At 44.2% G+C, this 144,179-nt stretch overlaps 3 protein-coding genes across 6 annotated transcripts; 1 reads left to right on the top strand and 2 right to left on the bottom strand.

Annotated features, from left to right (window-relative positions):
- Positions 1-2,833: 2,833 nt before the first annotated feature.
- Positions 2,834-38,967, bottom strand: ACBD3 (acyl-CoA binding domain containing 3). 2 transcript variants are annotated; one of them, XM_088017191.1, is made up of 9 exons: positions 38,621-38,660; positions 21,402-21,463; positions 20,861-21,002; positions 20,069-20,209; positions 16,448-16,606; positions 14,416-14,590; positions 10,775-10,961; positions 8,288-8,572; positions 2,834-4,965 (listed from the first exon to the last, which is right to left on the bottom strand). In XM_088017191.1, exons 2-9 carry the CDS (start codon positions 21,424-21,426, stop codon positions 4,754-4,756), a joined length of 1,326 nt encoding a protein of 441 aa, XP_087873317.1. In that variant the 5' UTR covers positions 21,427-21,463; positions 38,621-38,660; the 3' UTR covers positions 2,834-4,753. The 2 variants fall into 2 exon arrangements, with proteins under 2 accessions (XP_087873317.1, XP_027967468.2); XM_028111667.2 differs by lacking the exon at positions 21,402-21,463 and having other exon boundaries at positions 38,621-38,967.
- A 27,349-nt stretch (positions 38,968-66,316) lies between these two features.
- Positions 66,317-68,051, top strand: MIXL1 (Mix paired-like homeobox). Its single transcript, XM_028111776.1, has 2 exons — positions 66,317-66,661; positions 67,746-68,051. The coding sequence occupies exons 1-2, from the start codon at positions 66,317-66,319 to the stop codon at positions 68,049-68,051; spliced, it is 651 nt and encodes a 216-aa protein (XP_027967577.1).
- Positions 68,052-72,522: 4,471 nt separating this feature from the next.
- On the bottom strand, positions 72,523-135,589 carry LIN9 (lin-9 DREAM MuvB core complex component). 3 transcript variants are annotated; one of them, XM_028111460.1, is made up of 16 exons: positions 135,511-135,556; positions 129,795-129,890; positions 128,670-128,702; positions 126,492-126,586; positions 125,121-125,225; positions 114,948-115,081; positions 113,775-113,900; positions 108,181-108,338; positions 96,486-96,619; positions 93,765-93,884; positions 93,374-93,475; positions 89,563-89,643; positions 77,693-77,818; positions 73,690-73,869; positions 73,438-73,535; positions 72,523-72,957 (listed from the first exon to the last, which is right to left on the bottom strand). In XM_028111460.1, the coding sequence occupies exons 4-16, from the start codon at positions 126,492-126,494 to the stop codon at positions 72,852-72,854; spliced, it is 1,473 nt and encodes a 490-aa protein (XP_027967261.1). In that variant the 5' UTR covers positions 126,495-126,586; positions 128,670-128,702; positions 129,795-129,890; positions 135,511-135,556; the 3' UTR covers positions 72,523-72,851. The 3 variants fall into 3 exon arrangements, with proteins under 3 accessions (XP_027967261.1, XP_027967259.1, XP_027967260.1); XM_028111458.1 differs by lacking the exon at positions 129,795-129,890 and having other exon boundaries at positions 135,511-135,589; XM_028111459.1 differs by lacking the exons at positions 93,765-93,884; positions 129,795-129,890 and having other exon boundaries at positions 135,511-135,589.
- Positions 135,590-144,179: the final 8,590 nt, after the last annotated feature.

The raw sequence follows: 144,179 nt of genomic DNA, 5'->3' as shown, positions 1-144,179 counted from the left end.
TATTTTTGAATCTCTGTTGTCCCAGATTAGTTGGCATCCTAATAATGCCAGGGACGACAGCTTAAGGTTGTGCCTTCCATCTCTGCTACTGGATACCATTTAAGAGCATGGAACTACCAATCTTTTTTTTTTTTAGATTTTATTTATTTGAGAGAGAGAGCAAGAGTGAGAGAACAAGCACGAGCGGGAAAGGTAGGAGAGGAAGAAGCAGACTCCTCACTGAGCAGGGAGCCCAACGTGGGGCTCGATCCCAGGATCCCGGGATCACGACCCAAGCCAAAGGCAGACACTTATCCGACTGAGCCCCCCAGGTGCCCCACTCTTTTATAAAGGCAATGTAAACTCTCTCAATCAACCTAGAAAATAATGCAACACTTGAATGTAAATTCCGTTAAGACTTTTCATGAAATGCGACAGGCTAATGATTAAATGTTCATACAGAACAGAGGTTCAAAAATCGGTAAGAAAAAGTATCCGAAAAAGGGGAGATTTGCTGTGTATAAAAATGTTTTAAAACTATAATAATTTAGAGTATTAGCACGTAAGTGGTCAGATAAATGAAACAGAATTTTAGAAGCAGACATACGTATGCACATATATGTGTGTATATGTATATGCATATATATGGATATAAAAGTCATAAAAGAAAAAAACTGAATGAAACTGACAATACAGATTATAACGTCTACGACCAAACACAGACACATATAAACAGACCTAATACCATAAACAAAACAGAATAGCAATAAACTAGAGGAAATTATATAAGATATATTATATATAATGATCAGTATACAAGCTATATTTTTAATGCTAATAAATCAATGTAAAAATTATCTAATTGAAAGATGGGTAGAGGAACACAAACAAGCACTTTATAGGAGAGGAAATACAACTGGCCAATAAAAATAGATGCTTAATCTTACTAGTTATCAGAGAAACACACATGAAGACGAAATTTCATTTTTTACCCATCAGACTGACCAAGACTTCAGTCTGGCAATATGGAGTGTTGACAGGGGAAAAAGCAGTATTCTGCAACATTATGGAGCTGGAAGGGAAATTAGGTCAGCCACTCTGGAGGACAACGTGGCAAGTCTATTAAAAAAAAAACTGCACAGACCACGAACAATTCCACTTCTTGGTATCTACTCTTGGAAAACTCATGCAGACGTGCAGAAAGACATATGAGAGTGTTCACTGGCACAGCACTTAGAATAAAAAAAGCACAAGGAACCTAAAATGTTCAATTAACAGAAAAATGGCCAAAGAACCACTCTATGGAAGAAACCCAGCAGATTAAAAGAAAAGAGTAGACCTCTACTTAGTAAAAGGGAAAATTCTCCATGAACACAGACCGGAATTTTAAAGTTGCAAAATGTAGACCTTATGAGAAGCATGTTTACATCTCTCTATTCTGCCACACACACAAAAAAGTTATGTCACCTTCAACTGGAGATATTTAAGTTCATGATTTTGGTAAAAGGTAAAAACTGTCAGAATTGTACAAATAGGACATTAAAGAAAGATGAAAAAAATCAGCGCATGTAATCACCTTTGGACTGGCTCTTCCCATAGACTCTCAAGTCAAGTGAGCAGTTCAGGGCCGGGCTGAACGGAGCAATCATGTTCAAGACTTTGTTAAAACTACAAGAAAGGAAGTGACTGCTCCAACTGATACTGCTCCCCCATGTTTGATGGCCCGAGTCCAAATGCCAAGGTCAGTTCTGGAAAAGTCGGCCACTTCGTTTCCTGGTACTTAAGTATCCTAATCAAATCACAACTTATTAAAAGTGGCATAACAGCTAATAAAAATGGAGCTAATGCTTCTCTCATTACAAAATAAATCAAACAAAATAATAAGCACCTGAAATAAGAACCACGCAATAAATTCCAAAGAAGGGTGTTGGAAGGACAGTAACCAACTCATCTTAAAAGCTCTCAATGAGCAAGTCGAAGATTCGTAGGCGAGCATGTAAGATAAAAGTCCAAGTCTGATTAATACACATTTTGAAAAATTAGTGAATGGAAATAAAGTTCAGATTGGTTCTCCCCCAAGGAGATCACATGCATACATTTTTAGGCTGCTGACGGAAGTGCTGAGCTCAGCTCAGCTGGGGAAAGACGACACAAAGACGGTTTGGGTTGCAGATTGTCACACTCCGAGCCCCCAACGCATTCTTAGCCATCACTTATGATTTTGAACCGGTTGCTTCTCCTCTTCCATAAGGCAGATGGTCAGGACTCAGTTGCACGGCTTCCGAGATGTACTCAACACACCAAGAGCTCTCCATAAGTGTTCACGGTACCCCAACACGGCAATAAAACCCCAAGATGACCAACTCCTTCTGTCTCTCCAAATCTCACACAAGCAAACGAAATTTGAGGTCCAAGTCAGCCTGCATTTCGGGGGGGGGTGTTTTTTGGAATAGTTTCTGGCACTCCACATTATCCTGACAGGGGCACTCCCCTGCTTACTGCTTTGCAGGTGCCAGACCGTGGAAAATTTAGAGCAGGGGTCCCTGTGAACTTCAAGGAACACGCTACGCAGCACATGGTTGTGTGGTTGTGTGGGGAATAATCTTCTAAGTCCCCTTCAATAAGAAAAGCCAGTGCTTTCCTTTCCACCAAGAAGTCTGAACACTTTAAAATCTATCCTAACTCTCTGGGGCAATTCACAGCAAAAACTGATCAGTCAGAAATAGTCTGTTGTTGGTTTTTAACTTTTTAAAACAGAAAAGGTCTTTTGGGCCACTTCTTCTCATCCTTCCAAAATGAGGAAATACAGAACTAACACTTCAGAGAGTAACTGTAGTAATGAAACGTCAACGGATTACAGATAAACATTTTAATTGATTAAATATATTATTTTCAAGATCTTTTTGAAATCGCACTTGTACTGTACTAATCAACAGCCAAAGGCAATAAAAAAGTTTAAAACCAAAAATGTTCTGACATGAGCACATATGACAGGAACCACTGCTGTGTAAAGTGACATACACTGCTCCCGAGAACAATGATATTTTTAGAAGATAATTCATCTTAACATGTGCAAGGACAAATCCGTAATCAAAGGCTGGGAGAAATATATATTAGTGCCTGCTTTTTAAAAGTTTATTTTACATTTTAAATACAGTATTTTCTCATTAAAAAAAAAAAAAGCCAAGAAGTGCCTAACCCCATGGTTTCTCTACCTTATATACATGAGAGCTGATGGAGAGCCTCAAAGTGTTCTAGACAGAACAGTGTGGACACCTTTCAGCTGGAACTAGTGAATCAAAATTAAAAAACACAAATTAAGCACTGCTTAGGAGAAAATAATCCAGTTTCCGGGTAACCAAAAGAGAACAGAGTTAGGTATGTACAAAACCAGGTATTAAAAAACAGAAATGCAGCACACAAAAACCAACAGCCCCTCATGTAGTGAACTGTATATAACGCAGCTAATCAATGGAGACCCTCCTACGAGAAGTGATTTATGATTTGAAATTGTAAAAATCTAAGTATTTCAGTAACAACATATAGTAACATTACGTGTGTATTGCCGTCTTTGTCGCTTTCTAGATATATACCATCCCTCCCTTCTGAAAACAAGAATCTCTACACTAGTCGATCACTTATACCAACGTGAGGCAATTAATCCATATTTGTTTTCAGTAAGGAAAACAAAAATATACCTCTTCCCATCTATGAAGACATAATACAGATTGAAGCAATAAAAAAATTTAAGCATGGGCATATGCGTCTCCAATCCCCTCTAGTAAGCAACTCCAAATGGAACTGTGTAGGGTCTGTGCCTAAGTATTAACACACAAAGAGAAAACGGACTGTCTCTGGCAGTCATTCCCACTGAGTGCAATGTTACTCCCCATACACCGAATTATATTTGAGTGATTTTATGTATTTTAATTCAGTAGGTGCCAATTCGAGTTTATAAAACCCCTACCTATCTGCTTGTGTAGAAAACAGTTTCAATTTGAGGTGCTCTATAAAGCCCAGTCGAGACAAAAAGGAGTTAGTTTTGCTTTGTTACTGGCAGAGTGAGGACCAGAAGAAGAACAAAGGACCAAGCAGATGCTTGCTAAGACGGATGTCTGAGGTGTTCTAGGTGTCTTGATAGTTCGATTATCAATCAGCTTTGAACATTCTTAAGATTATCTCAGAAAATAATTCTCTGTCATACAACTCTGAACTGCACAGCTGCACTCAAAGCAAAAACAATCTGGGTTGTTCAGAACAAAATCGAATTGAGGCAATTTGTCTATGATCATCTGTGAGGTCTCGAGTTTTTAAAGTTTTAAAAATGATGACCTTCATCAAAGTCAGCTGCACCTCAGGGAGACTACTGACATGAGGATGTCCCATCAGCGGTCACGGTAACTACGGGCTCTCATAAGACACACGGAGCAGGCAGCAACGGACTCACCATCGGCCAGGTGGGGTCAACGTGGGGAGGTTTTATTTTGGAGACCTTAAAGATTTAACACGTAGCTCCTGTAACTTCAGCATCCATTAGTGACTCTGGTGGTCAGCACCCAAGGGCTGGAGGGCTCTGAGGAAGCCCCCGAGCCCCAGAGTATTAATGCTAAAGGGTCTCCAGGGAACCCCGAGTCCCTACAAGAGTTCACCAGCCATCAGACCAAAATCCAAGAGGGTAAACACTGACTGCAATGCTCCACAAAAGTCAAAAGAAATTCCAAACTAAATGCTGTCTTCTGCCCAACCCTAGACTCCAGACTCTGTAACAACATCTTTATCTAGTATAATAGACTCTGTAGTAGACTGACTTTGACCTCCACAAAGAGTAGGAGTTGTCGAACTTGAGGAGGTAGACCCCTCTCCCCGGGTACTGGTGGCTGCCGGCGTACACTTCTTCGTGACAGTCCCGCCGGTACACAGGCACAATCTCATCCAGCAGAGGCTTGGCGGCGTGCTTTCTGGCTTTCTCTTCACTACTGACGTTTTCTGTGAGACAGAACGGAGACACGTCAGCAAACAGATCCAGGAAAACCACATTTGCATCAAGCACTGCAACCCCATCCTTCCTCTGAGAAACGGCTCATCAGGAATTCTCTGAAGCCGCCCTACAATGTACGCGCCTGTGAGCACGTCCTGGCTTCGTCCTTCGTTCGTTTGTTCGTTCCTGTCTCTGAGCAGCTGCTAGCTGGGGGTGGAAGCAGCCAGCATCTCGCTCTCCCTGGACCACCGCTCTCACTTTGGGGCCCACTCTTCCCTGGGGACACCCACTCGATTCCTCACTCCTCCCGGCAGGCGGAACCTCGCTCGTCTGAGCAACACCGATGAAAACGACACTCCTGTCCTCTTCCTCAACAATACGAAAGTTCTCTGTTTTAGGAAGGGGAAACCGAGCTTCTGAGGACCATCAGGTTCTGTACATCTTAGCTTTGAGAGTGAAATGAGGAAACCACGGCAGGGAGGTAGGTATTCAGAGACACTCTGAAAATCCATTCCTTTCGCTACGGGCCTGTGTCAACCCGGGGATGATCCCAGTGGCAAAGAGTGAGCTCTGATTCTAGGTTTGTCCCAGTTAATAGTTTCTGAACTGTAATGATAAGAATTAGGAAAAAAAAAAAAAAAAAACCTCTGGAAACCTACAGGAGTGAGAAAATTATGAACCAGCTTAAAATCTCAGCTTCACGTATTAAATATAAACAACCTCAGGCAAACAGGTCAGAGGAATATGCAGGGCAGAAGATAAAAGACTTTCGGGTCCGTAACATGGCAGAGTGAATTTTGGCAACATCGGTTAACTGCGCGGTGACGGTCAGTGGCCACTATCAGGAACTTAAACAAGGCAAGTCTGAGAAACTCTCACGGTCTAGAGGAGCTGAAGGAGACAGGGTAACTAAAATGTGGCATCCTGGATGGGATCCTGGAAATTAGATGAATACTAAGGAAATGTGAATACATATGGACTTTAGCGAATCATCATGTATCCACATCGGTTCGTTACTGATGCTGAATGTACCGCAGTACAAATGGGTGTTAACACAAGGGGGAACTGAGTGCGGAGTACACAGGAACTCTTTGCAACTTTCCTATAAATCTAAAATTATTCTAAAATAAAAAAGTTTACTTAAAAAAAAAAAGCAAATGACGTTCTGATAAATAGGCCTAAATCAGACTTGCTTCACCATAGCAATACTTAAAGATCTTTCATTTGCAAATGAGAAGTACAGAGCCATTCAAAATGCAAACTATTGCCTATAAGGATATCCATGAAACAGATTACTGGTCCAGTAATTCAAGATCCAGATTTTGTTCAAAACCTGTAAAACTAAAGGTTACTGAGACAGATGAGCAATGCACCTTTCATCAAGTTAAGCAAAGACGTGGGACCTGGCAGCAATAAAGACGGGAAGAATCAGAGCACAGAATCAGAGTTATCAGCCACACTTCAAGAGAGAACAAATTCCTGTAGCTTCCAAGACCAAATGGAGAAAAAAAACTCCCAAAGCAACAAAAAGACTGGACTGCTCTTCCATCTTAATCCAAGCTGAAAGGACCCCCATAAAATGCAGTATGGGGACAAGACAAGGTGGCACGGTGGCCTTCATAAGAAGCCATGGGGACACATGCAGTCTGTGAGCTAAATCTTCAAAAAGGAGAGTTATGCTCACTCTTCGCAAACAACTCTTGGGAGCAATAAATCCTCACTGTTGTTTCGGTTCACACAGGAGTATTAATGGCTTAGTTTTAGATGGAAATGATTTTATGATTAGGACTAGCCCAAGGACAGGTAAGTCCATTTCCACCTGAGGGATGTCACACATGAGAGCAAAGATCAAGGGTGCACCGTGGCTCTCGCCTCCAGAGAGGCACTGGACCCCGACCATGTTTACTGGCGCCCCACCCAACAACAGGAGCCAAAAATGACCCTCAGTGGAGGGCTCACACTAGGACAACCTCCCTTCGGAGACTCTTCAGCACGCAAGCCAAGAGAAACAGATCACCTCGACCTGCTTCTGAGCACACTTCTACACTAGCCACAAAGCTCTTTCGAAGTACAACGGTCTGCACACACAAACCTCCCTTCGCAGACATGTGCAAATAGTCTGATTTTCATGAGTCCCTGTGGCACATCAGAGATGCCAGTCCCCGGCCCTGACACTGCTCGGGGGGCCCCTGCCACGGGGGTCGGGGCACCTGCTCAGGGGTCTCTCTCGTCTCTGCTTGCTCTTCCCTCACTCCTGTGTTTTCCCTTCTGGTTTAGTCAGCAGTATCTGTGGGCGATGCTTCACCAGGCTCCGGTCCTCAGAGATAAAGGCCATGGGACACAAAGCGGCCCCTCAACGACACGGGCCCATGCGTGTGTTGCCATACGTGGCCCCAGGGGGCCTGGTGTGCAGCACGTGTGGTGCCTGGATCCAACTTCAAGCCTCCACAGCTGCCTGAACTTCTAGCCTTCCTCCACAAACCTCCGACAACTACCTCTTTTGGTGTATCCCGACACAATCTCTGCGAAATGCTACCAACCGTCTTCAAGCACGAGCAGCTGGTCTGCAAGTCACCCCAAAGGTTACTAGTTCCAAGAACTGAGAGGCTGCCTCTTCACGCCCATAGCCAGGGCACTCCTTCCACCCGAGCCTCCACCAAGCCGACCCAGGAACTCAAGTGCTCACTAGGTACATACCAAAGCCCTGAGCTCTACCTTTTCTGCAAAACAAAATTAAGGAGACCATCTTCTCCATTAATATGCATACATTTTATAACCTACTTCCTAGACCGAGAGAGTTTAGACTGTTCTTGGAAACACTCCATTTTGTCCACTTGGGAGAAAGTAAGAACAGCTGACTTTTTTTTTTAGGTACGATGTTCCGGTATGAGTTTCTGTATTTACACTAAAAAAAAAAAAAAAATCTTAGAGTAACGACCTAAAAAGCTAATATCAGAATTGTAAATTTAAATAAACTCCAGAGTTGGCAGAATTTCTTACTTGCTCTTTTAAAATTTTTCAAAATGATCTTGCACATTTGGCTTTCCAACACAAAGTGCTGGAAGTAAATCAGTACTGAGCAACCAGTAACATAACACGTAACACACTGCCAGACAGACCCGCCAAGCACTAAAACAATGGCACGCTCGGACCCCAGTCCCTTCTGAGAGGCTGGCCTGTCTCTCAGCCTTTCCAGCTGAGGTCCCACTTCTGAAGAGATGAATCCCTGTCCAGAAAGAGTTAACCGGGATAAGGGCGGCTGACATAGGAACCATGCCCTTCTCGCCAACACACACCCCAGCACTCGTCAGCACGGCCCCACTGCTCTACCTTCCTCCTCCTCGTCGTCATCACTGGACTCGCTGACGTGCACGCTGACGGCAGTGTTTGGAGAGTCTGTCCATTCAAAGTACACCCCAAAGCCAATGTCATAATTGTCTGTAGCAAATTCCCAAAAGAGGTATGATCCTTCTTCATGGGTGGGGACTCGAACAGTGACCACTTCTCCTCGGCCCACTGTAATCACGGAGTCTGCATCCTGCCGAATCTTCTCTTTAAAGTCTTTGATCTGGGGTCGGGTCCACATGGACGGAGCTGCTATCGCTGGAAGAGATTCTAAAGGCAACAAGAATTACGCTGAAGAGGATGAGCCTTCACCTGCAGGCGGCCAACTCGCACGGGACCCCGCCCGGCCGCAGTGAGGCGCCACGTGCCATCTGGTCTCCCTGAGGGTCAGGGACTCAGAGGAACGTCCAGGCTCCCCAGCCAAGTGTCCCCCCCGAACTGCAGCATTTACCGAAGTCACCAGGCATCAAAGGTCACCACACCACTTCAAGGAACACACGCAATCCACAATCTCAGAAGAGATTTTTCTCTACACTCTGATTACGTACGGGGATTGGAGACTGACCTTGGAAACCTCCTAGCTGGAGCCAGGGAAACCTAATAATGAAGAGTATCTGGACTTAGGTATAAACTCACTTTTGGATCTGGACAAAGAAAGCTGGGCTTTGACTTCAGGCTCTCTGTCAAAAAAAGTAAAAGCCTTGACCTCTGAGGATCCCGAAGTCCCAGGGGCTATTCTAAAAGAGCTCACGGAAGCAGAAAAACGTGGGCAGGATGGCACCGCTAGGGACCGAACAGAAAGGCGGAAAGTCTTCCTGCTGAGCAGCGTCTATGTGCACCAGACCACTCAGCAGGTTTTTCAGACACGGTCGCAGAACCTTTAACAAAAGATTCATTTGAAAATACTGGGAGACCTAGGGCACCTGGCTGGCTTAGCCAGCGGAGCCTGTGACTCTTGACCTTGGGGTCATGGTTCCAGCCCCTACACTGGGTGTGGAGGTTACTTTAAAAAAAAAAAATACTGATAAACTCTTATAAGGATAAAAGGGAAGAGAGGTTAAACCATGGGATTTTCAAGATCTTATCCAAAGCTGTTTTCTGTTACTTACTCTAAAAAGACAAGGCAGATGTCTGAAACCAACTTCCTTATGAACCACACCGCCACCCAGCCCACCTTAGTGTGTAGTCTTGCTTCGGCTTTCTCGGCTCAGGCATCTCTTCCCCAGGAAGCCTCTGCTGACCTCTGCCACTCGGTCACAATCCCCGCATCACACACTCTCGACCTACACAGTGCCTCTCTCCCCACCACAGCCCTTACGTGGCTATGGTTTGCATCTTTTTTTTTTTTTTAAAGTTTTTATTTATTTATTTGACAGAGAGGGAGAGACAGCGAGAACAGGAAACATAAGCAGCAGGAGTGTGAGAGGGAGAGCAGGCTTCCCGCTGAGGAGGGAGCCCGATGTGGGACTCGATCCCAGGACCCTGGGATCATGACCTGAGCCGAAGGCAGACGCTTAACGACTGAGCCACCCAGGCGCCCCTATGGTTTGCATCTTGTGTGTCGTCCTTGTGTGAGGGGACAGCCTCACACTGTCCCCCTATGCTCAGAAAATCTTCAGTCAGTTGCTGAAGGAACGAATGAGCTGCCCATAAAAAGCTAGACCTTTGAAAATGCTAAGTTATCTTCTGGTCCTTTAGTCTCAAAAAATACTGCAATAGTTGGCAGGCAGCCTCCAAGATGCCCCTGACCCCGTGATGCTCACGTCTGGGTATTCACACACTTGGGAGGTCACCAGCCACAATGTACCAGGGTTGGTATGTGTGGCCAACAGAATACCATGCAAGTGCCAATGTAGGACTTCCAAAGTTAGAGCATGAAAGACACTGCCATTCTGCCTTGTCCCCTCGGATCACGTGCTCTGGAGGAAGCCAGCCACTGTGTCCAGGACACTCAGCCCGAAGGACAGGCTTCGCAAGGCAAGGAACTGTGGCCTCCTGCCAACAGCCAGCACCAGCTTGCCAGTCATGGAGGGAAGCACCGTGGAAGCAGAGCCTCTGGTGCCCGTGGAGCGTCCACCCGACTCCAGTCCCAGCCAGCATCGTGACTGAAACCCCATGGGACTAGAACCACCACCGCTCAGCTAAGCTGCTTCCTGAAACCCCAGTAATCTCACCCACTGTGTGAGACAATAAACGGCTGTTACTGGAAGCTGCTAAATCGGGGTACGATTTGTCACATAGCAACAGACAACCAATACACAACCCGAAGTGTCCAAAAGTCCTCTGACGTGCTCTTCTCTGCCTATTCTAAGGGTCACCAGAGGCATCGGATTCAGACTCAAAAGGGTACAAAAGCATTCAACTCTCACAAATATGTGATTGCTCTCCAAAGCCAGTGAGCCTGACTCATGCCTTGCTTTCCATGAATCTCAGTTATGACATCTGGATGGACACACACACACCAAACCATACCTTTGGGTCCATTCTCCACGGCTTCTTCCGCAGCTTCTGGTTCAAGTTCTTTCTCTGGGTTGTCAGTGTGAGTTTTGGCCTGTCCGTTGACTGACATCCTATCGCCCGGTGCCGCTGCGTTCACTTTTGATGACGCAGGCAGAGAAGCCCCCACGACTGCTACTTCCTGCTGTTTCTGTAAGGCTGCCTACAAGTGGAGAAACAGTGAAGACACACTGACCAGACGGCTAAGGATAGGACACTTGCCCTGGAATGCACTCTGACCCTGTGTTTTTGTCCTACTAAAGCACTGTGCTTCAAGAAATTACTAATGGGGCGCCTGGGGGGCTCAGTCGGTGAAGCGTCTGCCTTTGGCTCAGGTCATGATCCCAGGGCCCTGGGATGGAGCCCCATGTCGGGCTCCCTGCTCGGTGGGGAGTCTGCTTCTCCCTCTCCCTCTGTCTGTCCCTCCCCCTGCTTGTGCGCTCTCTTGCTCTGTCAAATAAAATCTTTAAAAAAAAAAATCAGTAATAGACTTTATCAGTTTTATTTTATCTATGATGAGTATTAGTAGGACAATACCGAGCCAGCAGCTAAAAATGCTGAAAAATTATCACAGACAAAAACCTGGGTCACGTTTTTGTGACCTAAGGATCATTAGAAAAACCAACCAGGAAAAATTAAAGTAGATAGAAATAATCAACCCCAAAGAAAATTATATGCAAAAATTGAACACAGTAATATTTGTTCTTAAAGCCGACAGAAGAAAATCTTGATAAAATTCAGATACATAAAATCCGAATCAGGAAAATTAAACTTGGTAGTAATAAATGATCACAGAGGAAAATTCACGAAGGCAAAAGCTGTAATTAGTAAAATCCGATATGGGACCCCAAAGTAATCAATCAAATATGGGCAATTACTCTAATATGGACAAAATCAATAACTGAAATCTTCACCATAAACTATACACAGAAAAACATCACAACTGAACTGAAAACTGTTAATCATGTTATAAAAGATATCAACCCAAGAATTAAACAGGCTTACAAAATGGAGCCTGAGGCCAAAATACTTTCTTAATGACAATTCATCACTGTTATTAAAATAATGTACATTCATAAAAATGGAATCAAAATGTCCCAAGTCAAAAGGGAAGAGTAAAAACATCTTAAACACAAAGAACAACTATTTGGGGACATTCCCCTCTTCTATCAAGACGGATATTAGTATTATCAGATATACCTAAATGTTGTTACTTAAGCAACTTTTGGAGAAACTTTGAATTATGCATAGAGGAACATGTACAAATCATACACAAAAGTACAACCTGATCATTCTTCATAAAATAAACATACCCATGTAAGCAACACCAGGTCAAGACATTAACTGCACCCAGAGTCCTCCTTTTGACACACTCCCCAACCCGTGCTGCAAGGGTAACAACTAATCTGACTTAAAACACTACAGATTTACTTTGCCTGTTTTTCGACGTTATATAAATGGAATTGTGTAATAAATGTTCTTTTTTGTGTCTGGCTTCTTTTACTTGACATTATTTTTGCAAGTTTCATCCATAAGGTTACATAAGTAATTGTATTTTGTTTGTCTGCACTGCTACGATATTCCATCGTGAAGATACAAAATTTATCCATTTTACTGTTGATGAACATTTGGGCATTTAAGTAACTCTAAATTAAAACATGAAGTCATAAGTGAGCTTATGTTTACAAAAGTAAAAAATAAAATAATGAAACAAAGAAAAAACAAAAGAAAAAAGCCTTTATAATCTCACGGTTTAGGGATAATGACATATTTCTACATACCTGTACACAAATTTAACTTATCATCTACAATCCAATTACTTCCACAAACAGCCACGCTTTCCTCTGCGGCTAACAGAGGCTGATAATACATGTTAGATTTTAAAATATCTCCTTTCAAGGCCTAGATTCTTGGTCATTCCCACGAGTTTTCTAGAAAGAGTACCAGCTTCCCGAAAAAGTGCATACAACCAAAACAAGTCGGCACACTCAGAACATTCACTGTGCGACAGGACAGCTAGAAAAGCATTTCCGTGGATGATCAGCAGGCCCAGCTCAGATGGCCGCTCTCCAGGAGGCCATGCTTGAAATCCTCCAGCAGAGTGAACAACTCCCTTAGGGATCCCACTGCCCACGAATATACATCTATTACAGACAGCAAATCATTATGATTTATTTACATCATCTCTCATCTGTACTTTGGGAAGGTTTTAAAAGCACAGAAAGGTAGAGGAACAAACACCCACGTAACTACACCTCCAAATGAACAAAGTGTTAGCACTTTGTCATTTTGCTCAGTACGTATAAAAAAAACCACTACTTTATGTTCCTTCCCCAGTGCCTTTCCTTCTCCATTCCCAGAGACCACCAGTCAACGTGTAAAACCGAGTTTCATCACTGTAATCTAAATTACGGATTCCAGATCCTTCTCTTCCACAGATTCTTGGTTTGCCCTACTTGACCAACTTTGTTCTCACTAAATGACAGCAACCTATAAACAGGGCAGGGCGTGTGAGCTATCCCACTGGAAAATCATCTCAAAACCCATCTCAAAGCCCTACAAGCAGGAAGAGGGAGTGGTACGCTCAAGCAGAAACAGGCTTTCCAGGACAGAAAAGAAATCCCTCAGAAAAGCCACTTACTGTCCTGAATAAACTCTGGGGTGACATCCTTTTCAGCTTATGAACGACACAAAATCTGCAGGGCTTTTCAACTTCAAGGGAAAAGGTATTTTAAGTAAGGACATTAATTTTCAGAGAATTTAAAGAGGTTGGCAAAACAATCAAGATCACTTCATCTGACAAGAAACACTGAGCAACTATAATGTTGCACACTTTCTTCCCGTGGACTGACGGGTCATAACTACTTTCTAAATGGAAAGTAAGGAAGTAAAACTTTGCCAGATTAACCCCAAGAAGGCATGAGTGCCTCTGCCCGGTGTGAAAAGGGAACACAGATCAGCGACCTGCTGTACGTACACAACACTTTCACAGAGCAACTCTTTTTCTCATTTTGGTCCCCTGAGAGTTCAGTAAGGTGAGCGGGGCCGGTACCGGGATTTTTTTCTCCCATTCCCGCTCACTGGGAGAAAAGGCAGAAAAATCAGAGCAGTAGGTAACTTGCCTAATATCAAACAAGATAACGGCAAAGCCAGGACCAAATCCAAGTGTTACCTTGCTCCTCTTCACCCCACATTCTTCACACCTCGCCACCTACTCCCGGTGGAAGCCAAGTCCCTGGGGGTGGGGAGCTGGAGGAGGACTGGCACTGTGGTGCAGGGGGGCACGGTCTTGCTCTAGCACCTCACGCAAACATCTAGATGGCCAGCCCGCAAAACCTGCCGACAGCCTGAGGGAACGGGTTCTCCCACAGGCAGCAGCCCCGGCCAAGGCCCGCCCACCGCCTGAAGGACACGGCAACCCAACTTGAACACGAGTTACCCAGGATCACCAACAGAGTCTGCCCCAGACTGTCATTTTTTGCCTCCACGTCACCTGTCTGCTTTCATAACTGCCGGTGCACCCCGAGTCTCCCCACAAGGCCCCCATGCGTCACATTCTCCTTTGAGGCTAACGGCGCAGAGCGGCTGAGCAAGGCGAGGAGGGAGCCCCGGCGCACCTGCTGCTGGGCGAGCTGGGCCTGGTAGAGCTGCTGCATGTACTGCTGGTAGTGCTGCTCCTGCAGCTGGCGGACGAGCAGCTGCTGCTGGTCCAGGCTGCCCGGGTACTGCTGCGCCGCGTACTGCTGGAACTGCACGGCCGTCTGCGAGTTCAGGGCCGCCATGATCTGCTGCCTGAAACACCAGAGACACACACTCGTCGGGCCACGGGCCATAGCTCACGGCCAGAGCAGACGGCCTCGTGGCTGATCTGTACCACTGGTCACCCTGCTCAAAGACTGAGCCGGGAATGCCTTCCCACCCGCATGTGCTGCGGGCCCAGAAGAAAGGCTTCAGAGAAGACACTGGGCTTCTCTCTCACTTTTCACCGAGGGTTTTCAAGGAAAATCTGGGATGGAGAGGGAGAAGGATTCCCGCGTCGGATCCCCATCGTCCCCATCATAACTACAAATGGTCGCCGGGCCCTGACTGTGCACCAGGCGCCATTTGCTTGCAGGTACCAGCCACCTGGGCGGAGACAAGGCTTCAGACGGGAGGCGGTGCCGGCGTTCGGGAACTTGCCCGAGATCACTCTGTGGGAGCAGCCAGAGCCGGGACGCGGTCAGGCAGGCCGGCATCAGCGCGGACTCCCAGCAGGATGCTGTCAGAGGGTGCCCTGTCATCTACGGTGGGGGTGTGTGTGGGGGGGGGGACACGACACGACAATGACAGTAACATTCAGCTGCCGGCCATGGCTTCTCTACCTGAACACCCAGAGAGCAGAAAGAGGAAGGACAGAAATCAGAACGTGTCACGAGCGGCCCTGGTAAATATAAGTAAAGCCAGGGAAACTCTGCAGCTCTCAGGCATTTCATTTAAAGCCTGCCTTCGGGGCGCCTGATTGGCTCAGTCGGTTAAGCATCTGCCTTTGGCTTGGGTCGTGGGATTGAGCCCCATGTCAGGCTCCCTGCTCTGCGGGGAGTCTGCTTCTCCCTCTCCCTCTGCTGTTCTCCCTGCTTGTGCTCTTTCTCTCTCTCTCTCTCTCTGTCAAATAAATAAATAAAGGCTGCCTTCCAGAACAACACTGAAAATAGTACCTGGGCACACTTGATTTAGAGACAGTAATTTCTGTTATTACAAATCTCATTTTCTCTCCTACAGGCACCACAGGCTTCCTACCTCAGTTATGTGACCAACTTAACAAAGTTCAGAAAGCCATCTCTCAATAGACAGAAAAATAAGTAGACAGATGAAATAAAGCAAAATCTCACAAAGTCCTGCACTGAACCCGACACTGGGCCCATCCAGGACGCTGCCTGCTCCCAAAGGTGTAGCATTCCTAGTCTCTCCCCGAAGTGGAATAAGGCCCTGGGTTGCTCTGTGACTAGCACTGAAACCTTTCTAAGGAGCCGCTGAGATAACGAGACATCAAGGGACTGTCATGCTCTCTGGTTTCCTCTAGATGCCACCACCCGCCCACACCTCAGACCTTCCTCCCACACGTGCAGTGTCAACCCCTTCCTCCCTGTCCCCAGAGCTCCCTCCTGAAGAACCAGTCCCTTGTGACACAGCTGCTCTCACAACCCTGAACGAGAAACAGTTTCAGGTCCCATCCTCTGTCCTGGGACTCTGTAACTGGGGCTCTCTCCAATTCCGGCCAGTCTGGCGGACGCATGAAATCCCAGACCACACCAATCCACACCGGGACAGCCTCGTGTCCCCAAGGCAGAGAACAGAAGGGACGAGACAGACATACAACTGGGAATCAAGACAAGATCACCTGGACCCAGGGACAGAGCCAGCAAGCCACCTCAGCTCCCGCTCTAGTCCCTGGGTCCTGGCAGCTAACCCCAAGCCCTTTCCTGTTCGCCACCCACTGAAACTTGAGCCGAGGCCCTCCGGGGAACGGGACTGACCACCGGTACAAACGGTGGGAGCTGAGAGGCGTGCACCTCCTAGCGCACAAGTCACAGAGTTCTCCCAAGGCGCGGCGCCTGGAGGCCGTGGCGGCCCGGCTCTCACACTGCAGCACCAGCAGTCCGACCCGCTTACTTCTGCTGCTCCAGCCGAAGCCTCTCCTCTTCTACTCGCCTCCTCTCCTCTTCCTCCCGCCTCAGCCTTTCCTCCTCCTCTCTCCTGCGCTTCTCCTCCTCCTTCTGCAGACGCTCTCTTTCTTCCTCTTCGCGCCGCCTCCGCTCCTCCTCCTCCTTCCTACAAGCAAGGACAGACACAGTGAACCCCGTACAACGAATCCTGCTTAAACATCACCGAAGACTTTATTTCCCAGTGAAAACTGACACAACTCGGAGAGAACGAAGCGGTCGTATTATCGAAATTTGAGATGCATACACTCGGCTAGTAGAAATTTATCCGGTGGGGTCAATCTCACAGTCCGCAAGAACATGGCAGAAATAATTCCGGCTGCGCAGAAGAGAAAGGTGTTCACCAGTAAGAGACCACTGAGATCATGATATGCCCACCCTGAAGGTTTCCTCACCTACCCTCACAGCGTCACAGGCTTTCCGTTCCCACTGTTTGCTGTGGTTGTAATTAAGCTTGTGCGAGAAATTCAGCCACATGCCTGCCTACCCTCAAAGTCTGTGCTCCACGAGGGCAAAAGGTGCCTATCTCCCAGTACTCCAACCTCGGAGCTGAGCACAGTACTAGAAAGAACAAGCCCTCAACTCATGAGTCTAAAATGAATAAGGCACCCCAAAATGCCACGTGGCCAGAAAAAAAAAAACGACTATGTGGCCCGACACAGACATTCAATATACTTGGTTTAATGAAAAGAGGAAGGAAATAACAGGAAAAGGTCTACAAAGAAACACCTTAACTGGGGGAGCCTGGGTGGCGCAGTCGGTTCAGTGTTCAATTCTTGCTTTCGGCTCAGGTCATGATCTCAGGGTCCTGGGATGGAGCCCCCCATCAGGCTCTAGGCCTAACACAGAATTCTGCTAAACTTTCTCTCTCTCTGTCCCTCCCCCACACACTTTCTCTCAAATAAGTCTTTAAAATACACCTTAAATGTGTCCTTTCTCATCTACTGAGAGAAGAGAGCGATTAAAAGCAAGGTGGGAGGGAAGGTTTTCAGTCTGTGTGTCACATACTGCCATAAATGAAAAATATTTATATCGCATGTATCTGTATATTACTTCTGAAATTTTAAAAAACGTCAAAGCTTTGAATTTAAAAGAGATAAAGAAGAGTGGAAATGCAGGTGCTGCCTCTCTCCAGCTCTCTCCTGCTCTCGGCTCCTTTCCCGGGGCGAGCACAGATCCCACGGCAGGAGGAGCGGGTGCCTTGCCGGCTGAGCGCGGTATGGAGGGCAGGACAGCTGAGGATGAGACGCAGGTGGTCTCTGAGGATCTGAGGGGACACCATTTCTTGGTCCTACCACAAGAACTGCTCGGCTTACCCCGTTTTCCTCCCCGTACTCCTGTAAGTGATGAACAGCACATCAGAGGCACAGCCAAGGCTCAAAACAGCAATAAGAAGTGACCTACTTCCAATCTGTCACAGCTGGGACAGGGCAAGATGTTCCACAGCCAGAGCTGGGCCTGTAGGACTGAGGAAGTCTAGGCTTAAATGCTTTTAAAGGGCACCAGATGGATTTCATCTCATGAAAGAAGTACATTTTTTTAAAAGATTTTATTTATTTGAGAGAGAGTGAGAGACCGAGCATGAGCAGGGGCAGAGGGAGAGAGAGAAGCAGACTCCTCGCTGAGCAGGGACTCCGGGATTATGACCTGAGCCGAAGGCAGACGCTTAATGACTGAGTCCCCAGAAGTACATTTTTAAAAGGAAAAACGCAATTTTACATGTTAAGATGACTACTAACTTAAATATTCAATTTTCCACTAAAAATCATAACTTTTTTTTTTGAGCAGCAAAGCAAGGTTTATTGATCGATAGTAAAGTGATAGCACAAAACTCCCAAAGAGCTCCGCCAGGACCTGAGAGGGACCCAAAAGTTTTGCCCGAATCAAAACTTTTCCTTTGGATAAAATTACAATCTTCCTTTGGATAAATATCTTCTGGAAATGTATTTTTTTTTTAAGATTTTATTTATTTGTTTGACAGAGAGAGACACAGCCAGAGAGGGAACACAAGCAGGGGGAGTGGGGGAGGGAGAAGCAGGCTTCCCGCTGAGCAGGGAGCCTAATGTGGGGCTCGATCCCAGGACCCTGAGATCATGACCTGAGCCGAAGGCAGATGCTTAACAACTGAACCACCCAGGCGCCCCTGAAAATGTATTAAACTACTTCCTATCACCTTAAACAGGAATAAATTACACGTAGTGCTATCTGTTGACGACTCAGGAGCTACAGCCACACACCGAAGAGCCGTCCGCTCCCTAATACTGTGAGCTACAAGTACACACCGAAGAGCCGTCCGCGCCCTAACACCGTGAGCTACGGCTACACACTGAAGAGCCGTCCGCGCCCTAATACCGTGAGCTACAAGTACAGACCTAATACTGTGACGGAGAGTTTATCTTCTTATCCGTGGCCCCTACTGCTATGCTTTTTTTATAATTCTTGTGTCTATTTTGATGGTTTCTGTCTTCTTCCTATCAGGCTGTTTTCTGTTCCAGTCCTGGTTAAGGTAGGAAAGCAGAGAACCAACGGTTTCTAAAGCAAGTATCTGAGGGAAAAAATGGCATTATAGTGTCATTTTCATTACTCTCATATTTCAGATAATCAAAGTTATTGAAAATATAACCTCTAGATAAATAAGGTGTTAACTGGGGGCACCTGGGTGCGCAGTCGGCTAAGCATCCAACTTGGTTTCGGCTCAGGTCGTGATCTCGGAGTCATGAGACTGAGCCCTGCTGTCGGGCTCTGCACTCAGCAGGGAGTCTGCTGGGGATTCTCTCTCTCCCTCTGCCTCTCTCCCGGCTTGTGCTTTCTCTCTCAAATAAATAAAATAAAATCTTTAAAAAAATAATAATGTGTTAACTGTAATGCTGTTGAATTCCCGTCATGACAAAAAATCCCATCAAAATAAATAGTGTATTCAGCAGCATTCCCACCCACCCCCTGGAAATAATTAATAAGCCACCTGGGAGCCAGAGCCAATATGAATGTCTCCATAAGGCCTACCACGTAGTACAGGTGACAGCCAGGATATGGAGCATAACGTTCTAGAAGCTCAAGGGAAACAACAGCAAAGGGTATTTCCCTTTGGGAGGGGAGAGCTACGGTGGAGCTTGCTCAAAACCTCGGTGTAACCAGGACAAGAGGAATGTTGCCACCAGATGGAAGCAGTAGCCCCTTGCCCCCCAAACTCCTAGTACGAATATGTTCTCATACCACCAGGTCTGAACAACTGTCTTAAGAAGTGGGGGCCCGGGAGCGCCTGGGTGGTTCAGTCGGTTAAGCATCTGACTCGATTTCAGCTCAGGTCACGATCTCAGGGTCGTGAGATCAAGTCCTGCGTCAGGCTCTGCGCTCAGTCTGCTTGAAATTCTCTTTCCCTCTCCCTCTGCCCTTCCCCCTGCTCATGCGCTCTCTTTCTCTAAAAATAAATAAAATCTTTAAAAAAAAAAAAAAAAGGGAAGTGGAGATCCACAGGCAGTGGGACATGTGATCTAGAACAGATACTCCGTAAGGCAAAGCATCAGGACCGGGGCTGCACAGGAATAAAGTACACCGTATCCTCGAACTTCACCTTTTCTTTTCTTGTTCTTCCTTCTCTATTTTGTGGGATGCAACATATGTTGAAAAGAGATGGCAACACCTATTTAGGAGCTTGACAAATTCTACCATGGCGTCCTCTTTAGACGTGTTTCCCAGGGCCGCCCATTCTCTCCTGGAAGGAATAACAAGAAAAGTCATTACTGCCTCTTCCTAAGAGAGTAAGAATGTGATTTAATTTAAGCCTAGACGTGAAAAATTCTCAACAACTAAAATGCAGAATGATTCTACCATAAGCAAAAGGCTCAAAACTCAAGTCTCAACAAGTAGGCATTACTGATGTATTAAATTACGTGTGCCACACACAACCCACACCTACTGCTGACTGCAGTCCAGCTGCACCACTGGTAACTTCCGTACAAGCAAAGGGGTATCTGAGTCTGACTTTCCTTCGTCACATTTTAGTCTTAACTGAATACAGCCCTCAGGGCACTGTTTTCTGCCACCACTCTGTGTATATCCCAGTAAGGAAAGCAGTGATTGTGTATTTTAAGTGGCTGCTTTTAATGTTATTTAGGAAGAAACAAATGAAGTTGTACTTGTCTTATGTTCATAATCAGATGAGTAAACTTCTTCCATATTATTTATCCATAAACCTCTCCAAGCCAAAAACAGATACACATCTGAAGGCTCCAGAAGCTGCAAGCAAAAATGGCTGTTTCAGTCTTCCTCTAAGCTAAGGAACCAGCCGTTCGCATCTTAACCGATTCGCTTTGCGCTCTTCTCAACACTACTCTAAGGTCATTATACAACAAAACACGGTTACCTCCTGTCATTCCCCAACACATCAAAGAATCCAACCTCAGGACAAGTGTCTGGATTATATGGACCCATAAGAACCTGCTTATGCAGTGCCACAAGCTTCAGTTTTTCCTCATAAGTTGGATGAAAGGCTTTGCCATCTTTTTCTGCAAGATAAAGAAACATGAAAAGAATTAGAATTGGCAAAAAACGTATTTTTGGTGTTCTACATTGAAGGTCCACTGTAAGGGATGTCACACACAGCCTGTGATGGATACAAATCTTATGGTGGCATTTGTATTTCAAATACAAAATTTTAACAGTTGGAGCCTAAGACAGAAATCCTTTATGCAGAGATTTTTTTCCATGAAGCCAAGTACCAATATTTACGTTCAAACTTCTACAGAGAAACCCATCTGTCAAGCTAACAGTCAGACACACAAACCGTCCTGCTGGACATCTTCTACCCATATCAAAAGTTGTGTAACAATCGTTTTTTAAAAGTTTAAAAAATAATTTTGCATCAGTCACCTTTAAGATGATCACGCATAAGAGGTTACGCGTACCTTGAAAGGCTATAGTCAAATGCATCGGTCCCACTGAGGCAGTGCGATGTGGTGAAGGGGCTCTGAAACAAGAGGTAAATCTCCTCTCAGACCTTTCCTAGCTGTCAGACACTGAACCTCTCTGTTCATCAAGGAAGTAAGGAGTCCACTGCTCCTTCAGAGGTGATGGGATAGCATCGATGACAGCCATCAGATCCTTTCCCCTCCTCCATAGCATGGTTGGCTCTGGCAGGCTCCAACGGGCAATGAAGAGTGAAGCCAGCTTTGACCTGTAAAGACTTCGCTACGACCACCATTCAAAGCCGTATGAAAGTGGGTGCTGGTAAAAATGGGAAATCCTTAGAGAATAGTTCTGCTTCTCTGATAAATGGTAGCATTAATTACTGACTGGTTCTAACAAAAGAAACTACCACTTAAAAAAAGGTAGAAAGGAGTATATACTGCCTACGTATTTTATCCATGCACATAGTAGTCACCAAAATAAAATCACTGAGGAGACAAGAATGTGGGTTAAAGGTTATGAACAGGAAACTCAGAGGAAAAAAAAAACAGAAGTTGCCAACGAGCATCCCAAGATCCTTGACCTCACCAGTCAAGGAAATGCAAAGTTTTCATTAGATACCAAAGCCTCTGGCGTCATACAGGTCAAACAAGTCAGGTAACATGAAGAGTTGGTAAGAATGAAACAAAGGTACCCACTCTCCTATCCTAATGCTGAAAGTATACACTGTTATCTTGGAAGACAATTTAGCAATTTATTTCAAAAGTAAAAATGTGCACACCCCATGACCCAGTCATTCCAATTCTTGTGACCCGTCCTTGATACTGGGGGATACAGCTGTTTTCTTGTTACCGTAAACAACTGACAAGTTCCTCAACAGAGACTGCTAAATAATGTGATATATTCACACTGTGGTATAAATGAAGCAATTCTAGGAAACACTAAGTGCCAAAAGCAAGCTGCAGAAAACGACACAGGATCGCAGCACACAATCTATCCCATCCATTCGAGCGCTCCCCGACCACATGCTTTAACATCTCTTAAATCAGATTCGGTTTTACACCCAGTATTCTACAGTTACAAGAGTGCTTTCTCTTTCTAAATAATAGCATGTAAGATAACAGTGAGTCTTAGAACTGACAAAACACAGCACGTAAACACACCCACATGCATATTCTCTGAGTACCCTTACGTGAAGGTAGATGCAAATAACAAAATCCAGGAGTCACACGACGGGAGACCAAAGGAGTCTCTCAGAGAACTGAACCCTTCCTTGTGACATCCGAACTTTCCAAGGAAAAGGTGTGGAAGAACAAACCCAACTGTTAAGAGGGATTGCCTCTAGGGAAAGAACCAGCAAAACTAGTGGATGAGGACTGAAGGAGAGTTTCCCATGTATATATGCTTGTTTATATATGAATTTTTTCTTCTGCAAGAACAAACTCATGCAATTCTTGGAAAAAATAAACATGAGGAAAAAACCAAACTGTGGCACTGACCTTATTTAATAAAAATCGGAACAATTCAGCAACCTGTGGACCTGCCATCGGTCTTTGCTACTGAGCAAACAGTATCACTAGACAATTAGCACCAAGAGCAGTAACTTCCTCTAAAGCTTTTCGAACAGGATTATCATGGTTCTGTATTTACTAACGAAAAGCTAACTCCCACTTCAAAATCCAACTCTTAGAACACTATTTCAATTAATGACTGACACTACAGAAAATATTTTTATATTCATACTTTCAACTTACTACATACTGAGCCCGAGTGTAAATTCATTGCCATCATGTAGTAACTTACAAATGACTGAGGTTCAATACAAATTCATAACATGGCACTTCAGTCAACAGCTGTAGCCTGGTGTGTATTTCAGGTGTATATATATATACTGCAAAGCAGAACAGTTACACTGAGATAAAGAAAATATTTTATTTTTTAAAGATTTTATTTGGGGGGGGAGAGCACCAGCAGGGGATGGGCAGAAGGAGAGGGAGAAGCAGACTCCCCACTGAGTGGGGAGCCCGACACAGGGCTGGAACCCAGCACCCCGAGACCATGACCTGAGCCAAAGGCAGACGCCCAACTGAAAAGACTATTTTAGAGCTTCCTTCTGACTTAGAAGAAAACAGATCAAAAGGTAATGAAGTAGACTTGTTTCAACTCCTTAGGCTGGGCCAGGAGTTGAGTTAAACTCCATCACAGTCTATAATCAAGATAAAGCAAAATGGACCGGAGTTTACAAAACCAAAATATACCTTCGCACTGTCTTTCATGGAAAAACCAAGAAGCTCAAAAGAGTTGCTATTTCATTCTCTTCCCAAAGAAATCTCTCTGAAATACAACCCTGAAAAATTACCTTGGCAAGAAAAATGGTGTTATGCCTACTTCTGTTGTGTTATTTAAATTTTAAAAAAATCTAACTATTCGACAATAACACAACACTTAAATTACAGTAATCCAGGGAACAGAATATACAGCTGTTAGAAAGGCAATTATAAGGGCTACACAGCATTTCAGAGAACAGGTTTACGATGTACTAACTAAAGTAAGTAGAATGAAAAATTATGATGTTTAGAATTACATAAAAATGCCTACAATGTGGCCAAAGACCACAGAGAATGTAGAAAGATAAAATTTTAAGAATTTGGGTGAGTGATTATACATACTACAGATCTTCCTTTTAAAAAATTAGAGTTAATGGGGCACCTGGGTGGCTCAGTCGGTGGAGTGTCTGACTCCTGATTTCGGCTCAGGTCATGATCTCAGGGTCGAGGGATCAAGCCCCAAGTCAGCTTGTGCTGCGCGTGGAGCCTGCTTTAGAGTCTCTCTCTTTCCCTCTCCCCACTCCCCCGGCACCCCCACTCTGTCTCTCTCTCTGCCCCCACACTCTTTCTCTAAATAAATAAATTTAAAATTACAGTTAAGATTTTTCTTACAAAATTAGCTACTTAAAACCCTATTCTCAGATGTTAGGTTGTTAAAATGTGTGAAACAATAGTGGCTACTGTGGGCTACCATTTACCAAAAAGCCTTTCTTTAATTTTGAAGATGCGTATAACCACCCTCAACCATCTACCATTATTTTGTACAAATTAACCACCAGAAGTTTTCTTGTGTTAATTATGTCACAGATAATCATTAGAAACATAGCTTAGGGGCACCTGGCTGGCTCAGTCAGTGAAGCACGGGACTCTTGATCTCAGGGTGTGAGTTCGATCCCACGTTGGGTAGGGAGATTACTTAAAAAAAAAAAAAAAAAAAATTAAAAACTAAAAAAAAGAAACATAGCCAAGAACAAGTTCTCCTCACTTTCACCAACTTGTGATGATTTGAAGAGTTCCAACTTCTGATCTATCAGTTGAAATAGAATTAAGGTTTTTCTTTTAAGATTTTATTTACTCATTTATTTGAGAGAGAGGGACAGAATGCCAAGCAGACTCCCGCTGAGCATGCAGCCTCATGTGGGGCTCGATTCCAGGACCCTGTGATCATGACCTGAGCCGAACCCAAGGGTCAGACACTCAACCGACTGAGCCATCCAGGCGCCCCAGAAGGTTTTTGTTTTTTAAAACAACCAAAAAGGAACTATTCTAACTACATCATTTTATCTTGAGCCTTATAAAAAGAAATTATGTGCTGGTGACTCAAGAAAGGTGTAGTGAGCCTGAGAGGGGCAGAGCACATGGCACAAGTTTCTTGCTTTATTCAGTCAGTATTCCTGGGATTTTATTTTTTCCTTCGGGGGGGGCGGAAAAAAAAGCCAGAATTCTGTGAAAGTAGTTGCTTTGACCTAAGTAAATGTAAATAAAGATAAAATCAGATGGAAACCCCACTCACTGGAAGACCAAACACTTTCCTGATAAGTCATGTAATACAGGAATTTTCAAACCTACACACACAAATTCTTACTTGCTGCAGGGAGAGAATTTCAAACTAAAAGGTCTAATGGATAAGGGGGAACTTTTTAGCCTATGACTACACCACACTTATTTTAATGGAGAGAGGGCCCATTTCTTATGAGGTAACAAATTTACTTCTTTATTTCGAACACTCAGAACACTCAGTAGTATGAACTAGGAGCAGGGAAGAAGGGATTGGTGAGTAAACAAGGAAACTACTCATTAATCAGCAAGGCGTTAGACCCCCAGCCCTAAAAAGTTTCTCATCAAGGGTGAGTTTCAGATTTCTGAAGGCCATTTTAACATCTGACCTTTTTATGCCTGACAGAATTTTAAGAATATACTGCCAATCCATAAAGGATTTTTCAAAAGAGGAATATATTTTGGGGCACCTGGCTGTCTCAGTCGGTAGAGCATGGACTCCTGATCTCAGGGTTGTGAGATGGAGCCTCACGTTGGGTGCAGAGATTACTTAAAAATAAAATCTTTAGGGGCACCTGGGTGGCTCAGTCATTAAGCGTCTGCTTTAGGCTCAGGTCAGGATCCCAGGGTCCTGGGATTGAGCCCCGCATCAAGCTCCCTGCTCGGCGGGGAGCCTGCTTCTCCCTCTCCCACTCTCTGTTTGTGTTCCCTCTCTCGCTGCCTCTCTGTCAAATAAATAAAATCTTTAAAAAATAAATAAAAATAAATCCTTTGGGGTGCCTGGGTGGCTCAGTTGGTTGGGTGTCTGCCTTCAGCTCGGGTCATGATCCCAGCATCCTGGGATGAAGCCTCGCAACAGGCTCTCTGCTCAGCGGGGAGTCTGCTTCTCCCTCTGCCTCTGCCTCTCTCTCTCGTGAATAAAGAAATAAAATCTTTAATAAAATCTTGAAAAAAAAAGAGGAATACATTTTAAGTGTTAATTCTGGTCAAGCAGTCAAATCTGTTCACCACCATGAACCCCAGCACTAAGCACCATGCTTGGTTCACCGGTACCACCAAAACCACACCCAACACATCTCACTAAAGAAAACATTAACTTTATAGGTCAGTTTCTGTGGGAATTAGCAAAACAGTATATCCATTCTTATGAATTGTACTGGCATTTCCGTAGAATCATTTACACACTTGTCAGTTTTAAGAACTGATCTTTGGGGGCGCCTGGGTGGCTCAGTTGGTTAAGCATCTGCCTTCAGCTCAGGTCATGATCCAGGATCCTGGGACTGAGCCCCACATTGGGATCCCTGCTCATCGGGGAGCCTGCTTCTCCCTCTGCTGCTCCCCCTGCTTGTGCTCTCTCAAGCTCTCTGTCAAATAAATAAGTAAATAAAATCTTAAAAAAAAAAAAAGAACTGTTCTATAATCTTTTCTTTAAACTCTATTATTGGATCTTCAAATTAATCATCATTATTCAGGTTGGGGACAAAATTTATCTAAAACAATAACAAAAAAACACAACGAAACAAAGAAAAGGAAACACATCAAATTGTGAATAGTTATTTCTGAAAGACTACAGACTTTTCTTTTTTTTTTTTTTTAAAGATTTTATTTATTTATTCATGAGAGACAGAGAGAGAGAGAAAGAGGCAGAGGGAGAAGCAGGCTCCCAAGGAGCAGGGAGCCCGATGTGGGACTCGATCCCAGGACTCTGGGATCGTGACCTGAGCCGAAGGCAGACGCTTAACCATCTGAGCCACCCAGGCGCCCAAGACTACAGACTTTTCTTTATTCATTTTTTATTTTCCCAAATTTTCTTCAATACGTGTATGTACTTTCATATTAAAAACATACACGCTTTTTTTCAACAAACATTTTTTGTAAAAAGTCAAGAAAACTTGGGCGCCTGGGTGGCTCAGTGAGTTAAGCGTCTGCCTTTGGCTTAGGTCATGATCCCAGGGTCCTGGGATCGAGTCCCACATCAGGCTCCCTGCTCAACAGGAGTCTGCTTCTCCCTCTGCCCCCCTCCCCTCATGCTTGTACGCATGCATGCGTGTTCTCTCTCTCTCTCGTGCATGAGCGGAAAAATAAATAAATAAAACCTTAAAAAAAGTCAAGACAACTTATATTTCAGACTTTGGGGCAAGGTTAACATTAACAAATCAATTATTCTCCTGAGAAATATACAAAACACAGGAGGATGTGCAAATAATCCCAACCACCCTTAGTACAGGACAGCACACACTGTGCTGATGTTCTCAACTTAAAAGAAAACGCAGAAAATGAAAACCCTTCACAATCTACACCACTAGGCAGACTATTAGTATCATAATAAAAAAAAGTTACTTCTCTTTTACTCTTCAGATACTTCTGGTTCATACATCCCAGGATTTGTTTTGTTTAGTTTTCTGAGTTAGATGGGAATCATTTTCTTCTAAATTATTTTTGGATCTATGGGCATTAAATACGTTTAACAGGAGAGTTATAACTATCATTAACTACACAGAAAAAGCGGTGCCGAAACTAAAAAATCTTTAACCAGGACCACATTCCTACAGGAAAGTTCTATCCCAGTCCTGCCAGAAAGGGATAGACAGGCATCAACCTAGGTTCCTGCACTCACAGTTTAATGATTACAAAGTTATATTCAATTTTGGAATTCTGCTTTCTACGACAACCAAAAAGACAAATGTAAATTATGCTTAGAAGAAGCTGCAGAGCTATTTTTCAGGTACCCATGAGAAGCAGACAGTGACCACTTCTACCACCTAAGTGAAGCGTGACTGCAAAGTGAGTCATTTTCATTTGAGTGGACTGAATGAGATCACTTGTTGGCATTGGTCAGCAACAATTATTAAAAAAAAGTTTATTTTCTATAAAACCAAAGACCAATAAAAGCCAGGTTAAAGGAGACAGACTAAAGCAGGGGTCGGCAAACTGGACCAGCTCTGCCCACAGCTGTTTCTGAAAGATCTGTGGGCAAAGAAGGGCTTTTATTTTATTTTATTTTTAGAGTGGGGAGGGGCAGAGGGAGGAAGAGAGAGAATTTTAAGCAGGCTCCACTGCTCCCAGCGCAGAGCCCGATGTGGGGCTCTAACTCACAACTCTGAGATCATGACCTGAGTCGAAATCAAGAGTCTGATGCTTAACCAACTGAGCCACCCAATCACCCCTAAAGATTTTATTTTTAAGTCATCTCTGCCACCAACGTGGGGCTTGAACTCACGAGACCAAGAGCTGCATGTTCCACCGACTGAGCTGGCCAGGCGCCCCTGAATTTTATGTTTTCTAAGGGTTGTAAAACAACAAAAAGCAAAACTGAACAAACAAAAAAGAATGAACATGAAAACAGACTGTATACGGCCATTAAAGCCTAAAATACTATCCGGTCCTTTTAGGGAAAGTTTGCTGACTCTTAACTAGAAGAAGTAAACTCAAAAACCAAATGATTTCTAGATTTTTTTTCATAAAATATTTTTACTGTTTTTTGTTTTTAAAAGATTGTACTTATTTATTTGAGAGAGAGAGCATGAGGGGGGGAGGGTCAGAGGGAGAAGCAGACTCCCTGCTTCTTCCTGCCCGATGTGGGACTCCACACGGGACTCCAGGATCATGACCTGAGCCGAAGGCAGCTGGTTAAGAAGGCAGTGGCTTAAACAACTGAGCCACCCAGGCGCCCGATTTTTAGATATTTTTAAAAATCAAATATAATTAAAAGGATAGAAAACATAAACTTCTAGCTAAACATGATGGATTGAACACGCATGATCCTCAATGAGACCTCAATGGAAAGGAATATGGAAGGCAATTTAGAGAACCCTGGGAAGGTTGAGGAAGTGAAGGCGGCTCTGGGTTCTTTAAAAGCTGGAGTTTAGATGGAGATAAGAATGGTTGAAACTCTTAAGCAGCAGGTACCCCTCCCTCCCACTGTGTGGCAAGCCCAAGCACGCAGATGGCTACCTCACCCCTACCGCAGCAGAGGCTGACGTTTACCAGGGAAACAAATCACAGATGCTCCAGATGGGAGGACACCAGGCTGGGAATGAACTGCAGGACTAAAAACAGAGAAACAGAAGTTTCCCTAGTAAATGGTAAACAACTCCAGCCACCCTCCCTTCTCCTGCCTGGTTCCTAAATGCTGACAACTAAGTTCGTACATCCCAGGAAGGAGACAGGAGTATTTGCAGGGGAAACTGGCCCCAAAGAAAAAACCTAGCTACTGATTTGAAAGATACTTACGTTTGAGGGTTCCCCTATGAAACCTCTGCCTCTTCACCCTACAGTAAAGGCTTCTGCTCAAGGTTACAATTAGCTGCTCAGTGCCTTACCCTTCTATACGAATGAATACCCAAGTGTTACCCGACATTCAAGAAAGCTTCCAACATGGAAAAAAAGTCTAAAAGAAAATTTTAAAGATTTTATTTATTTATTGGAGAGAGTGAGAGAGAGCACGTGTGCAAGCGCAGGAGGGACAGAGGGAGAGAGAATTTCAAGCAGACCTCATGCTGAGTGTGGAGCCTGATTCGGGGCTGAATCCCACGACCCTGAGATCATGACCCGAGCAAAAACTAAGAGTCAGATGCTCAACCAACTGAGCCACCCAGGCCCCCCCAAAGAAAATTTTAAAATAAAACATAAAACTAAATTTGTATTTAATATCCTCAGAGACAGAAGCTGATGTGTCCATTAAGCAAAAACCAGGTACCAGAAAGAAAGACAATTTAGACAGTAAAAACTCTTGGAAATGAAAAATGTAAAAATAAATTTTTAAAAATCTTTCACAGCTTGGAAAATAAATAGAGACTATCTCCTAAAAGACAGAGCAAAAAAACAAAGATGGAAAAGATAACAGAATTAGAAATTCAAGCCAGAAGATCCAATACCTAATATTAACAGTATCAGAGTGTGAAGAGAGGAAAAAAAGAGGGGAAATTATCATGAAATAATACAAGAAAATTTCCCAAAAATGAAGGATGCAGGTTTAGAGACTAGAAGGACTATCAAACAATGAACATAATCATTCAAAAACTTACATAAACTGAAAGGTAATAACAGAAATTCTTGGACACTGGAGATAAGAAAAATTCTAAAAACTTCTAGGAAGAAAAACAGGTGACATACACAGGACTGGGAATAAGAAAGACTACAGACATCTTAAGAGTATGAAGACTGAAAGCTAGAAAACAATGGACTAATACCTTGAAATTCTGGGGAGACCCATTTTGAACTTTTGACCTCCAGAACTGTAAGACAGTATGTGCTGCTTTAAGCCACTAAATTTGTGGTAACTTGTTACAGTGGTAATAGGAAACGAATGCAATCCACAAAACACATTTTCCCAAGCAACTAAACATATAAATGGCTTCTAAATTATGTTCTTATTAAGTTCATTAGTACTTAACTTTACAGTTCTAATAAGGCAGCATAATTGGATAATAGTATTATAATCACAGTTACCAAGCCCAAAGCTCTGAAAGATTAAGTCCCTTCCACCTGAAATTAATTATACAAAGGGTTATTAGTCTCACACCTCAATTACTAGAATAAGTTTATACAGAAATCTTATTTTTCTCTTCTCTCTGGAGATGAAGGTAGCGGATGTAACAAAGTATTTCAATGTCCCTTCTAGCCTTTATTTCATGAAATGAAACCGTACAATCTATGAGCTGGAGAGGATATTCACCATCGGTGACTGAATTGCATAACCAAAGTTCAAATCCCCTCTGCATATCCACTTGGCCTACAGCAATCTGTTACTGGACACACCATATAAAAAAGATGCATATGACAACATCAGTGACCTAAAGTATGAGAGAGGGAAAAGTACAGTTTCTGTATCTGTGGAAGTTACCAGTTTAAACTAATATAACTATAAACTATTTTACATAAGCCTCATGGTAACCAGAAAGAAAAAACCTGTAGCAGAGACAAAAAAGATTAAGAAAGAGGAATCGAAGCCTAGCCACCTTGCAATTGCTACCTTACACTTGAGCAGGTCCAGGGATGGGAACTCAGTGTCCCAGAGCGTTCTATTCCATCCTCTGCGTGGCTGTGATTTTTAGTTCTTTATTCTGACTTCATGTCTCACATTTCCATCCACGGGGTCTATTTCCAGTCCTCAGCATGAAGTAAAACACATTTAACCAATAAGACCTCAAAAGCCACAAAATACCTGTCGTGGTTGCCCCAAGTTCTCTACTCTCTGGGCTGAACATCCGCAGCTCATTCCCTCGCCCCTCCCGAAGACCTGCATTTATATCCCCGCTCTGCTATGTACATAATAGGGACTACTTATTTAACCAATAAAATGGAGGTTACCTTCCCCTTAGGGTTCTTGTGAGGGTTAGAAAGGTCCTGGTAGAGCGCCCGCACCGAGCACGGAGCAGCCATCATGGCAATGAGAGCAGGGATCCGAAGTCCCATGCCCGGACAAGTTGCTCTCTACTGGACCAGCTCCATTTGTCTTTAACCCCACAGGATGATGCCTCAAACTAAAAGCATTATCCAGGGATTGTCTGATCTATGCAGAGGAGAACAGGACTATCTCTCTCCTCCCTCATCCTAGACACGGTATTTCCGCCAAACCAGCCTAAGACCAAACATGTTTGCTTTCCCAGCCCGAGCACACTGCTGACTCCCAAAGAATATGCTTTGAGTAAAATCCATCTTTTAGAAATATTAAATTAAAATCACATCTCCTCTATGTTGGATTGAGAAAAACGTGACTGATAAATTCTATTACTTGTAAGAAAGTATAACACGATGCGGTATTTCTGAATCAATGACTATACAACACTCTGGCCCAGCATGTACTAAGTGCTTAATAAAAGCTGACTTCTCCCAATTAATTCAACAAACCTGTAATAAATTCTTGGTACTCTTTCCTCTTTAACAACATAAGCAGCCACAGAATATCAACTGCCAAGCACTCGGCTAAGAATTTATATATATAATTCCCTGTAACTCTCTCAACAACCCCTCGGTAAAGGAAGGCACGGAATTAAAGAAACTGAGTGGCAGAACTAGAAAAAGGACCCGAGACAGTGTTGACTCCAGGGCTCAACTTCCTAAATACTGAGCCAGAGTAGACCTCATTTAGTGAACAAATGAAAGTCCTCCCTTATCCACGAGGGATACATTCCAAGGCCTACCGTGGATGCCTGAAACTGTGAATAGTACCAAACCCTATACAAAAGCATACATCTATGATAAAGCTTAATTTATAAAATTCGGTACAGTACGAAAATAACAAGAATAATTAAACAATACCCTGTAATAAAAGTTAAGTCAATGTGGTCTCTCTCAAGATATCTTACTGTCCTGTCCTCACCCTTATGATGGCGGGAGATGATAAAATGCTTACATGATGGTGGACGAGATGACGTGAGATGAAGGACGCCGGAGCATGCTGCAGCACTAGGCTACTATTGACCTTCCGCCGCCCCGTCACGGGAGGATCACCTGCTTCCTGAACGCAGCTGACCACCAGGGAGAGCGAAACCACGGATAAGGGCGAAACTACTATAAACATTATCTCCTTCTGGGTGTTGGTTACCAGAGTATGTACACTTGGTGGAAGTTCATCATGCTATACACCTATCACCTGTGTACTTTTCTGAATGTGTATTAAACAAAGAGGAGGCCTCCGGCGAATGTTAAAATCACTTACATTAGACACACACACAAATATACACACACATGTATAAACATATCCTTGAATCCAGTCTTCATACGAAAACTTTAGTTCAGCTCAAATTTAATATGAACTAGCAAATTAAAAAATCAGATGTTTGAGAGGTATTACTATTCTTTTCTTTTTTTAACCCCCCCCCCCCCCGAGGTATTACTATTCTTCGTGGCTATAATTTCTTTTTCTTGGTTCGGAGTTTTTAAAAAAGATTTTGTTTATTTATTTTAGGAGCATGAGAGAGCAAGAATGCAAGCAGCAGGGAGGGAGAGGGACAAGCAGACTCCACGCCGGGCACAGGGCCCAACGTGGGGCTCGATCTCACCACCCTGAGATCATGACCTGAGCTGAAATCAAGAGTCTGATGCTTAATTGATTCAGCCACTCAGATGCCCCTAGTGGTTACAATTTCTTTTTTACAATTGTCTCTTGGGTCTATGCGTCCTCCTATACTATTACACACTTACGTCTTAAGGTAAAGACAATAAAAAAAAGGAAAAAATAAACTCAAAATTTAACAGATGGTTGATGGTAATAATTAACCTTGAAATTATCTGAGGCCAGACCACTGAAGTGCAGGAGGCACACACTAATTATACATACACATAAGTTCCAGCTGTACATTTTTTAAAAAAACATCAATGGGGCCATTCCTACATGTTGCTGTAAATGCATATGCCTCAAGGTAACAAAAGGAAACAACCATTTCGGCCCATCCGCCTGACGGCCTCTGTGCGACCAGTAACATAGCTGAGTGTACTACTGAGTATAATCACCAGCGCCGCTATAGCGGAAACGCATTAACAAGTCTAGAAAGACTGAGTCCAAGACAAGTTCCGCCAAATTCAACTACAGCTTTTATATATCACATGCTCAAAAATACTCCTCTCTCTCTCTCTCTCTGTCTCTCTCACACACACACACCCTCGATCTGTCTACTGAAAAGGCCTAGAAATGATGACCAATCCAGCAGCGATGAGCACCCACTGCCATCACCCAGATTACATCTCTTCAAATGCTGTTTCCCACTAACGGGAACCATGTCTCCTTGGACAAATGGCTGATGATTCCTGCTGAAGCAGGAAATGTATAAGAATAACCTGGAATATCTCACCATACCAGACAGCAAGGAAGCTATGAAAAATTAGCAGTCATGTCAAAGGAACTTAAGAGCCAATCTGACAAGGCTCCCACTTGCTAAAGACGGTACTGAGCATCGGTAAGAGCTTAAAAACAATCAAATATGTTTAAAAGCATTAGTACATGTGCCTTAAACTTGTGAGTCAGGAAAATAAAAGCATTAGTACATAATGACAATAAAAAAACCTGTCACCTGTTAAGGCCGCTAGAGAAACAACTCATTATTTTGAAAATAAAGGGAAAGAAGCATTTTCCTTTCCTATTTGAATTTATACTCTGCACCAAATAGTATACGAAGGAAAGTATTCCAGTGAAAGAAAGACAATTAGAGTATCACCGTTTTTCAATCCCCAATGAATTAACACATCCATTTTCAATTTACAAGAGTTAAAAAAATCATTACACTAGCTAAATGCGGCCTCCCAAAAGATCTAATATTGTATTATTAGTAGCAGTGGGATTTAGCATATCAATATTTTGATGAGCACATTTACTTCAGTCCTTCGGAGGCAATTTCCGCCCCATTACATTCAAAATTTCAAACCTGAGAGCAGTATCATGTAGGAATTCAAAGTAGGTGGTTCTCTCACACTTCACTCCTCCAGGTATCTCAAGAGACTCGATAAAGTGATCATGTGTAAAAAACAATAGGAATCTTTCCATTAGCCCTTAATATTTCCAAGCAAATATATTTAAAAAGTTCCAAAAAGAGGGGGCGCCTGGGTGGCTCAGTCGGTTGAGTGTCTGCCTTCGGCTCAGGTCATGATCTCTGGGTCCGGGGATCAAGCCCCGCACCGGGCTCCCTGCAGGGAGCCCGCCTCTCCTTCTGCCTCTCCCCACCCCACTTCGTGCTCACTCTCAAATAAATAAATAAAATATTTTTTTAAAGAAAAATAAAATAAAAAATAAATAAAAAGTTCCAAAATGTGATAAGGCAACAGGGTAGTAATTCTAAGTATCTCGCTCAGAATACCATCAGAAAAAGCAGGGTTTCTATTCACTTGTCATCTCCTGTAGTGGGAAGACCTCTTTGAATCAGAGAATCAACCCTGCCTCTTACTAATAACCGAGGGACCTGGATCAAGTTCCTTTACTAAGAAACCAGAACAACGTCCTCACTAGAAGGTCTATGGAGGACTACACAGAATAATGTATATTATACGTTATCTCAAAGCAGTACCTGACACAGAGTGAACATCGGCTCAACAACTGGGGCTAATTAATACTCTAGGATTTTAAATTAATGCAACCATCTAACAGTGTCATGTGATGAGGAAGTAAAATATTAGAAAAGGAAACATTCACCCCCAAAGACTCCAAAAGCCAAAATACAACTCCTCAGGTTAGCTCTATCCAGGAAGTATAAAGGCTACAATAAAGCCAACCAATACAACCCTTACCCAAAGAGCTCAGAATACCAGCTGAAGCTTGCTAAGCTAGAATCAGGCAACTTGGCTCCGCCCTGTAAAAAGCTTCAAGGGTTCTTCACGGTCACTAACAAAAAGGCTATTTACAATGGCATTCAAGTCCCTCCGCGGAACTGACACCAACGTGCCTTTCCAGCTCTATCACACTACTTCCTATTTGCCATTTCCCGACACGAGCCTTGTCCTTTCAGGGCTCTTGGCCGGCCATTCCCCCTCTGCCCCCGCATCTGCCCCTTCCATCCTTCACGCTCTATTGCGACTGTCATTGGGTCTTTAACTCCTCTTTTGGACCCTAAGCTCCTTAACAGCAACAGGGAACGTACTACTCCTTTATAGTGGTAATCTAACATAAAACTGTATCCATAATAAGGATTCAACAATGTTTGAGGTTTATTTATTTAAATCTTATTTATTTAGGTAATTTCTACACCCATTATGGGGCTTGAACTCACAACCCCGAGATCAAGAGCCACATGCTCGGGTGCCTGGGTGGCTCAGTTGGTTAAGCATCTGCGTTCGGATCGGGCCATGATCCCAGAGTCCTGGGATCGAGTCCCGCAACACGCTCCCTGCTCGGTGGGGAGCCTACTTCTCCCTCTCCCTCTGCCTACTGATCCCCCTGCTTGTGCGCTCGCTCGCTCTCTCTCAAATAAATAAATAAAATCTTTAAAAAAAAAAGAGCCACATGCTCTACCAACTGAGCCAGCCTGGCGCCCCAACAATGTCTGAAGTTTGGACAGTAAGAATGGTAACTTACATTCATCCATCTTTTCATCTATTTTATTTTTACCTGCATAAAATTAAAGAGAGTAGGTTAGTTGACATAATAGGTTCAATCACTGGCCCGTGACCGCTGTGGCTGGAATGGAATGAGAAACAGGGTTCGTGATTCCCAATCCAACTTATTTTCGATGGATAGCCATGCTTTCAAGATTCATATTTATTCCACAGTGGAAGATAAAATTTAATGTCATTTCTGATTCTTGCTGAGATTCTGGTACAAAAAAACCACAAAATACTGATTAGAAATCCTTACAAAACTGATAAAAATGTCAAGTACTGCACTGGGAAAATTTATACATTAAAACAAAGGCAGCAAAACTTGACTCACCTACTTTCCATAATTCTTCTGACTGCTTTTAGACACGCCCCCCCGCCCTTAGTCGTCTCTTATCCTGATAGCCTCATCACTGCCAACTATGTAATGATCCATGCAGAAGGGTAGCTTTAATTGCTACACTGCTATTTCTCCTTTTAAGTATTTGAATATTGCTTTGAAAGCTTAACTTAGGAAGTGAATGAACCATACCTATTAATGCAGCTTTTTTCTCTAAGGTCACTGATAACTAGGCCCCCCAGTTAAGGGTTCCCCAAGGACTCCTACTACTCAAAAAACATGTTAAAATAATGTTAGCTTTAGACCAAATCTTAAACCTGAAACATCAAATTTCATCTAACCTAGCTGCTCTATACACACACACACCTGGAAAAAGAGTTTCGAAGAGAAAAGTTAAGTTATCTAGGAGTTTACATGGTTAATAGAATCCAGGGCCTCCTGACTCCCAAAGCAATACTAAATTTACTGCACATTATACAGTGTTTTAATCTTTCAAAGAAAATAGTACCACTTTCAAATAAGACAGGCTCAGAAGATAAAATGACCTTTATTTTTTGTTAGTCATGTGGCAAAAGCTAGGATTAAAAGTGGGTCCTTTTCTATTCTTAGATACCTTTGTGCTACTATATACTTTAATCTTCCTGAACACTGGAAAAGTAAGTTCCAAGAATAAAAGTATGAAGTAAAATGTAGTTATACAAACTGTATAGGAAACACCAGATTTTTATGTAAGTGGTAATATATCACCACCACAGGAAACACTAAATCCAAGCCAGTGACCTAAGGGTCAAGTGATCCAAAACCCATTAGCCATTACCAATTCCCCAAGCTGGCCAGTGCACAGAGTGCTGAACTCCCTGTCCAATGACAATGAATATTTCAAGGGTAAACTTTTTAATAAAAAATACAATGAATGTGGAATAATCAAATGTTCTGGAAAATTTGTAAAAGACGTTCATTAGTTTGCACAGTTATTTCGGCAGAGAACAAATAACTTTTGCATGTTATCAGTACAATGAACTACACAACTTCAGTTACTCAAGTATGTACTGCACTCCAAAAAACTCCCCCTGGGAAAAGTGTCATAAATATGCTGTTCTGGAATGTATACAAAACCTAGCAACCACTTTTAAAGTTTCATTCTGCCTAAGATCTGTCCCTCAAGATCTAAATATCTCTAAGAATCAAAGTAACGGGCCTCTCAACAGTCTTTCCCACTGAAAAGATCATGTGACTGGTATCACCACCAGTGAATCACCCAATTAAAAAAAAAAAACACAAAAAATCCACACCACAATCGTGCTCTAAGACAAGAAACATTTTACAATTAACTCTGCGAGAAACAGAGAGGGTACTTTTAGGCCTTAACTGAGAATTTACTCTTGCACATTGCTTCCAAGGTACAATTTTAACCATCTAAAAGTCAGAACATAGTGGGCATCCCTTCCCTTTGGAGGCTAATTAGCCACAGGGGACCTATTAGCTTAATACTTCCTCCTCTCGGCCACATCAAAACTGCCAGGTGAGCAAGTCCTATCCTCAGTTTACGGTTCCCCAGAATGGCTGGAAAGGGGGTGAACATAATCTTCCTGCCCGGAAAAGGGGTAAAAATCGGTGGAGTCTGATGTGCCAAGCCACAGGAAACAGGAAAAGGAATACGACAGCAAACAAACAAACAAACAAACAAACCCATACAAAAAGTCATCCCAGAACGGGATCCTCTGGGAGAGAAAAGGCTCATTCTTCCACCCCGGCCACAGAAACCCGAGAAGCTAAATTGGGTAAAACGTCCTGGTATCCTAGGGGAGGCAGGACTCGGGAGTGCTACACTGAGGTTCCAGGCCCTTCAGGGGTGTGACCCAGTGGCCCAGCGGGTGGTGACAAACTTCGGGGACCCCCAAGGACGGAGCTTGCTCCGGTCGCCGCGGCCGCGGCGGGCGAGGAGGGGACTGGCCCGGTCACGCTCGGGCCACCGGCCGGGTCGGACTCGCCGGGGCGGCGGAGGCGGGGGTGCGGCGGGCCGGCTCACCTTTGAAGAAGCGCAGCGCCAGGCCGTACAGCTCCTCCAGGCCGAAGCCCCAGCGCTGCTCCAGCCGCCGCGCTTCCTCCGCCGCGCCCCCGGCCGCCGCCTCCCCGGGCTCCGGCTGCTCCCCCGCGGCGCCCGGCCCCCGGCCTGCCCCGGGCGGCGAGGGTGGCGGCAGCGGCGGCGGCAGCAGCGGAGCGCCCTCTGCGCCGGGCCGCTCCTCCGGGTCCGGGCTCAGCGTGAGGCCGTCGACGGAGACCTCGAGTCGCTCTGCGTTCAGCACCGCCGCCATCTCCGGCTGCTGCGCCTCCTCGGCGGGGACAGGCGGCGGCCACGTATCGACTTCCTGCTGACCTCTGACCTCCACTTACCGACGCCGGAACTTCCGCCGCTGAAGAGGATCTCCGGCGCCGGGAGAGGGGCTGAGGCTCGCGCCCCGCCCCTCCGCGACCCCAAGCCCCGCGGGCCCCGCCCCGGCCCGGCCCCGCCCCTCCTGCCCGCGTCCGCCCGCGAGCACCGCCCTCTCCCCTTTTCCCCTCCCCAGTCCCCCCACCTGCGGCGGTCGCGGCGGGGCGGGGCCCGCGGGGCTGGGGGTCGCGGCGGGGCGGGGCCCGCGGGGCTGGGGGTCGCGGCGGGGCGGGGCCCGCGGGGCTGGGGGTCGCGGCGGGGCGGGGCCCGCGGGGCCGGGGTGACTGGGCAGGCGCCGTACGCTGGAGGCCGAGACCCTTCCCGTTTGTGGGGTCGTGGACTTCCCGGAACCTGCCCCCCCACTTGGCCTGGATCCTCACTGCAGCGCTGAGGAGATGCTGGGCGAATGACTTTTTGTTTTTAAGAGGAAGCTGATCCTGGAGTCCCAGGATCGAGTCCCGCGTCGGGCTCCCTGCTCAGCAGGGAGTCTGCTTCTCCCTCTGACCCTCTTCCGTCTCGTGCTCTCTGTCTCTCATTCTCTCTCTCTCAAATAAATAAATAAAATCTTAAAAAAAAAAAAAGAGGAAGCTGAGGCTGTAGAGAAATCGGCTTCTCTGCGGCTGTTTTAAATCGGCAGACCCAGGTTTTGCGGGAACCATACAATTTGTGGGACCCCCAGTAAGAAAAAAAAAATACACCAGGAGCGCTTGGGTGGCTTAGTTGGTTAAGCTACCCACTCGTGATTCTTGATCTCAGTTCGGGTCTTGGTCTCAGGGTCCTGAGTTCAAGTCCCGCCCTGGAGCTTACTTAAAAAAGAAAAATACCCCAAATTATGCACATAAATACACTTAGAATGAGAAATCACAAATGACACTTTGTAAAGTTAAAAAAAAGCCACGAGCATCACACACACAATCGTAAAGCATTTATTAACTTCCTGACACGCTTCTACAGGGTGTCCAAAAGTCCAGAAACACAATTATTTTATTTTTTTAGAAGATCGAAAATGCCCTTGACAGCATTGCATATATCTTACCTGTCTGTCTAGACTTTATGGGCACCATTTATGATCATTTTTCCCACGCTTTTTGGCTGCATACTTTTTTTTTTTGGCTGCATACTTTTAATCACCTCTTCCTACGACATTTTGTAATGTTTTTCTATAAAGAAAAGAGAAAGGTCAGTGTTCTTTCCAGCATGGGGCTCAAAAATTTTTTATTGTTTATGTATCAGCTTCACAACTCATTAGTGTTCTTAGTGTGTGTGTTTTTTTTTAAGAATTTATTTATTTGACAGAGCGAGAGAGGGAACACAAGCAGGGGGAGTGGGAGAGGGAGAAGCAGGCTTCCCGGCTGGATCCCACAACCCAGAACCCAGGAACATGACCTGAGCCGAAGGCAGATGCCTAACGACTGAGCCACCCAGGCACCTCTGGTGTGTACTTTTTAAAGATTATTGTCAAATTTGGAAAAACCCGTATCAGGTTGCTTTCACATACGAGCTATAGTATTTTAGGGCTGTTTGGCTACTTCTGTGGCAATTTCCTATATGGATTTTCCTCAATCCCCAGTGGTTTTCAAAACAAGATGTCTGCTCCCATTAAGATCAATAAAACATGTGACTTCACCTACAGACAGACTCACTGAAGTACAAATTTGTGTCCCATAAACGCAAGAATCATAATATGTTCCATTTTGCATGATTCGCACACAAACACACACAAGCATGGGGCACACAGGTGCGTATATGATATTACTTAGATTCCTGACAAATGAGAATCTCCATTTTAGGTTAGGCATTGAGAGACTTGATTCTTCCACTTATCATTTTTTACTCTTGATGGTTGGGAGGATTTTCTATGGACTAGTTTCTCCTTTTCTTTCACGTCTTGCTTCCCCCTCCACCACCCACGTATTTTCTGGGCTCAGCATCACAGAGCTCCTTTGCCCTCCGGCCCTGCGCCTTTGTGACATAGTGCCGGCTGAGTTGGCATGATGGGCAGTAGGTGTATTTCAGGAAGTCATTCCTCCCCCCACGGATGGCAATGATTTAACAGTACACGGAAATGCCTGCAAATCACATATATGCATGCCGCTAAGCCCCAGTTAAATGTATCCCTTGCTCCAGGCGCCTGGGTGGCGCAGCTGGTTAAGCATCCAACTCTTGGTTTCGGCTCAGGTCATGATCTCAGAGTCATGGGAGCCCTGTGTTGGGCTCTGTGCTCAGCGTGGAGTCTGCTTGAGACTCTCTCTCTTTCTCCCCCTCTGCTCTTCCCTCCCCCTGTGCTCTCGCTCTCTCACCAAAATAAATAAATCTTAAAAGAAAAATGTATCCCTTAATTGATCATTGTCCCCTTAGCCAGATTCCCAAAAAGCCCTTGGCCATTCCCCAAGCATCAAACACAAGAGGAGTCACAGAAGTCAGAATGCAAAGAGACAGTCGGCTTAAATATCTTACTTTAGAAACTTTTACAGAAACTTTGCACCAGGTGAATATACTGCCAGAGCTCTTCCAAAGGCCTTGGAAGGACCTGTGTACGAGAGAGCCCTGAAACAAGCTTCATTAATTTATGGTAAACCTGCTTCTAGTTAAGGGGACTTGAAAAATCGGCACATCCTTTGGTTTTTTTGTTGTTGTTTTTTTAAAGATTTTATTTATTTATTTATTTAAGATTTTATTTATTTATTGACAGAGAGAGAGACAGCAAGAGAGGGAACACAAGCAGGGGGAGTGGGGGAGGGACGCCGAGCAGGGAGCCCGATGCAGGGCTCGATTCCAAGACCCTGGGATCATGACCTGAGCTGAAGGCAGACGTTACTTAACAACTGAGCCACCTGGGCGCCCCTCGGCACATTCTTTGTATCAAACATTTAAAACCTCTCCCTACTAGAGCCATTAAAAACCATCTTGCCGGTAGGTGCTCTTAGTGAGCTTAAAAAGATTAGGGAATATAACTTCCCTTTAATTACTCATTATGGGAAGTGAGTTCCAGACATTCACTAGAACACGAGGTGAAACTTGACCATGCAGGCTAATCACCTGAATGGCTTATTAAACTGCACGTTTGGACCCAGAAGGGAGTCAGAAGGGAGGCATTTCTGATAAGCCCCCTGGGCTGCAGCTGTCTGTAGACACTGGAAATGGCAAGAGTCTAGGACACTTTTTTGCACAGTTTTATTGACATATAATTGACGTCCAACAAATTGCAAATACTCAAAGTTTACAACGCGATGTGTTTCGACATACACACCTACCTGTAAGACCATTAACCACGATCAAGATAACATATCTATCACTTTTTCTAGACTTTTCAATAGACTTTTGTTCTAATGTCCTTGTCACAATAGAATCTGACTTGTGTAAAACAATTCCAAGAAACCCCCTGTATTTCCCATATTTCTCTCTTTTATATGTGGAGGCACAGAGAGTTAGCAAAATGGTATATTTTCCGAAACCTTTCAAATATCTTCCCCACATCTGTTCCTATACAAAAGAGGGCACACTTCTTTTCTTCTTTTTATAAAGATTTTAAAGTAATCTCTACACCCAACGTGGGGCTCAAACCCACAACCCCGAGATCAAGAGTTGCATGCTCTAAACAACTGAGCCAGCCAGGCGCCCTGAGGGTACTTCTCTCTCTCTCTCTCTCTCTCTCTTTTTTTTTTTGAAGATTTTATTTATTTGAGAAAGAGAGAGTATGAGCAGTGGGGCGGGGGGGGGAGGGGCAGAGGGAGAGGGAGAAGCAGGCTCCCCGTTGAGCAGGGAGCCCAATGCGGGCTTGATCCCAGGACCCGAGGGTACTTTCCAACCAACCAACCAACTTGTGAATTTCAGTTAAGCTCCATTCATTCAAACACTCACCAGGTAAGTATTACCATTTCTGAAATGCTTTCTGAAGTTTCCTCCCTAAATCTTAGGGAGGAAACTGTTCCCTCCACATTCTGTTCATCTTCTCTGTGAAATATTGTTAGATTTCCAGACAGAGACTGAGTTCAATTTCCAGCTTTCTCTGGTGATAATCAGTACTCAGTACGTGTTACCATCAGTCTCAGTAAAGCAAACCGCGTTAGTAGTGATGATTATTTTGTGCTCCTTGACTGCAAGCAACTGGAGGGCAAAGGCTACGGTCTCTGATCTCCTGCAGTCCCTAACAGAGGATGGGGAAAGGGGCAGGCACTCAGAATGTTTCACTGAGTGGATGAATTAAGGCCCAATTCCATCTGTTCCGTACAATACCAATTCAGCTCAACGTAGAGTTAAGGAGTGACTCCTATGCCACACGCTGGGAGAAGTACAAAGGTGAGGGGCTGTGTTTGGTGTCTAAACCCAAGGAGTTGTGGTCCAGTAGGTGGGATCGGTGACCATCCAACTTGGTGACCTTGGGCACGTGACTTCACTTCTGCTGCCTGCCCTGTACATTGGGGATAATAATAGCACCCACCTCTTGGGCTGCTGAGAAGACAGGATGTGTGAATACATGTAAAGCACTAAGAAAAGGACCCACCTGGCGCGCACCAAGCTTTTCAGAAATTCGGGCCACTGCTATGTACCACATTCCATTAAAACGCTGAGGAGACGCTGCTCTCGGGAGGCTCACAGGAGAAAGTCGGCCAACTTGGGGTCTTTGCCTTGGCTTGCAAGAGGGGGCACCTGCAGTGAACTGGTGGTTGGCATTTTAAGATGTGGGCCTGGCGTTGGTGCTGGACAACAGTGAGCTGGAGGTTGCCTCCTTTTTTTTTTTTTAAGATTTTATTTATTTATTTATTTGGGAGAGCGAGAATGAGAGAGAGAGAGCACATGAGAGGGGGGAGGGTCAGAGGGAGAAGGAGAAGGAGAACCTCAAGCAGACAGAGCTGGATCCGGGGCTCGATCTCACGACCCTGAGCCCATGACCCCAGCAGAAATCAGGAGTTGGAAGCTTAACCGAATGAGCCATCCAGTTGCCCCCACATCCAAACACTCTTAAGGGTCATTGTCCATTATGAAATTATGCACATTTGTTTAGGTGCAAAGGTAAAAATGAGTCTAATCAAAGACTTATAAAAATATGTATTTTTAAAAAACAAGCCTCCCGTAATCCCATTACTGAGATGTAACCAACATTAGCAACATGGGGTACAGCCTTCCATTCTCCTGTTTCCAAATGCTAATATTCACATAATAATAATACCGGTAATTATGACTAAGTAGTATCCTCCACTGACAGTAGGAAGAGGTGAAGTGCTTAGGAAAGGAGAGGCCCCTGAGTCCAAGGATCTGTTCCCAAGATGCTGAGACCAATGCTGAAGCTTTGGGGACCCTCAGTGCCACCTGCTGGCCGGAGGCAGAAGTGCTGCCGCAGGTGGACTCACCCTTGCGCCCGACGCCACCTCCAAAGTTGGGTAGGGGGTGGGGGCTTTGCGGGGTGGGGACAGCCTCTGTGGCCCCGCCTGGGAACTGCAGAGCCAGAACAAAGGCTGGGGCTCTGGGCGGATGTGCCCCACGCAAGACACTGAGCACCATGACACATTCTCTAAATGATGGATGTAAAAACCCAAACTCAATCAGCCCTGCTGGAGGAAAGACTGAATTATCTTTCCATCCCCTCAATAGAAAATTAAATTTTGAAATTGTTATCACATAGACAACAAGGGATATGCAGCCAAAAAAAAAGGTAGGAAGAAAAATAAGCATAGAGATCTATCAGGAAGTTGAGTAATATGAATAATAGTGGTTATTATTACTGTGTCATTTAAAAAAAAGATTTTATTTATTTGAGAGAGAGAGAGAGACACTGTGAGCAGGGGGAGGAGCAGAGGGAGAGGGAGAGAATCTCCAGCAGACTCCCCACTGAGCACAGGGTCCGACATGGGGCTCAAACTCAGGACCCTGAGATCATGACCTGAGCCGAAACCAAGAGTCAGATGTTCAACTGACTGAGCCACCCAGGCGTCCCTATTACTGTGTCATTTGAATTTTGTCATACCAGTCAGCTTTCTTAACATTTGTGATTCATTCGGGTTTCATTTTGTATTCTAAATACAGGATTTTTTTTTAAGATTTTATTTATTTATTTGAGAGAGAGAGAATGAGAGATAGAGAGCACGAGAGGGAAGAGGGTCAGAGGGAGAAGCAGACTCCCCGCTGAGCAGGGAGCCCGGTGTGGGACTCGATCCCGGGACTCCAGGATCATGACCTGAGCCGAAGGCAGTCGCTTAACCAACTGAGCCACCCAGGCGCCCTTGTATTCTAAGTAAACATTCATTTCTGTACCTGATTTTCTATGCTTTGTCTTAAAGAACTCCCCTTCCTCCCATCATTGAATAAGCTTCAAGCCCCATGAATTCTGGATGTGCTCACAGGCCTGGCCTGACCCTGGCACACACAGAAGGTGCCCAATCTATGTTTGCTGAATGACTGAAAGGGCATGCACATTTCATAGCAAGGCAAGGAACTTTCATGAAAGAGACCAACTTCAATTCACTAAAAGGAAGAACTTTCTAAAATTTGAACTCATCCTTGAAGAGAGCCAATAGTAGTTACTGAACACGTATGTGTAAAGAGCTAGGCCAGCCCCCTTCTATATACATTGTCTTATTTAAGCTTCGGAGTAACTGTTTGAGATAAGCATCATTGTCCCTAAATGAGGAAACCAAGTCACGGAGGTGAAGCCCCTGGCAAGTCCTTTCCCAGCAGCCAGGTCTGTCTGGCTCCGAAACTCCATCAGGAGCCTCCAGGCCAGGTCGGCCCGGACCTCTGAGTCTGGCGTTTCATATACAGACTATGCACAGTGTTTGGAGGAGGTGCTGCCGGGAAGGCCGGGCTGTGTCGCCAATGGGCGGTTTGGACACCACAAACACAGCTTCTCTGTGTTCTGAATATTGCTGCTACAGAGCCGAAGCCCCCACGAGCTATCACCCTCCCTCCGCAGAGCAGATCAAGAGTATTCCTCAAGGGGACGGGTCCTTGTAAGACTGGGTCCACAGACAATCCACCTCTGGAAACCCCACCCTGGTAAACAGGGCCCCCCCACGGTATTGACGACGGTCGGTTACTTTACTTCTCACATACGATGCCCCGAACACTTCACATGCTGTATCTCACTTATTTCTCAAAATCTCATTAAGTAGATGTTATGAACTCGTTTTACAGAAGAGAAAAGAGAGGGTCAGGGAGATCTATAATAACAGAATGTTACTTAACAGAAAGCGGAGGGATTGTGGAGCCAGTCTGCCCAATTGTGGAGCCCGTTCCCCCACCACCCCAGCTGTGTAATCTTGAGCATGCTCTACAACCATTCTGTGCCTCAGTTTCCACAGCTGCAAATGATAATAATAGTACCTTATCAGAGCATGTGTGAACACGACTAACCACACTTAGAAGAGCAACTAGCACAAGAAATTCTCCATAAATGGCTGCTTTTTTATTATCACCGTTTTTAGAGAAGCCTCCCAGAGTCCCGAGTCAAAAAGGGGATGAGAAAGATCCTGTCACCACACCTCCAGACCAGCTCCCACCCCACATCTGGGCTGCCGCAGGTAAAGCCATTTCAAGGAACCCTCGCAGGAAGGAAAGCGATTCTTACCTCCTTCTAGGACACGCCAAAAAATTATTTAAGACCTGGGTGCCTGGCTGGTTCAGCCAGTTAAGCGTCTGCCTCCGGCTCAGGTCATGATCCCGGGGTCCTGGGATCCAGCCCTGCGTTGGGCTCCCTGCTTAGTGGGGAGTCTGCTTCTCCCTCTCCCCCCTGCTCTTTCTCTTTCTTTCTCAATCAAATTTATTAATAAATAATAAAAAATTTATTAATAAATAAAATTAAAAAAAAACCGTATAAGATAAAGTCTAGGTTGCTTCTTTTTTCTAAGTGAAAAGTACGTGTTTGTTGTAGAAAATTTTGTTGATACAGAATAATGTAAAGAAAAACAATCATGCAGGGCGCCTGGGTGGCTCAGTTGGTTAAGCGACTGCCTTCGGCTCAGGTCATGATCCTGGAGTCGCAGGATCGAGTCCCGCATCGGGCTCCCTGCTCGGCGAGGGGCCTGCTTCTCCCTCTAACCCTCCCCGCTCTCATGTACTCTCTCTCTCTCTCATTCTCACTCTCTCAAAAATAAATAAATAAATAAATAAATCTTAAAAAAAAAAGAAAAAAGAAAAACAATCAGGCAGAATTCTGCCTCCCAGAGAGCCATGTGGACACAGATTCTATTAGCAGTGTCTCTGTGGTTTCTAACACTGTGCTCTCCCGGCCAAGCCCAGCAGAGGTTGCTGTTGGAGAGACAAAGTCCCCCTCCCATTTCCCTGGCTTTGCCTGGGACTGGCCAGGCGAGGACAAGATTTGATTCCAGTCTCTTGGCAAGAGGTGCAGAGATCCCCTCCAGAAGGTGCCAAGATACATAGAGTCGGGGTGCCTGTGTGGCTCGGTCGTCAAGCATCTGCCTTCGGCTCGGGTCATGATGGGATCGAGCCCCGCATCGGGCTCCCTGCTCGGGGGAAAGCCCGCTTCTCCCTCTCCCACTCCCCCTGCTTGTGTTCCCTCTCTCGATGTTTCTCTCTCTGTCAAATAAATAAATAAATCTTAAAAAAAAAAGAGGGTGCCAAGATACGGGCACAGGAATGTTTATTACAACAGTGTTTTATTTTTAAAGATTTATTTTATTTTATTATTTTATTTTTTTTTAATTTATTTGAGGGAGAGAGCAACGTAGGGATCGTGACCCGAGCCGAAGGCAGACACTCAACCCACTCAGCCACCCAGGCGCCCCAACAGTGCTTTAATAGAAAAAAATTTAGTAGCAACCAAAGTACCCAGCAATAAGGGACAGGCGGCATACATAATGGTAACTCCACTCAGTTGGAGTTCTAGTAGCTGCGAATAAAGATGCCCCAATATGGGGGCGCCTGGCTGGCTCAGTTGTCAGACCATGCAACTCTTGATCTCGGGGTTGTGAGTTGGAGTCCCATGTTGGGTGTAGAGAGCACTTAAAAATAAAATTAAAGAAAAAAAATGATGCCGCGATGTGGAAAGAGCTCAGAAATGTTACTATGTTACAAAGGCAAGGGGCAGAGCCATGTTCAGGATATGGTTCTTCTGGGTTAGAATACGCAGCTACAGAAATCAATATATATGGTATGTGAGGGAGGCTGTAACCCTTCATTTTCTTTTTTTTTAAGATTTTATTTATTTATTTGAGAGAGAGAGAGAGCACATGAGAGGGGGGAGGGTCAGAGGGAGAAGCAGACTCTCTGCTGAGCAGGGAGCCTGATGCGGGACTCGATCCCAGGACTCCAGGATCATGACCTGAGCCGACGGCAGTCCGCTTAACCAACTGAGCCACCCAGGCGCCCAACCCTTCATTTTCTACCTGTGTGAATTTTCTAATCTTACATGGGGCATTATTTTGTTAAACTCTTTTTAGTCATCGCTGCACCCAGTGTGAGGCTCGAACTCAGGACTCTGAGGTCAAGAGTGACACACTGCACCGACTGAGCCAGCTGGGTGTGCCCGGGACACTGTGTCTTTTAAACATCACTGAGGATTATCTGGGAAGGAAGATTATGGATAATCTTAAAAATCTTCATATTGCGTATTCTTGTATTAAAAAATACATGAATCTTCTATTCTTATACTAAAAAGAATCTTCTGGGGCACTTGGCTGGCTCGATGCCAGGACCCTGGGATCATGACCTGAGCTGAAGGCAGACGCTCAACTGACTGAGCCCCCCAGGCGCCCTGCCAAGGTTATCTTAAATGTCACCTGTACAGCCATCTTCTTCTCCCCAAAACTCAACCATTTTCACATGTTCATTTGAGAAGCGTTTATTGGTCACTTACTACATGCACAGGACAGAGCAAGGAGCTGGTGTCAGCTTCCCTGAATTATTTTCATAGCTAAGTTATTCATTCAACAAATATTTATTGACCACCTACCGTATATTCCAGGTGCAGAAGCTAACGGGGTGTGCAGAACAGCACCGCGTCCCAGTGCTGTCGATCTCAACCCTATGAGACCCAAAGCTTCTTCATAAATCGGATCATTTCTAGTATCTCTTTTGCTATCTGAAGGAAATCCACAAATGAAATAGCATATCTACACGATCATTTTTTAAAATGTCTGAAAAGCAGAAATGCAGGCAGAGCAGGTGGTGACGAAAGTGTGTGCGTTTGAGCACGACTTCCAGGATATGAGTGAAGTGCTCCAAAGCTTCCCCTGTACATGGGACCACCTTGGAATCATCTGCCACAAATGCAGATGGATAATGGGGTTGCTGGGGGTGAGACAATTTTTGAAATCGTGAACACTTCTAAAAATGTCTCCTTTATGTGTAGATCCTTCCCTGGAAATTTTAGTGTGTGTTAAAACTGTGCAGCGTGCCTGGGTGGCTCAGATGTTTGGACGTCTGCCTTCAGCTCGGGTCGTAGTCTCCGGGGCCCCACGTCTGGCTCCCAGCTCAACGGGGAGTCTGCTTCTCCCTCTCCCCCTGCTTGTGCTCTCTGTCTCTCTCAAATGAATAAATAAAATCTTTAACAAAAATAAAACCGTGCAAAAAATTCGCCATTTATTTGCAAAATTCAGGTTCTGCGTTCAGATCCCTACAGACGGGTTCTTTGTCTCCAGGACTCTCCAGCAGGAAGTGGGAGGTCGGGTAAAGGATCGGAGCCTGGCAGGACAGACAGCTAGTGTTCTCCGCCCAGCCCACAGATCAACCAGCTCGTCCTTGTCCCCAAGGCTAAGAAAAACAGAACTGCCTGGAGGGGAGGCACTGCCCGGTTAGGAACACTGGGTCTGGGGCAGCCAGCAGGCTTGGGGGCAGGACCTCTGAAGAATCAGGACAGCCCTGTCACACTGCATATCTTCAGACAGCAGCAGGAAGTCCTGACCCCCAGGAGAAACTGTGGTGTATGAGCCCCAGGGCAGGGACCAGGGGGCTGGCTTTTCAGGTGTCAGACAGGAGGATCCCCGACTGAAGCAGACATCAAGGTGATAATCAAATAAAATCTCTGTTATAAAGGACCCTAAAATAAGTACCAAGGGTGTGCCAGCTATGGCTTCCCCTGTGGCACAGGGCTGTGTGCCAGGCTGTATATACTTATTAAAAAATATATATATATATATTTTTTAAGCTGCCTGGGAAGCAGGGCTATGAAGCTCTGGCGTCTGGGTGTGGAACAGGGCGAGAGCGCCGGAGGGCATAATCAGTCAAACCCAGGCGGTGGGAGCAGGCAATATTTTGTTATTCTTTTTATTCCTTATAAATTTTATTTGTTAATCTTTCCTAATATTAATTATCATTCATACATCTCCATATATGTTGTATTTTAACAAATATACATATCAGATATATACCTTTGAGGTAAGCATTAATATAATTCTACAAATATCAATAATAATTAATATGTATCCTTACTAAAGGAATAGTCTTTACTCCTTATTCACCTCGCTCTAATATATTTACTTTTTAAGTAATCACAAAATAGCACATATTTGGGGTAAAAATATATTCACACCACACCGAAGGATAGAAGGTGAAAGGTGAAATTCCCCTCCCCCACCCCTAAAAGCCCAGTTCCACATCCCAGAGGTTAGAGTTTCTCAGGCAACCTTCCCTGAAATTTTTTCTGTGCATATGCAAATGTACACATGTATATATAGCATAGAGCCTTTTAAAAAACACAGATGTGCTTCTAGTATATGTCCTGTTTGGCAATTTGCTTTCTGCATTTCACAATATCCTGGAGGACTTCTTTCCCAGATAGTACACTTAGAACTACAAATTCTTTTTGGCTGGGTCTAGATTTTGAACCGATGCACCCCCGTTTATTTAACCAGGAAGCGGGCACGCTCTGGAACCTTGCGGGGTGCAGGGCACAGCAGACTGGACAGGATGAACTCACGCATGCAGGTGTCTCTCCGGCACACCTGGGGAAGGGCAGGGGGATCACATTCCAGAAGGTGGTCCTGCTCTGTAGTTACCGTGCTGGCTAGGTAAGGGTTTGCGTCATGGAATTAGAAGGGACCTGGGAGTCTGATGCCCACACTACACGGGTGAGAAACCTGGGGTTAAGTGTTGGCCAAGTCACTGCTAGCTGCTGGAGGAACCATACTGGATCCAAAGTCCCCAGAGCCCCTTGGACCCGCCAACCCTCCCTATGGCATTGGTCCCTCCCCACCTCATGCCCCAGCACCCCAGCCTTCCCTCGGAGAAGGATTCTCCTGCCCCGGGGAGAGCTTTGAAACCATTGAGGGGGGACCCCCTCTTGTGTCACGAGGAGAAATGTAGGTGGGGGCAGTGAGCAGCCTTTGAGGTGGCTTCTTCGGGGAGTAATCCATCTAACTGATGGAGTTTTTTTTTTTTTTACTTTATTTTCTTATTTTTTAAGATTTTATTTATTTATCAGAGGAAGAGAGAGAGAGAGCACAAGTAGGCAGAGCGGCAGGCAGAGGAAGAGGGAGAAGCAGGCTCCCCGCTGAGCAAGGAGGTGGACTCGGTCCTCGATCCCAGGACCCTGGGACCATGATCTGAGCCGAAGGCAGACGCTTAGCCAACTGAGCACCCAGGCACCCCACAACACAACTTCTAATGTTTGCATAATATTCTATCTTATGCATGTACCATAATTTACCCAACCAATCCTCCTTTCACTGGTTTATGACCAAATCAGTGGGGGGCTCAAGTTACCGACCAGTGGGTGTTTCCCGCACACCTGTTCTGGGTCCAGCGAGGGCAAGAGTGTCCTGGGGACGCCAACCACCTGCAAATGGAGACCAAGCATGGCAGGAGACCACGTGCGGTTACACAGGGTGAATATAAACCAGCAGGAGTTGAGAGAAGGGAGAGGCTGAGTGTTGTCTTATTTCAGTCTCCTCCCTGACCTATTCCTATTTTTTTTTTTTTGAGATTTTATTTATTTGTATGACAGAGAGAGAGAGAGAGAGAGAGAACACAAGCAGGGGGAGCAGCAGAGGGAGAGGGAGAAGCAGGCTTCCCGCTGAGCAGGGAGCCTGATGCGGGGCTCGATTCCGGGACTCCGGGATCATGACCTGAGCCGAAGGTAGACGCTTCACCGACTGAGCCACCCAGAGGCCCCGATCTATTCCTTTTCTAAAACAGGGCTCCAAGTAAACAATCCCATCAGACCTTGTTGGGTCCTCACTTACCTCTTTTCTACTGACCCTCCTTGGTGGGAACCCCGCTGGGCAGTGGGAGGGGACCCCAAGCCAGCAGCCGGGAGCCTGGAGGTGCGGGAATCCGCCACCGACCGCAGGTGGTCCGCGGTGGGAGGGGCCTCAGCCTAGGGCCTGGCCACGCCGGTTTCTAGACAGATGTGCAGGGAGCTAAGTCACCTACGCGGGGCTGAGGTGAAGCACGCTCTTGGTCAGAGTTCAGGAGAAGATTTTGGAGTAAAAGCTCCATGTCTGGCATCCTAAAGGTTTTTAGCAGTCGGCAACGCGGCTCCATGTCCCGACAGAGGTGGCAAGGAGGGGGCTGCCTGGACAGCCGAGGGCCAGCTTCAGTCCACCAGAGCCCTGTTGTATGATGTGACATAGGCCAGGGCTGTCCCCCAGGGCCTGCTACAGAGCCTCACACGTGGAGGGCGGGGGAGATTCTGGAATAGCCAGGAGGGGCAGACAGTGCTCCCAGCAAGAGGACCAAAGAACTTGGTACAAAAGAAAAGCCCGCTGGGTATTGGGCTACCTCTGTCTGCCCCCTTTGTCACTGCAACTCCAAACACAGCACTCACTCTTTTCCCATGTCCCTTTAGCCGTGGGGACAGACGGCCTAAGGGCCGCTCTGGGTCCGGAGGCCCCAGCATGGAGTGCTTGAAATGGTCAGACTCTCACAAGTGGCCTCTGGGTTAAAGAAAAAATTATGGGGGCGCCTGGGTGGCTCAGTCGGTTAAGTGTCTGACTCTTGGTTTCAGCTCAGGTTGTGATCTCAGAGCCCACGTTGGGCTCTGCACTGAGCCCGGAGTCCACTTGAGATTCTCTCTCCCTCTGCCCCTCCCCCCACTCTCTCTCTTTCTCTAAAATAAATAAATCCTAAAAAAAAAAAAAAAGAAACATGATGCATGACACTTGTTTTTATTTTTTTTTAAAGATTTTATTTATTTATTTGACAGAGACAGCGAGAGCAGGAACACAAGCAGACCTCCCGCGGAGCAGGGAGCCCGATGTGGGACTCGGTCCCAGGACCCTGGGATCATGACCTGAGCCGAAGGCAGACGCTTAATGACTGAGCCACCCGGGCGCCCGATGCATGACACTTGTTAAAAATAGAAAGGCAGATCTTATTCAGGACAGTCTGGATACAATAGCATTTTGCAGGGGAGGGACAGGGATTGGTCTCAGCGGCGAACACAGCATCGGCAAGTGGGGGCCAAGGTACAGCCAAGGAGCAGGTGGGGCAGCGCCTGGGAGGTCACTAAGAGGTCAGTACTAAAATTATGTTAAATTATGTGGGGGAGGGGGATTCTTGCTGAATCGACCCAACAGGATCCTCGCTGAAGACAGGCCAAAGGGGTGGGACATCACCTGGGGACAGTGGAGAACACTGGGGTCTGGATACTGGGGGGAGGGAGGGCGTATTCTTGCCAAACGGACCCAGCAGGGTCCTTGCCAAAATTGGATTTTTATTATTTATTTATTTATTTATTTATTTTAAAAGATTTTATTTACCCGTTTGACAGAGAAAGAACACAAGCAGGGGGAGCGGCAGAGGGAGAGGCAGACTCTCTACTGAGCGAGGAGCCCGATGCAGAGCTCGATCACAGGACCTGAGCTGAAGGCAGACGCTTCACCGACTGAGACACCCAGGTGCCCCCCAAAACTGGATTTTACACGGAAGTGCACAGATGGGCCTGGGAGAAGGTTCGGGAGCCTTACTAAAGTTTGGCCAAGCACAGAATCCGTGTTGCCCGTAGCCGCTACTGTTCTCTTTCTGTGAGCAGTTTCCTGGGGCAGGTCCAGAGCCCCTCGTGGGAGGCGGAGAGAATCTGAAGCCCGTGCCCCTCCAAGCCTCTCCTGGGCGGGGATGGAGGCCTGATGTGGGGTCTCCGAGGCAGAGAGAGGAGAGGAGTCAGGCCCCAGGCTGAGGCCCCTCCCACCGCGGACCACCTGCGCTGGGTGGCCGACTCCCGCACCTCCAGGCTCCTGGCTGCTGACTTGGGGTCCCCTCCCACTGCCCAGCGGGGTTCCCACCAAGGAGGGTCAGTAGAAAAGAGGCAAGTGAGGACCCAACACGGTCTGATGGGATTATCTACTCGCAGCCCTGTTTTAAAAAAGGAATAGGTCAGAAGGAAGAAATCCAACTGACAAGAGTTCTAAAAGGATTTCCGGGGGGGGGGGCGGATTTTGGCGCAGCCCAGTCCTGCCTTCCCATTGAGAGGGCGCTCAGACAGGTTAAATTTCCGAACCCCCCACCAACACCCCTCACCTGAGACTCCTCACGTGGTGGGAAAGTGCATTACGATCACATAATTCTAGAAATCTGGCCCAATCCTCACACCAGCCTGCACACTGGTATCACCCCGGGAGCTCTAAAAGCTTCTGACGCCAGGGTCCCACCCCCCCCCCTTGAGGCTCAGCTTTATTCCATCTGGGGTGCAGCCGGGAGTTGGGGTTTTAAAATCTTCCTAGGTGAAAAAAAGAAATAAAAGACATAAAAGAAAATCTTCCTAGGTGATTGCGGTGTGCAGCCAAGTTGGGGGAACATTCCTCCGCTTGGCTTCCTTCTTTCCCACGTGGGGAAACTGAGGCCCAGGGGAAGAGAAGTCCTTGTCCAAGGCCCCTGCCTTTGTGGCCTCCACCCCTGGGCTCAGTGTCCTCAGCACCTTACCCCAAGCCCCTCTCCTCCGAGAAATGACAGGTTTTCACTCCAGATAAGGGCCCCCAGCTCCCCCACCCCCTGCCACCCTAGGTGTGGCTGATTGGCATGCTAATTCTCCACCGCATCACCCTCTGGGGCTTCACAAGTACCTGTCAGCTGACCACTTCCTCCAGCCTCCTCTGAGGCTTCAAAACTGCTAGGAACTTAATATGGCCCCAAGAACCTTTCATCCCATCCGCGCTTTTCATCTGAGCCTTTTAAAGTGCCCTGAAAAAGCTTCAACTGTCAGAGAACCTCCAGGAAGAAGGTGGGAGGCAGGTACCACTTTGCCCATTTCTCTGCTGGCAAAACCGAGGCTCTGGGGGAAGCTGTCAGTCACCCCCGCTGAGCCCCCCACCCCCAGTTCCTCTTGAATAAAGCAGTCGATGGAAATCTGCAGGGACTGACAGAGACCCCACTGGGTCTTCCAGCAAGAGCAAGAGCCCGTGAAGCGGTTGCTCGTGCACGGACACCCTCCCGTTTCCGCTGTCTCAGCACCCTGCGTGGGGGCCATGCTCCTTACTCCTGCACCCTCAGGAGCTCACAGCCCTCAGGCACCATTTGAGCAGGACCCAGAGTTCCACGCACCCCTAGGGCGCTGCCCTCCCCCCCTCCCCCGGAGGGCTCGCAGGCCAGGTTGGCGCCCAGATGAACCCACCTGGGAAAACACTACAGAGCCGCAAGGGGGATGTGACAGACATGCAGGATGGGCGCCGGGGGAGCCTGGCCAGGCCAGGGAGGGTGGGGAGGGGGCACGGGCAGAGCCAAAGAGCGTGTGCAGGACCCCTCCACCGCAGCCGATCGACAGAGCCGCCAATGCCATGGTCAGGATCGGTGGGGCCCCTGGGGTTCTGGAGCACGTTCATTCCCACGCACAGGTCGGCCATGGCATGCACCTGGCCTGACCACCCAGCCAGGTGAGCCCTCTCGTAGGTCAGCTGCTCTGCTCCTCGGAAGCCCGTCTGGCAGAGGAGAAAAGCAAAGCTCCGAGAGGTTAGGGGACCTGCCTGCGCTCTGACAATGGAGAAGGGACTAGAGGGAAGACGAGTGCCACCATCTGCACCCTTCCTGGTGTGGGAGTCTTGGGGGGGGGTCTGCCAGAGCTCGTGGAGCATGGAGGCAGCAGGGACACCCTGGCCCCCAAATGCTTATTCCTAAGGAAACGTTCCCCGAGCCTTCGTGAGGTACCCGGTACTGGCTGGTGTGGGGGGCAGAGAACAAGCCAGACCCAGCTCCTGACAGTCCACAGAGAAGGCAGTGGTCAGGGGAGGGGGGCAGGCAGGCAGGGGGGCTGGGAGAGGACCCTTCCCCCCCCACCCCGCCCCTAACTGCAGAAGACCCTGACCCAGTCTTGGGGCCAGGACTCCTGCTGGGTGTTCACTCCCACACTTCCATGTGGGATGGAGCCCCAAGCCATCCCTCCCAGGCCAGATTTGGCGACTGTGTGGGAGGACGGGTGTCGCTTGGATGAGGCTGTGCACCGGAGGAGGCTGCCCTGTCCGGCTCAAGGCTCACTATTGTTCCTGAACAAACTCCTGCTTCGAAGAACGGCTGTGGGGCCAGAACAGGGAGAAGACTTCCAGAGTCTATGATGGAGGCTTGCCGAACGGCCCAGCCAGCCCCTCCTCAGCCAGCCCTGGATGCCACCCCTGGCCCTCAGATTCAAGGGGTCTCATGGACCCCGAGTAGGAGATGCAAACTCGTCAGTGAAGCAAGCCCTCCCTCTGATCAGGAGGCTCACGTTTTCTGATCCTCTCCGGCCCTAAAGGCTTTTGAAACATCTTGGGGTTAAGACAAAGGCCATCCCCAAGGCCCCAGCTCAGACTCTCAGGCTCTGGGTGAAGGACATTGCGCTCTTGGCCCACCCGCAGAGCCAGAGTCCGGTGGTTTCAAAGCAGGGCTGGTTCCAGTCAGGCAGGGTCTTCCCAGAACGGGAGCACCCAGTGATTTCCCCTGGGGCATCCCACACAGGGTCTCAGTCCTCCCAAACCTGGAACACATGCAAGGTCACAAGAGTCTGAGTGGTTGCTGCACGAGAAATACAGATATTTTATTTATTTCTTTTTAACGATTTTCTTTATTTATTATTATGTTTTAAGATTTTCTTTATTTATTTGAGGGAGAGAGTGAGAGAGTGGCAGCGGCAGAGGGAGAAGCAGGCTTCCCGGCCGAGCAGGGAGCCCGATGTGGGGCTCGATCCCAGGACCCTGGGATCATGACCTGAGCCGAAGGCAGACGCTTCACCAACTGAGCCCCCAGGCGTCCTGAAATACAGATTTTTTTTTTTTTAGATTTATTTATTATTTATTTTGAGAGAGCGAGAATGAGAGAGAGAGAGAGAGAGCGCACACACGAGAGGGGGGAGGGGCAGAGGGAGAAGCAGACTCCCCGCCGAGCGGGGAGCCCGATGCGGGACTCGATCCCGGGACTCCAGGATCACGACCTGAGCCGAAGGCAGTCGCTTAACCAACTGAGCCACCCAGGCACCCGAAATACAGATATTTTAAACACACGTAAGGTAAAGCGTGAAAGTCCCTCTCCCCATTTTCAACCCCTCCCCCTGCAGGCGAGCCTGCCCACCGAGTCTGGACTGTGGGCTCTGAGATGTCTTTGAGCAAATCAATCAAATACATATCGAGAGCCTCTTCCAGATATGACGGTGTGCTAGGCACAAAATAATAACCCACCTTCATGCTCACAGAGAAATTATTCTCAGGTTAGGTAAACAAGATGTGTGCGTAAAAACTATGCACGTACAGTTTTTTTGTAGAGCTACAAGTATGAAAACCTTACACGTGAAAACGGTTTTCCACGAAAGGACTGAGAGCGGCCGCCCCCAGAGAGGTTACGGGTCTCTCCTTTTCTCTGTGGCTGCATTTGATTTCTAAGGGAGGAGGACTCACACCAGGAACGGGGGTGGGGGTGGGGGGATGGGGTGGGCAGCGGAGGGAAGGCCCAGGAGAGACCGTGGGTTCACGGCAGGAGGGCTTGAACCAGGCCTGCAAGGTGGGCGGATTTGGAAGGAACCTGAGTCCTGGGAGGAGGAACCCAGCACCCTTAGCCCAAATCTGGGAAGTGGAACCCCACGCAGGACCCCCATGCTGGGCAGCGTGAGGCCTGCAGGGGGCAACATGTGCAGAACCTACAACGGGTTCTCTGGCGGCCATGAACCAAGGGCAGCCTTGCCTCTTCTAGAAAGTTCCTGGAGTGGGCTCCTCAGCCCCGCACCTCCAGAAGAGGCCCCACACCTCACCTCTGGTGGGTCCAGAGGCCCAGGGCCAAGCGCACAGCCAGGGACGAGGTGCAGGTCAGCACTCAGGGCCTTCGCTGACCCCACTGCCTTGGCCCCCATAGTCCTGCAGTATTCCTGCCTTTGTGCCTTTGTTCCTAAGCTCTTCCCCCGAAGGCTTTGTCCCAGCGCACCCACACCCCACCTCTGCCCCTCGTCCAGGGAGCGTCCCCGGTGCACACTCAACACTGACCTGGTGGCGGGGGTCTGTGGGGCCCGACCCCACTCCCTGTACTGCCCTCCTCCAACCCCTGCCCCAGACCCAGTGACGGGGTCGCTCCCCGCCTCCTCCGCCCGGTTCACAAAGCAGCAGACCCTTCCTTCCTGGGGCGATGCTCTGGTCCTCACATTCAGTATCTTCTTCCACGAATTTCAAAGATACTCACTCTTGCTTTTCTTTTTTTCTTTTCTTTCTTTTTTCTTTTTTCTTTTCCTTCCTTCCTTCCTTCCTTCTTTCCTTCCTTCCTTCCTTCCTTCTTTCCTTCTTTCCTTCTTTCCTTCTTTCCTTCTTTCTTTCTTTCTTTCTTTCTTTCTTTCTTTCTTCACTTTTCATTCTGGAAAAATCTCAAATACGCACAAAAGTAGAGAGAATGGTATAGTCCATGGTCCCGACCCAGCTTCAGCTGTTGTCAATTCATATCTAGTCTTGCTTCTTCTGTATCCCCCTGCCCCAAAACTAGATTATTGTGGAGCAAATCCCAAACATTGTATTATTTCATCTGCCAACGTTTCTATGTATCTCTGAAAGACAATAAAAAGATAGCACAAAATCACTATCATAAGTAAAAAAAAATTAACCACGGTTCCCTAATATCATCTCATAGCTAAGGTTCAAAGGTCCCAACTGGTCTTAGAAATGAATTTTTCTTGAGGCGCCTGGGTGGCTCAGTCCGTGACGCATCTGACCTGGGCTCAGGTCATGATCTCGGGGTCCTGGGATTGAGCCCAGCTTCTGCTTCGAGCCCACTTCTGGCTCTGTGCTCAGGGGGGAGTCTGTTTGTCCCTCTGCCCACCCCCACCTGTACTCTAGCTTTCTCAAATAAGTAAATAAAATCCTAAAAAGAAATGAATTTTTCTTTTTTTACGTCATCTCTGTGTCCTACATGGGGCTCGAAATCACAACCCCAGACATCAAGAGTCACATGCTCTACCGACCAGGCCAGCCAGGCGCCCCGGAAGGGAATTTTCACAGGTGGTTTGTTCTCATCAGGATCCAAACACTGCATCAAGTTGATAGGGCTCTTTGGTCCATTTTAGTCTACAGATGGTTCCCTCTCTGTCTCCCTGTCTCTCTCGTCATCGATTTGATGAAGCGGCGGACGCTTGCCCCGAATTCCCCCGAGGTCTGGCTTTTTGTTGATTGCACTGCTGTTGCGCCCTGTGACCTCCTACTCTTCCCTGCACTTCTGTGAAACCGGAGTGAGTTCCAGTCGCGGGCTCGCATTCTGGTTCTGTATTTTGGGGAGAACGACTCATTCATCGGCGGTGATGTGTGTTTCTACAAGGACGGAGAGTTAGCAGCCGTGACGATCACAAGGCTCATTATGTCATCAGAGGTTGCAAAATGAGGGTCTTCTAACTCTATCATTCCTTCTCCGTTTATCAGCAGAACACGTCCATAAGGAGAAACTTTTCTTTATCAACAATTTGTTTACCTGGCGCTACAGTCATACAGAAAAGTCAGGATAAATATTTGCTTCTTCGTTTTCCAGTTCTTAGTATACAGGATTTGTTCTCTAGAACTGTTCAAATGTGATCAATTTGTGTTTTTTATGAGCATTATGAAATAATGGATTTATATATATATATTTTTTTTGAGAGAGAGAGAGAGAGAGAGAGCACACATGAGCAGGGAGGTGGGCAGAAGGAGAGGGAAAGAGAAAATCCGAGAATCCCAAGCAGGTGCCACACCCAGCACAGAGCCCTATGTGGGGCTCGATCTCATGACCCTGAGATCAAGACCTGAGCGGAACCCAAGAGTTAGACATTTAACTGACTGAGCCACCCAGGTGCCCCGATTTTAATATATTTGATGTGTCTCAACCTATTGCTTTCATTATTCTTATTGGGGCTCTAATTGTCCTGTTTGACCAGTGGGAGCCTCTTCATCTTATTTCCCGAGAGGCTGGCTCAGTGGTGTTTAATAATTTTGTCCTCTGCAGATGTGACTGAATACTCCAGACTCATGCATTTGCTGCCTCTGACCTAGAATGAGCCATTTCTCAAAGGAGCATTTTTCCCCCCTTTGCACTGGAAATGGTGTGGAGAGACGACAGTCTGTAGTGAATGAGTTTAAATAATCCCAGAATAATCAACCAAGTTAAAAGCAGGGCCCTTTCTGGCATTGCTCAAGCGATATGCCCAAAGCGAAAGTGTATTTGGGGCATCACAAGGCAGTGGGCTGAGTCTGGGTCTATGTCTGCCTGCTCCCCGGAGTCATGGGTCAGATGCATGGGCGGGGGGGGGGACCTCCACAGATGTAGGATGGCCGCTCACCCTAGAAACCAGGCTGCTGAGCAGAAGGCCCCGTGGTAAGGGGCCTCTCCTCGTGGTCCCAGAGCTGGGTGCCATACACAGAGTTGGCCCTGAGAGCACGTTGAGTGCAATCTGAAGGAGGCCCAGAGTGGAACCACTTATTGAAAACCATACATCCTGGTGCAAATTTAAAATGGAATAGTATCTACTTGGGAGTGTCTCCTCTCCTATATCCGAGAGTCTCCGTCTGATGGGACCAACTTAGAGTGGCATTTTACTCGTTCAGACGTCTCTCATCTACTGTGGGCAATAATATGCAGTAAAAGGAAGTATTTTGGACATCCACTCCCACTACTTGCTGGCCGGAACTCCAAGTCCGGAATTGATCTTAGGTTACCCTGGGCATCTGCTAACGCTTTCATAACTTATTTGGGAGTAGAGGGGCGCCTGGGGGGCTCAGTTGACTAAGCATCTGCTTTCAGCTCAGGTCATGATCCCAGGGTCCCCACGTCAGGCTTTCTGCTCAGTGGGGCGTCTCCTTCTCCCTCTCCCCCTGCTCGTGCTCCCCCTCTCTCATTCTGTCAAATAAATAAATAAAATCTTTAGAAAAAATTATTTGGGAGTAGAAAAGACAGGTGTTGGCAGATTCTGTGTTCTCCCGATGCCTCTCCATTTGTCCTTGTCCAGCGTGGCCACACGCAGGGTGGGCGACCAAAGTTTCACGCTATGGTTGGATTAGAACAAAATGACCAGAATGACTCAGGGTTTGAGCCCAATGACCATGTTAAAGAAACCCATAGCATCGCCAAGCTCTCCCCAGCATGGACATCTTTGAGGAAAGACCACGGCAACATTTAACACCCTGATGGGTGGCCGCATCTCTGGGGGACTGTTCGGTATGAGGACGGGGTCGTCATTTGGAGGATCCAGAGCTCTGTTTAAGTAACTCAAAACGAGAGTGCAGAATTCAAATCTAGTGTACAAATCTGAGCCAACTAAATACCTCCTTGGATCTGCATAGAAGCATCGGTCCAAGAAGAGGAATCTGCTGGATGGTGACCTGGAGCTGTCCTGCTGCGATCTGGTGGCCCCTGGCCACACTCGGCTGCTTAAATTTAAATCAGTTAATATGAAATACAGAAAAAAAAAAAGAAAAGAAAACAACCCCCCCCCCAAAAAAACCCAGTTCAGGGGCACTAGCCCCATTTAAAGTGCTCAATAGGCATGCTGCAGAAAGAAATATAGACAAACGTCGGGTGTGACGGCCAAATATTTTTGCTGGCCGACTTGGTTCTTCGTTATCAAGCGTGTGGACACGAACTTGGAGGTTTCTGTGGTTTTCTCTCTCTGAGGTTGAGATGTTGCTTTGACTTCCTCGCTGTGTGAGTCCGGGTGGTAAAAGACACTGCCCAGAGGCTTTGGATAGAAGTAAATAAAGGAAGAAAAGGAATCATCCCTTTAAAAAACTCACTGTGTTGGGTTCCAAATGTATTTCGCGTTTGTTATTGGAATTTATTTGGTGTTAACCAAACAACAAAAGAGGCTCCTTCACCTTTTATCACTTTCCTGGTGCATTAATACCTTTTGGGGGATGTCGTCTCTCAATCTCTTGTAACCTCTGCTTCTGGAATACACTTCAGAAACTCAGGAGGCCCAGGTTAGAGGAGAGGAAATCAAAGGCAGGATCAAAGGGGCAAACAGCTCGGGGCTCTGGGTGGGAGTAAGCCATCAACTCTCCTTTTCCTGGTTCTCTGGTCAATAAACACCGGCTCAGAGCGAGGGCCAGGTCTCAGCGCAGGTCGCAGGTTGGACGCCCGACTTGAACAACAAAGCCGGGAAGAGGGTACTTAGCACTTGGTGAGGAAAGGCAGGTGTCTGTGATGTTTGGGGGAGCTGGGGGGGACGGGAGCCCTGCTGGGAAATGTCGAGGATGCAGAGCAGGACGGTCACCCCGAGTGGCTCCCGCCTCCCCACGGGGGCTGCTCCAAATAATGATACCTTTTTTTTTTTTAAGCTTGTTGCTTTTTCTACCGCGTCCCTACTGGCCTTCCCGCAGGATACAGGGTGTGTCTCTCTGAGGACTGTCTTCTGGGTCACCTTGCTCTCCCTTTCTGTTTCACCAGGTGTTACCAACAGACCAAATGCAAATAAGGACCAAAGCCCTGAGCAAGTCAGGTGGTGAGTGAGCGGAGCCCAGGTGTGGACAAGAGCTGCTGATCTCAGTGACCCTTACCTTCGGCTAACTCTGAACTTCAGTGTGCTATTCTGGAACTGGTAACCTGACTGGCTTTGGTAGAGCAAAGTACCTTCTGGAGCCTATTAAAAATGTACTTAGCAGGGGCACCTGGGTGGCTCAGATGGTTAAGCGTCTGCCTTCGGCTCGGGTCACGATCCCGGGGCCCTGGGATCGAGCCCCGCATTGGCTCCCTGCTCAGTGGGGAGTCTGCTTCTCCCTCTGACCCTTCCCCCTCTCATGTGCTCTCTCTCTCTCTCATGCTATCAAAAAAATAAATAAATAAATTTCTTAAAAGCACTTAAATTTCACAGATTGTGTATTTTGGGAAAATAATTTGCCATAATTATTTTTTAAGCTCTTGTCAAGGATCGGGCTCTTCCCGTTTTCCATTTGAGGAAACAGGTATAGAAGAATTCACAAAAATATTTGCTGTAGGCTTGCAGCAGGATAACGGAGTAAGGCATCCAGAACTTGGGTTTCGTGGAAACCACTTATGATTTTAGAGGTGTCTGTCACACCCAAGAGGAGCGGAAAGTACCTGTGATTTTGAGTGAGTGGACACAGGAGAGCTTCTGAAGAGACCTGCGGAAGCTTAGAGCTTCCTAACCCCGGTCTGTGTCCACCGCGGACATGGGAATTCCGTTCACAGCAAAGCAGTATCTCTTTCCAGACACATTACTTGCACCCTGTGTTTCAGTGTTGTAACGTTAGTTTTATAAAAACATTCAATTTTAACAGTATTCCCGCTCATGTCCTTTTTTCTTTCCTAAGGACCCAACCCAGGGCGCCTGGCATGCGACTCTTGATCTCTGGTTGTGAATTCCAGCCCCACTGGGTGTAGACTTTACTTAAAAAAAAAAAAAAAAGATCCAACCCAGAATACCACATTGTGCAGAGTCATCACACACGATTAAAAAAATCATAATAAAGCAGCCCCGGGGAGTGTGAGATAAAGTCTCCTTCTCCAACCCCTTGCTCGTGATTGCAATGTTGGGTTTCCGCCATAGCCCCACCGAGGTGATGCCTTAGGTGTACACAGGAACACACAATGAGAACTTCATTTAGAGCAAAAGGAGTTATGAGGGGGAAAGGCTGAAATCTTATTCTGCTGCAGAGGATTATGATGCCACAAGCTCTCCAGAAAAGTCAGGAAGGATAACGCGTGTTTAGTCAGTCTCCTGGGTGACGCGGCCACACCGAGTGTGGGCATCGCTCGCTGCCAGGTCAAAAGCAGAGAAGACCACCTGTGTAGGTGGCTTCATCAAACCCTCCCCGGTTGCACCCATGACCAGGCACCTCATTCTTCGGGGCCCCGTCGAGGAACAGGGCTGGGATGCAGAACTGTGTGTGTGGGGGGGGTGTCCACACAGCCGGAGAATTCCTGTGACTCCTGGCCCTGGGCAGTTTCTGGCTCGCTGGGCTGTCTCCGGCTGTTAAACCTCAAGTGGCGGCTAGCAGCTGGGAAACCTCTGCCTCCCTCGGAGGCTGGCTTTCTGGTCCCGGTAGCTCAGCTACAGCTAGGGAACTTGGGTCTGCGTGGATCTGGTTCTATCGCCGCTGCCTGCGACTGGGACCCTAATGAGCCCACTGGGCCTGAAAGACACCCCGCAAGAATGGAGGGGTCTTGCCTCCACCCGAGGGTGCAGGGGAAGTGAGCGGTGAGCACAGGAGTCTAGTCCGATGGCCGGCTTGGCACAGTGGCTCTGGAGACCTCTGGGCCTCGTCTGGATTGTGGAACTATCCCAGATCTGTAAGCCTGGGATGAGAGTACCCGCTTCATAGAAACACATGTGTAGCATGGCCTTGCCCACAGGAGCTTCATAGTTTTGGGGCTGGGGATGCCTGGGTGGCTCAGTGGGTTAACTGTCCGCCTTCGGCTCAGGTCATGATCTCAGGGTCCTGGGATCGAGCCCTGCGTCCTGCTCTTGCTCAGCGGGGAGCCTGCTTCCCCCTCTGCCTCTGCCCCTCTCCCCGCTCATGCTCTCTCTCTCGTTCCGTCTCTCTCAAATAAAGTCTTAAAAAAAAAAGGTTTTTGGGTTAATGAAAGAATGACAGAGCATAGCAAAATAGAGGGTCTGACCTCCCATCCCATATGCCCTCTGCCTGAAGACTCTGATGACCCAAAAAAGGAAGAGAGAGAGGAGGGGCACAGGAGAGAGAGAGAGAGAGAAGGCGTGGTGGTGGGGAGATGGGGAAGCAGGCTGCCCCGAAGAGCCTCAGGGGTTTGAAACAGCCCCTGACACCCCAGCCACCCACCAGGGGCCAATCAATCACTGAGCTCCTGTCCCCAGCAGGCTTTCTGCTTTGACACCCAGGACATCTTTCCAGGACCGAAACATCCAAGGCCTCCTTGGGGTGGTCTTACAGTATTCCAGGATGGACAGACAGGCAGGGACAGCGCCCTGAAGGACCCTCCCGACGGAGAGCAGCCCGGCACCGTCCTGGCCAAGTCGGGGCTCAGGTTCTGGGAGCAGGAAGCCCGGGGCCTCGACTCCTCTCCTGGGCGGAGCGGTTGCCACACGGGACCCTGCGTTTCTCTCCCCATAAAGTGAATTCAGAGGCATCCAGTGCAAGGGGCGTGCAGGGAAGGTCCGGCACGGTGCCTCACGCACAGTGGATGTCCGCACTTGAAGGAGAGGGAGAAATGGGTGACTGCGCTCTCAGACCTTACAGGAGAGGGGAGGCAGAGACTCAAACCAGGGCCAGAGCACACGTCAGGACCAAACGGGAACCTGGAATGGGGCCCCGCCGGGCAGAGGCAGGCCGGCGCGGAGACTTCCCGGGGCCCCGTCAGTCAGACGGTCCGTGAGCATCGCTGGAACCACCCACCCCCCCCGGAAAGGCCCGGGCACGCGTCTGTAAACGTGGGCGCTCTTTCAGGTCCGCCGCGCCCAGGGGACCCTTGTTCCTCCGCCCGCGGGCATTCCAAAGGGTCCGCGCCTCGCTCCCGGTGACGCCGCGGCCTCCCTCCGCCGCCCCTTAATCTGCACCCCCTCCCAATTCAGGATGTGCGGCGGCGGCTCGCGGAGGGCAGGGGCCGGGCTGTTTGACCAACCTGGTACCGGGTCTGGCACGTAGCCGGGGGGGTAAGTAAATAGCTCCGAGGACGCGGGCAAGGGTCGCTGCCCCGGCCCGGCGCGCCGCCGAGCGGGAGGCCAGCCCCGGGATGTGGATTGCGGCCGGCGGGCCGGGCGGGCGGGGGTCGCCGGGGGTAGGCGGTGTGTGTGGGGGGGAGGGGGGGAGGCCCAAGTTCACGCCTCCCCTCCTCCCGCCCCCGGAGGCGGAAGCGGCTGTTCCCACGCCGTCTGGCGGGGCTGGGGGCGGGCCGGCCCCCCGGGGGGACACGGGCCTCCGCGCGCCCGGCCCTTTGAGCGCGCCGCTCCCCTCCCTCGGCCCGCGCCCTATAACCGGGGGCCCGCGCCCCTCGGGAGGCGCACTGGCTTGCGCAGCAATGGCCGCGGCTCGGTCCCAGCAGCTCGGCTTCGGGGCCGCTTCCGCGCTGCCCGCGCCCCCGCCCGGCCCCGCCGCCGCCCCGCCGGCCCCGGGCCCCGGCCCCTTCGCCGGCTTCCTGGGCGCGGGCTCCGGTCCCGCCGCGCCGCCCCGCGCGCCTCCCGCACCTCCCGCGCCCCCCGCAGGCGCGCCGGCCCCGTCGGCGTCCCAGCGCCGCAAGCGCACGTCGTTCAGCGCCGAACAGCTGCAGCTGCTGGAGCTCGTCTTCCGCCGGACCATGTACCCCGACATCCACCTGCGCGAGCGCCTGGCCGCGCTCACCCTGCTCCCCGAGTCCAGGATCCAGGTGAGCCCCGCGCTGGGCAGGGGCTGCCCCCGGGGGATGGCGTCGGGACCCGTCGCTGAGGCGATGGGGTGGGGCGCACGCAGCCGTTTCCCTCCGTCGGCGTCCAGTACGATCCGGGCCCCTCCGAGGACGCCCGGCGGCCCCTTGAAAGGGTCAGAAAGTCCATCCCGAGCAGGAGGGTGAGAAGGAGCACTTTCACACTTTTTCTCGATCTGGGAAGGGACAGATGAGGCACGGTTGGGGCTTCCACCGGTGGGACCCTGGTCTCTGGGAGAGAGCAGGGCTGGCTGAGTCTCCGCGTGGCCCCCAGCGCCCGTAAGGCCCCTTTCTTGGCGGGTATTGCGTTCGAAGGGGTGTAGCATCTCGGGGTAAAGCCTGAAGCACGTGGGGCTTCTTGTCACAGTTTGAAAAACGCGGTGCCAGGCACGTTTATTGCAAAGGGATTGAGATCGGAATTCGGGAGCTTGCTGGTGACGAAGAGCCTGTCTTTTTGCGCATGGTCTGCGTCCACATGCAGTTTTAAGTAGAAGTCCTCACTTTACCACTGGGAGGAGCGGGCTTGTTTTCCTGCGTCCCTGGTGGAATCCGTCCGTCGGCCCCAACCGGTGGCGCACAGGCTTCCTAAGCAGGACACCCTCGCTATTTGTTGGGAGACGGTAAGCAGCAAAAAAATGTATTCACAGAAGTGAAGTCCGCGGAGCAAAAACCCCTTCTTGATTGATTTGACAAGGGCCCACACCCAGAAATCGATTTTCTAAATTCTCTTGCCACCTGTCATCTTCAAGCCTAGAAGCCTTTTATCCTCAAATAATAAGTGCTTCTCTTTCTGCCACCCCACTTTTCATCGCAGATATCCCTGTATGATGATGCCCAGGCAGAACAAGGCGGGTTCCCCATTTGGCACCTGGGAATGGTGAGGCAGGGAGAGCCAGGGCCTCTGAACTCCTGGCCGCCCGTTGGCCCAAGTGCTTTCTGGAAAGCCGGAAGCTCGGGGCAGGGCAGCAGGGCACGTTGACCGGGAACTCGGGAACGGTGAACTAGCGTAAGGACTCCAACGCAGAGCCGCTTCTCTGCCCTCTTCCAGGTGTGGTTCCAGAACCGGCGGGCCAAGTCAAGGCGGCAGAGCGGGAAAGCCTTTCAGCCCTCGGCCAGATCCCAGCTTTTCCTCCACCATGCCGTGCAGGGACCCGAAGTGAAATGTTTGAAGCCCCAGTCGCCTCTTGAAGTAGACGTGAACTGCCTGTCCGATCCCAACAGGGTTGGGGAGGGCATCCCCCACCCGAGCTGCCAGGGTCAGCGCTTCGAAGCCTACTCTCCCCTCTCTGAAGACACTGGTTCAAAGCTGGACTCATGGGAGGAACACATCTTCTCTGCCTTTGGTAACTCTTGAAGAGTCTGGGCGAGGTCAGGGTAAGCTCCGAGGAGCCCCCGTGCCCCTGAAGGCGAGGACACACACATCAGAAGGCTGTCCTTTCTGGCTCCAGGGCGAGGAACACATGCCCAGTAGCTTCGGTGAGGGTGTCGCCGGCGCGCTCCCCAGTGACGCTCCCTCCCCCTTGCCTGTGAGTCTTTCACCCCTTCTCCTCCCTCGGCGGGCCCCTCCCCGGGAGTCCCGCGGTTCTTTGACCCGGGTGCCTCCAAACCCGCACCTCCAATTCCATCAGCATCCCGCTCCATGTGGCCGGTCCCCCTCTTCCCTTCCGGACTGCTTTGTCAGAACTCCCTCTCCCCTTCCCAAGAACACGGCGGCCAGGCTCACCCTCCCCTTGCGCGCCCCAGCTGCCGGCTTCTCGCCTTCCTCCAAGGTTCGTGACCTTGAACTCACCAGGACGCAGTCCTCACCGTGTCCCCGAGATTGACTCCCTTTCTGTGTGTGTGGCCCATCGTCTTTACACTCATTCGTCCCTCCGGTGATTCTGCATGCAGATTATTTCTAGAACCCCCTGCCTCTGGCTTGTCAGATTTTCACACATCGCTTTCTAGAAATCTGTGGTAGCCTCCCGTGGCCACCAGATGGAAAAAAGCTTTGGGTTACCCTCCCGACATCTCCAGCCAAAGGGGCGGCCGTGCAAATCTACTTGAGGTCACCCGTGCACAGCGTGGCCCTGTCCCCGAGGCCCTCCTGTCCGTCGTCGAGGACCAAATGAATACCACTCTCTCTCAGACACTTCAGGTCCCCCTCCCCCGGAGTCTGAAACTTCCTCGAATCCTGATTTTGTACGTTTTACTCCAGTCACTCCCACATTACCCATAGCACTTGTGATTGTACTTGGTGCAACTTGAGTGGGTTATTAAATGCTTTCCACAAATGTTTCACTGTCATTCTGTTGAAATGAGTTCGGTCCTTTGGACAGCACGTCATGCAGCGCCATCCTCCACTGCTTGTGGAAGAACAGAGTCTCTGCAAATGTGGCCCTTCGGTCATCGGGCCGCTGTGCTGAGAACCTGTTCAAATTAGTCGCATGGGTGCTGGTTTCCGATTTCTCTCTCCCAATGTACACATTAGAATGTATGCAAATTAGGGTGTAAGTTAGCCTGAGATCCATTAAAATCCTGTCTTGATATTTTGAGGGTTTTCAAACTGCTGAGGGCCAAGGGAGACTTTGTCTACGGGGTGGCCGTAGGGGAGGTGTCTCTGTACGCGGCACCTTGGAGGAGGCTTGCAGGAGCCGTGGCTAAGGCCAGGACTCCTGTCCCGATGTTACTGGAACAGTCTGAGCGCTCTGAAATGTCTTCGAGATCACACAGGCCGGTTGCCCTCATTTTTGCAAAGGTGTTGTTATTCAAGTGACTTGCGGTTTTCAGCGTAGCGAATGCGTTGGGAGAAGCAGCCGGAGACATGTTCAGGCTTTAGCGGCAGACCTGGCTTCCGAACCCTTGAAAATGGTCTGAAACCAAACACAGATGCTAAACGTTAGCTGTGGTTATTGAAGTACTTGCGGTGTGCTCAGCGGTCCCTTTGCATTTGGACGTGTGCCCCGGACAGGTGCGAGACTACAGACATTCACACCCACAAGACTGAAAACCTGACACTCGGAGCTTAGAGTCCACTAAGGGTCACACGTAGAGGTTAATCTTACAAAGAGCTTATTAATTAAGTGGATTATTGCCCTTACATTGTGTTCTCCCTAGCGAATACCTACAAAATCTGTAAACATTTAAATCTTGTTATTTTTAATTTTTAAAAAAATTGTGGGACCCTCCAAGAACATTAGTCTGCACCTCCCTTGAACTCTCAAGAGACCCTAACTGCTAAATGTGTTACAGGCACTGTGTGTTTAATCCTTACCATGCCGTGTAAGTTAGGGGCTATTATTGTTCTAAAGAACAAGAAACTTTATGGTTCAGATCACAAGTGATTCAAACCTGGGACTCCGTCCACCCATCTCTCTACCAGCAAATAATGCCTTCTGTATTGGCCTGGCCTTTTTAGTCAGGACCAGGACGAGTGATAATGCTTAAAGGTAACCCCCCAAAGCCGAATTTCTGCATCCAAGGGAGTAGTCTCATCTTGCAAAGCAATCATCACGGAAAACCCCATGCTGGTTCTAGTGACACTGATGTTGGTTCGAGCTCTTTTGAAACTCTTGTTTGCTCACTGCACAAACATTTGCTGCCTGTGAACAGGCACTCTATCAGGGCCTGGAGATAAAATGGTGAGCCAAGCCAGGAGTAGAGAGGCCAGCAGGCAGACCCAAGAAGAAATGTAAGATTGCAAATGTGGAGTGCGCTGCACAGAGAGATACCAGAGGACCTGGAGACGGTGTGTTGTAGTCAAGGAAAGCTTAACTGAGAAGCTGACGTGTAGGATGGTCAGGAGTCACCAAGGTGAGGAGAGGGAAGTGCACGTGCAAAGGCCCCGTGGCGGAAGAAGCAGGATGGAGAAATTGAGGATGTCAGACCATACGTGGCTCTCTGCGTCTTGTGGAAGCGTTCTGAATTTGTTCTGAGAGCCCTAAGGCCTTAGATGGAGAGAACATGACCGATTCTGCAGTTTAAGACTATTGCTCCCCGAATGTTGCAGTTGAGGGGGCAGAGTGGATGCTGCAGAGAAGGTGGGGGTGACCGATGACTTCCAGACTGACGGGGACGGCGGCCGGGTCGAGAGCAAGAGAGGTGGTAACGACACAGGCACTTTCTAGTGCCTGAATTTAAGAGAAAGAATTGAACAGGCAAATCTTTTGGTAGATTCTCAACGGTGGCAAGCGAATCTGGTTTTTGGGGACTCAGCGAAAGTCTTTTCGGAAACAAACCTACACAGCATGTGGCACCGATGGCTCTCTTTAGAACTCGTGAGATGTGCTGGGCCGTGGCAGCGTGGTGACCCAGGCGCCCCTAGGCAGACTGTATTAAAACCAACCTCTCACTAGGTCTACAGTAAGCCAAGAACTGGTTAAGTGTTTTTTCACTGTGATTTGTACAGATGGAAAAAAAACCCTCCCTTAAAGTCATATTGGATGATATCGTAATTCAAAATGACTTGGTGATTCATCTGTATTGTTTCCCCTAAAAATATAAATCAGCGGAAGGGGCACGTGGGTGGCTCAGGTGGTTGAGCATCTGCCTTTGGCTCAGGTCGTGATCCCAGGGTTCATGTGATCCTGGGATCGAGCCCCGTATCAGGCTCCCTGCTCAGCGAGGAGCCTGCTTCTGCCTCTCCTCTCCACCCCCGTGCTCCTGCTCTCTTACTCACACACACTTTCTCTAATAAATAAAATCTTAAAAAATATATATATTCATATGTATATATAAAATACAGTGGAAATTACAGTTCCTTAAAACTTTTCAAAAAGGAATACTTATCAAGTTGTATTAATTAAATGAGAATGGTAGACAGTATTGCTTTTCATAGATCAATTTATTTAGAATTACAAATATTAAGAATAGAGGATTTATGCATTTCTTAATTAACGTAACAGTTTAGCTAAATATAAACTCTGCACTAAAGTTTTGCAGTGGCACAATACCAACAAAGAATATGGAAGCATTTTTAAACTATACAAAAATTTCAAATGGAAAATAATCTCGTTTTAGTTTTATTATACATTAACATATAAAAAGTCCCATTTTATGAGACATCTAAAAGAATCAAAGCCACTTCTACAGCTATATCTTAAACTCCAAATCTGAAAACAATTTTATTATATTTTGACTTTATAATATTCTATATTAAAACAAAGAAAATTCCAAATACACACTTTTTACAAGATTAACATTTTAGGCAGGGTTTTTCCTTTAAAAAACCAAAAAACAACAAAAAAACCCCACAACCAAATACAAACCTTTTTTTCTGCGTTTCACAGCACTGGTTATTTTGTTTTCCTTATAAAATCTTTTGACTTTATAAATTGTGTACGGTTGGATTTTAACCAGTCATCTGGTTCAAAAGTTGTGCAAATAAACAAAATATGAAAATAGTGTGTTATCAGTCTTTTTAAATAAGTCTCCTAACAATAGCACTTTTTGTCCTGAATTGACGGGAAAAGTCATGCCAAATCCACTTGCTGAAATGTAGCATTTTGCAAATAATTTATTTTTTTCCTCTCCTTCATTTTCTTTCAACAGACAAACGACAAAGGTTTCTTTTATAAATTATGATAAATTAAAATAGTTATTATTATAAAATGATCTCTCGAGCCGTGTCACACCGCAAGTATCCGTCCCGCATACTTGTCAAGTCCACATCTCCCACTGCTATTCCAGAGGCTTCTTGCACACGTGCCTGCCCATCTCCCAAGGGCGCTCTCTTCCAGAGACTGGCAGGGTGAGGAGCTAACGGAGCCCGCGCTGCAGTCCTCTGGCCGGAGTTCCCGCACTGCCCCCTGGCAGCGCAAGGAGCCCCCCCCCCCCCCCCCGACGCAGCTGTCTACGCGTGCTGGCCTGGATTCATGCACGTTCAAAAAAGGGTCAGCATACTCTTCCTTGAAAGCCTATTACGTTCAGTTTCAGTTTAAAAATACTTGCTTATAAACATGTAACATAAGCAATGCTACTGCAGCTGAATAATAAAAAGACAAATAAATAGAATGCCGGTCAGCAATGCTGGTTTAAGAAGCAGTACAGTATATTAAAACGCCCTAGTTGGAGATTTACATTTCCCTTGCTTTCCAGCGCTTGGGTTATCTGGTGCTGGAAGCCTTGGTGCAGGGAGCGCAGCGTCCTGAGCAGCGCGAACAGCGAGGGCTCCTCCTCAGTCCCTGTTGGTGTCATTGGCTGCGAAGGCGTGCAGGTTTCCCATCTGGCTCAGGCCACTCTGAATGTGTGCAACGTGGATTTCTACGTTATTCTGAAAGCAACTGAAGAAGAAACACGGTTAACTCCCTTATTTTGCAACGTTAGGAAAATACTTGTTAACAAAGGAAGAGCCGAATTTTAGTCCAAAAAGCAGCGAAGACAATGACCCGAGGAAGGACTAAAGCCCCCATCATACCAGCTACCCCCCAGCTGCAGCCGTGACGGGAAGGGCTGCTGGAGAGGGCAAAGGAGCCGCGGGGGTGCGGGCGAGGGTGAGAGTGTCTCTCTGGGGAAACTACTCAGTGGAGCCCCCACAGCAACCCAAACCTAAATACCGTAGGTCTTCGGATTCCTTTACATAAACCAAATCCATGTGAACTTTCTATTCTGTTAATAGACGGGATATAACTGAAAAGGTCTTTCGGAATTTATTTACAGGGTAAAAATTATAGGAATGCTTCACAAATATGCATAATTTTTAAAACTTTACTGGAAATCCCCATGAACTTAGAAAAATGATTAGAGTCCACCTAACGAATTACCTGATATTAGACGCATCTATTGTACTCTTGATATCATTTAATGAATCTGTAAGTGATTTGAACTCAAAGGAATTCAGGTCTCCTCCTTCTGCCAGACACTAAAGGAAAAAATATTTCAAATTTTAATTGAATTATAGTTCAAATACAGACACAAAATACCTGATACAATCTGTGTATTGTAATCATTTATTAACAAATTAGTGCAATTTGTGTAGGTATCAAAATGAAGAGAATGTTTTCTCGGAGATGTACCTTAATTTGTAATAAAATAGCGGTGAGCCTGGAGATTAAGTCTGTGAGATTTTCGTTCTCAACACAGGGCTGTCCAGTGGAGGAGTTGGCGTGCCGGACAATCTCCTGGGCTTCCTCCTCACACCTCCGTCTCATGTCCGTGGGCTGGTCCGCAGGCTGCAGGCCCTGGTCTGGAGCGAGCTGGGAACAGAGGATTCCAACATGAGATATACGGTCACCAGGCCAGACGATGTCTGTGTGTTCGTGCCCTGTCTTCAGATGTGGGTGTTTACAAAACTAGCCTTTATAATGAAAATGGGCCTCACACCAGAAGAAATGTTTCTTCTTGGTTTTCTTTTCTTGATTTTATATTTCTGGCAACTTTTAATTTTGATATAATTTCAAACTGCTAAAAAGGAATAGAAAAAATACTCCTAAAAACCCTTTACCCAGATTCACTGTTTCTTGTTTATTCCGTGTGGCAACATTTGATCTCTCTGTGTAACAGATGTAATGTTTTCCCCTTAACTATTTGAGAATAAGCTGCAAACACTGTGCCTCTTTCCCCCTGAACACTCCGGTCTGCATTTCCGAAGTACATTCCCACAGGGCAACTGTCACAACCGGGAAATTTCCCACTGATAGAAGACCATATTCTTCTAAAAGGGCATGTGTACAGTCCATCAACCATCCCAACATGTAAGTCCCCCCCACGCCCCACCCCCCGCCAGAGACATCTGGTTGTCGTGTCTCTGTAGATTCTTTTATTCTGGAACAGTTCCTCTTTCATGAAATACCATGATATTTTGGAAGAGTACCAGCCAATTATTTTGTCCACTGTCCCTCAACATGGGTTTGTCTGTTTCCTTGTGATTAGACTGAAGTCACGCATTTTGGGGAGGAATACAAGAGTGATGCCGAGCTCTTGCTCAGGGCATCTCGGTCAGGAGGCCCCTGATGCTGATCTGTCCCATTATTGGTCACGGTGTCTCCGATCACTGGGTTAAGGGAGTCAGGTGTCGGCCAGATTTCCCCACGGGACGGGCTTTTCCCCTTTGGAATGAGTAAAATTTGTGAAGAGAGATTTGGAGGCTCCTGTCCTGACCCCTCTGAGCCCCGGTTTTACTGAGCACCCCTGCCTTTACCAGGGTGTGGTGTCCCTGTGGTGACGGCTGCCAGGCGCCATTCCTCTCACCCTACCATTCCTCCCACAGTTGCTAGCGGGCGTTTTACTCTAAGAACTTTCCCTTAAAAATTAATTGGTTAAGTAGTTAATATTAGTATGGACTCATGGATTCTTATTTTACGCAAAGGGTTCTAATCTCTGAGTGTAGTCACTTGTGCTGAAGCCCAACTGCCCCAGATCTAGTCAGTGGGGACGGTGTCCCGCCGGTCCTGTTGGACACGTTCCCGGAAGCTGGGGGGCACAGTGAAGACGGTCCGGCCTCTGGAATCAAGTCTCTTTTTCAAGGAGCCCTGCTTCCTTTTATTGGAGAGCAGCATCTGGAAGCCACGATCGAGTGCTGGGGGGGGCTCACTGCCGTCAGGTGTGTGCTCCTGGGCTCTCTCAGTGTGTGTGTGTGTGCGCCTGCACGCACACACACCCACGTAGCTACGTCATAAAAATAAAATGAACCTCGAAATCAGACCGATTCTCCCTATTCTAACCCAACACCACAGGGTTTGTTGTAGTCTCCCATCTTCATAACTGCCTTCTCCAGAGGTGAGAGGGCAGGCCTCCCCGATCCATGATATACTTAGTTACTCATGTGCTCCAGCCTAGAATGCAGAGTTTCAGAACTGCGAATCCACACCACCAGGAGTAAAAACCTTACTAACTAGAGTTCATTATTTATTTAAAGTTTGATTTATCTTCAGACTAAGGGTATAGAGTCAAAATACTAAGTTAGGTTATTTGGATTCATTTTTGTCTCCTTTAGTGTTTATGTTATTCCTTTGAAAAAGCGTTAGGTTCGTTTATTTCCACTTATACTCCATTTTGGAGTTCATCTGTATTTATTGAGGAAACAAACACTCAGAGAAATGTCACTCCCCTCACTCCCCGATCCCCAAATTAGTTCTAGTTTATCCTTCCTGTGTTTATTCTTGAAAACTAAGTGGATATATGTGTATTTTATTTTTACATATTTCTCCTTACTCCAAAGGAAACACTTAATATATATACTTCCATGTACTTTATTTTTTTTCACTTAATACAGCCTGGAAATCACTCCATATCGGTAAATAGAGAGCTTCCTTGTTCGTCCTTACAGCAGCAAGGTACTCCACGGTATAGATGTACCATAAGTTACTCAGCCAGTTCCCTATATATGGGCATTTATGTTTTTTCTAATATTTTGCAAATACCAGGAACGCTGCAATGAATCACCTTTCTCTAATGCTTTAAAAAAATTCTAATTATTTTTAGGTGCTATGAACATTCTAGTGGTAAACAGAAGTTCACAAATCTGTTTGGTATATATCAGAAATAGAATTGCTTAATCATACTGTTTACACTTTTATTTTAAAATCAATATTGTAGGGGCTCCTGGGTGGCTCAGTCGGTTGAGCATCTGCCTTCGGCTCAGGTCAGGGTCCTGGGATCAAGCCTCGCATTGGGCTCCCTGCTCAGGAGGGAGTCTGCTTGAGATTCTCTCTTCCTCTGCCCCTACTTATGCGTACTCTCTCTCAGTCAATCTATCTTTAAAAAGCAAATCAAATCAATATTGTACTTCCCCAAGAGCTTTGTGAAAATGAAATCATTTTACTTCATGGGGAAATGGGCCTATCACAAAAGGCCTTGTGTACATACTGAAATTACACAACAAGAGTGATGAGCAGCCCACTTCTGCGCGTGTTGTCAGCTTTGTCCTGCGCGGTCTCAGACTGCTCGGTTAGCGTCAGGTGGCTTAGTAGTTGGTCAGGAGGGAGAAATCTATTCGCTAGGACAACGCTTACTGCTATGTAGAGGACAACTACTGGGAAAATAAAAATAAATGATAATGATGGCTAGAGGAATAAGCAATAGTCTCAGAGTGTAGTTACAGCCAAACACAGTTCATTTCCCTCAGCTCCAGGTGGACAGATTGCTAACATGGCCCACGGCAGATCTTCGGGACTAACTAGGAGGTTAGGGTCATAAAGAGCTAACTGTTGAAGAACCTCATGTCACAAATGGACGTGGCTCACAGGGAACATAAAACCTCTAAAAATGCAAGTGCTGGAGCGTTCTAAACTCATCTCAGTCACTTCTTACCCTGTTGTAAGAAAATCACATTCGAGGTGAAACCACGAACTGCCTTCATATATATATAATTTTATGTACACGATAAAAATTCACAAATAACCCTATGCTCTACATACTTGAAGTTCAAGAATCCATAGTTCTAATGTAAAGTTTAAAGCAGGAGGAAACAAAATTGTATACACAGCATGATCCTAACTTTGTGAGAAAAAGCATTCTATCTATCTATCTGAAATACTAAGGGGAGGGGTGCCTGGGGGGCTCAGTCAGCTGGACGTCTGCCTTCGGCTTAGGTTGTGATCCCAGGGTCCTGGGATCGGGCCCCACATCGGGCTCCCTGCTCAGCAGGGAGTCTGCTTCTCCCTCTGCCTGCCGCTCTGCCTACTTACGCTCTCTATCTCTGTGTCAAATAAATAAATAAAATCTTAAAAAAAAAAAAAAATACTAAGGGGAAATAAACCAAAATACAGTATTTGGGATTGTGAAATTAAGAGTTTAAGAGTAATCATTTTTCTGGATTTTTCCAAGAGGAATACCATTTGTAATTGAAACAAAAATCAACAGAATTGAGAGCTGACTGTGTGTAAAGCACTCTTCGACACTGATGCTATAACGAGTAAAAATGTAAGTAAAATACGGTTCTGCTAAAGGACCTGATAGAGATGTTGGTGTAGTTTGAATTTTCTAAAATGTGAAGGTAAGTAACAGTATCTAGCTTTAAATAAAAGAGTGGGGGAGGGGGGCAGAGGCCCTCAGGGGAAATTTATACACATCACCTACCTCATAGCAGTACTGCTGAACTTTATGCAAAACTTTGTTGAGGTCCTTGTTGAGCTGCTCAAGCTCCAGAACGATTGTTGCATATCTCCGCTGAAATTCAATGCCGATGGGCATGGAATAGGATTTCTGCAAGGAAAAAAAATCTGATTTTTTAAATAAAGATTTATTTATTTGGAAAGAGAGAGAGTGAACGAGAGGGACAGCATGGACAGGGAGAACATGGGCAGGGGGAGGGGGAGAAGCACACTCCCCTGCTCTGCAGGGAGCCCGACGTGGGGCTCGATCCTGGGACTCTGAGATCCTGACCTGAGGCGAAGGCAGATGCTTAACCGAAGGCAGATGCTTAACCGAAGGCAGATGCTTAACCGACTGAACCACCCAGGCGCCCCAAAAATCAGATTTTGATAAGGATTTTTTTTTTTTAAGAGAAAGCACACACGGGGAGGGGCAGAGGGAGCGGGAGAATCCCAAGGCAACTCCACACTCAGTGAGGAGACCGACTTGTGGCTCGATCTCACAACCCTGCAATCATGATCTGAGCTGAAATCAAGAGTTTGATGCTCAACCGACTGAGCCACCCAGGCTCTTTTTGAGCAGTGCACTTTCAGTGATCTAACATGAGATCTGACTATTCCAAAACAACAGAAGTTTACTGAAGTCGTCTGTCCTCAGTGTTCTACTTCTTGTGCATGAAAACAGTATTATTGTTATTTAGAAGACTATTCTTAGGAGCATCATGATGTCTGCCATTCACTTCTTTTTTTTCCTCTAAAAAAGCTAATGCTGGGGCGCCTGGGTGGCTCAGTCAGTTAAGCGTCTGCCTTCGGCTCGGGTCATGATCTCAGGGTCCTGGGATCGAACAGGACAGGGACAATTCTGACAACATATTTTGGACAAGAAAACCAACTTACAAAGTGGTGGACAGGACAGTGGGAAGAAGCACAGAGACCATATTACCCAGAGAACCACTGATACGAGGTATTAAACATGGTTAAGACAGAATTCTCAGGGATAGATCCCTTTTCCTACTCTTGAATTATTACTAACTTCCAGGTATGACTAGACACATTTTCAAAATGGGAAAGTAATTATTAGACTACTGGTTCAATATCTACTTTTATATAGTGCTGAAGCAATTCAAACCTATTTTAATACCATATGCACTATTAATTTGTTTGTGAATGCTCTGTATGTGTATTTTTAAGATATTCATATTGGCATATTGAAATGAAGCACCTCAAATTTTCACTGACTTTTTAAAATTTTTTTTTAAAGATTTTATTTATTTATTCATGAGAGATGGCGGGGGGAGGGGGGGAGGGGGGGAGAGAGAGGGAGAGGAGAGAGAGAGAGAGAGAGAGAGAGAGAGAGAGAGAGAAGCAGAGGGAGAAGCAGGCTCCCAAGGAGCAGGGAGCCCGATGCGGGACTCGATCCCAGGACCCTGGGATCATGACCTGAGCCGAAGGCAGACGCTTAACCATCTGAGCCACCCAGGCGCCCTTCACTGACTTTAATATACTATATAATTTGACCTAGAAAAGTTTGCTCAAAAGCTTCAACTCTCAATGAACTCCATAAAAACGTCTCAGGTGTATGACTGAGAAATTTGTCTTTTTTGGATTATAAAAGTGACTAAGCATTTTAATATAAGCTAACGTAATTTCTCCTTTTACTTTACAAATAAAAGTTTGAACATCTGAGTTCATATTTTGACTACTTTGGTTTTAGTTTGCTTTTCCTGAGTAAAGTATAAGATAAACAATTAAGCTTTCTAAATTCAAAGGAGACTTCATCAGACCAATATTTTATTTTCTTTGCAAGTTCCATAAGAAAATAAACTTTGAACAAAGCAGTATGCCCAGTCCTTTGAGGCGAGAAACAATAAACTTATCAGGACATTGGTAAAAATAGAACATAATTTAGCTTTCAACTTCAGAATTAAGTTAATTAAATAAAATTGAATATTTGTTAGGGTGGAGGCTGGTGGAGATAAGGTAGATAAAATCACTCCTTCTTGGTGCTAAAAACACTAGGGCTTAGCAGTGTAAATGTTCAGTTAGTTTCCTGTCATTAACCTGAAGCTTCAGAAAAAAATAAGGAAAAAAGTTATAAGGAATAAATGGAATGTATACCCAGAAAATTTATAATTCATAAATCTGAAAGAAGTGCTATATTTCTGAAGGTTTTTTTAAAAGAATAGTTCTGTAGATATTAAAAATAAAATCTCACATTATAATATCTGGGATTCTTTCTTCTGCAAAGAAGGAACTGAATCATTTGTATTTGTCCCTGAAATACTCTGTAAAATTCCAATTCACAAGTAATGTATAAAACAGGATGAGTAATAGCTATGTTAAGATTAAAGGATAGCAGGGTCCCTGGGTGGCTCAGTCAGTTAAGCGTCTGCCTTCGGCTCAGGTCATGATCTCAGAGTCCTGGGATCGAGTCCCGCATCGGGCTCCCTGCTCGGTGGGGAGGCTGCCTCTCCCTATCTCCCTGCTTGTGCTCTCTCACTTGTGCTTTCAAATAAATAAATAAAATCTTAAAAATAAAGATTAAAAGATAGCATTTGATTTTTACCACTCTACAAGGTGCTATACATATTTTACATCAATATACTAGAACAGGCACAGTCTCTAAGGATATTTGCCACATTTTGTTTACATTCCAAGACTAATCCCCAAATCACAGATCATACACCTGTTTACTTTTTGAGGATTCCACTCAAAGGCATGGTTTGTTTGTTACATGTAATACAAAGGAGGTACTTTGAAATAAATCCATCCTGCTCCACCATTTGTTTGTAATAAATACAGGTATCAAAAACATTCCTGAACATACTTCTGATACCACTAGTTGCTAGCATCTCTTCAAAAATCAACACAATTTGCAACAGCATTCATTTTACCTGCTACTTTATTTTTATTTTTTATTTTTTAAGATTTTATTTATTTATTTGACAGAGAGAGGGAACACAAACAGGGGGAGTAGGAGAGGGAGAAGCAGGCTCCCCGCCAAGCAAGGAGCCCAATGTGGGGCTCGATCCCAGGACTCTGGGACTATGACCTGAGCAGAAGGCAGCCGCCCATGAGAGACGATGGACTCTGAAAAACAAACTGAGGGTTCTAGAGGGGAGGAGGGTGGGGGGATGGGTTAGCCTGGTGATGGGTATTAAAGAGGGCACGTTCTGCGTGGAGCACTGGGTGTTATGCACAAACAATGAATCGTGGAACACTACATCCAAAACTAATGATGTAATGTATGGTGATTAACATAACAATAAAAAATTAAAATTTTTTTTTATTGGAACAAAAAAAAAAAAGGCGGCAGACGCCCAACGACTGAGCCACCCAGGCGCCCCTTACCTGCTACTTTAAACAATTTAAATTTCAACTCTCTCACTAAGTAAACATGTGATTTATGCCTTTTCCTTCTTTGGGAAACAAACATTATTCTACAGTAATCTGATACTTCTTGCCTTGTTCTTATCCTGTAAACCTGAATTGCAGGTTTACGTTTAAATAACAATGCCCTGACAGGAGAAAAAAAAATACCATGGTACATTTTTCCTCCTGTCTGGAAACATAATGAGTGTATTTTATTTTATATATATAGCCACCCAGGCGCCCTTACTATTTCCCTTCTATTTGTCCCTATTTGGTGTCATTTTTTTCTTTCCTTTGTCTTTTTTTTTATGGCTCAGGCAGTTGAACATCTGCCTTTGGCTCAGGTTTGATCCCGGGGTCCTGGGAGCGAGTCCTGCGTTGGGCTCCTTGCTCAGCAGGGAGTCTGCTTCTCCTCCTGCTTGTGTGCTCTCTCCTCTCTCTCTGACAAATAAATAAATAAAATCTTAAAAAAAAAAAAAAGACTTTATTTTTTAGTAATCTCCACACCCAACATGGGGCGTGAACACACAACCCTGAGATCAGGAGTTGCACACTCTTCTAACTGAGCCAGCCAGATGTCATGAGGGTGTGTGTTTTAAATATTTTATTACCAATGACCAGGTTATGTTTACCAACTGGAATTCTTTTATTAAATGTTTGAGTGTTTTGCATTGTAATAATAATCAAGATATTAACATGAGTAAAAGGCTGTTGATTTATGACAACCTGGAGATCCCCTAAAATCAATTGCTATCTGTTTCATCTTTCTTTTTATTTATTTATTTGACAGAGAGCACAAGCAGGGAGAAGCAGGCTCTCTGCTGAGCAGGGAGCCTAATGTGGGGCTCCATCCCAGGACCCTGGAATCATACCTGAGCCAAAGGTAGACACCCAACGAACTGAGCCACCCAGGCGCCCCTCTTTTTTTTAAAAAAGATTTTATTTATCTGTGAGAGAGAGAGAGAGAGTGCACCAGTGGGGAGAGCGGCAGGCAGAGCAGGCAGAGGGAGAAGCAGACTTCCCGCTAAGCAAGGAGCCTGATGTGAGACTCGATCCGAAGACCCTGGGATCATGATCTTGTCGAAGTCAGATGCTTAACCGACTGAGCCAGCCCGGCACCCTGACGTACCTTTCTAAACACACAAATTCCCATTTGTTAATATTTTATTTAGGATCCTTGCAATTCATTAGATTTTGATAAATTATTCAAGCATTATAAAATGAATTGGAAAGTGTTCCTTCCCCCCCCCCCTTCTCTAGAAGAAGTTTTTGAAAGTGGATGTTAATGTTAATAGTAACTATTTGGTTGAATTCACTGGTTTGGAAGAACTCATCGGGGGTGCCTAGGTGGCTCAGTTGGTTGAGCAACTGCCTTCGGCTTGGGTCATGATCCCTGGGTCCTGGGATCGAGCCCCATGTTGGGCTCCCTGCTCTGTGTGGAGTCTGTTTCTCCCTCTCTCTCTGCCTGCCACTCTCCCTGCTTGTGCGCTCTCTGTAAAATAAGTAATTAAATATTAAACAATAAAATAAAATTAAAAAAAAACATTGATTTTTTAAAAAAAGTTTTACTAAATCCAGTTGATTTTTTTTTTTTTTAGTAAGCTCTATGCCCAAAATGGGGCTTGAACTCATGACCCCAAGATCAAGAGTCAGCCAGGAGCCCCTCCTTATTAGATTTTTTTGACTAGTTGTTTTATCTATATAGTGGAAATGCCTTTTTTCTTTGAATTTTGCCAATTTTTGCTTTATGAATTTGGAAGCCATAATTATGTACATATAACTTTGAAATTATTTTGAAATAATACCGTTCATCATTAAGGCGCACACCTCTACATCCAACAAGATCTGCTGCCCTGACTTTCACCGGCAGCTAGTACCGTAGCTATCAGACCTACTACTGCTTTTTAAAAACTTGGCACCGTGTACCTTTTCATACATTTAAAATTTTTTATTTTCAGGATCCTTTAATATTAAATGTGTCTCTTACATGCATCATAGAGTTGGGGTTTTACTTTTCATCCAGTTTGGCCATCTTTGCCTTTTATTCAGAAGATTTAGTCCACTTATATTTAATATTATTACTGATATATTTAGATTTAAATCTACCATCTTACTATTTCCCTTTTTTTTAAAGATTTTATTTATTTGAGAGAGTGAGAATGGGGGGGGGAGAGAGAGAGAGAGAGAGAGCACATGAGAGGGGGGAGGGTCAGAGGGAGAAGCAGACTCCCTGCTGAGCAGGGAGCCCGATGTGGGACTCGATCCCAGGACTCCAGGATCATGACCTGAGCTGAAGGCAGTGGCTCAACCAACTGAGCCACCCCGGCGCCCTTACTATTTCCCTTCTATTTGTCCCTATTTGGTGTCATTTTTTTCTTTCCTTTGTCTTTTTTTTTTTTTTTTAAGACTGATTGAATATTTTTATTGTTCCATTTCCCTAACCACCTCCCCCTGATTAGCTTGGTAGTTATGCATCTTTTACTATTATTTTAACAGGTGCCTCAGAAATTAAAATGTAGGGCGCCTGGGTGGCTCAGTTGGTTAAGCGACTGCCTTCGGCTCAGGTCATGATCCTGGAGTCCCGGGATCAAGTCCCATATCGGGCTCCCTGCTCGGCAGGGAGTCTGCTTCTCCCTCTGACCCTCTTCCCTCTTGTGCTCTCTATCTCTCATTCTCTCTCTCTCAAATAAATAAATAAAATCTTTAAAAAAAAAAAGAAATTAAAATGTACATCCTTGATTTATCAAAGTCTATACGTATACACACACCCCCACTCTCTGACCAATAAGCAATTGTTGGATTGTATTTTTAATTCTTTATATTTTGAATGTCATGAGGTATGATTTTATATAGTATCACTTGGATTAATCCACATATTTATCCCTTTTTTTCTCTTCATTCCTTCTGAAATTTCAAGTTTTTTATTTATTTGAGAGAAAGTGAGAGAGAGAGAGAGATCGCACACAAGCAGGGGGGAGGGGCGGGAGGGAGGGAGATGCAGACTCCCTGCTGAGCAGGGAGCCTGATGTGGGACTCCATCCCAGGACCCTGGGAACATGATCTGAGCCCAAGGCAGATGCTCGACTGGGCTCCCCAGGTGCCCCTCAAGTTTTTTCTTTTGCTTGAACAAAAACTTTATTATTTCCTTTAGTATAGTTATTCTGGTAACAAATTCTATAAATTTGTCTTCAAATAGTCCTTATAATACTTTACCTTGAAGGAACTTTCATTGAGTATAGAAATCTAGTTTGGTAGCAATTTTGTTTCAGCCCCATGAAGATGTCATTCCATTTTCTGTTCTCTATTTCTGTGGAGAAGTCAGATGTCAAACAAATTGTTGCCCAGTACCCATCTGGCTCTGGGTACTTAATTTAATTAATTTATTTAAGATTTTATTTATTTATTTGTCAGAGAGAGAGAGTGAACATAAGCAGGGGGAGCAGCAGGCAGAGGGAGAAGCAGACTCCCCGCTGAGCAGGGAGCCCCATGTAGGACTCAATCCCAGGACCCTGGGATTGCGACCCAAGCCGAAGGCAGACGCCCAACCAACTGAGCCAACCAGGTGCCCCTGGCTCTGGGTACTTTAAATATTTTTTACTTTGTGTTTAGTTTTTAGCAGTTTTACGATCATGTGCATTAGAGTCCTTATCTTTTTATTTATCCCATTCAGATTCACAGGGCTTCTTGAATCTGTGGTCTATTATTTTTTGAAAGTTTTGGAATGTTTTCAGTCATTATGCCTTTAAATACTCCTTCTGTCCCATCATCTCTTTTCTCCTTCTGTTACTCCCTTATACATGTTAGACCTCTTATTATGTCCCTTATTTCTCTTCTCTTCTGTTTTTTCCGTTTTTCCTCTATGCTTCATTCTGGATATTTTCTGATATATTTTCAATGACTAGTTCTCTTCAACTGCTCCTAATCTGCTGTGGTTATACCTTCCAACTGAGTTCTTAATTTTGATTGTTGTAGTTTACTTTTAGAGTTTTCATTTGGTCCTTTTTATTGTCTCCAGTTCACTTCTAAAATTCTCAATTTTGTCTCATTTCTTTAAACAAATTGAGCACTTAAAATCTATGTCTAAAAAATTCCACTATCTAGAATCTGCCAATTGTCTATACTTCCTTTTGGTTTTTGTTAGGTTATCTTGCCTCCTCTCGTGTCTGAGATTTAAAATTGAGTGTCAGGAGGTGCCCTGGGTGGCTCAGTTGTTGGGCGTCTGCCTTCGCCTCGGGTCATGATCCCGGGTCCTGGGGGGGCTCCCTGCTCAGCGGGAAGCCTGCTTCTCCCTCTTGCATTCCCCCTGCTTGTGTTCCCTCTCCTGCTGTCAAATAAATAAAATCTAAAAAAAAAAAAGAAATAAAATTGCGTGTTAGACACTGTATATTAAGAAGTTTAGAAATAATTTGAGGCCTAGCATAGTGTTATGTTCCACTAAGAATATTTACTTCTGGTGGGCTACTTAAGGGTCTCAAGTTTTATAACCACCTTAATTCCATTTTAGAGATGAGAGAATTTGAAGCTGGGCCAATGTTGCCTTTTGGGGTTCCAGCTCAGAGCATGGAAGGTTTGCCAGCTTCCCCTAACGCTTGGTGGTCTCTGGACTCTAATTTTTGTCCTCCCTCTCCTTGTATACCTTTCAGGAATGCCACTCAGTTTCTCAGCTACCTTTTCTGGAAGTGTGGAAAACCCCTCAAGAAAAAAGCAATGCTAAATGCCAGGTTCCCCCTTCTGAGTTTACTTCTTTTCCCAGATTCTATCTATCTATAATTCTTTAAGATCTAGTTAATGCTCTAGTGTCTTCAAGCGGGTTATTTTTATATTTTATTCCAGAGGAAATAGTTGTTGTCAACTATTTGGATTAGAAAGGTTAATCCAAATTACCTAGTCTACCATTACTAAAAGCAGAAGCCTTAAATTTCCCCCAAATTCCATATTCAAATTCCATTTGGAGAATCTGTTTCCTTCTCTCTTTTTAAATTGGGTAAATGTCACATTTTTTTTTTAATGTTTTATTTATTTATTCATGAGAGTCAGAGAGAGAGAGAAAGGCAAAGGCAGAGGCAGAGGGAGAAGCAGGCTCCCGGCCTCGCAGGGAGCCGGATGCGGGGCTCGATCCCAGGACCCCGGGATCACGACCTGAGCCGAAGGCAGACGCTTAACCATCTGAGCCACCCAGGTGCCCCGGTAAATGTCACATTTACCCAGTTCTGTCACTAGGATGAAAACGGGGAATGAGGAAACAGACATTAAATCAATTCCTCTAAGTGGTGTACCTCACTTCTGCATTCCTCCATCAAATGTGCAACTCTGGGCCTGGAGCCTCTTTAGGGTTCCAACGTGCAGACCCTCAGCCATGTTCCATCTCAGCCGTGTTTCACCCAACATGGACAATTTTTAAAATCTTGCATACATTATTAAACAGTCTGCTTCCATTATTTTATTTATTTATTTGTACATCTTATTTTATGGGAAATTGTAGGGGATAGGAAGAAAACATGTTTTCAGCCTACCACCTTAAACTAGAAGTTTCATTAAATCTTTAAAATGTTCATATACTTTGACCCAGCCACTCTTTTTTTTTTTTTAAGATTTTATTTATTTATTTGAGAGAGAGAATGAGAGAGAGAGAGAGCATGAGAGGGGGGAGGGTCGGAGGGAGAAGCAGACTCCCCACTGAGCAGGGAGTCCGATGTGGGACTCGATCCCGGGACTCCAGGATCATGACCTGAGCCAAAGGCAGTCGCTTAACGACTGAGCCACCCAGGCGCCCACCATTCTACTTTTTAAGAATCTATCTTACAGGGGCGCCTGGGTGGCTCAGTTGTTAAGCGTCTGCCTTCGGCTCAGGTCATGATGCCAGGGTCCTGGGATCAAGCCCCACATCAGGCTCCCTGCTCAGCGGGAAACCTGCTTCTCCCTCTCCCACTCCCCCTGCTTGTGTTCCTTCTCTCGGTGTCTCTGTCAAATAAATAAAATCTTTAAAGAAAAAAAAAAGAATCTATCTTACAGACACAGACAAATGCACAGAACTATACAGATGAGGATATTTACTATAGCACCATTTTATTATTTTTAATATTTATTTATTTATTTAAGTGATTTCTACACCCAGTGTGTGGCTCAAATTCATGACCCTGAGGTCAAGCTAGTCAGGCGCCCTACTCTAGCACTATTTCTTTCTTTCTTTCCTCCTTTCATTCATTCATTCATTTAAGACTCCATTTATTTATTTGAGAGAGAGAAAGAGCGAGAGCACAAGCAGGGGGAGCAGCAGAGGGAGAGGGAGAAGCAGACCCCTGCAGAGCAGGGAGCCCGATGTGGGACTTGATCCCAGGACCCTGGGATCATGATCTGAGCCGAAGGCAGACACTTAACCGACTGAGCCACCCAGGCGCCCCTTTAGCACTATTTTACAAAAATAATGAAAATAACTCAAATACCTATTAATAAACTAAATTACGGCACAATACAGAAATTTTTAAAGACTGAATTAAGTTAATATAATGACAGAATTAAATTTTTTTAGAAAATAATTTTCAAAACCATATAGGACAGTACACGCATAGAAGAAGAAGTCCATATGCTTAACATATAAACATTTATAGCATATACTAAGCTAAGTAACATTCATCTATGGGGAAGGCACTATAAAGAACTGTTGTCATCAGTCTTACAATATTTGAATTTTTATAATGGGAATTGTTTTTAATCATAAATAATAAAACATATCAAGCCATCTAGACTTCTACAAAATTCTCACATGCCAAGAGCCGAGCCGACATCAAATCAGGCCTCTATTCAAAGTAGGTAATACTTGGGGCGCCTGGGTGGCTCAGTCATTAAGCGTCTGCCTTTGGCTCAGGTCATGATCCCAGGGTCCTGGGATCGAGCTGGGGCATCAGGCTCCCTGCTCCGCGGGAAGCCTGCTTCTCCCTCTCCCACTCCCCCTGCTTGTGTTCCCTCTCTCACTGTGTCTCTCTCTCTCTCTGTCAAATAAATAAATAAATAAATCTTAAAAAAAAAAAAAAAAGTAGATAATACTAACCAGGCTAAGTCAAGCCCAGTACTTTAAGGTGTGGAACCCAGACACAGGGCAAAGTCCTAGCTAGTGATACGAAAGTGACATAATTAGACTATGCATACAGATGAAAGAGATGATAAAATGATCAGAAGAGATCATTGCTGGGGAGCAATGAAAAGACATAGAGAAAATGGTAGAAGTAGAACTGCTAGAAATCAAGAAAGGAATTAAGAGTCCAGTAGGAAAGAAGCAAATATATACATTTTTATGTTTAGGGTGTATAATGGCAATACATTATGGCTAACTTTTTGCTATCTTTGATAGTCTGTGTATCTGTCAATACTGTTTTCATAGTGTGCCTAAATGAGTTGAGCTGGGACCAAGAAGCCTGTTTTGTTTGTTTTTAAGCAGGCTCCACGCCCAGCTTGGAGCCCTATGTGGTGCTTGAACTCATGACTCTGCGATCAAGACCTGAGATCAAGAGTCAGGCACTTAACCAACTGAGCCACCCAGGCACCCCAAGAAGCCTGTTTTGGTATCTGTACTACTAAATAGCAGGATGATCTTAGGCTGAAATTCCTTGACATCTTTGGTCTTCCAGTTTCCAATTCCATACAATGGAGGTTCAAATTAGAAAATTCAAAGTCAAGTTCAGATAAAATTCCATCATCCTAAAAGAAGACCGTTCCTCTTTCAGCTAGGCATCCCTTATCCACCTCTTGGCCCACACGCACTAGAGATGACTGATGCTATGACTCCCTAGTCCTGCGCTCAAGGCAGATGTTGGTAATGAGCTATAGCGCTTGCCCGGGTCTAGCGAATGAGTTCTCTCTTACTTTCAAATCTCCATGTGGCCATTTGCAACCACTTGGAGACGGTACTTGGGATGGAATCTATTTGCCATCCTACAAATCCATAAGCAAGTTATGACTTTCAGTACAATTCAAAAACTTTCTTAGTGAATATTTTCTACATTAAAAAAAAAACTCTGATAATTCTCTCCTATGACTAAAATTGACTGTCGTATTTTTGGACTGACTAGATTAATAGAATAGGATATAAAGCACTGTCAAGATTACCTGAATGTGCCAACTTATATATTTCTTGATTTATTTATTCTGAATCACTTTTAATAACCTCTGTTAACATGACTCCCTTAGTCAAGGCACCAGGGCTAGGATTCTACGTTCACACAAACTGTCAAGAACCCAGCCCACTCATTAATCCTATCCAACCGGAGAGTCAGTGGCATAATGAGGTCTGGGGTAATGAACTGTACTGCACTGCTAATTTACTTAGCATGTGTTCGGTATAACAAAAGAATAAAGATAGCAAATGAGGATTTAAAAATAACATTTTTATCATTTATCTCAAGGTTTTCTTCCATAAAATATTTTTAATTCGTTAGAGAAGTCCATGCCATTTTAAAAGTAGACAAATAAAAAGAGAAATGTCCTTACCAATTTTTCTGCTTCTGTGTTCATTTCCCTTAATTTTTTGATATGTTCCTTTTTAATCATGAGAATTTTTGATAATTTGGTCTACAGACAAAGAAAAAGAGATGTTTTGGAATAGAGGCCTTTAGGTATAACAAACATCAAATTACCAATTTTTCACTAAGATATTTTAGCAGATTTTAGTGTTTCAATATAAATAAACATAGCAAAGGCATGTTAAAAAATAAATCTGATTGGCTAGCAGAAAAATATTTTCTTAAAATCCACTGTAACCAGAACATGTCAAAAGGACCCAGGAGTCAGTCTGAACAAGCTTTCACTGGCCCATGTGGGACCATTCAGGGACCAGTAAGAATAACCACTGGGATGGACCGAAGTACAAATATGTTCAAATTAACGAGTTCATACAGACACTTAAAAAAAATTAACCATTACTGGAGAATGCCAGTGACCAAACTCATTATTTTATAAGCTGGAAGACAAAGAGAAAGAATCACGTGTTTATCCTGCCTTTCCTACACAAACTATACCATTAGGTAACCAGATAATAGGTTAGGGGAAGCTTTTCTTTATAAAACTGTTTCCGGGGCACCTGGGGCCTCAGTCGGTTAAGTGTCCAACTCTTGATTTCTGCTGGGGTCATGGGATCAAGTCCCGAGACAGGCTCTGTGCTCGGGGCAGAGTCTGCTTGAGATTCTCTCTCCCTCTGCACCCCAACCCCCACTCTCTCGCTCTAAAAATAAATAAATAAATAAATAAATCTTAAAAAAAGAGACTATTTCAGTTAGTAAATGGAGAGGAATGATAGAACAAGAACAGTGCCATTTTACAATCCTAATGAATGGCTGGATCTAGGCACTGATAATCAGTGGCAGCTAAGTTTATATAAAAAACATAAAATAGCATGGGTCTATCAGAACACAAAACCTCCTATAAAAGTAGTTACATAAAATAAATAACCAACAAAATAAAAACCCCAAATCTAATCAAACTTCTGTATCCAATGAGCAATTTACATGAAATACAAAAGATAAAAGAACACATTGAATGATACCACAAGGATTCAGTCAGTAAAACCCACTGTCAGAGGCTCTTTGGACAAATAATCCAGTTTCTCAAACAAGTTGTACAGGGAAAAGAGCATTCAATGGTTAAGAGACAACTAGAAAATTTGAATGCTGACTCAACATTTGATGATATTAAGGCAGTTCTGTTTACTTTTTAGATGTAATAATGGTATTATAGTTATTTTTCTTTTTTCCTTTTCTTTTTTTTAAGTACTCTCTACACCCAACGTGGGGCTCGAACTCACAACACGAGATCAAGAGTCGCATGCTCCTCTGACTGAGCCAGCAAGGTGTCCCTTAGTTATGGTTCTTAAAAAAAAAAAAAAAAGCCCTATCTCTTAGAGATATGTAATAAAATATTTACAAATAAATGATACAATGTCTGGTATTTGCTTCCAAATAATGCAAAAGGGAGAAAGTAGGTGGAAGGACAGATGAAATAGGCCTAACCAGGAGTTTGCTGAGAACAGGTTCTAGCTCGATGATGGGTACACAGAGGAGCAGTCAACAATCCTGTCTGCCTTTATGTGCTTTAAATTTTCAATAATAAAAAACCCTAAGAATTGGCCTAAGTTGATACAGGCAGAGGGCCTAGTTAGTAAGATATGCCCCATACTTGTTATGGAACAGACTGTAGTTAGTGCTCAGCAGGCCCAGAGCTGGGGACAGGTCTCCCTTCTCTTATAAATTGTTGGATTTTTATGGAAATATGTGTCATTCTTTAGAGATGGAAGCAGTACAAGATGGGATGAAGACAACTGTTTTTTTGTTTCTACTTAGCGTGGTGTTACTTGTTCCTGATAAAAAATCTCAGCTGTTTCCTTTTCATTCTTTTCAAAACTGAGTCGTCTTGAAGAAAGCTGATCAGTCTCTTTAGATTCCTCAAACTCCCTAACCCCAGGAAATAAAAAGTTTCCTCAAGAAGAAAATTCATTGTAAACTATGAATTATGAAATTTGCAATTTTTTTTTTGAGGGTAAGCAGGGGCAGAGGGGGGAGTGGAAGAAAATCTTAAGCAGGCTCCCTGCTGAGCAAAGAGCCAGACACAGGGCTCAATCTCAAGACCTTGAGATCCTGACCTGAGCAGAAATCAAGAGTCTGAAACTTCTCTGACTCAGCAATCCAGGCGACCCGAAACTTGCAAAAATTTTTAATACTTCTTTTGTCACAAGGAAAAAATATTAAGAACAGAAAAAGTGAGTTTAAGTCCCATGTTGGGTACAGAGCTTACTTAAAACCACACACACACATCTACTTCAAAGCTTAATATTAACAAGAGCAACTTGAGTTTCATAAAACCTTACATATTATAAAAGACAAGTACATAAAAGAACTTTTATTTTTACCTCTTAGATAGCTTAAAACAATAATGAAAGTAGTGTTTTAACTAGGCTTTATACCCAGTTTTTGAAGTTAAAATTAAGCACTGAAGCCAAATATTTCAGCATCGGTAAAAATATTAGTACTTCAGAGGTACTGTAGTAGTAATTAGCTTCTGGCTCCCTCTGCTGGTGTCTCTCTCTCTCTCTCTCTCTCTCGCTCTCGCTCTCGCTCTCGCTCTCGCTCTCGCTCTCTCTCTCTCTCTCACACACACACACACACACACACCCCCAAATAGGTCATATTAGCTTTGTTTTCACCTCTATTATTTAAAGGAAAGTATTTCTTTAAAAAACAAGTGTCCTATTTGTGAAGAGGATAAAGTTTGGCTCTGTTCATAATTTCAACTTTTCATCTAAAAATATCTATCTTTGAAAGCCAAAAGGCAAAAGAAATTCTGCATTGCAAGGATAACCACTAACGTATGATCAAGGAATACAAAATGCTACACATTTGCAACCAAATGATAAAATATTTCCTTAAAATAACATCAACTGCAAGTGGTAACACTGAATATTTTAATGGATTATATTAGAAATATTTTTATTTATACTCTTACCCCAAGCCAAAGCAGTTTTTCTCTTCAAAACAGGAAAAGAAATGAAACATTATTAGACTATGATTCAAAGTAAATGATTGATTTAATCTAATTTTCAAAGTGAACAGCTCATTACATTCTGATGAGTCAGCCTCTTCAGGAATATTGTTCTACATAATAATTCTACACTTGTTTCAGGTGAGGCTTATATTTCTCAGTGTCTATCACTAGTTAGCAAGCCAATGCATCGTAACTACTCAGTTGACTGATAATTGCAGGACGCACTGAGGTCACTAAAAAAAGGCCTTTGTACTTACACAAGTTATTAACAGCTAACCATTCAGATTTGACAGAGTATATGCTGTAATGTTAGAGTCCTTAACATAGCAAAATAAGAACCAAACCCAAGAAGAGCTCAACGAAAAAAACCTCTTTTTTGGCTGTTATAACTTTTATTTCCTTAAGGTTACTTTATTTTTATTAATTTTTTTTTTTTATTGAGAGAGAGTACAAGTGGATGGGAGGGGCAGAGGGAGAGAGAGAATATCAAACAGATTCCTTGCTGAGCCTGACACAGGGCTTGATCTCACAACCCTGAGATCATGACCTGAGCTGAAATCAAGAGTCAGATGCTCAACTGACTGAGCCACCCAGGTACCCTTTTATTTTCAAGCTTTGCTGGAAATAACAGGGTTCTTAAAATGAACACAATGATTAAAAAAAAAAAAAAGGTAAAAATATTTGGTCAGAAAAATTTTCAATTTTAATTAACACAAAAGATGTTGAGTTTTCTTCATAAGCAAGCCAAGATAGTGAGAGCAATTCTTACCACTTGGATAAGGAATTCTACTGGAAAACCACCTAACGTTTCAGTGTCAGAGCCAGAAATTTTACTTCTCCAAGGTGACTGTCCTAGTAAAGGATCATTATCCTATGGGAATAAAAGGGAAATCATTTAACCACTGACTGTTCAAAAGAAAGTATTTTATTTTTAGATAAAAAGTAAATCCGATTCTAATTAATATTACATTAAAAATCTTACAAAAAGGAAAATATTTCCAGAGTTGCAACAATTTACTTATTTTATTTAGTAACTGACAACTTAAAATAATGTAGCTACCTCCTGAAGTTGCTGTAATAGATGTGTATTTCATAAAAACATTACTCACGCTCATAATAATCATTTAAATTACTGCCGACATTTAAAAAATAGTATTTACTGTAATGGGTGACTGGAGAGGGGGAGTATAATGTAGCCGTGGTGGAGTCAGGAAGAATCGAGAAGGCCGCTGTTTTTGTCCAAAGGCAGCAATTGGCATCGTCTCATGAGGCTCATTACTCTTTGAGAAAAGAGAAAAGTCCACAAGTCTTGAAGAACTTTACCGACCATCTGAGCTTTACAAACATGACACTGCAGCTGGAGATAGGCACCAACTCATGAGCTATGATTTATCACAGAATCTATTATCCTACAAAGGTCAAAGGCCTAAAACGTAAGTCAGAATATGAAAATACTACTTCGCTATCAAAGGCTGAACTCACAAAACAGAAGAATTAAGAAAAGAAAAAGACCACTGGATTGAAACAGGAAATCAAAGATTAATTTTTTTTAAGATTTTATTTATTTATTTGAGAGAACAAGCAGGAGTGGGAGGGAAGGGCAGAGGGAAAGGGAGAAGCAGGCTCCCCGATGTGGGGCTCGATCCTAGGATCCTAGGATCATGACCTGAGCCGAAGGCAGATGCTCAACCGACTGAGCCTGACGCTCCCTGGTGGTCTAGTGGTTAGGATTCGGTGCTCTCAACCGACTGAGCCAACCAGGCGCCCTGAAAGATTAATCTTCAAGTGTCCTATGACTATCGGTGCTTGCTGTGTGCTAAAAGCTGGCTCAATATTACCTACTGCACTTACAGTGCACTCTTACCTAGCTGTAGAGGAATATCTGGATGATCTCATAAAGGAAATTACGTTAATGAACTGGAAAAGCAGTTTTCCTTTCCTGACAGGGGAGGTTGAAAGGTTGCATCCTTTAAGGAAAAACACTTAAGGTTGGTATACTTTGGTCTACAAATGTAGTCCAAATTTTCTTTCTCTTCTATTTCTCCTCTCTAAAAAGTATGTTTGAAAAGGAACGCCTCACAATAAACGGCCTTAATTTTTAAAAAGTACGTATCAGAAAAAGAAAATTCTTCTATATTTGCACTAAGGAGATAAAGAAATTTTTATTTTTTAAAAATATTTTATTTATTTGACAGAGAGAGAGAGCGCACAAGCAGGGGGAGCGGCAGGCAGAGGGAGAGGGAGAAGCAGGCTCCCTGCTGAGCAGGGAGCCCGACGTGGGGCTTGATCCCAGGACCCCGGCATCATGACCCTAGCCGAAGGCAGACACTTAACCGACTGAGCCACCCAGGTGTCCCAAGAAATTTTGATTTTTAATTGTAAGGTCATAAACCTTAAAAATCAAGTTTATAACAAAAATGAAAAAAGGGAGGTTAAAAATTTCCATAATGCTTAGTGGCAAACAATTCTGTTATAAAAAGTTCATTATTGGGGCACCTGGGTAGCTCAGTCAGTTAAGTGTCTTTCTTTTGAACTTTTAAAGGCTCAGTTCATGGATCGAGTCCCGCATCGGGCTCCTTGCTCAGCAGAGAGCCTGCTTCTCCCTCTCCCTCTGCTGCTCCCCCTGCTTGTGCTCTCTCTCTCTCTGTCAAATAAATAAAATCTTTGGAAAATAAAAATAAAATTTTTTTAAAAATAAAACTAAAAAATATAAAGTTCATTACTGAGGCAGCTGGCCAGCTCAGTCAGTACAGTATACAACTCTTGATCTCAGGGTCATGAGTTTGAGCCCCACATTGGGTGCAGAGATTACTTTAAAACCTTAAAAAAAAAGAAAGTTCATCATTCAACTTTTTAAAAACTTTCTTAGATTGCAGAGTTGTCTTAGTTCTCAAAATTATTTTGACTTATTAGAAAGATGCATAACTCTCATGACACTGCTAAATCAGACATGAAATCGTGAAATAATGGCCTAGTAGTTTAAAGGACTGATTCAAGAATTCAAAAGATCCGGATTCTGGTCTCAGCCTGCCAGGAAACCAGCTCTAGAGCCACTTAATGTACTATGTCTTAAGTTTCATCATGCAAAAAGTGAGAGTAATTAAAAGCCACCCTGCATAATTCTGAGGATAAAACAAGAGAACAAATCCTAATGTGCAAGATGTTACTTCATACTTTTAAAATCATTTTGCAAGATGACCATACTTTAACAACACAGCTGGAATGAAAGTGTCATTTTGCTTATTCCCCAAGGTAATTGAGTGAGGAGTGATCAGCTCTGTCACACTAAAATGGTGTGTGGGTAAGGTATAATGGAGGGATGTTCACGTCTAGACAATGTTGAAGACTTGAGTAGAGTTCTAGTCTAGGGGCCTAGGAGGCAGGCCTGTGAACTCCAAAGGATCTCTTCCTCCATGACCTGAAGTCTTGATTCTATCACAAAATACAGTCTGTAGAAAATTCTACACAACACAGTTGTTTTTTGTTTTTTGTTTTTTTTGCTTTGTGGTTTTTTCTTTTTTTAGATTTTTAAAATTTTTGAGGCACATGGGTGGCTCAGTCAGTTAAGTATCTGCCTTTGGCTCAGGTCATGATCCCAGGGTCTTGCGATCGAGCCCCGCATCAGGCTCCCTGCTCAGCGGGGAGCCTGCTTCTCCCTTTGCCTACTGCTGCCCATGCTTATGCTCTCTCTCACAAATAAATAAAATCTTAAAAAAAAAAAAAGATTTTTAAAAATTTTTAAGTAATCTCCACACCCAATGTGGGGCTTGAACTCACAAGCTCAAGATCAAGAGTCACATGCTCTACTGACTGAGCCTGCCAGGTACCCCATGTAACATATTTAATAGGCATAAGACACAAGTGTATTATGAAATACTTACAAGAACTTCATAGTCAGGGATGGTATGGGTTCCAAGCCCTGCCCTATCAAAAGTTACTCTATAAGTAGCATTAAAAGTGTCCACAGCATCTATTTGTCCAGTGAAGAGACCATCATGAACACCACGTAATCGAGCTGGGAAAAAGAAACAAAAAGGCATTAAGATATTTGGAAGATATAACAAATTGTCAAAACTGCTCCAAGCATGTTAATTTAAAATGTAGAAAGTATAGCATTATTGTTTATTCCAGTCTCAAAAAAAGGATGCACTTCATTTTAGGTTTAGAGAAACAACAAAATTTTTAAACTACAACTATAAATGATGATCACAGGATGCTTGAATGGCTCAGTCGGTTAAGCCTCTGCCTTTGGCTCAGGTCATGATCCCAGGGTCCTGGGGTCGAGCCCCACGTTGGGCTCCCTGCTCAGCAGGGAGCCTGCTTCTCCCTCTCCCTCTCCCTCTGCTGCTCCCCCTGCTTGTGCTTGTTGCCAAATAAAGAAAATCTTTTAAAAAAAATGATGATCGCTAATTTGATAAACGAATGAAATCATATATCTACCAGGGGAAAATTTATTTTTTAAAGATTTTATTTATTTGAGAGAGAGAGAGAGAGCACACAAGCAGGGGGGAGTGGCAGAGGGAGAAGAAGACTTCCAGCTAAGCAGGGAGCCTGACATGGGACTCAACCCCAGGACTCTGGGATCATGACCTGAGCTGAAGGCAGACGCTTAACTGACTGAGCCACATAGGCAACGAAGGGGAAAATATTTTTAAATCATTGCTTTAAACCCCAAATTGAAAAAGTCAACAGAAGAATTTTGGCTATTATACTCAAGTGAAACACTAGGAGCAGTTCAACTACCAAAAAAAGACCAGGATGATGTTCAGAAAAGATTAATACAGCAGGCCTAAGACTGCGATCCTTAGAAAGTCCTGCCCGCAAGGACTTTCAAAGCAACTATCAAAAGAATTTCAGGAGTGCTCCCATTGTTCCCATACTAAGAGAGGTGATGTACTGCACCTGGACTGTGATTGTCCAAGACAACCAATTCAGGGTTCTGGAAATGGACCAAATGCAAAAAACAATTACAAAACATTAACTTTTGGGGCGCCTGGATGGCTCAGTTGGTTGGGCGACCGACTCTTGATTTCGGCTCAGGCCATGATCTCAGGGTTGTGGGATCAAGCTCTGCGTCGGGCTCCATGCTCAGCACGGAGTCTACTTCTCTCCCTCTGCCCCTCCCCTCACGCTCTCCCTCAAATAAATAAGTAAATATTTAAAGAAAAAATATTTACTGTTAAAAACCTGCTAAAGCTTCAGGTAAGGACAAGGGAAGTCAGTGGCCTTTTGCATGAGGCCATTTACACCCCCACCATCACCACTACCTTGGTTGGTAAGAATTGTTTTACTAGTGAACGGCTGGTCATGAAACAGGAGTGTGACTGCCAGAGGCAGCAGACTCAAGGTGGACCAACAGGTAAAACCTGTGACCCTGCCAGTTAAAAGTGGTAGACTTGATCAGGAGTGAATAAGAGAAGCCCACGGTTTTGTAAGCCCAAAGTGTAGTCCTAGCTAAGGTGAGTGGCAGAACAGGGAGATCCTGGAAACTAAAGAGCCATAAAGGGCTGAAAGCTCTCCATAAATCTCTAGCTAACTGGAAAACTATGTGAATGGGTAGAGGAGACGTAAGCAAGCCTGGCAAAAAGTAAAAGCTAAGGTTCACTTGAAAACTGACACCAACTTTGTCTGTATTTCCCAACTCACACAAGGATTAATCTGAGGCCTTTCTTATTAAGATGCTTGAGTACAACCTCTGCCGAAGTCACTGGTTGATCACTAAGTTATACAGACACAGGTGCAACTCCTAGGAAGCCAAGCTTAAAAATATAAGAATAAAAAAAAATGAGCAGAGACATCAGTGGTTGCACAAGACAAGTTACTGAAGCAAACACAACTATCAAAAAAATTAGAAGGCAGAGTTACTACGATCGTTATCTAAAATGTCAAGTTTTCTACCAAAAATTACTAGACATGTAATGAAATAAAAAGGCATGACTCTTACTCAGGATAAAAGAGGTATTAAGTAGAAATTGACAGAAATGATAGATTAGCAAAGACGTCAGAAGTAGATACTATAAATATGTTCAGAGAATTAAAAGAAAGATGACAATACTTGATAGGATATCTCAACAAACAGAACCTACAAAAGAAAAACTCTAGAGGTAAAGAGCAAATTTGAGATAGCAGAAGAATCACCAAACATTTCAAATAATGTATTTTAGAAGTCTGGATTGTGATCTATTAAGAAGAGACCAACAGAAATTATTCAATCCAAAGAACAGAGAGAAAAAAATACTGGAAGAAAAAGAAGAGAGACACCTATGGGAAGATATCACATTACCAACGTATTTGTAATGAAAGTCCCAAAAGACAGAAAGCAGAAAAAATATTTGAAGAATTAGTGGTAAAAAAATCTCCCACATTTGATTTAAAAATTAACCTACCAATCCAAGAAGCTTTGAACGTTCAAGGAGCTCAATGAAATACAAAGAGGATCATACCTAAAACACCATAGTGAAATTTCCGAAATCCAAGGACAGAGAGAAAATATTGAAAGCATCAAGAGAAAAATAACGTATAGAAGAACAGCAACACAATAGGTACATCTCATCAGAAACAAGGAACGTCAGAGCGCAGTGTAGAAGATATGAACAAAACTCTCAACCCTATGTCTAACTAACATATATGGAACACTCGACCCAACATTGAAACATTCCTCTGAAACACATATGGGACATTCTGTAAGACAGACCATCTGCTAGGCTATAAAGCAAGTCTCAATAACTTTATTTTTTTAAAGATTTTATTTATTTGTCAGAGACAGAGAGAGAGAGCACAAGCAGGGGGAGTGGCAGGCATAGGGAGAAGCAGGCTCCCCGCTGAGCAGGAAGCCTGATGCGGGACTCGATCCCAGGACCCTGAGATCATGACCTGAGCCAAAGGCAGACACTTAATCAACTCAGCCACCCAGGCGTCCCTAAGTCTCAATAACTTTAAAAGAACTGAAATCATACAAAGTACATTCTCAAACCACAACAAAATTATGTTAGAAATCAGTGAGTCTTCACCAAAAAGCCCTTAGGCTTGGGTATGTAAAATAATCTGAGAGAATACTTGTAAAATGAAAAATGTAAGAATTTGAATATAAAGCAACTATATTTTTCTCAAGGGAAAATTGGGAGGGAGGACAAGCTTATATTTTGGCATATATTGTAGGACTAAATACACCAAACTTTAGAGAAATATAAAACTGGGGGAAGAGGGTATCACTTCTGGGGATTTTTTTTTTTTTTGAGTATGTATTACTTTCATAAATCAAGAAAAAAGATATTGCCACATTTTTAATTTTTATCTGAAGATAATATTTATTTTTTTTAAGACTTTATTTATTTATCTGAGAGAGACAGAGATAGCAAGAGACAGCACGAGCAGGGAGGAAAGGGAGAAGCAGACTCCCCACTGAGCAGGGAGCCCAATGCGGGGCTCGATCCCAGGACCCTGAGATCATGACCTGAGCCTAAAGCAGATGCTTAACCAACTGAGCCACCCAGGTGCCCTGCAGATGAAATTTATGCCCCTCTTCCACAGACCTACATCTGAAGTGCAAGTCAGGTTCCCCTATTATTACAGGAGTATCTATCTGTTCAAGCAATGGATAACTTCTATTCAGTTCTACTTAACTCGTTCAAAAACTTTAAAAAATATTTTGGTTTAAACTTCTTTGTCTCGGGGTGCCTGGGTGGCTCAGATGGTTAAGCGTCTGCCTTCGGCTCAGGTCATGATCTCAGGGTCCCAGGATTGAGCCCCGCGTCAGGCTCCCTGCTCCGTGGGAAGCCTGCTTCTCCCTCTCCCGCTCCCCTTGCTTGTGTTCCCTCTCTCGCTCTCTGTCAAACAAATAAATAAAATCTTTAAGAATAATAAAATAAAATAAAATTCATTTTGTCAGTGTTTCGGGGGAAGAATTGGTCTACTAGTACTTGTTTACTAAAAAATTTTTCACAGTAAGGAATGTGGAATTTTGTTTACAGCACTTTTTTTTAGGTAAAATTTACATATAGTGAAATCTAAATGTAAGTGTATAATTCTATAAATTATGGCAAATATCCATGTAAAACAAATCTTTATCAAGTCACAAAATATTCCTATCATTCCAGAAAGCTCCCCCTTCCCAATCAATCCCCTCTTCAGCAGAACCACTTTTCTGATATTTTTCTGCCATGAATTAATTTTGCTCGTTCTACAACTTCATAGAAATGAAAACCTAACAATATGCATTCTATATCTTTCAGCTTTTGCTCAGCATATTGTCTGAAGCTAATCTATATGTCAGTAGTTTCTCTTAATTGCTAATTTGTATTCCATCATAAGAAAATATTATGTCTATCCATTTTCCTGTTGTTGATTCCAGGTTTTGGCTTTAAAATTATGAACATTCTAGTACATAGCTATCCTTCCGGGACAGCTGTTTTCACTTCTCTTAAGGAAATACTTTGGAGGAGAAGAGCTGGATCATAGGACAGGCATCAGTTTAGTTTTGTAAAACACCGGCACACTTTTCTCCAAAGTAGTAGACCATTTCACAACGCCACCAAAAGAGTCCAGGAATTATGGTAGCTCCACATCCTCGACAACACTTGGTGTTATGAGTTGTTTCAGGGTTAGCTGTTCTGGGGTGTGTGCAGTGCTACTTCACTGTGCTTTTAATTTGCATTTTCCTGATGACGCTGAGTACTTTCTCATGTGCTTATTCGCCATTCATATATCTTCCTTTGGGAAGTGTCTACCCAAGTGTTTTATCTAGTTATTTGAACCAGACTATCTTTTTATTACTAACTTACAGAGTTCTTTACATTTTCTAGATACAGGTCTTTTTTCAGATATACATTTTGGAAATATTTATTCCCAATATGTGGCCTATTTATTTCCTTAATGGTCACTTTTTTTTTTTAGATTTTTTAAAAAATTTATTTATTTGAAAGAGAATGAGAGAGAGAGAGAGAGAGCGCACATGAGAGGGGGAAGGTCAGAGGGAGAAGCAGACTCCCCGCTGAGCAGGGAGCCCGATGCGGGACTCGATTCTGGGACTCCAGGATCATGACCCCAGCCGAAGGCAGTCGCTTAACCAACTGAGCCACCCAGGCGCCCCTTTAATGGTCACTTTTAATGAGCAAAAGTTTTTAAGGTAAACCTAAAAATCATCTTCTTTTGTTATTTTGTCAGGTCCAAGAAATATCTGCCTACTTACAAATCACAAGGCTATTTTCCTATATTTACTTATAGAAGCTTTATAATTTTAGCTTTTATGTTTAGCCCTTTGGTCCATCTTAGTTTTCTTGTGAGGTGTGAGGAAGCATCAAGGTTCTTATGGATATCTAATCGCTCCAGCATTGTTGGAATGCCCTTCCTTTCCACTGAAATGCTCTGATGCCTTTAGAAAGTCAACTGCACATATGTGTGGATCCACTTCTGGGTTAGGCTACCCTTCCCATTTCCACATAAATATTAGAATAAGCGTATCAATTTCTATTAAAAAAAAGAAAATGTCTGCTGTGATTTGGACTCAACAAATCAATCTTGGCAGAACTGGTTTTTTTTTAGATTTTATTTATTTATTTATTTGACAGAGAAAGAGAGAGAGAGCACAAGCAGGGGGAGCGACAGAGGCAGAAGGAGAAGCAGACTTCCCGCTGAGCAGGGAGCCCAACTCAGGACTTGATCCCAGGACCCCAGGATCATGGCCTGCGCTGAAGGCAGACGCTTAACTGACTGAGCCACCCAGGCACCCGCCACTGGAATTTTCATAGGGACTGCACTGAGTCTACAGATGGTTTTGGGAAGTATGGACAGTTTAACAATATTGAGTATTCCAATCCATGAGCATGATATATCTTTCCATTTATTTGTGTCTTCAGTTTGTTTCATCAATGTCTTATAGTTGTCAGTGTATAGATTTTTCATTTCTTTGGTTAAATTTATTCCTAAGTATTTTAGTGTTTTTGATGCCATCATAAATGGGATTGTTTTCTTATTTTCTTTTTCAAGTATTTTGAACATTAGCATATAGAAATGCAACAATTTTTGTATATTAATTTTACATCCTTGCAGCTTTACTGAATTTATTAGTTCCAATAGTTTTTAGGTGGAGTCTTTAGGGTTTTCTCTATATAGGATCATTTCATTTGTAAACAGAGACAATTTTAATTCCTCCTTTCTGATTTGGATGCCTTTACTTCTTTTTTTTCCCAACTGCTCTGGCTAGGACTTCCAGTACTATGCTGGTGAGAGTGCCTACCCTTGTCTTACTTCTCATCTTCGAGGGAAAGCTCTCAACGTCTCCCTATTGAGTATGATGTTTGCTGTGGGTTTATTCTCTGGTTTCTTAAAATGCAAATTTAAACAGTTTTTTGAAATATATAAGCACTTTTTTCTGATATAAGCATTTAAAACTGTAAATTTTCCTGTAACTACTGCTTTAGCTGTACCCCACAAATTTTTATATGTTATATTTTTATTATTTTTATATTAGAAGTATTTGCTATTTTCCCTTGAACTTTCTCTTTTTACTTAGGAGTTACTTACAAGTAGAACATTTAATTCCTAAATATTTGAGTGTCTTCAGGATCTTATTGTTTCGCTTTCTAATTAAATTCTGTTGTGTTCAGAGACATTCTATGTATGATTTCAATCTCTTAAAATTTATTGACATTGCCATCAGATAGTCTATTTCGACAAACAAATCATGTGCATGTGCAAGGAATATGTATTCTATAGTTTTGGGGCTTAGCATTCAAAAATACCAGTTGGATCTGGGCACCTGGATGGCTCAGTTGGTTAAGCTTCTGACTTCAGCTCGGGTCATAATCTCAGGGTCCCTCTGTCCCCCCCCTCAAATAAATAAAATCTTTAAAAAATATATCAATTGGATCATCAAAATTGACAGTGTTTTTCAGATTCTCTATATTTGTACTGATTTTTTTTTCCTCTTCTCAGTTACTGGTAGAGAGGTATTAAAATCTATGACTGTTGATTTGTATATGACTTCCTTTAGTTGTCTCAGTTTTTGCTTTAAGTATTTTAAAGTTCTGTTATGAAGGACTTACTAAGGACTGTATATTAGGATTATTGCATTCTTCTGCTGAATTGATCTTTTTATCATTATCAAATATTCCTCTCTCTCTCTGGTAATACTCCTTGTCTTGAAATCTATTTTGTCTAATGTTAATACAGCCACTTCAACTCTCTATGGTCAATAGCTGCATGGCATATCTTTTTCACCCTTTCGCTTTTAATCTACCGGTGATTTTATATTTTAAGTATAATTCTTTTTTTTTTTTTAAAGATTTATTTATTTGACAGAGAGAGACACAGAGAGAGAAGGAACACAAGCAGGGGGAGTGGGAGAGGGAGAAGCAGGCTTCCCGCCGAGCAGGGAGGCCGATGTGGGACTTGATCCCAGGACCCTGGAATCATGACCTGAGCAGAAGGCAGACGCTTAACGACTGAGCCATCCAGGCGCCCTATTTTAAGTATAATTCTTAAAGATAGCATACTGTTAGGCATTTTTTAAAAAAGATTTTATTTATTTATTTACTTAACAGAGAGAGAGAGAGAAAGAGAGAGAGAGCATAAGGTGGGGGAGCGGCAGGGAGAGGGAGAAGCAGACTTCCCGCTGAACAGAGAGCCTGATGCAGGACTGGATCCCAGGACCCCGGGATCATGACCTGTGCCAAAGGCAGATGCTTAATAGACTGAGCCACTCAGGTGTCCCAGGCATTTCTTTTTTTTTAAATCCAGTCTGATAATCTCTACTTTTTCAGTATTGTGCTTAGTTCATTGACATTTAATATAATGAAAATAGGACCAGACTTGAGTCTACCATCTTGCTGTTTATTTTCTATTTATCCCATGGTTTCTGTTCCCCTGTCCTTTATTTCCCATCATCTTTTCATTTAATTATTTGCTAGAATTTCAAAATTAACTTCTCTGTTGACTTTTTAGGTATGCGCCTCTCAGCATTTTTTAAAAAGTAGGTCCTGGTGTGCCTGTGGGCTCAGTCGGTTAGGCGTCCCACTCTTGATTTTGGCTCAGGTCATCATCTCAGGGTTGTGAGATCCAGCCCTGCCTCAGGCTCTGCCCTCAGCAAAGAGTCTGTTTCTCCCTCTCCCTCTGCCCCCCCCGCCCACTCTCTCTCTCAAAAAAAAAAAAAAAGTAGGCCCTTCTACTAGTTCTCAAAGTATAGCCCCACCCTAGCAGCATCACTTGGAATCTTATTTATTTATTTAAAGATTTTAATTATTTACTTGACAGAGAGACAGCGAGAGAGGGAACACAAGCAAGGGGAGTGTGAGAGGGGAAGCAGGCTTCCTGCCTAGCAGGGAGCCCGATGCGGGGCTTGATCCCAGGATCCTGGGATCATGACCTGAGCCGAAGGCAGACGCTTAACGACTGAGCCACCCAGGCGCCCCTTTTTTATTTTTTTTTAAGATTTTATTTATTTATTTGACAAAGAGAGAGACAGTGACAGCAGGAACACAAGCAGGGGGAGTGGGGGCGGGGCAGAAGCAGGCTTCTCGCAGAGCAGGGACCCTGGGATCATAACCTGAGCCAAAGGCAGGCGCTTAACCACTTAACGAAGGTAGAGGCTTAATGACTGAGCCACCCAGGCGCCCTAACATCACTGGGAATCTTGTTAAAATGCAAATTCTTAGGCCCTACCCCTGACCTTCTGAATCAGAAACTCGGAGGGTGGAAGGGAGTCTGGCAATCTGTTTCATCCAGCCCTCCAGGTAATTCTGATGCACCCGGAAGGTTTTGAACCTCAATACTCTACAGATCAGAATACCCAAGCTTTACTTACTACAGTCTACTCATAGTCAACATCGTATGCTCTCATAACAAATTCAAGAAGCTTGCAACATGATTGTTCTATTTTACACATATTTGCCATTTTCTATAAAAAGTTCATTATTGGGGTGCCTGGGTGGCTCAGTCAGTTAAGCGTCTGCCTTCAGCTCAGTTCATAATCCCAGGGTCCTGGGATTGAGTCCCGCACTGGGCTCCTTGCTCAGCAGAGAGCCTGCTTCTCCCTCTCCCTCTGCTGCTCATGCTCACTCTCTCCTGTTCTCTCACTCTCTGTCAAATAAATAAATAAAATCTCTACAAAAAAAAATTTTTTTTTCTTTTCAGATACTGTACTTTTTACTTCTAAATTTGTTAGACCTAATTCCTCTTTATCTGAGATTTCCCCACTCATTATGATGACATTTATATTAAGTTTATAACAAACATTTTGAAGCCACTGCTAATTCCACTATCTAAGCCATCTCAGCTAATTCTACTGATGACTTTTTCTTTTGACTACAGAACCGGTGTTCATGTTTCTTCATAGGCTTAGTAATTTTGTATTGCATGCTGGACAGTATGCTGAACTTTTTCTGATAAACAAAAAATTACTGGCAGATTTTTTTTGGCCCTGCCCTGCTTCCTCTTATTAGTCTGTTTCAGTTATGAACCATCTTTCCTCCTTAATGAAGTCTTTGAATTTCATATAATTTTCATGTGTCACAGAATATTATTACTGGGATTTTTTTCAGCCATTTAAAAATGTAAAACTCAGGGCACCTGGGTGGCTCAGTCGGTTAAGCGTCTGCCTTCGGCTCAGGTCATGATCTCGGGATCCTGGGATCGAGGCCTGAGTTGGGCTCCCTGCTCGCAGGGAACCTGCTTCTCCCTCTCCTCCCTGCTCGTGCTCTCTCTCTAAATAAATAAATAAAATCTTTAAAATAAAAATTAAAATGTAAAAATCATTTTTTTTAAAGATTTTATTTATTTATTTGAGAGAATGTGTGTGTGCATAAGCAGGGGGAGGGGCAGAGGGAGAGGGAGAAGCAGGCTCCCCACTGAGCAGGGAGCCCAATGTGGGGCTCTATCCCAGGACCCTGAGAGCATGACCTGAGCCAAAGGCAGACGCTTAACTGACTGAGCTGCCCAGGCGCCCCAAACTTTTCTCATATTTTTTTTTAAAGATTTTATTTATTTGAGAGAGAGAGAGAGAGAGAGAGAGAGAGAGAGAGAGAGAGCAAGCCGGGTAAGGGGCAGAGGAAGAAGCAGGCTCTCCACCGAGTGGGGAGCCAGACGCAGGGCTCGATCCCGGGACTCCAGGATCATGACCTGAGCCGAAGGCAGATGCTTAACCGACTGAGCCCCCCAGGCGCCCCGTTTTCTCATATCCTGATACATCCTGCCCAACCTATTCTCCATTGTACCGAGAACAACCTACTTATAGACCCTCCATAAAACTGCGAGTCCTTAAAATTCTGAAACAATTAACTTTTATGTCACTTTATGCATTCCAACACTTCTCTGATTTGTAGTTGTACTGCAGACTTTACATCTGCACTTATTTATATGGTGTTTTAGAACTAATGTATTTTTTCAAGACTACAATCTCCCCCTCACTTCATCTCCAATCTCACCTGCAGACTAATTTTGTTGAGAGAGAGATCATCTATAACTTCTATACATGGTTAAGTTATCATGGTAAGTTATAACCAAATCAATTCTTCTCTATTCTACCTGCATTTTATATGCACGATACAGTCTCCTCTAATCTACCTTTCCGTTTAATTACCCATTTTTTATAATATAATGGAAACATGTACCACTTTTATAACCAGAAAAAGTGATTTTTTTTTTAAGATTTTATTTATTTGACAGAGAGAGACACAGCGAGAGAGGGAACACAAGCAGGGGGAGTGGGAGAGGGAGAAGCAGGCTTCCCGCAGAGCAGGGAGCCCGACGCGGGGCTCGATCCCAGGACCCTGGGATCATGACCTGAGCCGAAGGCAGACGCTTAACGACTGAGCCACCCAGGCGCCCCCAGAAAAAGTGATACTAATGTGTAACTCAAGGTTACCTTTCCTCCAGAAAATATTCTTTGATAAATCCAACCATTTTTTTTAATCCAACCATTTTTTAATCCCTTTCAGTACAGTTACTAATCTACCTACTCACTTAACACCTTGTTATTTCCTGTTATATAAACTGTAATTTTAGTTTACCAAATTATTAAGGACTAACTTAAACTTGAGGTTTTGGTGGTACTTTCCTTCCATGTCATAATTGAACAGAACACACAGACTCACATCTGCAAGTTGACAGAATTTACACCCTTAAAATAAAATTCTGAGCAAACTACCTACTATTTCAGTCATTAGAAATGGACTATCCCTAAACCCAAAGAGCACAAAAACAATGGTACTTGTTTAACTTAACCATTTAAGATTCGTTAGGAAGGAAAATAAATGATGTGAAAGCAAAAGATAGAACAATTTAAAATTTTAGAAATTTAAACAATGTCTAGCTATGCTTAATCCAGTGAATTTTAAATTTCATCTTTGTGGCAGTTTGCTTTAGTTTATGTTGTAGTAGACATTGCTTTGAACTACTACACTTTTTCCCAAGTAGTTTAAAAACCAGATGCTACAGAAGAAGAAATAATAACTTCTGTAGGACATTGCTGTAGAACTAGAGTTTAAGCTTTTAAAATTTAAAAGCCATTTGTCTACTGGTTACCTAGTAGTTATCTTGGTGAAAAATTATAAGCAAAATGGTAATGAGCTTATGTTCACTTACCTGTAACTTTGGTTCCAATAACCAGAGGCAAAGGAATTTCATCTGGGAGATCTTTGAACTGGGAAACATCTGCAACTTTCCTTTGTTGTAAGAGCCTTATTTTCTGTCGTTTCTGTTTTAATGCTGATCTCTCTTCCTCAAAAAATGCAGAAGAACATCTAGAATAAATTATAAAAATCATATAAACTGATAACTGTCCTATACAAAAACTTGAAATCACGGGGCCCCTAGGTAGCACAGTCGGTTGAGCATCTGACTTTTAGTTTCGGCTCAGGTCATGATCTCAAGGTCGTGAGATCAAGGCCCAAGTCGCGCTTAAGCTTAGCGAGGAGTCTGCTAAAGTTTCTCTCTCCCTCTCCCTCTGCCCTATCCCACGCTCACTCACACACTCTCTCTCAAGTGAATAAATCTTTAAAATCAAAACAAACAGGGGCGCCTGGGTGGCTCAGTCGATTGAGCGTCTGCCTTTGGCTCAGGTCATGATCCTGGAGTCCCGGGATTGAGCCCCACGTCTGGCTCCCCGCTCAGTGGGGAGTCTGCTTCTCTCTTTCCCTCTGCTCCTCCCCCTGCTCATGCTCTCTCTCTCAAATAAATAAAACATTTTAAAAAAATAAATTAAAAAAAAAAAACCCTTGAAATTAGACCATCTATCTCACCATTCCCTCTTTTCCTTTCTCTCAAATAATGTATTTAAGAATGAGTTCTTAGAAATAATAATTGTTTCTCTTCAAAGTAAATTATATCTTTTTAAAAATAGGACTTTGCAAGACTTAAAGGGTTATAAGCAAGTCTACATTATCCTTTCCTACAAAGCAGGAGGATTTGTTCACCATCCTTTGACAACACTGCATCTGGATGCCAGGTCTCCTCCTGGGACAAAGTTCAATTATAATATTCTATTTAGAAGAACATGGTATTTTCCCTGTGAGCCAGTGAGCACGCCAATATAGAACTAAAGATGAGTCTTAACACTGTGTAAATGTTTAATCATACTTCCTGCCTTAAAGCATAAATACTGAATTTACTCTTATCTTCAGGGCCTATCTTCTATTTTCAAATACTGGAATGAACCAAAGTAACTTAAACATAGCTTTTGTGCCACAAAATACATATCCACAAAACCACCATCACAGACAAGATAATGAACATCTGAAGACATCAATCACTACCCAAAGTTTCCTTGTGGCACTTGATTATCCCTCCTTTGCATCCCTCCCACTTCCATACCCCCACTTCTCAAGCAATCACTAAGTTGCTTTCTGTCATTATAGTTTCTATCTTCTAAAATTTTATATAAAAGAGATCATCTAGTATGAATTCTTCTGTCAGGCTTCTTTCACTCAGCATAATTATTCCAAGATTAATCCATGTTGTTACATGTATCAATGGTTCTTTTTTTTTTTTTAAGATTTTATTTATTTATTTGAGAGAGAGAGACAGAGATAGTGACAGAGGATGGAGGCCCACGTCTGGCTCCCTGCTCAGTGGGGCTCCCTGCTCTGCTTCTCTCTCTCCCTCTGCTCCTACCCTGCTCATGTTTTCTCTCTCAAATAAACATTAAAAAAAAAACCTTGAAATCAGACCATCCATCTCACCGTTCCCTCTTTTCCTCTTTCTCTTGAATAATGTATTTAAGAATGAGATAGTGAGATAGCGAGAGAGAGCACAAGCGGGGAGGAGAGGGGGAAGCAGACTCCCCACTGAGCAGGGAGCCCAACGCGGGACTCAACCCCAGGACCCTGGGATCATGACCTGAGCTGAAGGCAGATGCTTAACCGACTGAGCCACCAGGCGTCCCTCAATGGATCATTCTTTTTACTGGAGAACAGTATCTTTTTCTTTGAATGTGTTGTAATTTGTTTATCCATTCACCTATTGGTGGACGTTTGCATTGTTTCCAGTTTGGGGTTATTACAACAAAGTTGATATGAACATTTCTGTAGAGAAATGTTTTTGTATAACCTATGCTTTAATTTCTCTTAACTAAATACCTAGCAATAGCATGGCTGGGTCATATGATCAGTGTATGTTTAACCTTTTAAGAAACCAAAGAAGCCAAATATTACCAAAGAAGATATACAGATGACAAATAAGCCACTTTGATGCTCCACATCATATGTCATCAGGGAAATGCAAATTAAGCGAGACACTACTAACATCTATTAGAATGACCAAAATCTAGAACACAGACAACACCAAATGCTGGCAAGATGCGGAACAACAGAAACTCTCGTTCATTCTGATGGGAATGTAAAATGACATGGACACTTTGGAAGATAGTTTGGTGGTTTCTTATGAAACTAAACAAGTCTTATCACACAATCCAGCAACACACTCCTTGGTATCTACCCAAATGAGGTGAAAACCTATGTCCACACCAAAACCTTAACATGGATGTTTACATGTTACAGATGTTTTACTCATAATTGCCAAAACTTGGAAGCAACCAAGATGTCTCTTAGTAAGTGAAAGGATAAAAAAAATAGTAGTATATTCAGACAATGGAATATTATTCAGCACTAAAAAGGATGAACTATCGAACCATGAAAAGATACAGGGGAACCTGAAATGCATACTACTAAGTGAAAGAAGCCAATCTGAAAAGGCTACATATGGTATGATTCCAACATATGACATTCTGGAAAATGCAAAACTCTGGAGACGGTAAAAAGATCAGCAGTTGCCACGAATTGGGGCCATGGGGAGAGGAAGGAATAAGTGGAGTGCAAAAGATTACTAGAGCAGTAAAAATACTGTGTATGACATTATCATGATAGATATATGTCATTACACATTTTTCAAAACCCACAGAGTAAACCCTAATGTAAACTATGGACTTGGGGGATTATGATGTGTTGATATAGACTCACCACAATGTATCACTGTCTTAACAAGATATTGTTAAGGGGAACCATGTGTATCTGTGGGGGGAGGGAGTATCTGGGAAATCTATCTTCCTCTCAATTTTGCTGTAAACCTAAAATTCTCTTAAAAAAAAGAGAGGGGCGCCTGGGTGGCTCAGTTGGTTAAGCGACTGCCTTCGGCTCAGGTCATGATCCTGGAGTCCCGGGATCGAGTCCCGCATCGGGCTCCCTGTTCAGCGGGGAGTTTGCTTCTCCCTCTGACCCTCTTCCCTCTCGTGCTATCTCTCATTCTCTCCCTCTCAAATAAATAAAATCTTAAAAAAAAAGAGAGAGAGAAATCATCAGTTTTCCAAAGCGGTTACACCATTTTATAATTCCCCTCAGCAGCACATAGGATTCCAAGTTTCCCCATGGCCTCACCAACACTTGGTATGCTTAATCTTGTAAATGCTAGACACTATGGGTTCATTTGCATTTTTCTATTGACTAATATGTTGAATATCTTCTCTAGTATTTCTTTGACATCCTTATATCTTTGGTGAAGCATCTATTGAAATCATTTAGCAATTTATTAATTGGATTTATTTTTTTGCATTTTTTTCATTCACATGAAAATGACATACAGTGTTATATGAGTTTCAGGTGCACAACATAATGAGCTGACAATTTTATACACTATTCAATGTTGACCACAATAAGTGTAGTCAGCACCTGTCACCACATGTTACTATAATATCATTGACTATATTCCCTATTCTGTACTTTTTTTTTCCATCTCCATGCCTTGTTCTTTTTATAACTAGAAATCTGTACCTCTTAATTCACTATACTTATTTCACCCACCTCCCCTCTGGTAACCACCAGTTTGTTCTCTGTATTTAAGAATTTTTTTGGGTTTTTGTCTTTTTTTCTTTTAAAGATTTTATCTACCTATTTGACAGAGAGAGAGTGAGAGAACACAAGCAGGGGGAGCGGGAGAGGGAGAAGCAGGGCTCGATCCCAGGACCCCAGCATCTGAGTCAAAGGCAGACACTCAACCGACTGAGCCACCCAGGTGCCTCTTTTTTTTCTTTTTTTAGTTTCCATACATGAGTGAATCATATGGTATTTGTCTTTCTTTGTCTGATTTATTTCACTTAGCATAATATGCTCGAGGTCCATCCATATTGTTGCAAATGGCAAGATTTCACTCTTTTTTATGGCTGAGTAGTATTCCATTTTGTGTGTGTGTGTGCATTTGTGCGTGTGTGCAAGTGTTCTTATAAATGAGGGAAATATTAAAAACATCAGCAATGTCCTCTTTTAATACAGAAATAAAATATTACCAGTTCAATTAAAAGTTCTCCTTGCATTTCATCACCATCTACAGAAATCATTAAAATTAAATTCTGTTTCTACTTGCCCAAGTCACTTTATATTTCCATGACTTTCCTGGATTTTCCCACCATCTAAAGTGAAAAATTTTTGTACATGTTTTTACAAGGCAGAGAGACATAATATGAGAATAATCTAACAGATTTCAAAACTTCACTCAAAAGTAATATAAGGTTTTTCAATGTGTTAGAAAGATAACACTGCAAAAGGAAAAGTCATTTCACATGAAAAGTAATTTTCAGAAAACAACACATTGGATAGATTCACTTGATTTTTCTTTCTGGGGTTTTGTTTTTCTGAGATAGCATGTGTTTTTATTTTATTGAAGTATAATAGACATAGAACACACTCTGTAACCTTCAGGTGTACAACAGTGTGATTCAATATTTGTATATATTGTGAAATGACCACCACACTAAGTCTAGTTAACATCTGACACCATATATAGGTACGACATTTTTTTTCTTGGGATGAGAACTTTTAAGATCCACGGTCAGGAACTATATATAGTATTATTAACTATAGTCATCACACTATCAGCAACATGCCAAGACTTACTTTATAAATGCAAGTTTGTAACTTTTGATGCCCTTCACCCATTTCGCCTACCCCCTCATCCCGTTTTTATATAAAGTAAAATACGTACTTCTAAGAAGGCTTTTGCAGTAATAAACGGCTTTTAAAAAGATAATAACAATCTAGGGATATCCTGAGAGCTTCATTAAATATAGCTGATTCCTGAAAAACATGGATGTGACCGCCCACATCCACTTATACATGTTTTTTTTTTGACAAATGCAGTATGGTACTGTAAACACATCTTCCATTCCTTATGATTTTCTCAATACCATTTTCTATTCTCTAGCTCACTTTATTGTAAGAACACAGTATACAATACACATGACATACAAAATATGTGTTATTGACTGTTTATGTTATCAGTAAGGCTGCCAGTCAATAGTAAACTACTAGTATAGGTTTTGGGGCTGTCAAAAGTTATATGTAGATTTCTGACTGTGCAGGGTTGGTGTCCCTAACCCCCATGTTGCTAAAGGATCAGCTATATTTTCTAGTGCATTCTTAAATATTTTTTGGAACATAGTGGGGCATAGATAATGTAAGAAAATTATATGCAAAGCCTGTAATTTGAACAAAAATGGAACTGTACATTTAATTGTAAGACGCATAGGTATAAAAAGGACCTACATTAAAGCTAGTTAACCGGATATATTTAACATATAATTATTCTGAAAAGTTATCTTTCAGAACTAGTCTTTGTGAAGATGAAAAAGAATCAATGTGGTAATTATACAATTAACTTACTGATTTTATTTTAAATAAAAATATTATTTTTACCTCCGTGGTTTTCCCATAAGTCGCCTGATTTTTCCCCATTCTACTCTTGTTAACTTTCTTGTTTTTAAATTAGGAAAGGATTCCTTCAGACACACACAGAAATCATTATCGCCTTCAAAAAGTGGTCTGTAAAACAAATAGTATTTTAATGGTTAAGACACAATGAGTTACTTCAGAGGCATAAATTTCAAAATATGCTTTCCAATTTTCAACATTATACTAATCATCAAATGCTCTTTCACTTCTACCCAGAACATATACAAAAGAGGCACAAATTCAAAGTGCTAAAACTAAAAGTGGCATCTGTGAAACAACCAATGTGTATAAGTGACTCAAGAAATATTATCTGTGCTAGAGATTCAAGGAGACACTGATTTTTGTTAAATCTCATGTATGAGTATATCCTAGTATATCCTAGCACTGTCATCATATCCACTGAGGATGAACAATGTTAGCTACAATGTATCTTTGTCCCAACACCAAGGAGTCCTCTTTCAGATTAAATCAGTTTTAGAAAACTGGAAGACTTGGGGCGCCTGGGTAGCTCAGTCAATTAGGCGTCTGCCTTCAGCTCAGATCATGATCCCAGGGTTCTGGGATCGAGCCCTGTGTGTTGGACCGCCTGTTCAGCGGGAAGCCTGCTTCTCCCTCTCCCACTCCCCCTGCTTGTGTTCCTGCTCTCGCTATCTCTCCGTCAAATAAATAAATAAAATCTTAAAAAAAAAAAAAAAGAAACTGGAAGACTCTAGAGCATTAGGTCACGATCCCAGGGTCCCGGCATCAGGCTCCCTGCTCAGTGGGGAGTCTACTTCTCCCTCTCCCTCTCTCCCAGCTCGTGCTATCTCTAAAATAAATAAATAAAAATCTTAAAAAAAATAAAAGAGAAAAACATGTCTCATTTATTACAAATAAGGGAGCTTTGTTCCAGGGTATCTCCACTCCAGGGTCTTTGTAAATTATAATACAGATTATACTTTCATTTGAGTTTTCACAAAAACGCATAACCACTTCTGAAAGGAGGAAGGGGAAAAGCAAACTATGAGGAACAGAAATGGATCAAAGTAGAATGAAGAACAGAAAAAAGAAATTAGGAAAAAAAAAAAGAAAACAGACCTACAGAAAAGAAAATAGCTTATACTGTTTGATATCCACAATGTAAGCCATGATACATACTTATCTATATTTGAGTAGAACCATTCGTATATGCACCATTTATGTGCTTTGGGAAGCTTGAGTAGGTTACGTAATCGAAAACCAATCTTCTGTGAGGCTTTCTTATCTGGTGTAGACATTGTTGCCGTAAATTTCTATACAATAAAAAATAGAGATTAATTACAGGTCCATCATGCAAAATTGAACATCTATAACATCGAATACATTTGTAAAAAGGTAGATTATGGTTAAATACTCAAATATTCAATAACACAAAATTTTTTGTCATTATTTAATGAAATAAACGTTCTGATTATTTCTTACAAAGTTAAAGTCTCCAGTTTCATAACGTATTCTGACAAGAAAAGTGAAAACATTTGCCTCCACCATGTTTGTACTGAGGTACAATTTCAATTTATGTAGGAAGAAAATTGTGACAGAGAGACAGAGAAAATGCAAGCAAACAAGCACTAGGTCCAGGAGGTTTCACCAGTGAATTCGTATCAATCACAGCACCAATGCTATTAAAATGTTTTAATTCAATGAAAAAAAAGAGCTTCACAATTATTTTTATAAAGACAGCATAAGCAGATAAAATCTACCGAAGTATAATAAAAGAAAATCTCAAAAAACACTCGTTTGCATAAATTTTATTTTTTAAAGATTTTATTTGTTTGAAAGAGAGCGGAGAGCACCCATGAGTGGGGGTAGGGGCAGAGGGAGAGGGAGAAGCAGACTCCCTGCTGAGCAAGGAGCCCAACAAGGGGCTCAATCCCAGGACCCCGAGGTCGTGATCTGAGCCGAAGTCAGACACTTAACCGACTGAGGTACCCAGGCCCCGTGGCATGAATTTTAGAAAATGCTTGGAAAGATTCTCCGTGCTCATGGATTGGAAGAATTAATACTGTTAAAATATCCATACTATCTAAAACAATCTAAAATTCAAAGCAATCCCTATGAAAATTCCAGTGGTATCTTTCACAGAAGTAGAACAATCCTAAAATTTGTATGGAATCACAAAAGATCCTGAATAGCCAAAGAATGTTGAGAAAGAACAAAGCTGGAGGCATCAAGCTCCCTAATTTCAAACTATATTACAAACTATAGTAATCAAAATAGTATCATATTGGCATAAAAACAGATACACAGGTCAAAAAAACAGAATAGAGAGCCCAGAAATAAATGCATGCATATATGGTCAATTAATTTACAACAAAGGAGGCAAGAATATACAATGGAGAAAGGACAGTCTCTTCAAAAAATGGTGGTGGGAAAACTGGACAGTCACATACAAAAGAATGAACTGGACCACTATCTTACACCATACTAGAAAACTAGCTCAAAATAGATTAAAGACTTGGGGCCCCTGGGTGGATCAGTCACTTAAGCATCCAAATCTTGATTCTGGCTCAGATTATGATCTCTAGGCGTTGAGATCGAGTGCCGCATCAGGCTCCATGCTGGGCACAGAGCCTGCTTAAGACAAGATTCTCTCTCTCCCTCTGCTCCTCCCCCTCTCTAAAAAAACATAATAAAAGAATAAATTAAAAAAATAGATTAAAAACTTGAATGTAAGACCTGAAACCATAAAATTCCTAGGAAAAAATGTAAGTGGTAAGCTCCTAGACACTGGTCTTGGTGATGATGTTTTTGAATTTGACACCAAAAGCAAAGGCATCAAAAAAAGAGAGAAACAATTAACAATTGGGGCTACATCAAACTAAAAATCTTCTGCACAGCAAAGGAAATCAACAAAATGAAAAGGCAAACTATACAGAATAGGTGAAAATATTTGCAAACTGTATATTTGATAAAGAGTTAATACCCAAAATATATAAAAACTCATGCAACTGAATGGCAAAAAAACCAACCCAATTAAAAAATGGGCAGAGGATCTGAAGAGACATCTTCCTGAAGACCTACAGATAGATGGCCAACAGGTGCATGAAAAGGTGCTCAACATCATTCATCATCAGGGAAATGCAAATTCACAATGGGATTATCACCTCATACCTTTTAGAATGACTAGAATCAAAAAGATAAGAAATAACGAGTGTTGGCGAAAATGTGGAAAAAAGGGAGCCCTATGCACTATTGGTGGGAATGTAAATTGGTGTAGCCACTGTGGACAACAGTATGGAGGTTCCTCCAAAAAATTAAAACGGAACTACCCTATAATTCAATAATTCCACTGCTGGGTATTTATCTGAAGCAAACAAAAACACTAACTTGAAAAGATATCTGCACCCCAAAGTTCATTGAAGTATAATTTATAATAGCCAAGACATGGAAGCAACCTAAGTGTTTATCAATGGATGAATGGATAAAGAAAATGTGGTATATATATACATTCATACACACACACATAGGAATATCATTCAGGTATAAAAAAATGAAACCTTGCCATTTCCGATAACATGGATAGGCCTTGAGGGCATTATGGTAAGTGAAGTAAGGCAGAGAAACACAAACACCAAATGATCTCACTTAAATGTGAAATCTAAAAAACTTCCCCCGAAAAACAAAACAGACCAAAAACAAAACAACAACAATCATACACAAACCAAACTCATAAATACAGAGAGCAGACTGGTGGTTGCTGGGAGGGGGGTGAAATGGGTTGACAGGGGTCAGAAGGTGCAGACTTGCGGTTATAAAATCAGTAGGTCGCGGGGTAATGTACAGCACGGCGACTATGGCATATATTGTATGGCATATTTAAAAGTTGCTAACAGAACAGATTTTATTTTTTATTTTTTTCAGAATAGATTTTACAAGTTCTTATCACAAGAAAAAAATTTGTAACTGTGGTGACAGATGCTAACTATAGACAATGTGGTGATCATTTCACCATGTACACAAATATTAAATCATTATGTTGTACACCTGAAGCTTATATAATGCTATATGTCAATATTATCTCAATTTTTTAAAAGCTTAAAAAAAAGGTACCAGGGCACCGGTGGGGCTCAGTCAGTTAAGCAACTGCCTTCGGCTCAGGTCATGATCCTGGAGTCCCGGGATTGAGTCCCACATCGGGCTCCCTGCTCAGTGGGGAGTCTGCTTCTCCCTCTGACCCTACCTCCTCTTGTGTACACTCTCACCCTCTCTCAAATAAGTAAAAAAAAAAAAAAAAAAAAAAGGTACCAGATAAACATCATCGGAACATCAAAAGAATACCACCCAATCAAGTGGAATTTGTGTCAAGAATGCAAGGGTGGTCCAGTATTAGAAAACTATTAATATAGTCTGTCATTATTAATGAATAAAAATCATGTGGTCACCTCTACTGGTGCTAAAGATACTGGATAAAATTCAATATTCATTAACAAAAACTCTCAACAGAATTAGACAGAATGACTGAAAGTACACAATATACCAAAAGTTAAATGATACAGTTAAAGCAGTGCTTGGGGCAGGGGAGGAAGGAGAGGGGTTAATTTATAAGGTAAATGCCTATATTAGGAAAGGACAAAGATCTCAAATAAATAACCTATTCCTCCACCTTAAGCTTGAAAAAGAAGAGCAAAGAAAACCCAAAGCAAGCAGAAAGAAGAAAATAAAAATTAAAGCAGAAATAAGTGAAACAGAAAAATAAGAGACAAAATGAGGAAACCAAAAGTTCTTTTTTAAAAATATTTTATTCATTTGAGAGAGCGAGAGTGCACGAGAGAGAGAGCAGAGGGAGGGGGAGGGGCAAAGGGAGAGGGAGAAGCAGACTCCCCGCTGAGCAGGGAGCCTGACATGGGGCTTGATCCCAGGATCCTGGGATCATGACCTGAACTGAAGGCAGACACTTAACCGACTGAGCCACCCAGGTGCCCCCAAAGTTCTTTGCAAATATCAACAAAACTGATGGACCTTTAGCTCTACTGACCAAGAAAACAAAAATAGATGGCTACTTTCTTTTCTTAAGATTTTATTTATTTATTTCAAAGAGTGAGCGAGAGCAGGAACACAAACGGGGAGTGGGGTGGGGGGGAGAAGCAGGCTTCCCACAGAGCAGGGAGCCCGATGTGGGGCTTGAATCCAGAACCCTGGGATCATGACCTGAGCCAAAGGCAGACACTTAATGACTGAGCCACCCAGGCGCCCCTAGATGGATACTTTCTTAACCTGTAAAATTTATTTCTCCTCATTCTAATCCAAGTCATTATCATATTCAATGTTAAAATACTAAAAACATTGTCATTAAAGTGAAGAATGTGACCAAGATATTGACTATCACTACAATTTTTTAATGTTGTTTTGATGGAATTATCCAATAAGAGGAATAAAAACTGTAAAGGAGAAAACAAAACCATTATTTGAAGGTGATATGACTGTCCTCGAAAACTCAAGAAAACAACTGTAACCATTTAAAATAGTACAGAATTTAATAAACTGGGCAAATACAAAGTTAACATACAAAAATCAGTATCTTAAAAAACCACTACTTTTCTCTGTATAAGTGGGAACTATTTACAGACAATAAAACAGAAGAAATATCCTGTTTATGAAAGCAAAAGTGACAAGCACAAAAGTATTAAATACTCAGGAATACACTTAACAAATGTTCAAGATCAACATGGAAAAATATTTTAAAGTCTACAGAGGGACACTAAGGCTTGAATAAGTGGAACTAAAACCAGTTCTTGGACAGAGAGTCTCAATGCAACAAACATGTCACATAGCATAAATTAATTCATAATATTAGTGCAATGCCAAGAAAAATCCCAACAGGATTTTTTTCCTAGTCAAGTTGATTCTAAAGTACCTACGGAAAAATAAATATGCAAGAATACTTAGGAAAACCTAAAAAAAGGATATGTAATGTCTTAGCAGACATTAAAACATTGTATAAAGCCATGTTACAACAATTTGACACTAGCACACACAGAGACACATTAGACATGGATAGACACAAAGTCTAGAAATAACCCCAAATATACGCAGGAATTTAGCTTGTGATACAGGCAGCATTTTAAAGATTTTTATTTTTATTTGTCAGAGAGAGAGAGCGCGCACAAGCAGGGGGAGCAGCAGAGGGAGAGTGAGAAGCAGGCTCCTCACGGAGCAGGGAGCCCAATGTGGGGCTCGATCCCAGGACCCCAGGATCACGACCTGAGCCGAAGGCAGACGCTTAACGACTGAGCCCCCAAGGCACCCCTACAGGCAGCATTTTAAATCAATGTATAAAAGATGAATTACTCACTCAATGTTATCAGGAAAACTAAGTAGTCTTCTGGGGTGGGGGGGAACACAAGGTTGCCCTCCTTATTTTAATATTGGGTATTTTCATAAAAAAATAAAAAGTTAATTTTTGCCTCTACCAATTCTCCACATCTACCTCCCTCATTAACTGGTAACTACTGGAATTAGTTTGATTAGTCTTTTAGATCTTTATAGACCTTTCTTAAAATTTTATATGTGTATTCATAGAAATCATCATTCTGTAATTCAGTTTTCATTTAAAAGTCTGGTTTTGAGATTTGGCCATGCTGATTGATTCAGATCGATGACAGATAGACTGCAATATTTTGTTTCTTTATACTGTTATATATTATTCAGCCTTACTGTACTGTAGTTTATACATTCTTCTACCTATGGGCATTTAAGTGGTGTCTAAGTTTTTACTATTACAGACAATTATCCAGAGATACCTCAGTCCTTATTCCAGAATAAATTCAGGATGGATTGAAAATTTAAGTATTAAAAAAAATGAAATAAATTTGAGTGAATTCAAAAAGTATAAATTTTAGACAAGGAAGATCTCTCTGAGTAAGTATAAACCCAAGAATTCATAAAAGGAAAGACAATTTTATCTGACCCTTAATTTCTTTTCAATCCTACATAATAAAAATACAGAAACAAAGTCAAAAGACAAACTACAAACTGAAAAAAATTACAACCAATTTGAGTCAAAGGGCTAATATTCTTAATTATAGAATGTTATAAAATTCTTACAAATGAATAAGAAAATGACCAAGAATCTAACAGAAAATAAGAAAAAAAGACAAACAGTTTACAGGATAGAAATCGTTTTTAAACATACATGAAAAGTACCTCGACGTCACTCATAGATGAAATGCCACCCAGGGGCGCCTGGTGGCTCAGTTGGTTAAGTGGCTGCCTTCGGCTCGGGTCATGATCCTGGGGTCCTGGGATCGAGCCCCACGTCCGGCTCCCTGCTCAGCGGGAAGCCTGCTTCTCCCTCTCCCTCTGCCTGCCACTCTGCCTACTTGTACTCTCTCTCTCTCTCTGTCAAATAAATAAATAAAATCTTTAAAAAAAAAAAAAAAAGAAATGCCACCCAGAACCAGGGTGATGCTATTATCAGATTGGCAACAATCTAGATGTTTGTTTATATACTGAGCTGGCAAGCATTTGGGAAAACAGGCATTATGATGTATTGTTGGTAGAAAATATAGACCAGGGATGCCTGGGTGGCTCAGTTGGTTAGTCATCTGCCTTTGGCTCAGGTGATGATCCCAGGATCCTGGGATCAAGTCCCAAATCGGGCTCCATGCTTAGCAGGGAGCCTGCTTCTCCCTCTGCCTGCCACTTTCCCCGCTTGTGTTCCCTCTCTCTGACAAATAAATAAAATCTTTAAAAAAAAAAAAAAAGGAAGAAAATATAGACCAGCACAATGTCCTTGGAGAATAATTTAAAATGTTTAAATGTGTATATCCTATGACCCAGCAATTCCACACTTCAGGCATCTGTCCCAGAAAAACACTTGCACATTTATACAGATGTGCTTGGGGTGTTCAGTACAGCATTGTCTGTAATAGGGAGAACCTAGACGCCACTTAGATGCCCACAAGTAGAAGAATGTATAAACTAAGGTACTGTAAGGCTGAATAATATATAACAGTAAAAAGAAACAAAATATTGCAGTCTATCTGTCATCGATCTGAATCAATCAGCATGGCCAAATCTCAAAACCAGACTTTTAAATGAAAACTGAATTACATATAAAATTTTAAGAAAGGTCTATAAAGATCTAAAAGGCTAATCAAACTAATTCCAGTAGTTACCAGTTAATGAGGGAGGTAGATGTGGAGAACTGGTAGAGGTAAAAACTAACTTTTTATTTTTTTATTAAAAGCCTTTAGCTTTGGAAAAATTTTGAATTTATAGTAAAGTTGCAAAGATAGTACTGAGTTCCCGTATGCCCTTCACCCAGTTTTCCCTAATACGAACATCTTACAAAACCATGGTTTGTCAAAACTAAGAAACTAACAGTTACAATACTATCAACTAAATTACAGACTTTATGTGGATTTCTTCAGTTTTTCCATTAACGTGCTTTTTCTGTCCCAGAATCCAATTCAGGATAGCACACGCTACTTTAAAAAATTAACTTTTTAATGTAAAAAAAAAATGTGTGTTGGGAGTTGTGTAGCATAAATAACAACCAAATTATTGTAAAATATCATTATCAGAAAAAAGTGCTATTTTTCTTTCTATTGAGTTACTGACCCAGATTTTATTTAAATAGGGTATTAGTGGCTCATTGGCTATATAACTGTGTTAAAGATCCCCTTCTATGAATATATAGTAGTATCTTCCAAAGTTTAAATGTAAATATCCTTGTGGTAGCAATCACACTTTAGGGGTTTCTTCAACAGACGGAAAACAGAGAGTCACTGGTACAGGGTTTCTTTTGGGGTGATGAAGATGTCCTAACATTGGGTGCACAAGTCTGTACATATATTAAAACCACTGAGGTATGCTTTAAATAGTTGAATCGTATGGCATGTGAATCATATCTCAATCAAGCTGTTAGGGGACGCCTGGTTGGCTCAATCGGTTGGGTGTCTCTTGCTTTCGGCTGGGGTCATGATCTCGGGGCTGTGAGATGGAGGCCCTGCAGCAGGCTCCGTGCTCAGCGGGGTATCTGCTTCCCCTCTCCCTCTGCCTCTCCCTGCCCCCCACATGCTCTATAATAAATCAATCAATCTTAAAAAACAAATAAATAAAAATAAAGCTGTTAGGACAACAGAAAAAAAGAGGCCCCGGAGACAGGCTGCAGGTCATTTGTGTGTCAGCCTTCACTTCCGAGCTTTGGGATCGGGAGCAGGATACTTCCCTGTGTCTGTTTCTTCAGCTGAAAAACGGGAAATAGGAGCATAGCCTAGGTCATCAGGGTTGCTGAAGACCAAATCAAAGCCATGTATACACAGTGCTTAAAACAGAATCTGGCACACACTAAGTACTCAGTAAAAGTTGGTTTTTACAATTAGTCAGCTCCGGACAGGGCTCCTTAAAGAAACCCACAGAATCCAACAGATTGAGACTAGAAGGGGAACAGAACAAGCCATGTCGCATAAATGAAGATGGAAAGAAACAGGTATATTAAAAGAAGAAAAGAGAAAACTCATAGGATATAAAAACTTTTCACATATTTGAAGGAGTCTCGTATCATGTTTGTCTTATTTATATCTGCTCCATATGGCTCAGAAGTAGAAAGCACTTTGTAAACTAGCTCTAGAAGGAACGATGTGCCTGGGGGAAGGAGGGTGGACAGAGATGGGGCAGGATGGTTTCACAGTCATAGAGACCAGTTTTCTGTAGGTTTGAAAATTTTCCTAATAAATAGTTGGACAGGAGGGGCTGTTGGGCAGCTCAATCAGTTAAGAGTCTGCCTTCAGGGGCGCCTGGGTGGCTCAGGTGGTTGGGCGTTTGCCTTCGGCTCGGGTCATGATCCCAGGGTCCTGGGATCGAGTCCCGCATCGGGCTCCCTGCTCCTTGGGAGCCTGCTTCTCCCTCTGCTCTCTCTCTCTCTCTCTCTCTCTCTCTCTCTCTCTCTCTCTCTCTCTCTCTCCCCCCCGTCTCTCATGAATAAATAAATAAAATCTTTAACAAAAAAAAAAGAGTCTGCCTTCAGCTCAGGTCATGATGATCGAGCCCCGCATTGAGCTCCCTGCTCAGCGGGGATTCTGCTTCTCCCTCTGCCTGCCGCTCCCCCTGCTTGCGTGCTCTCTCTCTCTCTGACAAATAAATAAATTCCTACTACTGGGTATTTACCCAAAGAAAACAAAAACACTAATTCAAAAAGACAGATTGCTATGTTTACTGCAACATTATTTACAACAGACAAGATATGGAAGCAGCCCAAGTGTCCATCCATAGATGAATGGATAAAGAACATGTGGTGTATATATACAATGGAATATTATTCAGCCATAAAAATGAATGAAATCTTGCCATTTGCAACAACATTGGTAATGCCACAGAATATAATGCTAAATGAAATTAGTCAGAAAAATACCATATGATTTCACTCATACATGGATTTTAAGAAAGAAAAAAACTAGACCAAAAAAACCCAGACTCTTGAACACAGAGGTGTTCGCCAGAGGGAAGGTGGGTGGGGGAATAGGTGAGAGAGGTGAAAGCAATTAAGAGTACACTTATCATGGGGCACCTGGGTGGCAGAGTAAGTTAAGAGTCCAACTCTTGGTTTCAGCTCAGGTCATGATCTCAGGGTTGTGAGATCGAGCCCCCGTGTCGGACTCCATGCTGAGCTCACAGTCTGCTTGAGATTCTCCCTCTCCCTCTGTCCCTACCCACCCTGCTCTCTCTCTCTCTCAAATGAATACATAAATCTTAAAAAAAAAAAAAAACAGTGCACTTATCATGATGAGCACTGAGAATTGTTCAATCATTGTACCATGCACCTGAAAATAACATAACCCTGTCTGTTAATTACACTTCAATTTAAAAAAAAGTTAAAAAACTAATGAGAGGAAATCAAATAAATTAATCTTTTACTGAAAAACAAATGCCAAAAATGAAAAAGAAGGTATGACTTCATGCTATATAGTTAGTTTCTTCCTTTGGGTAAGAAGTCTTCAACACACTTTCCTCAGTGATAAAGTAAAATGTTCCCCCCCCACCTCTCATTTCTATGCAAAACTCCAAACTGATTCCCTATTGCCAAATCCATCTGCTTAAAGTCCACTCTCCTCTCCGCGCTTAAAAGTGTGCATTTTTAAGACTGAGGACCGGCTTTCTACTCCCGGAAAAAGTCCATCAATAAAATAATGGCCTTTCTAGGTAACTAATATAGGAGCTGAGCTGGAGCACTGACTTAAGAAAAAGAACTTGTTACTCAAAATGTAACAGAAGAATAAAAAATAAACCTTATTACGCTGAGCAATTTTTCACTTCCTTTCACATGGAACAAAACGCTGGTGACACACATACCTGTGGGACCATTGCAACTCTCTGGTTTCTTTTGGGTGACCTTGTATTTATCTGTCTGTCATCTTCATCAGAAAAGAGTCGACTTCGTTTTGAATTTCTGAAAGGCTATGGTAGAAATTTGTTTAGTTAATAAAAAGACTGAACAGTTCCCATTTTTATTCCAAAATACAATTCTATACTTGGGAGACACAGCTAATGCTGGACTCTCAGCAGCCTGGAAGGATAAGGATGGGTAATACAAAGTACACCAAGCTTCGAATACAAAGAACCTTAGATTTACAAAGTAGTACATATTTATGCAATTTGTTTACAATCAAAACATCTAGCTGATGACTAAATGAAACACCTAGCTGACGATTAAAACTGGAACCCAAGTATCCTTAGCATCCCTGAATGGTGACGAGAGGAAAACAAGTTCTGGAAATTCCAGTTCTCATTATGTTAGTGCTTGGATTAATAGTACTTGGGTGTATCACATGCTGTGTTGGCCACATGGGGCTGCGCTGGACAAAGTTACTAGATCACTCGAGAGAGTCAATCTCAATGTATAATAATGCACTAGATGCACTGTCAAAAATTGTTAACTGAATTTCCATCTGTGAATAAAAGTACAAGACACCTGTCACAGGTATTTGGTAAGTGACTGTAGCCTAAACTAGGCTGCAGAACCAGAACTAACTTTTGTTGAAGTACCCAAAGGACATTGTTCACTAAAGGGTCTGTAATAGGAACAATTTACAGTCCACCCTAGGTTTAGAGGCCTCATTCAGGCAGAAGAACAAAAGAAATAATATCCCAATCATACCAACATCCTGTTTCAAATCCTTCTCCACCACTGCAGACAGACTTGCATGCCCAGTTGGAAGGGAGAGGTAGGTACAGAGGGCTAACAACATATGGGCAACATCCAACCGGGTCAAGGCTAGAGGTACTGACCCTTGAAATTAAACCAACCAAGAGTCTTAATACTCCACAGCCCTGAAAGAAGTCCCTTCTCCCCTACACGTACTTACCCTTGACCTATACAAGATTTTATTATCTTACCACTTATTTATACATTTTTTGCAGGGACCAGAACCATATGAAATTTTTTATATTCTAAATAAAGGATGATTTAGGGTTGTTAGAGTTTTTTTTTAATCCTGTCTAAAGAAACCACAATTACTTAACAAATGCTTACTGGTGACCAGATTATCAAAGGCTCCAGACTAAGTATGATCGTATACTACACTCAATGACACTTTAAAGACTCAAATGCTTGGAGTCGGGAAGAACCTTAGGAGACTCTTACTGTCCTGTAAGAGCTGCGCACATGACAATCATACAATTTAGCTATCATATTCTAAAGAGTAAGAAAAACTAATTCCTTACCATCTCCACAGCGGAGCCCGTATTCCTGCCTTTCCAAACAGGTGTTTTTTGTAAAGAGCTGTATTTTTCATTCCATGTGTTAGATAAGCTTCCCTCTGTAATAAGTAATTATTACTAGTAAGATTTAAGTTTAGTTCAAAGGATTTTATACAATGAGCATTGTCTTTTTATTAATAGCAATATATCTGAAATATTTACCAATATGGAAAAAATATACTGGCCACAGTAATTTTGGTTTATTACAAATGAAAAATCTCTTCTGTATTTTTTTTGTCAAACTCTACATAATTTGACAAGGCACTGCATCGTGAAAGTATTAAATTCTCATATTAAAATATGTGTGGTTTCTTTGTGTTTTTAGTAATTCCTTTATTCTAATTTGCTAAGGAGCTTAAGTACAATCTGATTGAAACAGTGCAGTGGAAAAATGGAAAAAGCTTCTAACCTTGAATTTAGAGTATATTTCTAAATGTTTCCTGCATCAATAAGTGAAGCTGTGGATATACAAAAATAAAATGTGTGGGTGTTTCTGTTTTCCTTGATTCAAAGAAATGTCTTCAGAGTTATATGCAACCAGAAAAAATCCAATCAAGTAATTGATTAGACGTATTATAAAAATACAGAACGGTGAGTTTAACTTTTATAAAAAGGGTATGTTTATGTAGAGAAAGACACAGAAACCTGGGATGAATACACACAAGATAGTTATTTTCATTTCTTCTAGCTGCTCATCAGCATTTCCTAATTTTTTTCTGTAAGAAATGTATCACTTGTATAAGTCTTTTTTTAAAAAAAAGAATTTTTATATTGGGAGGAAAAGAATAATGGAATACGTTTTCAGATGTACATTTTAAGTACAAAAGGAAAGAGGTGGACCAGGGTTGATCCTGCTAGGCAAATAAATTACGGTAGTCCTGGAAGGTTAAGTTTTCTCAAGCCAGGACTTGATTTGGTAAATCACCAATCCAAATCACCAATCCAAAGCACAATACAGTAGCTTTAAAAAAACTAAAAGTACTAGTGACCTTTTGAGCATAGCTTGGTTCCAGACTTACTTACTTAGTAGAACCCTGCTCAAGCAAAAAATCAAAACAAACTACAGTAAGAGGCTTGTTCTAATGTACTTGCAGAAAGAAAGCAAGATCAAGGAATATGTATAACCCTGTTCTTAGGAAAAGTACTGTCATTCTTTCATATCAAGAGACTTGCATTATTACTTAGAAAGCAGAATTCCTAAAAATATAAACTTTTTTTTTTTTTTTAAGTAGGCTCCACACCCAGCATTGAAGCCCAATGAGGGGCTCGAATTCAGGACCCTGAGGTTAAGACCTGAGCTGAGGTCAAGAGCCAGCCCCTTAACTGACTGAGCCACCCCAGGTGCCCCGCTAAAAATATAAACTCTTAAGCAAAAATACCGCTGAGCACAGCTGTTCAATAAATGCTTTCACTCTAGTAAGATGTCTGCAATGTTAGTTAAAAAGTTCCTGGAGGGGGACACCTGGGTGGCTCAGTCGGTGAAACATGTGCCTTCGGCTCAGGTCATGATCCCAGGGCCCTGGGATCAAGTCCCACATCAGGGTCCTTGCTCAGCGGGGAGCTTGCTTCTCCCTCTGCCTGCTCTGCCTGCCGCTCTCCCCACTGGTGCTCTCTCTCTCTCTCTCTCTCTCTGACAGATAAATAAAATCTTTAAAAAAAAATCAAAAAGTTCCTGGGGTTTGGGGCACCTGGCTGGCTCACAGGGAGCGTGTGACTCTTGATCTCAGGGTGGTGAGTTCAAGCCCCACATTCAGTGTGGAGATTACTTAAAATCTTAAAAAAAAAACAAAAAACAAAAAGTTCTTGGGGCACCTGGCTGGCTCAGTTGGTGGAGCGTGCGACTCTTGATCTCCAGGTGATGAGTTCAAGCCCCACACTGGGCAAAGAGCTTACTTAAAAAATTGAAAAAAGAAAAAAGTTCTGTCATCAGTAATTCTCAGGGAAAAATTTTCTTAATAATTTCAACAACCAAGGACCAATTCTCCTAAAACAGCCCATGAATTTAAAATTATCATCAGTGAAAACCAATACTTAAAAGCTATACTGAATCCTAACTTAGACAGAAAAGACTATACCCAGATCAATTTAATGAACTAAATTTCTAGCTTATGCCATATCTACAGAATCATGCTATGGTCTTACCTTTTAAACTGACAAGGGCTTTTGCTGAAGAGCCTGCAATTAAAACAAATCAATATTATTTCATAATCAATGTGAGAGAAAAAGAACTTGGCTACCAGGTGAGAGTGACCCGTCTGGTTTTAGTGGTGCTGAGGCTGAAGTGACGGTGGGACGTGCCATCAGAGGTAAACAGAGGGCCGTTCAAGCTATCGGCCAGAGGTCCCATAAGGTAAGGAAGAGCTGGAGAGAGATATCTGGGAGTCCTGTTGAAGCGAGAACCAGAGGCCTCTCCAAGAGAGGGAAGGGGGAGAGCAGGTGCAGAGAGATTTGGGATCCACATCCAGAAGTATTCGGGTGCTGGAGAAGGAGGAGAGACAGGGACTGATGTTTACTGAAGCAAAGGTCGGAAGCAGTAATAGAGCAGAGAGAAGAGAAAGTGAAAATCATCCAGGGGCGCTGTGGGTATCAGGCAACAAAGTGCCTAGGAAAGTCTAGAATGCAGATGTGTGCAACCCTTCAAGACACAAGCTGGAAAAGGGAGTTCAGAAGAGTCAGAGGGGCTAGCATACCGATGGAGGGGTTCACTGCCTAAAACAAGACTCAGTGTATATTAGAATAACTAGGAAGCACCTCACGCATGCAGAAGCTGTGTTATTAATAAAGGTCCTCGGGGGTTCCATTGCAGGTAACCCTCAGGCCCACTCTGAAGACACACTGGGCTACAGGCCCTGGTGTGAATAAAGGATGGGATCTAGGGGTGAGGGGAAGCAGGAGAAAATACAGGAAAATACATTTTTATGAGACAGGGAGAGCACTAAATTGAAAATCTCAGAATTGAAGATGTATATTGCAAAGAAGTCCAAGTCATTTGAAAAATAATAAAGGATGCTCTCTCTCACTTACATGTGGCATCTTAAAACAAAAACCCAAAACCTGAACTCCTAGATACAGAGAATGGACAGGTGGTTGTGAGAGGTGGGGGTTGGGGGCATGGACAAAATGGGTAAAAGCAGTCAAAATGTACAAACTTTCAGTTACAAGATAAATAAATCCCGGAGATGTGCCACAGAGCACAGAGCCCACAGTTAACAATGCTGTATTGTCTACATGAAAGGTGCTAAGAAAGGAGATCTTAAAAGTGCTCACCATAGGAAAAAAAATTGTAACCATGTGTGGTGATGGGTGTTAACTAACCCAGGTGAGGCAATCATTTCACACACATCAAATCATTATGCTGCACACCTAAAACGAATACAATGTTAAATGTCAATTATAGCTCAACAACAACAAAAATTAACAGAAAAAAATCCTTTCTACACTCCAAAATAGAAATTATTCACAGAATTCTACCTGAGTGAAATCTCCCTCTTTAACTTAGAAAAAAAAAAAAACAGTTTAGAACACGTTTTTCTTTTATTATAGTCAAATTATTTACATATCATCCCTCATTTTTAAAATTTGCTTTATTTTAGGGGCACCTGGGTGGCTCAGTCGTTAAGCGTCTGCCTTTGGCTCAGGTCATGTCCCAGCGTCCTGGGATCAAGCCCCAACTCAGGCTCCCTGCTCCTCGGGAAGCCTGCTTCTCCCTCTCCCACTCCCCCTGCTTGTGTTCCCTCTCTTGCTGTGTCTCTGTCAAATAAATAAATAAAATCTTTAAAATAAATTAATTAAGAAAGTAATTTGGTTTATTTTGGAACCAGCTAGTTCTCATCTCAGTTACTGTGACATCCATTTATGTTTGACAGAATATAATCTAAGATCAGGCAGTAGTTGTTTTCTGAAAGGCTGGTCATTTACCTGCACTGAGAAAAGACAAATTTTTAAATGGCAAGTTCAAAATGTGTGCAAATAACTCTAAGGAGCCAATCCATTATGGTATTTCATAAAAACACAAATATACATAAATAAAGGATGATTCCAGGGGATAAAGCAAGAAAGAAGAATACGAACCAGGTAAAAAATCAGAGAAGACAGATTAATTCTCCTTGGTGTTCAACTGAAGCAGCCATGATTTACAACTCCTATAAATGGACAACAGACTTTAAAGGAGAAACAACGAGAATGTACTGCGGCTCTGGCTATGAAATATTTTTATGCCACTCCGATCCCTAAACTTCAGCTGACTTTTCCTCTGCAGGGCAGGACGAGACGCTTACAGAACAGACAAGCCATCAACACCAAAGCCACCCTTGCTCTCACTCTACTCTTGCATAGATGTGGAGACTGGGTAACAGGACATCTGACCGGCCTCCAAATGGCACAGTGGTTTAATGACCAGTGGAAGTAGAACTGTGGGGGTGAAGTGGGGGAGAGAGGCCATAAAGTCTAGCTAAAAGGCCTCACATGGAACACAACTGGGAAGCGGCTAGTGGACAGGGCACATGGCCACGTAGTTACCAGAGAAATACGGCTCACTTTAGAAAAAGTGGTAGCATCCACTCATCCACTGAATATGTGGAGTGCCGACTGCACCCCCCAGTCCCTGCTGTAGGCCCGCGGGGGGGGGGGGACAAGAACATGCAAAAGAGCCAAAGTCCCCACGCCCATGGAGTTTACATTCTAGGGAAGGGAGACAAATGCGCACATCGAGTGATTATGGGGTGGGGTGGGGGTGGGGGTGGGGGGGTGGTAAAGCAGTATAACAGGAACGTGGGCCGGGGTTGGGACAGGGAAGACTATTTTTCTAAGAGGTGCTCATGAGTAGCTTCTCTGAGGGTGATATTTGAGCAGAGATCTGAAGGAAGAGGTGTGAGCCGCAAGGATGTCCATTCCTGCTCCATGAAGGCCAGACTCTGTCCTGGGGATTCTGACCCACCACTTTTAACCCTTTCTCTGAGAGGCTGTATAGCATAGTGGTCAAAAGCACACATGGAGACTAGCTGCGTTTGAATCCCAGTTCGGCCACTTTTTGCTGGGTTACTTAAGAAATTTACTTTACTTCCCTGTGCTGCTGATTCTTATCTGTAAAATGGGGATTAGACAAGTTACCATATGTTAAAGTGCTTCGAGAACAATGCACATAGCACACGGCTAATTTTTAGATCATGCTTATTGCTACCATTACTTTGATCAATCAACAACAAAGGCTCCACTGAACGCCTGCTACTGCACTATTCTCGGGGCTGGGATTACCTGAAGGCCAAGAGAGAGCAGAAGGCCTCTGCTCTCTGCGAGTTTACACTCCAGTGGGAGGAGACACACAAGAAACAAGTACATGAAATGACAATGATGCGTGGCAGTTGTCATAAAGGAAACAAACGAGGGGATCTCAGTCGGGGGAGTGGTTATTTTACACAGGGCAGTGAGGGAAGGCTTCTCTAAGGAGGTAACATCTAAAAAGGAGTAGTCTTGAGGGAGCAGGTCAAAGCAACGAGTCTGGGCAGAATTAACAGGTAAAAACAAAAAAAAAACAAAAAAAAACCCCTGAGATAGAACGGCTGGAACATTCAAGGAACAGGGAGAAAGGGCACGGTGCTTAGGGAGTAGCTAGCAAACGAAGAGGGCCATGGAAAAGGGTCAGAGAAGCGAGCCAGGTGTTATGCATGGAACAAGAAATGCAAGCATGAAGCAAAACAGAAATGGTACCTTCTCCAGGAGGCTTCTAGCCAATCACGTGAACAGATGTAAAGCTGCAACTGAGACAGGTGCCACCAAGGAGCTCCATGGTGGTAGGAAAAGATTTAATAAGAAGATGTAATCTTTGTCATGGACAGAAACTAACTTTCTAAAGAAGCTTAAAATGGGATCTGAAGGGTAAGTAGCTATCAACTGCAAGCAAGGGGAAGCAAGCGCAGTCCAGACAATGAGAGCAGTGTGTGCAAAAAAAAAAAAGAAAAAGAAAAGAAAAAGAAAGAAGAAAGCCTGGGGAGTACAGGGAATGAAAAAGGCCAAATTTAGCCCAAAGGGACAGGATGAGAGGAAGAGTGGTACAAACTGAAGCCGGAGAGGTGGAGTGCGGCCAGAGTCCAAAGGCTCTTATGCCTACTAAACTGTTCCAAGCAGCAGGATGACATGTACACATTCTGGAAGGACGGCTCAGGCCGCATGTAGGCTGGAGGGTGGGGGCAGGCCATGGGTTAATGGTGACTGGTGCACAGGAGCGTCACCCTGGCTGGGGCAGGAGATGGTGAGAAGTAGGCAGATCGAGACATGGAGAAGGTAAAAGTTACAAGATGTAGTAAAGGCTTCAATATGGGACATGGAAGACAGGGAAGGGCCAAAGCTAGCCTTCAGGTTTCAGTGAACGCACAGTGGAGCCGTTCATTAAGACAGGAACCCCTGGATTATGACGTAGGTCTTGAACCCGTGAAGTCCGAGGGGCCACTGAGGCATCTAAGAGGAGATGTGAAACAGGCAAGGGATACTGAGTCTGCGAGCTCAGAGGAAAGGCCTGGGCAGAAGAGAGCCTCCGATTCCTCATACACACAGTCCAGCTCCTAAGAGTACTTAGTCGACTGAAATGAGCACTCAGTGAGCAAATGCGTATCATACGCTTTGCACAGCATCTGGTTCACAGTAAGTACTCAGATGGTAACTTTTATCACTGATAATGTTATACCGGCTATTGGCTAATTCACAAGCCAGCCCCTTTGACTAAAATTGGCAGAGGAACATACAGCTATTTCCAGTATCAAACTGAAATCACTTTTCCTTTCCAAGACTCTGCTCTAGGTTCATAAGGAATGCCTCTTATCCTACCTTCGATTCCATATAAATCAAATTTTTACATATACCCGATATGTAGCTCTATGTGACCAACGAAGTAAGGCAATTCCTGCTTTCAACAAGTTGTGGTCTAGCTAAATAAGACCTACACCACACAAACACAGGTGTACGCCCATATACACCCCAATGGACCAGAGGTGTCACAAAGTAATATAAATGGGGCGCCTGGGTGGCTCAGTCGTTAAGTGTCTGCCTTCAGCTCAGGTCATGATCCCAGGGTCCTGGGATCGAGCCCCGCATCGGGCTCCCTGCTCCGCGGGAAGCCTGCTTCTCCCTCTCCCTCTCCCCCTGCTTCTGTTCCCTCTCTGGCTGTGTCTCTGTCAAATAAATAAATAAAATCTTAAAAAATTAAAAAAAAAACAACAAAGTAATATAAATGTCAGTTATATAGTTTGAGAGTGTAGCTGGAATTTGAACCCTACTGTGAGTCCCAAGTCTCTACAAAGAACCATAGTAAGTCCTCAATAAATGTTTAACAATGACAAGCAAATATTCCAAATGACAGTTAAAAGAAAGCCACTTAAAACGTCTGTCATCTCAACAGAATGACCACAGTAATCAAAATAACAGGTCTAGTGGGTGTGACTTCTAAGCTGTGATAAAACATCTTTATTCTAAAGATAGCACAGATTTTCAGATGACAAGCATGTTGTGTTTAGTAGGCCCCCCCTTATTTGGGGGCTTCTGAAATCACAACTGTGTTGGCCAAACAAGAAACAACAAAACTCATGGATGGTCCAAGGATGTGCCCAGTCCAATGAGACCTCGTAAATTTCAACTAATGAAAATACAATTTAAAATTCTGTTCCTCAGTCACTCTAGCCACATCTGGAGAGTTCTGCAGCCCTCGTGGGTGCCTCGTGGCTACCCTCCTGGACATTACAAAATCCATCAGTATTTCCATCAACCAGAAAATTCTACCGGAGCCTGCTCTGCTCTGGTCTAGAACAAATTTAAAACACAAACTCTCTTCGCCAGTTTGGTAAGTTGAACTTTTCACTTTGTAACACATTAAGGATACATGACCCCACAAAGAAAACAGAGTTGGCTGTATGTAGCTCTCATTTTAAGAGTGTCTATTTGCCTCCAGCTTGCCCAGTTGGATTCAGCTGTGATCGAGACTTTTGTTTTTATTACGCTAAGACTCTCACAAACGATAGGCACACATAAACCTAGAATAGTGAGTGTGGATCAGGACCCTTCTGTAATTAACTCAAATACCTGCCTTCTTCCATACTTCGTACAACACTGTAAATTACAAAATTCCGCCCTGTCGTGCTTAAACTACGGAATTGGTGCTTGCACTTACTAAACACGGGTGAGTGTGCAGGTCAGAGGCGGCAGGGTGAGCAAACCCCGTCAAGGCAGGCGATCGCAGGGGTGGGTGTCAGGCAGGGCACCGTGTGTGCATGCTGCGATGCTCTCAGCCATGCAGAAAGGTACCCCCATGATTCTGAAGGCACCAACGCGCACCAGGAAGTCTGCGGGCTGGGGGCTACCTGTACACTGGGGCGCCCGGCCTGGATCCCCCCCGGAAAGGTCCACGGCCACCTGTGGTCCCAGGAGAAGGGGCCAGCCCTTTGACACGGAAACACTTCCAGGGGTGGACACAGCGGAGGGGGGGTTGGGGGGGGAGGACAGCGGGGATCCCGAGCGCCTGCAGAGGCAGGAGCCGCGACAGGACGCGACGCCGGGCCCGGGCAGCCCCTCCCCGGCCCCCGCCCCGCGCGGCCCCGGCCGGGCGGGTTACATAACCCCGCCGGGCGTCCCTCGGCGCCGGGCGAGCGGGGCAGGCGGCGCGGACGGCCCCCGCGGTCCCGGGGCCGCTCCTCCCCCACCCGGCCGGGGGCCCGAGTCGGGCCGGGACAGCGGCCCCCGCCTCCGCCGGGCGCGCGCCGGGCCCCCGGGCTTTCGGTTTCCGGCCCCGGCGCTCACACCACCCCAGAAACCAGCACACAGACACCATAACAAAGGCGGCGACGCGGCGGCAACCCCGGAGTGGGAGCACCGGGGGAGCGCGGCGGGGCTGGCAGCCGGCCCGCTCGCCCGGCGGAGGGCACGGCTGCCCGTCCCGGCCGGCGCAGCCCGGGGGCGGCCGGCCGGCCGCAGGCGGGGGGCGCTTTGAGGTGCTACTCACTCTCGTCAGGCAACTGGTCGAGCTCCGCCATCTTGAACGAGCCGCGCCGCTTTTTCAAAGGCTGCCCGCCGCGGTGCATTGTGGGGCGGAGACTGTCTTTGCGAGGGAGGTTCGAATGCGGAGCTCGCTGCCCGCGGCGCGGCGCCGCTCCCGTCGCTGCCGGCTGAGGCGGGCCGGCTCCGCCCGCGGCCGCCGGGGAGGGGTGCGGCCGAGCGGGCCTGGCGCCGCGCCCCCGGCCGCCGGCCCCCGGCCCCCCGCCCCGGCCGGTCGCGGGCCGGAGCGAGGCGGAGGAGGCCGCGCCGCCAGGCCCGGCGCCGGAGCGCGCGGGGAGCGGCCGAGGCCCGCCCGGCCGTCCGGGGCTCGCCGCCGGCGCTGCGGCTGCGGCGGGGGGAACGCGGGGGACGGGGAGGCGCGGCGGGCAGGCGGCACCTGTGGGCCCGGCCAGCCCTTCCCCGGCGTGCCGGCGGGGAGCCTGCGGGACGGCCCTGGCCGGGTCACCGACTTGGGCATGTCGGCCGGCCGCCGGGCAGCTGCTCTGCTCGCCGCAGGACCTCGTAGCGGGCGGGGAGGGCACTGCCGGCCCGGCGACCGGAGTCAGCGGCGTGGCGGCGGGTCCCCTGCCCCAGGTGTTCCGGGAACAGCGACGACAGCTCGTCCCGCCGCGGGAGAGATGGCCCTGTCCCGTGATAAAGCCGCCGTGGCTTGTCAGCAGTTCATGTAACAGATGTTAGCGAGCCCCGAGACTTCCCGTCCGGGAATTTAGGGGGTCGGGGGGAGAGTGAGGCGAGGACAGGACAACACAGGTGAATGCCAGGGACTGGGAGCGCGGACGGGGCAGGCAGCCGAGGCCGGGCTCAGCACTGGGACTTGCTGAGCGCGATGCAGAAGCAGGGTTCTGGATAACAGGGTGGCCCGCTTGCATCTGTGCTCTAGAACAAAAATGTGGGCAGTGGATTGCGGTGCCACGGGCCCTGGAAACACGTATGGTTGGTGGGGGGGAAGCTCCTCGGGGCGCGCAGGCCAAAGAAGGGAGAGACGTCTGCACCTGCCCTGCGAGACGTTCAAAGGGCGCGCTCTGCGGCCCTAAGGCCTGGTTGCGGTTCTGGCTGCCATTGTATAATCTATAATGCAGGTTGGTTTCTCCTTTTTTTTTTTTTTTAAGGTTTATTTATTTTAGAGAGCACTAGCAGGAGGGGCAGAGGGAGAAAGAATCTCAAGCCGACTCTGCGCTGAGCGAGAAGCCCAATGTGGGGCGGGTTTGGGGGCTCGATGTCACCACCAGGAGATCACTGCCTGATCAGAAAAGGAGAGAGAGTCGGGGTGCTTAACTTGGCCACCCAAGGCCCCTCGCAGGTTTGTTTCTTAAATCTCTGTGCCTCACATTCTCACGTGGAAAGTGCAAATAATCACAGAGAATTTTGAGGATTCGATGAGTTGGTAGATGTACAGGCTTTGTAATAGCTGCTCACACGGGGCGCCTGGGGGGCTCAGTGGTTAAGCGTCTGCCTTCGGCTCAGGTCGTGATCCTGGGGTCCTGGAATGGAGCCCCGCATCGGGCTCCCTGCTCGGCGGGGAGTCTGCTTCTCCCTCTCTCACTCCCCCTGCTTGTGTTCCCTCTATTGCTGTGTCTCTCTGTCTGTCAAATAAATAAAATTTTTTAAAAAATCTTTAAAAAAAATAGTTGCTCACACAATTGGGCTCAAATGTTAGCTATTGCTACCACCACTTTGCAATAGGGGGTCTCCCTGGTGCCACCAGTTTCTCTTTTGGAAACTAGGTGCCACTTGCTGAGGTAGGAAGGGGAACAGTGTGGTGAAAACTTCAATTTTACAAAGTAACCCTTACTTCACTAATTTAACCCTTCCTGTGCCTTCTAGACACATCCTGATCTACCTTCTAAGGAGCCAAAAACAACTCATCCCTGCTGCTGTCAGCAGGTGTGGGTAAGTCATACCAATACGGAGAGGAGTTCCAGAAAATGTCAACTCTGAGAATGGAAGTCAAGTGTGGCAAAGTAGCCCATGGTCAAAGTATCATTAGGCCAAAGCACACCAGCTTTTATCTGAACGCAGTTTTCACACATAACAGCAGGTCTGCTGTTGAAGTAATTTTAGGCTCTTCGGATAATCTGCATTTTATTTTTTGTTGTTTTTTTAAACTTTACTATTTTTTAAAAAAAATTCCAGTATAGTTAGCGCCGTGTAATATTGGTTTCAGGTGTACAATAGAGTGATTCAGCGCTTCCCTAGTCACCCAGTGCTCATCGGCACAGGTGCCCTCCTGCATCTCCATCACCTGTTTCTCCCTTCCTCCCACCAGCCTCCCCTGTGGTGACCATCAGTGTGTTCTCTAGAGTTAAGAATCTGTTTCTTGGTTTGTCTTTTTTTCTTTTTTCCTTTGTTTGTTTTGTTTCTTAAAGTCCACATATGAGTGAAATCATATGGTCTTTGTCTTTGACTGACCTATTTCACTTAGCATAATACGCTCTAGGTCCATCTATGTTGTTACAAATGGCAAGATTTCACTCTTTTTTATGGCTGAATAATAACCCATTGTGTATATATATCACACATGGGAATGGATATATTATGTGGGCCGCTTCCATATCTTGGCCATTGTAGTTGCTGCTGTAAATATTAGGGTGCATGTGTCCCTTTGAATTAGTGTTCTTGTCTTCTTTGGGTAAATACCCAGGAGTGCAATTACTGGATTGCAGGCTAGTTCTATTTTAACTTTTTTTTCCCTCTGTTTTAACTTTTTGAGGAACCTCCATACCGTTTTCCAGAGTGGCTGCACCAGCTTGCATTCCCGCCGACCATGCACGAGGGTTCCCCTTTCTCCACATTCGCTCCAACACCTGTTGTTGATTTTAGCCATTCTGACAGGTGTAGGGTGATATCTCATTATGGTTTTGATTTGCATTTCCCTGATGGTGAATGATGTTGAACATGTTTTCATGTGTCTGTTGACCATCTGTATGTCTTCTTTGGAGAAATGTCTGTTAATGTCTTCTGCCCATTTTAATATGATTATTTGGGTTTGGGGTGCTGAGTTGTGTGAGTTCTTTATATATTTTGGTTACTAGCCCTTTATCAGATATATTATGTGCAAATATCTTCTCCCATTTAGTAGGTTGTCTTTTAGTTTTGTTGGTTGTTTCCTTTGCTGTGCAGAAGCTTTTTAGTTTGATGAAGTCCCAATAGTTTATTTTGCTTTTTTTTATAAAGATTTTACTTATTTATTTGACGCAGAGAGAGAAAGCACAAATAGGCAGAGCGGCAGGCAGAGAGTGAGGGAGAAGCAGGCTCTCACTGAGCAGGGAGCCGGACGTGGGGCTCGATCCCAGGATCCAGGGATCATGATCCAAGCTGAAGGCAGCCGCTTAACCGACTGAGCCACCCAGGCGCCCTAGTTTATTTTGCTTTTATTTCCCTTGCCTCAGGAGACATATCTAGAAAGAAGTTGCTATGGTCCACGTCAGAGACATTCCTCCGTGTGTTCTCTTCTAGGAGTTTTATGGTTTCAGGTCTCACGTTTAGGTCTTGAATCCATTTTGAGTCTATTTTTGTGTCTGGTGTAAGAAAGTGGTCCAGACTCATTCTTCTGCATGTTGCTGCCCAGTTTTCCCAACACCATTTACTGAAGAGACTATCTTTTCCCCATTGGATGTTCTTTTCTGCTTTGTCGAGGATTAGTTGACCAGAGAGTTGTGGGTTCATCTCTGGGTTTTCTGTTCTGTTCCATCGATCCGTGTGTCTGTTTCTGTGCCAGCACCACACTGTCTTGATGATCACAGCTCTGTAATATTACATGAAGTCCGGAATCGTGACGCCTCCAGCTCTGCTTTTCCAAGATTGCTTTCACTCTTCAGGGTCTTTGTGGTTCCAAACAAATTTTAGGATTGTTTCTTCTAGTTCTGTGAAAAATACTCTGGTATTCTGATAGGGATTGCATTAATGTGTGGATTGCTTTGGGTACTAGAGAGATTTTAACAATATTCTTCCAATCCATGAGCATGGAATGTCTTTCCATTGCTTTGTGTCATCTTCAATTTCTTTCATCAGTGTTCTGTAGTTTTCAGAGCACGGGTCTTTCACCTCTTTGGTTAGGTTTATTCCTAGGTGTTTTATTATTTTTGGTGCATTTGTAAATGGGATTGTTTTCTTTCTCTTTATGCTGCTGCTTTGTTAGTGTCCAAAATACAACAGATTTCTGCACATTGATTTTTTATCCTGTGACTTTGCCGAATTTATCAGTTGCAGCGTTTTGGGGTGGAGTCTTTCAGGTTTTCTAATAGAGAGTTGATAAAATGCATTTTAAACAAAAACCTTAAATGTGAGACTTCTCACACTCTGAAGCCTGAAGCTGTCTCCCAGCCCCATAGCGACCACATATTAACTGTGGGAATGCAAACAAGGCACGAAACTATTCTCTTCAGTGAGGTTCTTTATTGGATATTTATGAGAGAGAGTTTAAGTCATTGGCTTACTCGATTCTCCCAACAACCTGGAAACTTGTTCAAAGACAACATCGACCAGGTGAGAGAATCAGGAACCTGGCCCCCTCTCCCTGCCTCAGTTTCTCCCTCTGTGGTATGACAATAACACATCCATCACAGGCCCTTAAATTGTGTATTCCAATTTAAAATGACATATAAGAGGGGCACCTGGGTGGCTCAGTTGGTTAAGCATCTGACTCTTGGTTTCAGCTCAGATTGTGATCTGTGTTGTGAAATCGAGCCCTGTGTCAGGCTTCGTGCTGAGCGTGGAGCCTACTTGAGATTCTCTCTCTCCCTCCCCCTCCCCCCGCCACTCTCTCCTGCTCCCTCTCTCTCAAAAAAAGGGGGGGGAGGGAAATTTTCTGAAATATGCACCCAAACGTGGATGAACTTGGAAGACATTATGCTGAATAAAATAAGCCAGTCACAAAAAGACAAATGTTATAAGGATTTCACTTGTATGAGGTACGTAGAGTGGTCACATTCATGGAGACAGAAAATAGAATAGGGGTTCCATGGGGAGTAAGTGTGTAGAGGGTGCTGAGTCTCAGTTTGGAACGATGGAGCAGTTCTGGAGACGGATGGCGGTCGTGGCTGCAGAACAGTGTGAATGTACATCATGCCACCCAAAACCACCCTTAAAGACGCTTAAAATGGGGGCATCCGGCTGGCTCAGTCCGTGGGATGTGCAACTCATGGCCTTGCGGGTTGTAAGTTCAAGCCCCACATTCAGTATAGGGATGACTTAAAGTCTTTTGTAAAAATGGCTAAAATGGGGGCACCTGGGTGGCTCAGTCGTTAAGCATCGGCTCAGGTCATGATCCCGGGGTCCTGGGATCGAGTCCCATATCAGCCTCCCTGCTCAGCGGGAGGCCTGCTTCTCCCTCTCCCACTCCCCCTGCTGTGTTCCCTCTCTCGCTGGGTCTCTCTCTGTCAAACAAATAAATAAAATCTTAAAAAATAAAAAAGATTTATTTATTTTAGAGAGAGTGAGCGTGAACGGGAGGGGGCAGAGGGAGAGAGAGAATCTCAAGCAGACTCTGCACTGTGTGTGGAGCCCGATGTAGGGCTTGATCTTACAACCCTGACCAAAACCAAGAGTCGGACACCCAACTGACTGAGCCACCCATCGCTTTAAAAAGCGATGTCCAGGGACTCCTGGGTGGTTCAGTCAGTTAAGCGTCTGCCTTCGGCTCAGGTCATGATCTCAGGGTCCTGGGATCGAGCCCCGCATCGGGCTCCCTGCTCAGCGGGGAGCCTGCTTCTCCCTCTCCCTCTGCCTGCCTGTCTGGTTACTTGTGATATCTCCCTCTCTCTCTCTGTCAAATAAATAAATAAAATCTTAAAAAAATAAAAAGCGATGTCCACATAACAGAATATTCTTCAGAAATGAAGTACTAATACATACTACAACAGAGATAACCTTGAAAACATGCTAAGTGAAAGAAGCCAGTCACAAAAGACCACATATTGTATGATTCCATTTATAAGAAATGTCCAGAATAAGCAAATAGAGACAGGAAGTAGACCATCCATTGGCTGGGGTGTGGTAGGTGTATGGGATTGCTAAAGAGTACAAGGTTTCTTTTGGGAGTGATGAAAATGTTCTAAAATTGCCTGACTGCAGTGATGTTTGCACAACTCTACTAAAGCCATTGAATTGTACATTTTATTTATTTATTTATTTATTTATTTATTTTTAAGATTTTATTTATTTATTTGAGAGAGAGATAATGAGAGAGCGCACGAGAGGGAAGAGGGTCAGAGGGAGAAGCAGACTCCCCGCTGAGCAGGGAGCCCGATGTGGAACTCGATCCCGGGACTCCAGGATCATGACCTGAGCCGAAGGCAGTTGCTTAACCAACTGAGCCACCCAGGCGCCCCTATTTATTTATTTTTTAAAGATTTTATTTTATTTATTTGACAGAGGCACAGTGAGAGAGGGAACACAAGCAGGGGCAGAGGGGGAGGGAGAAGCAGGCTCCCCGCGGAGCAGGGAGCCCGATGCGGGGCTCGATCCCAGGACCCTGAGATCATGACCTGAGCCGAAGGCAGACGCTTAACGACTGAGCCCCCCAGGTGCCCCTGAATTGTACATTTTAAATAGGTGACACACATGGTATATGAATTATATCTCAATAAACCTGTTAGAAGAAAAACCGTATTTTCGGACTTTGGGGGTTTTGTCTCAATTGAAAACCTTTGGGTTTGTTTTTTTCTTAAGATTTTATTTTAATTTCTTTCAGAAGAGTAGGATGCAAAATTATCCTTACAGTAGGGTTACAACCAAAACATTTTAGCTGGAAAACAGACCAGAAAGAAATGTGCCAAAATGTTAATAGCAGCTTGCTTTGGTTATTTGGTGATTATTTGGTAATTATTGGTTATCTTTTTCTTTGATTTTAAGCCTTAGGCTACCTGCATGCCCGTGGTAGTGGTTATTTTGCATTTATATGATAGCTTGTAGTTACCATTTACAGAATACCCACAACATATTAGTCACTACGTAACACTACCTGCAGTTTTCTCCCTTAATCTCACAACCTGTTGAGAGAAGCACCGTGATTATCCTTCATTTTACTGACGTTCCAGGAGTTTAGGAAACTTTCCAGGATCTCACAGCCAGTAAGCTGGTGTCCCTCACCCCAGAGTGACAGTGGCGGGTCCAGTCTGTCAACAGAAGGAGGACCAAACTTCACAAAGTCTCTTTCAGCGAAGCTTCTACATGGTGCCCGTTTATTCATGTAAAAATATAAAAACTGCTAACATTGAAAAGAGTGGCACAAGGATTTTATTAATTACTCCCAGCTTTTTCATACAGTTTTGTTTGAATGGAATACTTTGCCTTTTTCGAATTAAAAACAAATAGTCACACATCAAATTCGACTGCCTCGATAGTGTACCTGTCTCTGGATCATAATGATAGGAATTACTTGACCTGTAGCAACTGCCAGGGGTCCGTGATTGAGAATTCATGTCATTGAGCCTCTGCCCATTTTCTCTGCCCGTGTAAATCCTCTGTACATGTTAAGACCGGGCTCCTATGTTCCATGGTCCTTTCCAGAATCACTCTAGCGAGTCTGCCAGTTTCCCTTCCTCTGCATCCCAAAGACACAAGAGCCTCAATCCAACAATCTGCTGCTTGATCATATATTGCCTCTGGTTGGTTCAACCCGTATCTATTTATTTAAGATTTATTTATTTTAGAGGGAGAGAGAATGGGGAGGAGAGAGAGCAGGGGGAAAGAGAATCTCAAGCAGACTCCCCACCCAGCAGGGAGCCCGACCTGGGGCTTGATCTCACGACCCTGAGATCATGACCTGAGCCAAAACCAAGCGCTGGGTGCTCAACCCACTGGGGGCCCCAGGCGCCCCAACTAATATTTACTACATGCATCTTATGTGCAGGATGGAGTGCTCTCCAGTGGCTTGAGAGGAAACCTTGCACGTTGGTCGCAAGTGTTCTTGGATTCGTGGTGTCAGCTGCATGAGCAAACACAGAGTGGGTATTAATAACTAACTGTTGGTGCATTCCCTGGCTCCCACCCCCGGTCCTAGAACTCGTTCTTTCTCCTACGACCTTAGCTCCTGGGCTCTAACTGCCCCCCTGGACCTCTGTGTTCAGCAACCGTGTTGCGACTCTACTGATCATCAGCATTTTTATGTCCTCATGTTATTTAGCGCCTCCTCCAGCTTCTTCGTCTATGATTCTAGTTTCTCTTTTTTTTTTTTTTAAGATTTTATTTATTTATTTGTCAGAGACATAGCACGGATAGGCAGAACGGCAGGGAGAGGAAGAAGCAGGAGCCCGATGCGGGGCTCAGTCCCAGGACCCCGGGATCATGGCCTGAGCCAAAGGCAGAGGCTTCACCAACTGAGCCACCCAGGCGTCCCTCTAGTTCCTCTTTTAAAGCATAATTTCCTCCCAAACTGTGTATATGGATTTTTGTCTATATATAGCTCTTGGCTTGCTTTCTTTTTTTTTTAAGATTTTATATTTTTAAGATTTTATTTTTTTAAGATTTTATTTATTTGAGAAAGAGAGCACGAGCTGGGGGAAAAGCAGAGAGAGAGGGAGAAGCAGACCCCCCCCCCACCGGGTGGGAACCCAACTCGGGGCTCAAACCCAGGACCCCGGGACCATGACCTGAGCCGAAGGCCGACCCTTGCCT

This window comes from Eumetopias jubatus, unplaced genomic scaffold, assembly GCF_037043125.1.
Source record: "Eumetopias jubatus isolate StellerSeaLion01/CBP00866 unplaced genomic scaffold, mEumJub1_p1.0 scaffold_12, whole genome shotgun sequence".
Taxonomy (NCBI): Eukaryota; Metazoa; Chordata; class Mammalia; order Carnivora; family Otariidae; genus Eumetopias; species Eumetopias jubatus.
This window is presented reverse-complemented; position numbering and strand designations above follow the sequence as displayed.

Bases quoted from the DNA above. Each gene is read 5' to 3' on its own strand.
- ACBD3 (XM_028111667.2), bottom strand. From the start codon at position 38,906: ATGGCGGCGGTGCTGAACGCAGAGCGACTCGAGGTCTCCGTCGACGGC. The intron at 14,591-16,447 runs GTAAGCGGGTCG...CTGGTGTTTCAG, and splicing joins CTTCGGCTGGAGCAGCAGAA to GCAGCAGATCATGGCGGCCC. The intron at 4,966-8,287 runs GTAGAGCAGTGG...TCTGTCTCACAG, and splicing joins TGACGACGAGGAGGAGGAAG to AAAACGTCAGTAGTGAAGAG.
- MIXL1 (XM_028111776.1), top strand. From the start codon at position 66,317: ATGGCCGCGGCTCGGTCCCAGCAGCTCGGCTTCGGGGCCGCTTCCGCG. The intron at 66,662-67,745 runs GTGAGCCCCGCG...GCCCTCTTCCAG, and splicing joins TCCCCGAGTCCAGGATCCAG to GTGTGGTTCCAGAACCGGCG.
- LIN9 (XM_028111458.1), bottom strand. From the start codon at position 135,589: ATGCACCGCGGCGGGCAGCCTTTGAAAAAGCGGCGCGGCTCGTTCAAG. The intron at 128,703-135,510 runs GTGAGTAGCACC...TTTTAATTGCAG, and splicing joins CGACCAGTTGCCTGACGAGA to GCTCTTCAGCAAAAGCCCTT. The intron at 89,644-93,373 runs GTAAGAATTGCT...CTTTGTCTGTAG, and splicing joins TAGAATTCCTTATCCAAGTG to ACCAAATTATCAAAAATTCT.